Below are 144,179 nucleotides of genomic sequence, written 5' to 3'. Positions count from 1 at the left end.
AGCTGTCACCTCCACACAGGAGGGGCGGACACCGGACCCTGACTCCCCACATGCTCTGGATACTGGCGGTGGTCTTCCCGGACCTGGATAGGTAGCTGAAGGCCACACAGGAGCAGGAAGGGGGTAAGTCCATGCCTGATCTGTGTACTATGTCTGACATGCAAATAGCAGTCTTTTGTCTGGGTCACACTTCCACATTACGTAGGTCTTGTAGTCCCCAAATCAGGTCCCTCATCTGTATGATGCACCCTCCTCAGCTGTTCCACAGGTGTGGCCCCTACAGTCTTTGGATTGTGTCACTAGGGCACTGTGTCCCTGCAGTGAGCTATGTATCAGGTACCAGTCAGCATCAGTTCCCGTGACTCTGGTGTGTGTGTCATGGGTGGGTCAATTGTTTACACAATGCCTGAGATCTGACATGGGAACTGTGTGTGCCCTTGAGATGTGTACCAATTGCTGGTCTGACTCGCAACATGTTTCTGGGGTATTCAATACAAAACCATGCAGCAGGGAACTCCAATTTTTGGGCATCAGGAGTAGGTATGGCAAGTATGCCACAATTGCTTAGCCACCTGACTACTGTCCGGGGCAAAACACTGTTTCACTTAGTCCTGCCCCCTCAAGGTCATTCAGAAACACTCTGTAATCCCACTCCTGTGTGTGAAATTGCAGGTTGTGCTTCGTGACATGTGCCCTCAGGTGTGTGCCTCTGTGTCATTAGGGTGTGGCTTGTTGCTATGTACAACTGGGGTGTCCATGATTCCGAGGGTCAGCAGGACATCTGCAATGTGACTGTGGGAGACAAGACCTGTGACATATAGGTGTGTGAGCATCTGACAGCGCACAATGGTGTATGCAACTCTGTCCCTCATGCAGCTGGGTTATATGCATGGCAGACTGTGATGTGTTAATGTAAATGGAGTCGTGTTTGCTGAGACTCATATGTCTGATTTTCATGATGTGAGGTCTTCTGGGTCCTGGATATGTTGTTTGCATGGGATGGGCAAGTGCGCCGGTCATCTGCAGAGTCAGATTTGCCCCTGAGCTAGGATTGTGAGTCAGTGCATATTGTTGTTGTCTGGATGCCCTGCCCCTGTGACAGGAGACAGTGTTGACTGACTTACAGGCCATCCCAGTGCCATGGCATTGAACTTGCTATGAGTGAGCCTGCGTTGTGTTCAAGTGTGCACCATGCACCCCATTGTAGCCTTGCCCATCAGGACACGAGTACATCATAGTGTGTGTTGCTGGCATGCATCCCAAGCATGTGAAATGATCTCTACCCATCCCTTCATCCGGACACCTGTGCTGAGTCAGTCGCAAGAGATGTGCTGTGGGTCTAGTGACCTACTCCTACATGTTCACTTGCATGTACAACTAATGTGTGGGTGGTGCATGTTGGCACATTGGGGTATTAGCATCCAACATGCAACAGACATATGTGTGCAAATCAAGGAGGGATATGTGTGCCATGGTTGATGTTGGAAATCAATAAATCATAACATTTGTAAAGCGCACTACCTACCTGCGAGGGTCTCAAGGCGCTGGGGGGGGGGGGGCTGCTACTGGTCGAAGAGTCAGGTCTTGAGGAGACTTCTGAAGGCCAGCAGGTCCAGGGTCTGCCGGATTTCGGTGGGGAGCGTGTTCCAGGTTTTGGCGGCGAGGTAGGAGAAGAATCTGCCGCCGGCGGTGGTTTTCCGGATGCGTGGCACTGAGGCGAGGGCAAGGTTGGCGGAGCGGAGGCTGCGGGCGGGGGTGTAGAAACCGAGTCGGTCGTTGAGGTATGCCGGACCGGCGTTGTGTATGGCCTTGTGTGCGTGGATGAGGAGTTTGAAGGTGATCCTCTTGTCGACGGGGAGCCAGTGTAGGCCTCTTAGGTGGGGTGCCATGTGGCTGCGTCGGTGGACGTCGAGGATCAGTCGTGCTGAGGCGTTCTGGATGCGTTGCAGCAGTCTTAGGGGCTTGGTTGTTGTTCCTGCATAGAGGGCGTTCCCGTAGTCCAGTCTGCTGGTGACGAGGGCCTGGGTGACGGTCTTCCTTGTGTCGGAGGGGATCCATTTGAAGATCCTGCGGAGCATTCGGAGGGTGTTAAAGCAGGACGCGGAGACGGCGTTGACTTGCTAGGTCATGGAGAGGGCGGAGTCGAGGATGATCCCCAGGTTGCACGCGTGGGCGGTGGGTTCTGGGGCTGTTCCTAGCAAAGTAGGCCACCAGGAGTCGTCCTAGGCTGATGGGGTGGGGCCGAGGATGAAGACCTCTGTTTTGTCTGAGTTCAGCTTCAGCCTGCTGTCCTTTATCCATTCAGCGACGGCCTTCATGCCTCTGTGGAGGTTGTCTTTGGTGGTGTGGGGGTCTTCGGTGAGGGATATGATCAGCTGGGTGTCGTCGGCGTAGGAGATGATGTTGAGGCTGTGTTGTCGTGCGACGTGGGCGAGTGGAGCCATGTAGATATTGAACAGCGTTGGGCTGAGGGAGGATCCCTGTGGAACGCCGCAGATGATCTCGGTGGTCTTGGAGCGGAAGGGTGGGAGGAGGACGCTCTGGGTTCTGCCGGAGAGGAAGGATGTGGTCCAGGCCAGGGCCTTCTCTTGGATTCCGGCGTCGTGGAGGCGTGCAGTTACGGTGCGGTGGCAGGCCGTGTCGAAGGCTGCTGATAGGTCCAGGAGGATGAGGGCGGCTGTCTCTCCTTTGTCCATGAGGATCCTGATGTCGTCGGCGGCGGCGATGAGGGCGGTCTCAGTGTTGTGGTTGCTGCGGAATCCGGATTGGGATGGGTCCAGGATGTTGTTGTCTTCGAGGTAGCGGGTCAGCTGTCTGTTGACGATTTTTTCCGTGACTTTCGCCGGGAAGGGGAGCAGGGAGATGGGCTGGAAGTTCTTGAGGTCTTTGGGGTCCGCCTTGGGTTTCTTCAGTAGGGCGTTTATCTCAGCGTGCTTCCAGCTCTTCAGGAAGGTTGCTGTCTCGAAGGAGATGTTGATTGTTTTCCGGAGATGGGGTGCAATGGCTGTGCTGGCTTTGTTGAAGACGTGGTGAGGGCATGGGTCGGATGGGGATCCGGAGTGGATGGAGTTCATGGTCTTGATGGTGTCTTCGTCGCTGACGTTGGACCAGGCGGTCAGACGACTGATGCGGGTGGGGGGTCGCAGGGGTGGTGGTCTCGGTGGCGGAGGTGGGGGTGTCGATGTCGAAGCTGTCGGTGATCTTGCGGTAAAAGAAGGTGGCCAGTGAGTCACACAGGTCTTGTGATGGTGGAATGTCGTTGGTGTTGGAGCTGGGGTTGGAGAGTTCTTTCACGATGTTGAAGAGCTCTTTGCTGTTGTGTGCGTTGTTGTCTAGGCAGTCCTTGAAGGCGGTCCTCTTGGCGGTCTTGATGAGTTGGTGGTGTCTGCGGGTGGCGTCCTTGTTGTCGGTGTAGCTGTCTGGTGTTCGGTCGCAGAGCCAGTTCTTCTCCAGCCTTCGACAGGTGTGCTTGGAGGTCCGGAGGTCTTTGTTGAACCATGTGGCTTTCTTGTTTGTGTGATTGGTTGCGGAGGTCTTGAGTGGGGTTAGGATGTTGGCGCAGTTGTTGATCCACTGTTTGAGGTCGATGGCGGCTGTGTCTGGGTCGGTGGGGTCTGCGTGTAGTTCCAGGGTGAGGGCGGAGGTCAGTTGGTCCTTGGTGATCTTGCTCCAGCGGCGGCGTGGCAGCTGTTGGGTGTGGTGGTGTGTGGTGGGTTTCCTGAAGGTGAAGTGGACGCATCTGTGGCCTGTCCAGTGGTGTTCGGTGGTGTGGTTGAAGGAGACGTGGGGACTGGCGGAGAAGACGGGGTCCAGTGTGTGGCCAGCGGCGTGGGTGGGTGTCGTCACGAGCTGTTTGAGTCCGAGGTTTGCGAGGTTGTTGATCAGGGCGGTGGAGTTGGCGTCGTTGTTGTTCTCGAGGTGGAAGTTCAGGTCCCCGAGGAGGATGTAGTCCGTGGAGGCGAGGGCGTGGGTGCTGATGAGGTCGGCGATGGTGTCGCTGAACTGTGGACGGGGTCCGGGTGGTCTGTAAACGAGTGTTCCTCTGAGGGTGGTGTTGGGGTCGGTGTGGATCTGGAAGTGCATGTGCTCGGCGGTGGTGAGGGTGTTGTCGGTGTTGGTCGAGATTTTGATGGAGTCTTTGTGGATGATGGCGATTCCTCCTCCCACTCTGTTGGTGCGGTCTCTGCGGGAGATCTTGTAGCCCTGTGGGATGGCTATGGCGATGTCTGGTGCTGAGGTGGTGTTCAGCCAGGTCTCAGTCAGGAAGGCGACGTCGGGGCGGTGGAGTCTAGGAGGTCCCAGAGTTCGATGGCGTGCTTGCGAGCGGAGCGGGTGTTGAGCAGGATGCATCAGAGGTGGTTGGGTTATTTGGCTGCTGGCTTGGCGGGCCGGATGCTGGTGAAGCTGCAGTTCCAGCAGGTGAAGGGTCCTTGGGCGCGCTTCGGGGTGGCCTGGTAGCAGGAGTGGTCTCGTCCGGGGTTGAGTGCGTGGAGGGTGCTGGGGTCGTAATGCAGTCTGGTGTTGTGGCGACTTCGGGGTTCTGGCGCTGGGCGTGGTCCAGGCGCGGACGCGCACAGACAGGCTTGCCTCTGGCGCGCCAGCGGCGCGGCCGCGCAGCAGCCGCCATTTAAGGCGGGAAGGGAGGGAGGAGCAGCTGGGAGGCGGGAGCGGGGCGGCTAGGGGGTGGGCCGCAGGGGAGCAGCGGCGGGGATACAGAAGAAAAAGGGGGGGAATGGGCAACGGAGAGACAGAAAACGCGCAAATTACAGAAACGAAGTAAATACAGAAGCGGGGCACAATATAAACGAAGTAGAATATCGTACAGTACAGCAAGCAAGAAGAGGAGCACAATATCAGCAAATACCAGGGCACAGCAGACAGCAGGACCGAACTCGCGGTCAAGGGGGCAGCGGCAGCACAAGAAACACTGGCGCACTGGTGGAGCTGTGCGGCAGTGGGGGAGCGACCTGGCCTGCAAGCAGGGTCAGGGGTCACTCCAGCTGCCGCGCAGCGGCCGCCATTTAAGGCGGGAAGGGAGGGAGGAGCAGCTGGGAGGCGAGAGCGGGGCGGCTAGGAGGCGGGCCCGCAGGGGAGTAGCGGCGGGGATACAGAAGGAAAAGGGGGGGGAACGGGCAACAGAGGAGAGACAGAAAACGCGCAAAGTACAGAGACGGAGTAAATACAGAAGCGGGGCACAATATAAATGAAGTAGAACACAGTACAGTACAGCAAGCAAGAAGAAGAGCACAATATCAGCAAATACCGGGGCACAGCAGACAACAGGACCGAACTCGCGGTCAAGGGGGCAGCGGCAGCACAAGAGACACTGGCGCACTGGTGGAGCTGTGCGGCAGTGGGGGAGCGACCTGGTCTTATTCTAAACAGTGTTGGCACTTTGAGCTGTGTTCAGCTGATGATGCCAGGGCTTGCCCTGTGATGTGATGTACTCACTGTGGTGTGTGCAGTCGGTGCAGGTGACTGATGTTGTTCTGTTACTTCTTATTCCTATCCAGATACATCCACGGCCACAGGAGGGGACAGCTCCACAGAACAGGAGGAGCCACAGAGCCTTACAGGGACAGAAGGAGAGGAGTCAGGTGGACCCAGTGGCACGGAGGGCGATTTCAGCCACACAGAGGAGTCGTCAGCACCATCCCCCCCAGCTGAAGGCCACAGCAGCTCTGAGGATGACTCCCCTGTGGAGGCGGGTGTCAGCAGCCACCAACCCCAGCTAGTGAGGCAGTCTCCGCCACCACCACCGCCACCGCCACCGCCACCACCACCACCCCCCTCCCATCGGCTCCCATCCCAGAGGTCCCTGTGGGCTCCCGTGTTTGTGAGCATGTCTCCTTTGTGCCAGGCACCGCACCCCCTGCCCCTGTGTCCCCTGCTGCCCTGAGTGAGGAGTCTGTGGACTTAATTAGACAGATGCATGTGGGGCAGACATCCATGCTGAAGGTCCTCCATGCACACACAGGTCTGTTGACACAACTGGTGTCATTCATGGAGGGCATTTCCTCTGGCATGTCTGCCCTACAGAGGACCAACCAGTCCGTGGCCTCCTCCCTGACGGCAGCAGTGTCCCTCCTCCAACAGTCCCACACCCCTCCTACCCCTGCAGCACCCACAATTCCTAGCACACTACCTGTTCAAAACCCCGAAACCCCCAAACCAAGGTCTAGACGTGCACACAAGCAAGCGCAGGGGACTGATTCCACACTCACAGGGGCTGGTTTGCTGACACACACACAGTCATCCACAACCACTCCACAGTCCTCCGAGACCTCTCCCTCCCAGCCCCCTTCCCTTGCCTCACCTGCAACCCCATCCCCCCAGAAGCTCTTCCTCTGTGACCTTAACCTCTTCCCCACCGACCCAGCAGATCCTGATTACCCTCTTCCCCACCGACCCAGCAGATCCTGATTACAAGGGGAAGAGGAAGTCCCCACACACAGAAGGGAGTGCCCCTCACACCCGGACACCCTCCCCCAGGTGCACTCAGACCGAGACGCCCACCCGCAAGTCCCCCCGGCGCAAGAAGAGCAAGACCCCCCCCCCCCTGCCAGCACGCAGCTCCAAGGCAAAGTCTCTGTCCTCAATCCCCCAGGCTACCACTCCAGAGGTTCCCACGCCACTGCCTGCCCCGGGTTCCCCCACACACAGATACACCATCCCCAAAATGCTAAGGCCATCCCCCCTAGCACTTGCTCCTCCACACCTGGTCAGACAGTTGCTGCCACTGATGTGGGGACCGTGTCACCACCCCCTGCCCTGCAGACCTCACCTGTCCCCCATTGCGCTCCCATGGATGTAGGCACTGCTTTGGAGTCCACGCCCACCCCGTCTGACTTGGGCACTGCAGTGGTGAGCCAATCCCCTCCATCTGACCTGCCCACTGGAGTTGTGCCGGCACCCACCCCATCTGACTTGTGCCACACAGTTGTGACAGCACCCACCACTTCAGTCATCTCCACTGCAGTTGCAAGTGTCTTACCTGCATCCCCCACCTCTTCACTGCCTCCTTCTGCTGCACCCTGATCCTGTCCCTGCGGTGCCTGGCCTGCCCCCATGTATGCCCCTCCGAGGGGATGACACCGGTCCGTAGCAGTGCAGGCAAGCAAGGTGTGACAGTTGTCACTCTAGTTCACTCCTTGGCAATTTGACATGGACTGGCCATTGGCCTTTTGGTTGCACAGACGTTTCAAATTTCATATACTGAATTTGTGACTCTAGTTCACTCCTTGCCCTTTGGACATGGACTGGCCATTGGCCTTTTGGTTACACAGACGTTTCGAATTTCATATACTGAATTTGTGACTCTAGTTCACTCCTTGCCCTTTGGACATGGACTGGCCATTGGCCTTTTGTTGGAACAGATGTTTCACTTTTCATATGCTGAATAAAGCTTTTTACTTTGTCCCTGTGAACTTGATTTAGCTGTACATCATGTTGAGGTTGTTTTAGATGCCCTTGCACCTGTAATGCTTGGTTTACAATGTTGCATACTGATGTGTTGATGTGAGGTACTCCCTGTGGTCCATGAGATATGTATCCTATTCTGGTGGGTATCCATGTCATCCTTTGCAGCTACCTGGGAGTGTCAGGATCAACCATTTGTGTACATCTCTCTGTGAGCATTTAATTGCCACGGTCACATCTGTGGCTTGCAAGTTAGTGTGTTGTCTAGTGACATGGCCTGGGCCCATGGTGTGTATTGTATGTGCATGTGTGTGTGTCCACATCCCTGTTCATACACAGTGTTCCCTTGATATGTTCCGGTTGTTGATGCTTGCTGAGTGGTACTGGGTTAATCCCACTACTTTTCCAATGGGCTACCAGATGTGTGGGTGCAAGACTCACTCCTGTTAATTGGTGTAACATCATTGTGATTTGTCAGTTCTGTGTGTTGATTATGTTGTCAGACACAGATGGGACACAGTGAGGGTTCCTCAAGGCACTTTTTTGTTCGCAATATCATGTAGTTGTCCCTAGGTGGTAGTTTTCAGTGATTGAGACGTGTATGTGTGTGCGACTGCTCCCACTTGTCGGGTTCACGGCAGCGATGCTGGCAGGTGTCAGCATGGGTGCCTTGTGTTCCTCCTTGACATCTGCATAGTCCTGGGACAGTGGCAGGGATTATGAAGGTCACATGAGCTTTGAGGTCATGGCCATGTACCGCATACTGTGCAGTGTGTCTGTCATTCCCCAGGGTTGTAAACAGTCCTTGTGTGATGTGTGTGTGCACCTTAGTTCCTGCCAACATGCCTGTGTTTGTCATGTGGGCATGTGCAATGTCACCTGTCCACGTGGGCTTCACAGATACACATTGTTGCAGTTCAGGTGTGTGGTGTTGATGGTGGACTGATGTGAATGTTTGCATGGATGGTCCCTTAGCTCCCGTTTGTCCATGGATGAGGGGCCATGCTGAGTGATTTGTGTTTGTGTATGTGTGATGTACGTTTGTGGCACAGGACACATGTCTGGGTTTCCGAGTTTGTACGACATCTGCCTTTGTCATCACAGTGGAGGTGTCATGCATGCTTGTGTCACACCAATGTCTTGTCCCTGGGGATTGTGCTGTTGTGTGGCAGTCTCTTGCTGTGTTAGTTGGTGTTCATTCCAGCTAGTGTCACATGTGTCTGTTGTGCTCCCTCTCATCTCCCAATGCCTGATTGCCCACTGAGGGTGTCCCAATGATGGTTTACTTTTGTATGGCACTGTGTCCACATCTGTGTCACTGTGTGTTGTGTAGTTGCCTGTGGATACTGTGACACACACACACATGTTGTGTCCGATGTGCAGTGTGAGTTTGCCTGTTTGTGTTTGTGCTTCTGCACCAGTGCATTGGTATTGCTGTTGTGGGCCTTTGTCTGGATGCTGTTTGTGATTTTGCATGCTGTCCCTGTGTGTCATTTCACATCATTGTGCACATTCATCCTGGTTGTTGGGTGCCATTGCTGGCATGGAATGTGAGTTAGTGAGCTGACACCTACAGTCTACACATGTTGTTTTGGTTGGTGTCTATTTTCGAGATGTGTGCATGCTTGGTGATGGTCACTTCTGCTATTGTGTCATTGTACTCTGTGTGCATTGTCAGCCCCCATGTGTGGTGCTTGTCTGTACATGGCGGAGAGTGTTATGTTTTCACAGCACTGTTTGCCTCAACACATCTGTGTGTATGGGACACAACCACTATTTTCCCCCAGAAGTGTGTGATGTGTTGGGAGCAGGGATCATACATGCTGTTAGTTATTTGCAGCTTTGACCATTATGACACTTACCTTTTGGTCACTGTGTTGAGGGGGGTTTGGTCCCCATCACCACAATGCGCCACATCTGCTGCATTTTGTGAGCACCCACTTGACTTCTGTTCTACACAGTGAGGGGGTGTTCTTTTTACATTGCCACAGTGCTATGGTGATGCTTGCCTTGTGTATGTCACACTCATGTGTTGGTGACACATGTGCTGTTACTTACATTGTATGCGCGTAGCCATATTCACTGTTGTGGGCATTTGTCACAGACTACACACTGTTGTCATGATGTCGTGGGGGATGTATTTTGCGGACATACCTGATTGCGTATGCTGGATGTGTTGTGCATCACCCATCCTATGGCTGGGGGGGGCAGGGGTGATGGGCAACAGGTCCCCTGTGAGTGGGGGTGGCAGGGGTGATGGGAAACATAAGCCCTGTGAGTGGGGGTGGCAGGGGTGATGGGCAATAGGTCCACTGTGAGTGGGGGTGGCAGGGGTGATGGGCAACAGGTCCCCTGTGAGTGGGGGTGGCAGGGGTGATGGGCAACATGTCCCCTATGAGTGGGGGTGGCAGGGGTGATGGGCAACATAAGCCCTGTGAGTGGGGGTGGTAGGGGTGATGGGCAACAGGTCCCCTATGAGTGGGGGTGGCAGGGGTGATGGGCAACATAAGCCCTGTGAGTGGGGGTGGCAGGGGTGATGGGCAACAGGTCCCCTGTGAGTGGGGGTGGCAGGGGTGATGAGCAACAGGTCCCCTATGAGTGGGGGTGACAGGGGTGATGGGCAACATAAGCCCTGTGAGTGGGGGTGGCAGGGGTGATGGGCAACAGGTCCCCTGTGAGTGGGGGTGGCAGGGGTGATGGGCAACATAAGCCCTGTGAGTGGGGGTGGCAGGGGTGATGGGCAATAGGTCCACTGTGAGTGGGGGTGGCAGGGGTGATGGGCAACAGGTCCCCTGTGAGTGGGGGTGGCAGGGGTGATGGGCAACAGGTCCCCTATGAGTGGGGGTGGCAGGGGTGATGGGCAACATAAGCCCTGTGAGTGGGGGTGGTAGGGGTGATGGGCAACAGGTCCCCTATGAGTGGGGGTGGCAGGGGTGATGGGCAACATAAGCCCTGTGAGTGGGGGTGGCAGCGGTGATGGGCAACAGGTCCCCTGTGAGTGGGGGTGGCAGGGGTGATGGGCAACAGGCCCCCTATGGGTGGGGGTGTTAGTGGTGCTGGCCATGCAACCCGTATGGTGGGCTGTTGTTAGTGGCCAGGATATGTATCCCCTGTGTGTGTGTGCCATTTTGCGGGTATGTGTCGTTTGTTTATGTGGTAGGTGTCTGACTTACCGTCTGCGCCGTCGGGCCCTGATCCGGTCATAGATGTAGAGTACTGGTATGACCTGCGCGATGGGATTCATGATGTGTTTGCGTCGTACACGCTGCTTGTTGCTCTGTCTCGTAGCCGTGTATTGAGTTGTGGCGCGAATCGTAGCTGATATGCTTGTTTTCAGGATGCTGTGACGTCCCGTGCGTGACGACCCGTCCGGCGCGTAGGAAGTGCGCATCGTACTTGTCATGCCGGAAACTGCTATGGATACTGCTTCTGGGCGACACTGTTTCTCTTTGGGAGTTATGGCTTGGACGGAGAATGGGTCTTGATTCACAGCCTACATGTCGTCGTGTTTTTGGCAGTTATGCGCATCGTACTTCCTATACAGGACGGACCGGCTCCGGGTACGTGTCGGTCGCAGGGTAAGGCTACGGACAGCTGTCCGACCGGCCATCGGAATCGGCCCCTTAGTGTTAAGTATTAAATTGTGTTTAAAGTTTGTATAATAAAGTTTTATTTTAATATTGTTTTAGGAGCGGGATGTTGGGTTTATAGGGGATAAGGGTGGGGAGTGTTTTAAAAAACATATAAAATGTATACATTTTTAAAATTTAATTATGAAATTAATGTATTAAATTTCGAATTTCAAATTAAATTTTATGTGCGGGATGTTGGGTTTATAAGGGATAAGGGTGGAGAGTGTTTTTAAAAAGTTAATTAAATGTATAAATTTTTTAAATTGTATTATGAAGATGTTTTATTAAATTTCGAATTAAAAATAAAATTGAGGGATGTTGGGTTAATAGGGGATTAGGGTGGGGAGTGTTTTTTATAATTTCAATTAAGGGGCCGATTCCGATGTCGGACGGACTCCGGTCCGTCCAACATCGGTCAGGAGCCGTAACCGACCTGCTGTCGTCGGTTACGGCCCTGCAAGTACGATGCAACCGAACAGGGTTCGGTCACACTCTTATACTTCACAATGCAAGCATGCATTCCGAGCGGAAAACATGCTTGCATTGTGAAAAGCGGGGGTGCAGTTCATTCCTGCACCCTGTGGCCGGTACCCTAAGGTGCCTGCCACCGGGTGCAGGGATCCACAGAGGGGCACCATAGGGGCCCCCAGGCGGCCATTCAGCAGCCTCACACCCATGGGGGCCCTACTGGGGTCCCCGAAGACAGTTTCCGACTGCGTTTTCGTGCCAAAAGGCAGTGAAAAACTGCCATCATACTCCCACGGTCGTAAAGAGGTGGCCGGGGGAGTACTGAGGGATTTCTGGACAGCGGACGGGCTCTCCGAGCCTGTCGTCAGCCATCCAGAAATCCCAGTCGGATTCCTTTCCGACCGAGCCCATCGGAATGGCTCGGTCGGAAAGCAATCCGGCCAACACGTTCAGAGTCGGTTGGAAGGGCTCCGACCATCATTCGGTGCCCTTCCGGCCGAAATCGGCCCCTAACTGTATAACAATTTTTTTAATTTAATGATGAAAAAAATTTGACATTTCGAATTTATAATTACATTTTAGGAGTGGGATGTTGTGTTAATAGGGGATTAGGGTGGGGGGTGTTGTAAAAAGTTTAAATTAGTTTAAAAAAAAGAAATTCCAGTATGAAATTAATTATTAAAAATTCAAATTTCTAATTTAATTTTATGATTGGGAATTTGAGCTTATAGGGGATAAGGGTGTGGAGTGTATTTAAAAATATTTATATATTTTCTTTAAAGTAGACAAATTGTTAAGAATACATTTAATTTTGACATTCATTCAAATGTGTAATTAATTAGGTTTAGTATCCAGCACATACCCAATTAAATTTAGACTGGAGTGGGAATAGTAAATTAATTAGGCTCAGTGTCCAGCACCTACGCCAATTTAATTTAGATTTTTGTGGGAATAGTAAATTAATTAGGCTCAGTGTCCAGCACCTACCCCAATTTAATTTAGGCTTGAGTTGGAATAGTACATTAATTTAAGTCAGTGTCCAGCACCTACCCCAATTTAATTTAGACTTGAGTTGGAATAGTAAATTAATTAGGCTCATTGTCCAGCACCTACCCCAATTTAATTTAGATTGGAGTGGGAATAGTAAATTAATTTAAGTCAGTGTCCAGCACCTATCCCAATTTTATTTAGACTGGAGTGGGAATAGTAAATTAATTAGGCTTAGTGTCCAGCACCTACCCCAATTTAATTTAGATTGGAGTGGGAATAGTAAATTAATTTAAGTCCGTGTCCAGCACCTACTCCAATTTAATTTATATTGGAGTTGGAATAGTAAAGTAATTTAAGTCAGTGTCCAGCACCTACCCCAATTTAATTTAGACTGGAGTGGGAATAGTAAATTAGGGGCCGATTGCGATGGTGGGCGGATCGCCCCCGCCGGCCCGGCAGGGGCGATCCGCCCGCCATCCTGACTGCAAAGACCCCACGCCATAATATGAATGGAGGGGGGTCCGCGGCAGACAGAAAGACCGCCTGCCGCTTTTCCGCTGGTCGACTCATCGACCGGCGGAAAACAGGTTTAATATGGTGGCGGTGTCTGGAAGACACCAACATCCATATTACGATGCAGGCTGTGATCAGCCTTTCCATGGCTGCATTGCCGCCATGGAAAGGCTGGCGGTTCCTGCTGTTGGGGGTCCGTTGCGGGCCCCCAGGGTGTTGGGGGGTAGGGGGTGCACATGGGGGGTACCTATGGTACCCCCCTGCATTTGCATGTACAATGTGGCAGGCACCGAGCAGTGCCTGTCACATTGTGCATGTAAAAGCACAACATGTATTTTTTACATTGCGGTGGGTGCTGCTTGCAGCACCGCCCGCCGCAATATAAAAAATATACAGGATGCGCTCATGCGCTCGCCACACTGGCGGGCGCACCATAATTCGTATGGTGGGACCGCCGCAACTATGGCGGGCGGTCCCTTTTGCAGCTGCGATGGCGGCCGGACTTTGTCCGCCCGCCATCGTAATTTGCACCATAATTAGGCTCAGTGTCCAGCACCTACCCCAAGTGGGAATAGTAAATTAATTTAAGTCAGTGCCCAGCACCTACCCCAATTTCATTTAGACTGGAGTCAGAATAGTAACTTAATTAAAGTCAGTGTTCAGCATCTATTATAATTAAATATAGAATTTAAATAAAAAATTGTAGTTTATGTTGAGTTGAGTGGTAAGTACAATTTAGATGATTAATTTTTAAATATAGTGTAATATGTTTATGGTAAATATATGTGGAATATAATTTTAAATATGTGCTAAAATATATTTATATATATTTTATTAAATTTAAATTGTGTGTATATATATATATATATATATATATATATATATATATTATTTATATGAAAAACAATTTTTTTTTTGATAAACAAGTTTTATTAGGTTTTGTAAAAACACAGTAAGAAACATTGATCCTGACAAACCACCACTGCATAAGCGCACAGAGTGAGACCATTCTCCACCCGTCCCCACCCTACGCCCCCCCGCCCCCACCCCCCAACACACCCAATCAGAATACATTGCCCAACCATTTCCCCCATACTCTACGATATTTCTTGGGGCAGCCCCTCGCCTGGTAGAGAGTCCGTTCCTGGGCCGCGCACCAGTCTACACCAGCACTCCATTTGGCCAAGGTAGGCGGTTGTGAGTGCTTCCATGCCGCTGCAATATCCCGTTTGGCCACCATGAACGCAGTCATAAGGAACAGCTTCTCTGCGTGGGTACCCTGTAGACCATCAGTGATGCCCAGCAGGGCGTGTCTAGGATTGTGTGGCACTTCCCAGCCCAGCACCTCAGTGAGATCAGTCTCTATGCCCCTCCAGTAATCCCCAAGATCCGGACAGGACCACACCATATGAATGAAGTCGGCCGGGTCAAAACCACAGCGGGGGCAAGAGGCGTCAGCTGAGAGGCCCGCACGGCGTAGACGCGCCGGTGTAAGGTATGCCGTGTGCAGATAATATATTTGAATCAGCCGTAGCTTGGCTGAGGCCGTCACCAGCCGGGGGGCCATAAGGGCGTTCCGCCAGTCCACCTCGTCCAGGGGTCCGTCCCACCCCTCCCATCTGCCCCTCAAGCCGTCCTGGACCGCGGGGGTGTTGTTAATAAGAGAACGGTGTATACGGGAAATACCCCCCCTCCCTAGGTTACCCAGTAGGACCTGAGCTTCCGGGGGACTATGGTCCGGCAACCAGAGGAGTGTAGGTGCGTATGGCGTGGCGCAGCTGGAGGTACTTGTAAAATTGTGATGAGTGTAGGGAGAAGCGCGCCTGCAGCTCCGCGTAGGAGCACATGCGCCCCCCCCCGCCAGACGTCCCCCATCAGGGAGATGCCGAGCAGGTCCCATGATCGAAAACCCTCCAGGGCAGCAACGTCCTGCAACCACGTCCCGTGCCAAAGGGGAGTGGCGCAAGTCAGCCGCCCGGTCCACCGGGTGTGACGGAGCGCCGCTCGCCAGGCCAAAAAGATCGCTCTAGTGATGCCGGGGCAGGAAGCGGGAATGGGAGCACCATACAGACGATCCAAAATGCAGGGGAAACCCAAGGCAGTTAGTTCCACCCTGTAGGCCGGGTCGGACCATCCCCCTCCGAACCAATCATGAATGACGAGGAGGCGAGTGGCCAAATAGTAGAGGTAGAGATTGGTCATACCGAGCCCTCCATCGAAGGTGGGCAGGCGACACGTAGAGAGGGCCGGCCGCGGTCTCCCACCACCCCAGAGAAATCGAGTCGCCAGCCCGTCCATCTCGCGGAACCAAGGCTGCGGAAAGGACACGGGGGTGTTTTGTAGTACGTAAAGGAACCGGGGGAGGACCATCATTTTGTAGAGTGCCACCCTCCCCAGCGGGTTAAGCGGGAGCGAGTGCCAGCGCGCCAGATCAGCCTTGGCCTTCTTGACCAGGGGGGCCACATTAAGGGCCCAGCTCAGCTCTGGGAGAAGGGAGATCCAAATACCCATTGATTTGAAAGACAGCCGGCGGAGGGGAATCCTATCCTGCCAGTCAAAGCATTCCCGGGAGGGGTGCAGAGGTACTAGGTCCGATTTGTGTGGGTTCAAATAGAGGCCAGACACACGGCCGAAAAGGCCCAAGAGATGGAGCGCACGGGGACCAGATTGTGCCGGGTCGCTAAGGTACAGCAATACGTCGTCTGCATAAAGGGCTAATTTGTCGGGCACAAGGTCCGGCCACTCCCAGCCCCGAAGAAGAGGATCCGCGCGGACCAGGGCGGCAAGGGGTTCCATAGCAAGGGCAAAGAGGAGGGGCGACAGTGGGCACCCCTGCCGTGTCCCCCGGCCGATCCGAAACGGCCGCGACAACGCCCCATTAACTAGCACTCTAGCACGAGGGCGTGCGTAAAGGACCCGCACCATTCCGACAAACTTGGGGCCGAACCCCATCTGAGCCAGGACTTCGAATAGATAGGGCCACCCAACCGAATCAAAAGCCTTCTCGAAGTCGGCGAGTAGGAGCGTGAGATATGGGGATATGCGGTGGCGGTGAGCCAGAGCCACATGAAGGCGGCGCAGGCAGTGGCGAGTACCCCGATCCGGCATGAAGCCACATTGGTCTGGATGGACCAGGTGTGACAAGAAGGGCCGAAGCCTCTGTGCCAGGACCGCCGCGTAGATTTTGATATCCGTATTAATGAGGGAAATCGGCCGGTAGGCCGACCTATCACAAGAGGGTGGAGTGGACTTGGGCAAAACCACAATCGTGGCCATGTCGGCCTCTGGGCGAAAGGAGCCGCGTTTAACCGCCTCGGCATACAGGGCGCTCAACCGAGGTGTCAGAAGGTCCTTGTAGGCGGCATAAAATTCCTGAGGGAATCCATCCGGTCCCGGGGTCTTTCCCGCGGATGTGCGCCCTATCGCCTCCCCAATCTCCTCTAGAGAGATGGGTACCTCCAGACTCTCCCAGTCACTGGACCGAAGACAAGGAAGCTTTAAATTATGAGCTGCAAGTAGCGAGACTAGGGACAATTCCGGCGCCCGGGCGTGGTACAACTGTGCATAATATTGAGCAAAGGCGTTTGCCATGGCCACGGAGGAGGACTGAAGCTGGCCCTCCGAATCGGTGACCGCCGGGATAATGCACGACGCCACCGAGTATGTAACCAGCCGGTGTAACAGAGCACCATTCTTATCACCCCACCCATAGACCCGTGCCACTGAGGACTGCCAGAGGAGTTTAGCCGCGTCTAGCGACCGCTGGCGAATCTCCTCCCGCAAAAGCCGCAGCTGTCTATCTACAGCCGGATCTCTGTCCGCGGGTAGCGATTGCTCCAGACGCAACGCCCGGGCCTCGCAGGCAGTGAGTTGCTGGAGCTGCGTCTGACGGTGGCGCACCACCAGCGCCTTGGCGGCCCCCCTGACGGTGGCCTTACCCGCCTCCCAGAGGGTCCCCGCCGATGAGACTGACCCGTCGTTGTCGCCAAAGTACTGCGCCAATGCGGATCCCACCCCCCTGCAGAGCTTCTGATCCCGGAGAAACCAGGCGTTGAAGCGCCACATCTGACGGGCAGGTGAGTGATCGGATATCCCTCTAGGAAGGATTTGGACGTCTTGGATGCCCGCACATTCGGTGGAAGGGACAAAGATAGCGTAGATCCGCGCGTGAGTGTGGTGGGCGGCTGAGGTGTGGGTGTATTGCCGTGTGTGCGGGTGCCAGATACGCCAAGCGTCGCATAAGCCCTGAGCTTCTGCCCACCCCACCAGCTGCTTAGCCCGCGCAGCGCGGGGCGTCGATACCAGACCAGAGGAGTCCAGTGGCGGGGCGGAGACAGCGTTAAAATCCCCACCCACAACAACTGCACCCGGTGGGAGATCAGCCAACATAGATGCGGCCTGGGATAGTGCCCGGGACAACTCGATGGGCGGCGCGTAGAGTGACAGGAAGTTGAGCGGCCGACCCTCCAGCGTACCGCTGATAGCGATCCCCATCCGCTGGGGGTCTCGGATCACCCGGGAAAAGACAAAGGGGACGGAGCGGCGCAGCAGGATGGCGACTCCCCGAGATCCGCGAGAGTATCCCGAGTGCCACACCCGGTCGTACCCGTACCTGGCCAAGAAGGGACACCTCTCACCCAGCAGGTGGGTCTCCTGGAGAAGGAGGACATCGACCTCGGCGCGCTGGGCATACTTAAGGACTGCCGTGCGTTTGAGTCTGTCCAATAATCCATTCACATTCCATGACAGAATGCGCACACGGGCCTTGGAGGTGAGATCACCCATGGGAATGGTAAGAGCAGAGCACGTTAATGATGGGATGGCCGTGAGAGGCCAGGACCATGGGTCCCACACCGGGGAGGAGCATTGGACCGCGCATGAGGGCGAGCGGCAGTGGGGCCCGCGCGGTTGGGTGTGTGGAGAGGCACGGCGATGCACTGAGTGCGGTGTAGTAAAAAACGTTCAAAGAAAAACAAATCCAACCCAAACAAAACATTCCCCCAGAAAGAAACAACCAACAGGCCCCCAACCCCAGGCCCCCACCCCCCACCCTACACTTCGAAAACAGAAGCATCTGTCGCCCGAACAAACCCAACAGGTCGAAGACCCCAAGCTTAGATGCTCGGGTATACAGAGCGTAGTGGACCCCTCCGGAGGTACGGATTTCAGTGATACGTCCTAGGTAGTGGCGAGAAAGCGTAAGAGTGCAGTCACCTTCTCCCCGCCCTCGAACAGGGCCGTCTCCCCCCCGTGGATACCCAGGGCAGACCACACATCACAGGGCAGGACTACGGGAGAGGTCAGACAAATCCGACTTTACGGTGAGAGGGACAGGGGATCCCCCCGGCCTGGGTGACAAGCAACGCCGGGGTCCCCCTGCCACCTGAGACGATGCGCCGGAGGAGGCCGACGAGTCCCTCACAGGTCTCTCAGAAGCGTTGGCAGACCGGGTCCGGATCGTCGCCACTCCTCGGCGCAGCCGGGACTGCGTGCGTTTCCTGCACCGTGGTCGTCGGGTTACAGGTGCTTCTCGGCCCCGGGACCCCGCAGTGGATGACACCCCCGCGGGTGGGCGCAGAGGCCGCTCCTCAGTGAGCCAAGTCCAGGCCGCCCGAGGGGTATCAAAGAACAGTGTCTTGTCCTGGAAGACAACGCGAAGGCGGGCCGGGAACTGGAGCTGGTACTGAAGACCCAGGGAGCGCAGCTTTTGCTTCACATCCGTGTAGGAGCGGCGCTGCTCCTGGACCTCCCGGGTGTAGTCCGGAAAAACCATAATGGTGTGGTTGTTGAAAGTCAAAGGCCCACACACTCGTGCCTCCCGCAGGATAGCGTCTCTATCCCTAAAGTTGAGGATCCGTAGGATAAACGGGCGAGGGGGAGCCCCCACGGGGGGTCTGGCCGCCAGTGACCGGTGCGCCCTCTCCACCACGAACCAAGTCGACAGCCCAGTCTCCGGCATCCAGGACTTGAACCACTGTTCAAGGAAATCATCGGCACGGCCAGACTCCACTCCCTCCGGAAAACCCACCAGGCGAAGGTTGTTGCGACGGGTGCGGTTTTCGGCATCCTCTGCCCGCCTGTGCAGTTCCTTGGAGTGGGTTGTGAGCTCCCGGACCTGATCCTGCAGCAAGTGAATGTCGTCGTCCGCCGTAGAGATCCGGGATTCCGCCTCCGTAATGCGGGCTGTGGCGTTGCGGAGATCCTGCCGTAAAAGCGCGACATCAACCTTCACCTCCCCAACCATCCCCTCCAGGGAGGTGCGGGAGGCATCAATGGCCTGGAGGATGACAGCCAGGTCTTTTTGGGGGCCGGGGCCCCCCCCCCGCCCGGAGGGTCCGAGCTGGCGAATTGGTCGATCCGCGTCTGATGAGACGTGCCCGGCAACTTGGGGCCCCTCTCCTTGCCCATGGCGGACCGATGGAGCCCAGGCAGGCGGCCTGAAAAACAATTTTTAAGTACATTTAAAGTGATAGCAATGGAAAGGTAGTTAAAAAATTAGAGACTTTTTATTTAACAAATTTTATTATATAAAACAGAGGTGATAAGTAAATTCAAAATAATATTTTTTATTAAACAGTAGAAATATAATCACAAAATATAAGTATTGTCAGGAGAATGTATTTATTACATAGATTTTTTTTATCAGTATGTATATTGAAACAAGTATATTATTGGGAAAAAAATTAATATAATGAACAAAATATTATTTTACAATTGTATATATTTTGTGCATATAGCATGATGCATTTTTATTTTTTTTAATTGACATTTTGTAAATTGGTAAATATTTTTTAATAATTAAACACATTGGTGCCGATTACGATCCTGTAAAAACCGGGTACGAACCGTCGGACGGAGCATATTCTCCGTCCGACGCGTACCCGGTCTTAAAAATATACAAACATGGAATTACGATTCGCACGGAAACACCATTTCCGTACGAATCGTACAAAACCCCGACCGCCGAAAATAAACATACAAATGTGATCCGGGAAAGCGCCGACGTGACGTCGGGACGCACGCAGCCTGCCATTCACGAACCAGGAATCACGATTCGCACCGACGTCATCCCGCACGGTGAATATTTTCCGGCAGCCAAAAACTGCCGGGAAATCAGGACGACGCGAACAAGGAGTACCTGCACGCGACGGACAGACATGGACCCGAACCTACGTGTCATCCCGGCCCTCATAGCAGTCGACCTCCTCCACAGGTTACGACGCAGACGCCGCAGAAGGTCAGAACAACAAAGGGAGGGGGGAAAGGGGGGGGGGCAGGACCAGGGGCAGGCCACAAAACCCCCACCAAAGTCACACAGCACACATGCCCTGGACATACCTGACCCTCAGGCCCTGGTCACTACGAGGGGGTGGGGGCGTGTCCAGCTAAGCCAGCGACCGCCACAACGGAAGTTCTTGACGACGCAAACCGACAACACAACAATACACGTACGTCCTGTACCCACGCCTTAAGAGCGTGGGTACGAGTCGTACCACGCCCACACCTACGTCATCCCAACAATGGCGGGACGGCTGTACCCACGTGGCAAAGGCCTGGGTACGGCCCGCACAAGCATCACATAGCGTGGGGACGCATATGTACGGACCGTACCCCCACCCCCGTATGCATGGAGTGTACCCCCAACCGCAACAGTGTAAGTACGACCCGTACCCCCACCTCAACAGTGTATGTACGACCCGTACCCTCACCCGCGGACGTATGGAGCGTCCTCCCCCACCCCAACAGTGTAAGTACGACCCGTACCCTCACCCGTGGACGTATGGAGCGTACCCCCACCCCAACAGTGTAAGTACGACCCGTACCCTCACCCGCGGACGTATGGAGCATACCCCCACCCCAACAGTGTATGTACGGACCATACACTCACCCGCGTACGTATGGAGCATACCCCCACCCCAACAGTGTATGTACGGACTGTACCCCCACCCCAACCGTGTATGTACGGCCCGTACCCACACCCGCGTATGTATGGTGCGTACCCCCACCCCAACAGTGTATGTACGGACCGTACCCTCACCCGCGTACGTATGGAGCATACCCCCACCCCAACAGTGTAAGTATGACCCCTGCCCTCACCCGCGAACGTATGGAGCGTACCCCCACCCCAACAGTGTAAGTACGACCCGTACCCTCACCTGCGTACGTATGGAGCGTACCCCCACCCTAACAGTGTAAGTACGACCCGTACCCTCACCCGCGGACGTATGGAGCGTACCCCCACCCCAACAGTGTAAGTACGACCCGTACCCTCACCTGCGTACGTATGGAGCGTACCCCCACCCCAACAGTGTAAGTACGACCCGTACCCTCACCCGCGGACGTATGGAGCGTACCTCCACCCCAACAGTGTAAGTATGACCCGTACACTCACCCGCGGATGTATGGAGCGTACCCCCACCCCAACAGTGTAAGTACGACCCGTACCCTCACCTGCGTACGTATGGAGCGTACCCCCACCCCAACAGTGTATGTACGGACCCTACCCCCACCTCGTATGCATGGAGCAAACCCACACCCGTGTATGTTCTAAGAGTACATATCCTGAAATAGGAGGGGTGGGTGCAGAGTCCTCCCAGCAGTGCCCAGAGACAGGAGGGGTGTGTGCCTATCACTACCAGCAGTGCCCAGACACAGGAGGGGTGTGTGCCTATCACTCCCAGCAGTGCCCAGAGACAGGAGGGGTGTGTGCCTATCACTCCCAGCAGTGCCCAGAGACAGGAGGGGTGGGTGCAGAGTCCTCCTAGCAGTGCCCAGACACAGGAAGGGTGGGTGCAGAGGCCCCCAGCAGTGCCCATGGAAAAAAAAGGGTGGAGTACCCACAGATCCAATTGCCACAATTGTCAGTCAGGTGCACAAAGACCCTGCAGTACATGTAACACATGTGTGCGAGGCTGGGAGTACACACATGCATACAGCCTAATAGGGAACATGTCCACATGAAGTCATGTCAACAGACTACATACACAAGTACAGTGATCACCAAGGATGCCACGAATGATGCAGGTGGAGACATCGCTCTGCATGCATGGCCAAAGTTGAAGGGGTCCGTCACACACCCAGCTAATGTAGACACAGCTCAGCGCTAAATATTGGGAACACCCTGCAGGAAAGATGTCAGGGTACACAGAGGAAGGAACACACCTTGGGACAATTTCACCATGCAGTAACTGCTGACATGAACAGAGAAACCTAGCTAACACCTTGTGATGGCACACAGATACCAGGGTACCCTCTATGACCAGCACACTACTACATTTCCCACACACCCAACACATGATCACCACCCAAAATCATGTAGCAGCCAAACCAACAGCAATACCACAAAAGCAGTAGTGTTCTAAGGAAAAAAAAAGGCTTTATTCAGCATTTCCAAATAAAGTGTGTGTGGATAAAGTTCAATATTTACAAAGCCCATAGGGCAGTCCATGAGTCACAGCTGGATGGGGGACACAGTGGGACGCGTGTCCCCTAGCTTGCCTGCACAGTCAGACCCCTTCGTCTTCCACAGCGGGGAGGGCATCATGTGGGGGGGAAGGACCAGGCACCGCAGGGACATGAGGGCGAAGGGTAGGCGTCGTGGGTGCAGGGATGGAGGACTCCACCACAGGGGGTGGGGCAGGGCCAAAGGCGGAGGGCAGGATGGCGCTGCACACCTTAGCAAGGTCCTCCAGAGACTCCCCTGCACCCGAAGGAACCACAGGCCCCAAGGAGGGGGGGGGGTCGGAGGGATGGGTCGCAGCGCCACTGGGGGAGGGTGTGGACAGGGGGGGGACTCAACCACCCACCCTGACCGGGGACTCCCTTGACCGCTTGCGGGGTGGTGTCACAGTGGGGCTCAGGGACAGAGCGGCCATGAAGGAGTCCTTGCCGGATATGTGGCCAGGAGAGCTGAGGGGAGGGGATTTGGAGGGAGTGGATTTGGTGGAATGCGGACTCCCACTCTGGCTGCGTGACTTACGTTTGCCCCCCGACCCAGTGGGTGTGCCTACTTCACCCTGTGTGTGCGTGCCAGGAGGTGTGCGTATGACCTTCCCTGCTGGTGTGGTGCCTGTGTCTGTTGTGGTGGGTGCATGCTGACGTCTGGGTGTACGTGGGACAGGCATGGGAGTGGGGAGTGTGGATGGGGCAGGGGTAGGGGGTGGGACGTAGCGCTGCAGGAGACCCACTGCTGCAGTCAGTGTCGAGTCAATGGACCTCAGCAAGTTGCGTTGGTCAGCCTGCGATGAAAAAATGCCCTTCAAGTATGCCTCCATGTTGTTCAGCACTTGGCTGTGGCCATGGAGGACATTAAGCATCGCAGCCTGACCAACCTGCAACTGCCACTGGATGTCCACAGACTCGGCATTGGCGGCAGCAGTGGAGACAGGGGCAGGGGGTGCGGTGCCTGGCAGGAAGGAGACCTGTGGTGACCGGGCACGCTGGGAAGGGACACGAGCAAGTGGGAGGCGGCTGATGGCAATGGAGGGGGCGGGGTGAGATGTTGTGCCGCTGTCGGCTGCTGGTGCAGCCTCCGCCCACTCGGAGAGATCATCCTCGGACCAGTCAGCTTCATATTCTGTCGTGCCAGTGGACAGGTCCTCGGCCTCACTCTCCTCCGCCTCAGTTCCACTCAATGTGCCAGCCACGATGTCAACGCTGGCACTGGTGCTCGGTCCCTCCGCTCCGTCTGTGCTCATGTCTCCCTCCGTGTCCCCCGACGATGCTGTGGGCAAGGTGAAGAGACAGCAATTAATCACACACCTGTATACATATGTCACATGAGTCCAATCTACATAGGTTACAGTGCATAGCCTGAAAAGAAAGATCAGTAACATCTACAAAACAAGGTACAGATGTAGGGCATGCAACACACAGTTGGTTGACCCACCATGCCACTGAAAATCCATGGAGAGCATGACACAATAGCAAATGACATGAAATGGAGTTTGACATAGGAGCCAGGCCCTTGGGACAATCCAGCACTGCATCTGCACCACACAGCGTTGCCGAAAATAGGGATGAGCAGGGACCATATCCATGAACTTGAGGCACATGCTGCATAGGTAATACTGAAAACATGCCCAACATGACTGGCTCATTGCACCTTGAGTGTATGTCCAGACAAACATCACACACTGGCCAGACCTAGCAAGGAGAATTCTGGTTTTGACATGTAGGCTTGGCCCGCACCAACCACCCCCTACATGAGACAATTTGTTGAGACACAGGTGGCACTTACATCTCTTAGTCTGGGTGAAATACACAGGGGCTGCATAAATGCAAGATTGGACGCCAAATACCCAAGGTGCGCCTGTCCAAATAATCATGTACAAATGGCCATCATCAGATGATTGTAACAAGACACACAGGCACTGGCCACCGTGAGTACGAACAAGGAAAATCAGGTCAGGCTGTACAGTGGACACTTGTACTACATTTTACGTCAATATACATGGTGCCAGGGGACAATAGCACAGAGCACAACCTATGCTGTAGACACTGAGAGTGTCCACGTTTTGTGATGACACACATGACACCTATGAAAATATGGCCCAGGGGACAGTAGTGGCCACACAACTCCATGGTCCTGAATGGGAATGACTGCAACACACGCCACCATCCCTGCACTATGCGTATCGCACACTCATGCACATCATGTCACAGGCCACAACATAGGACATGCTTGCTTTAAGGCATTACACTTCAGAGACATACTCCTATGTCTGGACTCAGCATCAGTGCCAATTGACATGGACCCCACAAGTACTGAACTGGACAGGGCACAGGCAAGGTCCCAAAACCTGTTAGACACCACCCCCACACATGATGCTACAGGCATAGTTCACGTGGAGAAAGCGCCAGCCTACATTACCTTGTGAAGGAGTGACTACACACAGACCAGGGAACACATTGCAAGGAGGGGAAGGGAGGCAGGAGAGCACCGCTATACTGTGGGTAACAGGATCTGCACAGCACCTTTAAACCCTGGCAGTGTATCCATGCAACTGTGCACTTACAAATGCTGGTGACACACAACAAACACACATGTACCTACCCCCTTCCTGCTGCTGCTTCTCCTGTAAGCGCCTCTCCAAGTCTGGAAATACCACCGCCAGCACACGCTTGTGGATGTGGGTCAGACGGCGGCACCCGCGGTTCTTATGGGACTCAGGTGAGTCCCCCAGCAGGACCTGTGCGATCCTCCGCGTCCAGCACCGGATATCCTGCCAGCGTTTCCTCACCTGGGCCAGGCGCCGCTTGCGACCATCCGCACTCCTCACGGCACTGACGGCGGTCATCCATATCTGCTTCTTGGCAGAGGCGCCTACCTGTGAGGATGAACAAGTGACACTACATCAATACACCAGGCACATGTCACAGAGAGACATATTAGAACAAATTTGCTGTTTACAACAAGGCATAGTATGCATCCAACGCATTGCACCTTTGTCATAGGGACAGGATCCTCTGGGGAAGGGCAAAAGCAGTACGTGCCATTGAAAGTACACAGGTGGAATGAGGGCAACGACACAATCAATGATCCAGGCTCACACTGTGCATCACAAGCTACACCAGGATAATGTGCAGCACCTCTAAGCAGTCACATGCCACAGGCCACTGACGCTACCGCAGCAGAGTACACAGACACACACAGGCACAGGACATTCACCTGCCATTGCCAAATGCAGCGACAAACCTCACTCTGCACATGTGCCACTAGACGGGGGGCTCACAGGTGTGGGGCTGGCCCTGCGCATATGACACACAGCACTGCTCCCTGCTCACATCACATGGGCAGGGTAAATCCATCCCTCATGCCGCCCGGGTGCCACACTCCACATATGCACCCACCCACATGACAGGGGACTTACACACACGCCGATGTCCAGGCTACGAACACATCATGTGGACACTCTCAGCACAGGTACACAGAACTAACACACGTCTGTGGGTACAGTCACCTGTCACACTGGGCTGACCACATAATCACATGAGGACTGTAGAGGCCACATTCCCAGGAGGACAAGACAGGCAGAATGTGGCATGCACCATGCAGTGATTGTCACAGTAAACACAATGCAAGTGAGGACGGCAGACATGCACCACAGCATGCACTGGCTGGGAGACATCAGGCATTCCCCCCCCCTGGGACCCCCCCTACAGTACATAGCATGTGTGCCACACCTGGACACAATGCCAGAAGTCACAGTCACAAACAAGGGACACAGTCTGTGCTAGTAGACTCTGCACTCACCTGATACCCTGGTCGCCCATACAGCAGGGGGTACTGTGGGAGGATCACAATCAGCAAAGCCAGGTTCTCCTCCAGGGTGAAAGGCTGTGACCTCTCCACAGACCTTGACATGGTTCCAGGGAATCAGTAGCAGCAGCTGGGTCGTCGAATACAAAGATGTGCAGGCAAGTGCTCCCTCATGGGACCTGGCTGCCTTATATCTGCCTTGCTGGCCTGTTTCATGCACAGGAGTACAGAGTGATTGGTCACTCACATTTGCATCCTATGTTTCCTCCCATCCCTTCAAACCTAGCACAGTCAGTGGGTTCTCATTGTGTTTTTTTCTTGAGCATGATATCAACTCCAGAACCACATTGCAACAAAGTAGATTCATTCAAACTGACTACTGCTGTGCACCTGCTTAAAAAAATTCAAACTTTAAACTTGGTCTCCATGACAACCAGCATGCATGTAGGCCTTTCTACTTGTCCCTCATGTGTCCCCTATGTAATTTGGAGTTTCACACACATGTACGGTGCGTCCCGGGGCCCTAGGGCACCACAAATGCATAGCAACGGCCCGTACAGGCGTGTGTACGGTACGTATCACTATGGGTGTGCTTGCGTATGCGTACCCATAGTGAAAGTGAGCGTACGCATGCGTGTATGGTCCGTATCACTATGGGTACACATACGCGAGAACACCCATAGTGATAGTGAGCGTACAGGCGTGTGTACGGTCCGTACCACTATGAGTACGCATACGCGAGAACACCCATAGTGAAAGTGAGCGTACGCACGCGTGTACGGTCCGTATCACTATGGGTGTTCTCGCGTATGCGTACTCATAGTGGTACAGACCGTACACACGCCTGTACGGTCCGTATCACTATGGGTGTTCTCGCGTATGCGTACTCATAGTGGTACGGACCGTACACACGCCTGTACACTCACTATCACTATGGGTGTTCTCGTGTGTGCGTACTCATAGTGGTACGGACCGTACACACGCCTGTACGCTCACTATCACTATGGGTGTTCTCGCGTATGCGTACTCATAGTGGTACGGACCGTACACACGCCTGTACGCTCACTATCACTATGGGTGTTCTCGCGTATGCGTACTCATAGTGGTACGGACCGTACACACGCCTGTACGCTCACTATCACTATGGGTGTTCTCGCGTATGCGTACTCATAGTGGTACGGACCGTACTCGCGTGCGTACGCTCACTTTCACTATGGGTACACATACGGCAGCACTCCCATAGTGATAGGGAACATACACAGGCCCTCTGAGCAAAAGTACGGTGCCTTTCACACATCACAGTGGTGACAGGCAGCACACCGGAAGGAATAGGGCTGACATACTTGTCCATGGATGGACATCAAGGCATTGTCTGGGCAGTACTACATGTGTGGGGCACAGGTGTGAAAGGCTGTGATGTGGCACATTACTCCTGAGTCGAGAAGGCACCAGATGTATGATGAGATGTGTACACATGTTATGTGTGACGGTGCAATGTGTGCCAGGCATGCCCTTAACTCCTTTGACATGTGTGCATGTCGTACTGCACACTTGGAATGAGCGTCACTGGCATGGCACGGACACCAACACACGGAAGTGTCCCCAGAGGCCCGCTACAGGGGTTACCACACCACACATGTCACTACCCACGGTGCACGATGTGACTATGACATGTATGTGTGGGGGTTCCCATTAGCTTGATGTTGGAGCTCCCTCAAAAGCATCAGCTGTTGCAGCAACCAACATGTGTCTGTGTGTAGATGGACATGGCACACTGTTCCGCACACCAGGCCACATGTGGTATCGGCTGTGAGGTGCATATGTATGCATGGGACACGGAGTAGCGTAACAAGGACATGTCTGCATCCTCTCTATGAATGTGTGGTGAGTCATTACATGTACACCTTCATGGCAAGGTGTGTGGGCTATCCTAGTGTAATGTCATGTGACCTGTGGCTCTAGTGTTCCGCTACCAGTCTCTGCAATCGACATCCTACTTCTGCTGAAGTGCGGATGTATGTCACTCCTGTGTTGCGTCTGGCTGTTCACTTACACTGGGACACAGCTAATCCCATGCCATGGCATGTGGAGGTTCACAATCTCCGTGTGTAGCTGGGTCTTGGTAGGAGTGTCATCTGGCAGCCATACGTGTCCAGGGCATGTGGCACATACCTGACTCCGTATGTCGCATATGTGTATTGACAGATTAACATGTGCTCAGCACCAAAAAATTGTTGTTGTAGTGCACTCACTCTTCCTTGTCACTTCCAAATTACTGCAGGGCGCCGCCTCTTCCCCGACCAATTCCGGACTTGGCTGACATGCGGGAGAATGACTGTATCCGGTGCTACCGCTTACCCCAACCGTTGATTGTGGAGTTGACGGCGAGGCTGGCATCACACCTGCAACCACTGCACAGGTATCCTACGGCACTGACACCCAAGCTGAAGGTAATGGCAGCCCTACATTTTCTTGCCACGGGTACCTTTCAAAATACCATAGCTCATGTTGGTGGCATGTCCCAGAGCATGTTCTGCCGTGTGCTGCATGATTTCTTAGAGGCCATGTTGCTTCACCTGGATGAGTTCATCCATTTCCCAACCCCTAAAATGTTGACTGGTGTCAAGCGTGGATTATATGCCCTGGGAGGGATGCCCCATGTCATTGGGTCCATAGATGGGACACATGTGGCTTTGGTACCACCACAGGCACAGGAGGTAGCGTACAGGAATCGCAAGCACTACCACTCCATCAATGCCCTTGTGGTGTGTCTGTCCAACATGGTGATTTCACATGTCTGTGCTCGTTTTCCAGGATCAGCACACGATGCCTACATCATGAGGCGTAGCAGGGTGCCTGAAATGATGACGCAGCTGCGCAACGAACGAGCATGTGTTGTTGGTGGGTACACTCTGTCTGTCCTATATTTTGCGTAGACTTCCAGCACGACCGCTTCTCCTGTCCTACTTATGTCCATGTGCTTTCCATGTAGGGGACGCTGGCTATCCCAACATGCCATGGCTGATCACACCTCTCCGCAACCCCATCACGCTGGCCCAGCTCCGCTACAACACCGCCCATGGCTGGACGAGGCGAGTGATAGAGAGGACATTTGGCCTCCTGAAGAGCCGATTCAGATGCCTCCACAAGACCGGCGGCGCCCTCCCATATGCCCCGGCGAAGGTCTGCAAAATCTACATGGTCTGCTGCATGCTGCACAACATGGCAGTTGAGAAAGCTGTGCCACTCATCCTGGATCAAGATGATCAGGACCATCCACCCGTGGAGGACCAAGGTCTTGGCAATGGGGCTAGTGATGTGGAGGATGTGGTTCCGCAAGAGGACATCCGGACTCGGCTCATACGCGACTTCTTTGCTTAGTGGTGAGTACCAGTGTCTGTGTGTGCACGCATTGGTCCCCGTGTGGCATGTGTTGCAATGTGTGTGTCCATCTGCATGTATGGCACGTGAGTCAGAGGTGTGTGTGGATGTGTCACTGGAGTGATGGTGCCATTGATGAGTGTATTTCTCCAGTCATAATTGTGACCTAGCATGTTGTCATCCTTGCATGTGTCGAGTACATGCACATGCAAGTGGCTGTGCTTTTTGTGGCTGACTTCTTGTGTGTCTCTCATCCCCAGGTACTTGCGCATGCCGTCTGCTGGTTGCATTGTTGTGGCACTGCTGTTTCTCATGGACACGTCATCGTGTGCTGACTCAGCGTTACACGCACGGACACGTTTGGAAGTCTCCTTAGGGTAAGGGATGCATCAGGGGTGTATTGGGTGTGGCAGTTGTTTAGGATGTATGCACACTGCCCCTGTCGATGTTTGGTTCCTCTGCAGACATTTCGCATCACCATGGGACACATGACATGCAGCTGTGTACACCTGAATAGATGGTCAGACTTGTTGACAGTCATCAGTGATGGGATTGTGGAGTGTGATGATGGCATCAATGTGTGTTACACTGCCCTCGGACACATACGGTTTGCATTGGCTTGACATGGTGTGGGACTTCCACATCAGCGGATCAATGGTGTATGGCAATCTCTCCGTGAGCAGCAGGGGGTGATTATCTGTTAGCCGACACTTGTGTGCCAGTTCCATGGCTATCACGCATTTGTGGTGCAGAAGGGGGGTTCCAGTGTTGGACCCACATGTTACTCCACATGACCCGTTCATGTGTACTCCGAGTTGCCTCTGCAATCCCGAATACATGACTAATAAAGGTGTCCCTATGCCTCCAAGGTGCCTCTTCTCAGTCAATGCTGGTGTGTTGCCACGGTGCATCCGGCATGTCTGGCATGGTTTTCCGTGATAGTGGCTATGTGTCTATGTGTCGAGTAGCAAGATGCAAGCTGTTTGTGTGGGATTAGACTGTGTATTGTGCATGATGTCCATGACTGTGTGGGTATTGTGACATGTGCCATCCCCATGCATCCAACTTTGGCCAGGCCACCATTCACTGCATCCACCTGACTCAAGCTTGCAGGACATGGTTCTGCCACCTGTCCACACATACCTGGGTGCCCCACCGGACACTCCACATGATCCCTGACCACTGCGGATGGCTGTCGCTGTACTCAAAATGTCTGTCGGAGCGGTTGTGCGGCCACCCCCTCAGCTGGTTGGGCCCATCACGGGTGTGTATGGTGCTCCATGTCTGTCTTGCCTAATACAATGTGACCCATGTGTGTCCTGTGCCAGACTCAGGCCCCAGGGTGTGGATGGTTGAAATCAAATGAGAACTCAGGCATGGTTAGACTTTACAAGACACATGTAAGGTAATAATGCAAAATGTAGGCATCTTCTCTTTATGTTGTAACTTTTTATTTTGGTTGGGGTAGGGGGGGGGTATGACATGAGGGGCTTTCCGGGTGTGTGGAATCCAAAGTTCACTAGGGGAGTTGGTGTCCTTGCCATTTGAAATCCTCAGAGTCCATGCCACAGTCTTTGTCAACATTGGTCAGACAGTGACCAGCAAGTCCATGTGGCAGAGAATGTCTTTTGCTGCTGTGCTGCTGTTGCTCCAGTGGGCCAGGTGCCAGGCCAGGTGTCCTGGGAGATGGTGCTGTTGCGCCGACCCTCACGGTCTTTTCCGTGGACGACCCGCCCTCCTGCGGGGACCCTCAGAAGCAGGCCGTGACGATGTTTGGGATGCTCCGTCGGATGTCTCCCTCCTCCTCCTCCTCCTGATCCCTCCCTGTGGGTGGTGATGTTCTACGCCTGATGGCACAGGGAGGGTTGCCCATGTTGTCGGCTATCCGACGGAGTGTACTGTGAATTCCCGTGAACACCGTCACGAGCTCAGCCTGTCTGTCCTCCATCCGCCGTTGGTGTCGCAGTAGACAGGCATGTTGCTCCGCATGTTGCTGGGCCTGCTGGGTCTTGATCTCCTCGAGGGTCCCCTTCATCTCGTTGAGGGTGGCCACAACCTGGCCCATGCCCGTGGTGTCCTGCCGGTATGTGTCCAGGATGTTTCGGACATGGGAATATACCGGTTCCCCAGCCAACAGGTCAGGCTCGCGCCTCCGCCGTCCTCCACTCCCACCACCCCTGCCCACTTGCACCTGGCCTGCCCTTGTGGGCACATCGGGTCTCCGGGACCCCTGAGGGGTGGCATTGGCGTTGTCGCCTGCCTCCTCCTGGGTGCCCGGTACACAGTGTCCCTCCTGGCCAGCCTGGCTGCATTGTGGTGGTGAGGCAGGGATCCTGGGTGTCTCCTGGGATGTGGCAGGAGTGGGGGTGGTGGTTGGCCCAGTTGTACCTGACGCAGGTGCTGCAGGTGGTCGGGGTCGTCCACAGAGTGGTGAGAGTCGTCGCTGCCGGTGGGATCGGCATCCCGCAGAGCCGGGTCCTGTGAGTCTTCCCCCCCAGTGTTGGGGGGTGATCCACGACGTTGACCTGTGTGTGAGAGAGACAATGTTAATGTTGTTCCATGCAACATCCATGTTTCATTGGTTTCTAAGTTGGCACAGTTCCTCTGGGAATTTGGATATGTCCTGCATTCCACTCACAGTGCACTTGTGCATGGGTATGTCCCTTGGCCACAGCTTTTGCAACTTTACCTATGTGTGGCACAGTCTTACTTGCTGCGTCAATTGTGACTGCAGTCAGCAGTGGAGTGGGCAGGTGTGGCGAGCCATGCATTGGCGCCTTCCATGTTGCACTGTACGTGGGCACATGGAGTGGTTCCACACACTTAGATAATGCAGGTAGCTGTCGTTGTGCTTGTGCACAGGTTGTGACATGGCCCTGTGTTTTGCCATGGAGAAGAGGGGGGTTCTGGCACTGGCCACCCTTGTCTACATGCACGCAGTCCACCTGCTGACGAGCAGACATTCCCACACCCCACTAGGCTGATTTGCTCTCCCTGTGTGTCCCTTTCTCGCTCCCTCTCTGTCCCCCTCTCCCTCCCTCTGTGTGTCAGCCTCCTCCCTCTGTCCGTCTCCCTGTGTCTCCCTCCCTCTCTGTCCCCCTCTCCCTCCCTCTGTGTGTCACCCTCTGTCACCTCAGCCCAGCTTCCTGGGCACACCCTGTTAGCAGATCTTTGAATGGCCCTTGGATTGTTGATGTGAGTTTTTTTCTGATCTCCAGGCACCCATTGGGTGTAGTGTGTGTGTCTGCACTGCTGCTGTGGTGGTGTGTGCTGCCACTCTTTCACAGTGTTGGCTGTTCATTAGCTGCTGTCATGTGCAAGAACGTGCCGTCACCCCCATGTGTTCATGCAAGGCGTCCGCCATTTGCTGGCTAGTCTTTCCTGTGTGGGGACACACTGTTTGTCTGGCTGTGACCTAGGCCATATGGGCAGGGGGCATTGTTGTCTGCTTCTGAGTTGCACTATGTGATTTTTGGGGCCCACACTCCCGCCATCCGGCTTACCGTGTCTTGTGTTGGTGTTTTCTGTGGCCTGTGACTTGGCATTGTCCAGCTGGGTGCATGGGGCATGGTGGCGCTAGTGGCATGTGCGTGTTCATGGAGTGTGGTTGAGTCATGCGATAGCTTGGGGTGGTTGTGTGACTGATTGTGAGTTTGGTTGTGGATGATGTTCCCTCCATGTGAGGTGAGGGGAGTTGTTTGTGTACTCACCCGGGTCTCGGAGTCCTTCTAATCCGTCCACTGCCACCACCGGCAGTATGGCCATCACCCTCTCCTCCCAGGGATGGTATTGTACGGGTCTGCGGGGCGGCCCTCCTCCTGTGATGTTGGCCTGGTTGTGGTCGTCAGTCATTTTGGCTCGGACCCTCCTCCGCAGATCGTACCACCTGGCTTGGCATTCATGCCTGGTCCTTCTGGTGTCCGCAACAGCATTCACAGCATCGACGATCGTCTGCCACATGGCTGTTTTTTCGGAAATGCTGGTCTGTCTGACCAATGTTCCAAAGAGGTGTGGCTCGACTCTGAGGATTTCATCGACAAGGACCTCCAACTCTCGGCTAGTGAACTTTGGATTCTTGTTAGTGGTGATGGGTGTGGGTGTGGATGGTGGGGGGTGTGTGTGTGGATGGTTGTGGGGGTGTGGTTGTGCAGGTGTGTGTGTGAATGTGATGAGGGGGTGTTTGTGAAGGTGTGTGTGTGAAGGTGTGCAAGTGTAAGGTGTAGTAAAGGTTCAAGTATGGTGCTGTAGGTTGTCTGTGGGGTCTGGCAGCAGTGAGTCTGTTGCTAAGGCTCATGGTTTGTGTGTGTGGGCCCTTTTTATTGGTCCATTGGTGGGTGTGGCTGTGTTTGAAGTTTGGGTGGGTGTGTTATAAGGAGTGGTTGTGTTTTGGGCCTCTGTTTGGGATTTTGGCAGTTGCAGGTCAGTGAATGTGTTGTTTTTGTGCTTGTTGGACATGTTTTGTGGCTTTGTGCCATTCGAATGGTGTATTCTTGTGTTGTTTTGCTTTGTCCTGGTTGTGTACGTGCGTTTTTAGCGTGTGTACGGTGTGTACTTCGGGAATTTTGTTGTATAGTGCTGTCCTTGTGTCTGGCTTGGTACGACTCGTACATGCGCGATGTTGTGTGAAGGTGCTGGTGTTGGGGTGGGGGTACGCTCCATGCATACGCGGGTGGGGGTACGCGTCGTACATCCATGGTTGGGGTGGGGGTATGGGTCGTACATACACTGTTGGGGTGGGGGTACGCTCCATACGTACGCGGGTGAGGGTACGGGTCGTACATCCACGGTTGGGGTGGGGGTACGGTCCGTACATACACTGTTGGGGTGGGGGTACGCTCCATACGTACGCGGGTGAGGGTACGGGTCGTACTTACACTGTTGGGGTGGGGGGTACACTCCATACGTACGCGGGTGAGGGTACGGGTCGTACTTACACTGTTGGGGTGAGGGGTACGCTCCATACATACGCGGGTGAGGGTACGGGTCGTACTTGTACTGTTGGGGTGGGGGTACGCTCCATACGTACGCGGGTGAGGGTACGGTCCGTACATACACGGTTGGGGTGGGGGTACGCTCCATGCATACGTGGGTACGGGTCGTACATACACTGTTGGTGTTGGGGGTACGCTCCATACGTACGCGGGTGAGGGTAGGGGTCGTACTTACACTGTTGGGGTTGGGGGTACGCTCCATACGTACGCGGGTGAGGGTACGGGTCGTACATACACGGTTGGGGTGGGGGTACGGTCCATACATACACTGTTGGGGTGGGGGTACGCTCCATACGTACGCGGGTGAGGGTACGGGTCGTACTTACACTGTTGGGGTGGGGGGTACGCTCCATATGTACGCGGGTGAGGGTACGAGTCGTACATACACGGTTGGGGTGGGGGTACGGTCCATACATACACTGTTGGGGTGGGGGTACGCTCCATACGTACGCGGGTGAGGGTACGGGTCGTACTTACACTGTTGGGGTGGGGGGTACGCTCCATATGTACGCGGATGAGGGTACGGGTCGTACATACACGGTTGGGGTGGGGGGTACGCTCCATATGTACGCGGGTGAGGGTACGGTCCGTACATACACGGTTGGGGTGGGGGTACGCTCCATGCATACGTGGGTGAGGGTACGGGTCGTACATACACGGTTGGGGTGGGGGTACGGGTCGTACATACACGGTTGGGGTGGGGGTACGCTCCATACATTCACAGGTGGGGGTACGTCTCGTACATACACGGGTGTACATACACGGCTGGGGATTCGACTCATACATAGGAGGGCTGGGGGGTTTTGGGCGCGTATGCGGGCACATGTCTCCATGGTTGCTATGGGAGTTCGGTGCGGACGGTGTTTTTTCCATCCGGTTGTAACATCGGACGCACGGGATGGATCGTGATTCCGCGGTTGGACTTCACTTTTCACATTTGTACGGTAAATCGTCCGGGGACGTGTCGGACACATTTTCCGACCCGAGGACGTGTGGGGAATAATTCCCAATGCGATTCGTATGGACTTTTTACCATGCGATTCGTGATTGGCAGTTTGTACGGCACTTGTACGATTCGTACGGTAAAAAGACCGGATACGAGTCGTACGTGGAAGTTTTTTTACCGGATCGTGATCGGCACCATTGTTTCTAAATTTTAATGTTGTTACAAATGTTAACCAAAATTGGTAGGTATTTATTGACATAATATACTGTAAACATTTTACAATAAAGTTCATCAAACAATTACATAGTTCAAAAATATTATACTAAGTAAATGTATTTATATTATTAATATTAATAATAAAATATTAATATTAATTATTACACATTTGTTTATTTTATTTACGTTTTACACAATTTTTTAAACAATAAAAAATATTAATAGAATGATTTAGTAATTGTTTTTTAACATGTATATCTTTTTATAATTATAATATCAAATATTGTCATAATATTTATTATTATAATTTTACAATAGATACAAAACATAATACTTTTTTAAATATAAGGTATATTTTTGAATATTTTATTATAATGCTATCGTAATTTTCAAATGATTATTTAATATTAAATAAATTGTTTAGTCCTTTATTTAACATTTTTATAGTTGACATCTTTATTTGGGCCATTTAGCAACCGCTCATTGTCTTTTTGGGTTATTTGGGAAGAAAGAAGCTCGCGGTTGGGAGCAGTTTTGCATCTGAGAAGATAAGAGCAATTTGTTTTTATGTTTAACTATTTTAAGTGTGTTTTGAAAGTAGTAGTGTTGTTATTAGGGTGTGTGGAGTTATGTTTTGGAAGTTATGGGGGTCCATTAGGATGTAGGGCGGTGGGACCACCACCGCCGCACTGGCGGTGCGTAAAAATGCTTTTTTCCGCCCACTAGCAGCGGACATCACGGCCGCCATATCAGTATGGTCAAACATAGGCCAATTCCCGACCGCCGCGGTGCGATGCGCACCGCCATCAAAGTGCGCCCGCCACTGCGGCAGTGGGAGCCAATGGAGACCCTCCGCCGTGCAGAATGACATCCGCCCGCTCCACAAATTAGGATGACTCAAGCAAGCAAATGCACCGCAGCGGAGACACTGCCCAACCAGAGATGGCGGAAACTCGACAGCGGAGCGTGAAACCAGAGTCCCGGTCCACACCACCCGGACACGAGCGCAATGGACCGAGCTCTTCACATCTTCCCAGTGCTGTACCTGCTACATCACCAGGAACTCATGGACCGCCACGGACGACGCCGCAGGTACACAATAACACAACACATGACCCACGGCCTGACACAGGGCCCAAATCCACATAGGGGGATAGGGACACATCCACAAGGGCACCCACACCTCACCCACCTGTCACAAATGCACCCCGCTGCATCCTGAACACACAGCTACCACCACCATGCAGCAATGTCCCGGTCACGTCACCGCAGCGGCGAACACAAGCAAATACATGCGCAATGCAGAAGGCAGGGCCAGTGCCAGGCATGGGCAGGGCACAAGGACCACAGGGCCACACCCACACACTAGTACACCTCATGAAGGCACATGCCATGTGCCCCCCGTGCACCCCATGCACAACAAGCCAGGGCAATACATACCCTGCACCACACAACAAACAATCATGGAGACACAATGCAGGAGTGGCTGCACAGGAACACACAATACACAGCACAGTAGCACAGGGCTAGGGAAACACACACTACAACACACTCGGGGAAAACGCAATGAGGACAAGCAACAAATGAACACACACAAGGAACCAACATCCAAATGGACACACAGCCTGCACAGTCACATATGCATATCACAGACTGACACACACACACATACACACCCCACATGCCAACAGCAATGGAGTACAACAAATAGGGAAACCAAAGTGGGCTGCACACAAATGGAAGGCCATGGAGACACACAACAAGCATGTGTACATCACATCAACACAAGGAACAGAGCACAACACCCTCACACCATCAATGCACACATGGCTGGCACAGTCAGTGAAATCAAACCACAGACAGCTCAGTGCAACCACACAGGGAGGCAGCAAGGCAAACCATGTATAGGCACAAGGATGAAAGGAAGGCCCTGAAGTCAAACTGGGAACAGCCACACATACATACAACTACTTCACAGGAGTGCAGAAGCAGCACTACACACAGGGACCATCTACACACCTCAGAACTGACAAACACCAGTAAGAATCTACACACATACCCACCTCACACCAGCAGCACACAACACCAGTGCCAAACACACTGAAGGCTGGCAATACTTGACAGGCAATACACACACAAACAACCACACACCCTGGGCTCAGTCACCACCATCACACACACACACACAGGGATGCCACCACAAATGTGGAAACAAATACACCAGACAAACACATAACCCAACTGAAACACACACAGAGCCACAACAACAACAGACATGCCCTGTGCAGATAAACTGGGGAAAGGCAATGGGAGCACAGGCACAACAGGAGGGCACAATCTCATCACTCGGGAACAATGCACAGATAACATTCCACAACACACACAAGAAGTGCACCACCACAGAACAACACAGCCACAGCAAACAAACAGATGCACAGGCAGAACAATCACATAGCAAACATAGCACGACATCAGGGGATACACAACAGGAAATCACAAGGCAACATACACACAGCACAGCAAGCATAACAAGCTATGTGTGCACACCAAGCATACCAGACACACACACAGACATCAGTGACAGAACAGCAACCCGCACAACACCATACAGCACAGCATAAAGACAACAGCAAACCCAGGAAGTGAAGCAATTACACAAACAACACACTTACATCCAACACAACACCCAATAGATGCACAAGTCTGGGACACAAAGGTGGAAACAACTAAACCACAGGACTGGAAAGCGCACACAGTTGAACTGTATAGCAGCAACCATGACTGACAAACAGCACCAGAACATCACACATGACCCATTGGGGAAATGCACTGAGTGACACACTGACCCTGGACAAAGAACTGCACCACAAAGCACATTGGCATAAATGAAGTCATGGGGAGGCACACACACACATACAAACCAAGGGGACAGTTCACACCAAAGTGAAGTGTACTGCATGTCAGTAGGGTACATGGCAGGAGTGTACCATACACAAAGAGAGGGAGTGTAGACCCACAATGGGTAGGCAGCTGAAGCACAGATAGGGGATGGCATGACAACACACACAACATGCCACACTGGAGGCAAGAAGGCACCATGGGAGAGCAAGGCATGAGAAAACACAACCACAATGGCAGTGTGGAGCAGCAGGTCTGCACAGCCACCAGACATAGGGATGTGCAACAAAACACAACACTGAATTGCCAGTAACACCCTCTGCATACTCACAAGTGACAAAAACAACAAGTAGGAGTCAGACAGAACTGCAAGGACACACCAACACACTGCATAGTGCACAACATACAACTCACACATGGGCATACAACCACATCCACAGGGATGAACAATCAAAACAACAGGCACACAACTCCTGGGTGACGTGTGTAGGTGACATTGCAGAGGCATGCACACCAACACTCCCCACAAACTCACCCCCTTCACACTGCACACTACCTGGCCATCCAAGAGCACACAGGGAAAGCAAGCCATGGGACTAGGGTGACTGGCCATCACAACATGAACATACACCACTGGGCACACATATAGGAAGAACACACACATGATGACCCTGGACAGCCTGCCTGCAATACTGTGTGCAGAAACCCATCCTGTACTGGCAGTGCCCCCCAACCTGACATGTGTACAATAGAGCCAACATGAACTATTCAAGTAAATGACTACTGCTAAACATTCAAAATTGACACCATTGCCAAAAGTATCTGGGCCAAGAAGAACTGAAGACCCTGTCACCCCTGGAAAAAACAGAGAGCAAATGAGCCCAAACATTGACTATGTTGAAGTGCCACACAGACCATGTGGCACAGTAAACCATTTACACACAGCAAAATAACTTTATTCAGTAAGGACACTGACAAAATAGACAACTGGAGCAACTGTTTTTATTCACAAATTGCACAGATAGGTACCATGAGAAGAGAAGAGTAAGGCACAAAATGTAGCGCATGTCCATGAGAAGCTGCACAGGCAAGGGCAAAATAACAGTGAACAACAAGGCCAGTGACCAGGGCAGAGTGCAGAGTATGTCCATGAGAAGCTGCACAGGCAAGGGCAAAACAGCAAGGCCAGTGGCCGGGGCAGAGTGCAGAGTATGTTCATGAGAAGCTGCACAGGCATGGGCAAAATAGCAGTGAACAACAAGGCCAGTGGGCAGGGCAGAGTGCAGAGCATGTCCATGAGAAGCTGCACAGGCAAGGGCAAAACAGCAGTGAACAACAAGGCCAGTGGCCAGGGCAGAGTGCAGAGTATGTAGTGGGCAGGGCAGAGTGCAGAGCATGTCCATGAGAAGCTGCACAGGCAAGGGCAAAACAGCAGTGAACAACAAGGCCAGTGGCCAGTGCAGAGTATGTCCATGAGAAGCTGCACAGGGAATGTGTGCGACTGTACCTTTCCATGGCCAGCAACACAGTCAGGGGGCAACAATGTGCAGTACAGGCCCTCCTGTGTGAGACACAGGTGTGTGAGGGTGACTACCACTCAGACTTGGCTGTCAGGCAGACTTGGAGCTGGCTGTGCCTCGGGGACTGTCGGGGCACTTAAAGGGGGAGAGAGCGGAACAGCTGAGGTAGAGCCATCAGTGTCTTGGCAGGCTGGAGGGCTGCTTGGACCAGGTGGTGTAGTGGCACGTGGAGATGGAGTCATGCAGGCGGGAGTCACGGTGTGGCTGGGAGATTGTGGAGAGGTGCCCTTCCACTTCTTGGGTATCCTAAATGGCTTGCCTGACTTGGGATCAATGGGAATTGGTGTGGGCACAACAGGCACACACACCACCACTGCTGCAGCAGGTGCAGGCGCTGGCAGCCCCTCTGGTGATGTGCTGGACCCAGCTGAACGCTTTGCCTTGCTTCGCCTCTGCCCCCCCTTCCCCTGTTTACTAGGTGTCACCGCTACAGTCCCCTCCGGCCCCTGCTTCACTGGGCTTGGAATGGGAGTCGAGGTGGTTGGTGATACTGCCTTTGAGCCCTTCCCAGGTGTACCCTTGGCATGCACCACCTCCTTGGTGGGCACAGACACTGTATGATTATCTTTGTGCGATGCCTTAGGGGCAGGAGAGTCCTTGGATGGGGATGCCACTGAGACATGTGTGCCTGAGGTCTGCTGCTTTGCTAATTGTTCCCTGGTGTTGCCTGATGGGCTTTTCTCCCTGCGCTCTGGGGTGCCTTTGGTCTTCTGTGGGGATGGTGTCTGCGCACGGGACCGCTTGGGTTGTTGCTGTTGTGTGCTCTATGTGCTGTATCGTGACTTTGATGTATGTGGACCGTGGTCACTATCGTCAGATGTGGCCACTGCCTGGGTGGTGGACAAAGGGACTGGAGCTGGACTGTGAGAATGTGCCTGTTGCAGGGCAGACATCACTGTTGATGACAAAGCCTGGACTGTCCAGTGCAGCCCACCCACGTCAGAATGTATGCCCTCCATGAAAGCAACCACCTGAGCCAATTTCTTGTCGTGGTCAATGAAGGCATTTAGGAAAGCTGTCTGGCCTACACACATCTCGCGCAAAAGGTCCACAGACTCAGCACTGATGGAAGCAGGGGGGACAGGGGCAGCAGTGCCAGGGGTGAAGGACACTCTTCCCCTCTTACTGAGGTGGACATGGGCAGCAGTAGAGGAAGTGGCTGGGAGGGTGGGCAATGGCCACTGTGTGGTGGAAGTCGATGCAGAGTCCCCGTTCCCTATGCCCTCCAACATGGATGCATCCCCGCTGGCATCGGATGATATGGTGCTTTGCGTCTCAGGCTGGGACTCCTCCAGCAGACTCCTGTCCCCCTCTGATGCGCTGGTGACATCTGTCAATGGCCTCCTGTGGTGCTAGTTTCACCCCCACTGGTGTCCGTCTCCTGTCCCTCCGTAACCACAGGTGATGCTGCATGGGAGAGAGAGATGTAGGGTCAGGTCAGTGGCAAAAACAGAACACACACATGCAGGCAATGCATGACACAAGTTGAGCAAATCTACATGTTGCACACCACCCTGTGCAATCACATCATGCCAACTCACTACATAGACTCAAGCAGTGCATGGCAACTGGAAACTCGGGCATGAGTGAGCCATGTGATGACCACACACCCTGCTTGTGGCTCTGTTCAAACAGACACACAACTAGTTCTAAGCACACCTAGGGACATGATGGGGGCACACAACTTGTTGCCAATGACAGAACTGGATGTAACAGGAGGGGACAACACAGACCCAGACTACAACATGACAGTGCACAATGGACATTAGCCCATGCCACCCACCATGTCGTACCTTGGGGACAATAGAATGCTGCACATTGCTGTAAGATATCTAGCCATCCCCAATATGTGTGCATGCAATGGATGCATTGATGTACGCACAGTCAGATTGGGCACACTGCTGTTCCCTCCCATGGGATTCCCAAGACTACACCAATGCAGAAGAAACCTGAATAGCACAACTCAGAATGTAATGTGAAGGCACAGCTTCCAAATCAACTTTGTAAGTACAGGTAGGGCAAATGCATGCCACAGGCACCCAGGCCAGCAGCCACTTACATGCCACAGCATCACACTACCAACATCACAGAGGCCAGCGCTGGCACAGGCTGTGTACACATGCAGCCACTCCCATCCAAAGTCAGACTCCCCAAATGCTCACCCCTGGCTTGCTGCTGATGCTCCTTCAAACGTGCATCCAGCTCAGGCTGTGTCACCGCCAAGATGCGCCCCATTAGTGGTGTCATGCTGCGCCGTTCCAGACGCCCAGTGCGAGGAAGCAACCCCAGGGTCATCTCCGCCACATTCTTTGCCAGCCGGCTGATGTCGTCCCATCTCTTGTGGCAGTGGGTGCACCGTCGGTTTGAGACCCCCAGGGCTCGCACCTTCGCTGCAATGGCCCTCCACACGGCCTTATGCTGGTGTACCTTGAGCTGCAGGCATGGGAGACAAGAGTGAGGAATGATCAGGGACACAGTGCCATGTACCGACATCTATCAGTATAGCAGCAAGATACAACACAATCACATATCCAACAATAGGTTTATCAGACTATAGTACAGCCCACATGGGATCCCTGCATGGGGAACGCTGATGTTAAAGCATGCAGGTGTGAGGGGTAACACAGTCCCTGCACATCTCACACACATGCAGGATCCCAGCACTGAAACCTGCCTGCCCACATCTCCAGTCAATTGTTGGGTTGAGCAACACATATATCACATATCAACCTGTGTTTGGGGGGGTGACCCACTGTGTCCAAGACTGCACAGCCCTCAATGTCCCTGCCCTGTGAATAGATAACTGTGTCATGGATATCACATTGAGGGACCTGATCTCACAAATACAAAATGCACTTCACAAGGGCGGTTGTGTGCAATCTACAGTGCTGAGATGGCCCACAGCTGGAGTGCAATGTGAAAAGACTGATATCATACTCTGTAAGTGAAGTGATGTCTCCTTGTCTTCGTAGACGGGGACTGTGCTGTCCAGCTGGGCTCACACTGAGATGGACTACAGGGGCACACACAGCCATCCAGCCAAGCAATCACTGTCCTGACTACAGCATGAACAACCTTCTGTGTCACTGTATGGCTGACAACACAACACAGGTCACTCATACTTACATGTGCAGGGAGGGAAAGCTGTGGCATTGGGTACACACAACCTCCCAATGGAGACAGCACGTCAGGCAGTGCATTACACTACCCCACACTCCCAGGCACATGCATCAGTCCACTACATGTGTGGCCCCCCTTCTCTACCACAACACTGGTTAAGACTCACCACGACATTTGGGGCACCATATAGCCTTGGGTACTGTGTGAGCACCTCGTCCACCAGGACCTCCAGCTCCTCGCTTGTGAAGGGACTAGCACGCATCTTCTCTGTCCTTGCCATCACTGTGGACGTGAGACAACAGCAGGGGATTTTGGTGGCGAGGGTCCCCAGGCAGCAGTCCCTGGAGGCAGCAGCAGGTGAGGGGTGTCAGGCAGCAGTCCCTGGAGGCAGCAGCAGGTGAGGGGTATCAGGCAGCAGTCCCTGGAGGCAGCAGCAAGTGAGGGGTCTCAGCCAGCAGGCTCTGTGAGCAGTGGCAATGTGAGGCTCACTCCCACATATATAGCCCCCTGGGGTCGTTTCAAAGGTGCCAAGCTGCAGCAATTGGTGGTCCATGTCTGCCTCTTTCAAATGCATCCAATGACCGCCTCCGCGGTGGAGGAGCACGCCTACAGCGACCTTCAAAATTGCATCATGCCACCGCTATCAAGCTTCCCATTGGCTCTAGGGCGAGCTCCATGGGGCCCGGGGTGCGCTACTGTCGTACTTTGAAGTTTGGGACCGCGTAGGAGGCAGGGCCCTACCCCTGTCTATCCCGGTATTAGCGAACCGCGAATGGTCAATGCGGTATGTACAAGTGCTTTGTATAACGTTCTAGCTATGAAAGCACTGTGTATACGATATTATACATCACTACGTGGGTTCCATCTTAGAGCGGTGGCCATCTTATGGTTGCCCTCACATAGGCTACATATTACGAGCAAATGCGGGCCTTTAGAGCACATGTGCCTTCCTTTGACTTCTCTGTGACCTGGGCAGCTTGGCTCCGCTGCCCCAGGTCAGTCCGGTTTCACGAGCTCCCCGTCCTGCGCTCCACCTGTGATTAGCATCAGGGCTTGACATACCATAAAGCCTTTTCATCCCACACGAGCCTCCAGCTAATCTTTCACACCGGACTGTTCCTGTTTTATGGCTTGTTTTCCAAACAGGAGATGCTCGTGTTTATTGGGGCCTGTTGATATCTGATGTGGGATCTGAGACTTGCAGGGTAAATAATTGTGGGCTGGCTTAACTGGAATGTGGGATGGTCATCATGACTCTGCCTTTTCGTTTGTAATGTATACATTTATATGGCCATATCGTAAACCAAGGAATGTGTGCCTGAAGCATGATATTTTGTATTTAAGGAGAAGCCCGTTTCTGTAAGTTTAAGCAGTCTCCTGAGAACATACACGCTGTTGTACTTCTAGGATACCTGTAATTGGTCTGCAGCCAATAAACTGATCTTTGACTTCACCCAGAAGACTCTGTGTTTCTGTAGGTCTGAAACAGGAAGAACCCGAAGTCATAGGGTGTGTTCCCCTGCACCGCTGGGCTTAAAATTCCCAGTACTTCAGTTGGCGCCCAACTCGGGACGATTTCAGCGGTACTGGTCCAAGCCAGAGGTTCGTGAGGAGCTTTGTGTGGAAATTCTGGAGGAAGGCCGCCACTTCATCGACCCCTGCATGTCGACGTGGTCCGAAAGTCTTTTCTGCGAGGTTCTCCGCGTCCCGACGGCTACGAAGGACAGCTGCCCCGATTAATCGCCCTGTTTTGGACCCTTGCCGATTTTTGGTAGAGCGAAACAATCGAGAGAGTCTTCTGGTGACGCCATTGATCATCGATATTCAGTTAAGTATAAGTGGAGCGTCTCCCAGTTTGTTTGGTATCCTTTGGGATTTTTGGTATCCTTCGAGATTATTTTGATTTGGAGTTTGCAAACGCCAAAACCAGAGGACTCGTGTATTCACGAGACTATCGTAATCGATAATCCTTTGAAGTTTGGAACTAGACTAGTGAGCGAAGATGCCTGGTGCTAGTGTATTTGGAAGATTGTTTTGTTTGGGTTGTGGAAGGGATTTCCAGTTAGAGGATTCATGTCCGGTTCCTCCAATTGGAATTCCAACTTATGAGCTTTATGTAAAACATGGCGTGGGCCCCATTGCATATAATGAAGTATGGATCCGATACACCAGAAAGGACGGTGTTTTAAAATGGCCCCAAAATGGTACTTTCGATACAGATATCTTAGATAATTTGGAAGTGAAATTGTTTAAAAAGAAAGCCCTGCCGGCGATGTTTGATTCTTTCCGCCTATGGCGAAAGGAAGCCAAACAGAAGGAAATTAAGCTAGCGAAAAGGAATAAGAGAGAAAGAGGTATGTCAGTGATGCAAGCAGCTGTGCAATTTAAAGATAATGAGGAGGAACAAATGAATGAGCAATTGCACAGACAGCGCAAACTAGGGATCGATAAATGTTACCCTGTTTTGTCACCCCTTGTGCTAGATGAGACGAAAGAGAAAGATTCCCTAATGTCCCATTTGCTAAGTTCGCCACCCCCGTATGCGGAGAATGCCACAGCACCTCCACAGCTTGTAAATGTGCAGCCTCCAGTAAATATGCCGCAAGCCTTCCCGCAGCCGCCAGCTCCTCTTCAGCTGGCTCCTATCCCTGCAGTGCAGCCCTCTCAAGGGCCGCCAGTTTTGTTACCTGTTACCCCCGCGCTTCCTGCGACTTTGCCTAGCACATCAGCTGCCTCCCCTGGCGCTCCTTCTTGCACTACCCCGGTACCTGTATCTGACTCCGTTTTTCTTCCCTCTGTCTATCCCCCCGTTTTCGCCTCAACTTCTCCTTCAGCACGACAACGACTAGCTAATGTAGTTACCAGTTTAATGTCGCCTCTCTTCGGATCATCTAGTGCGACTCCTGGTTTACAGCGTAAGCAATTGCGCAGTCAGCTGCCTGGTTCTGACGAGAAAGAGGTGTTAGATCATCTGGTGCGTAGGTGGATTGGTTTCCCTTTACTCTATAACGTGGAATCAGTTGTTAACGTTTTTCACCAATGGGATGCCCCAAAACAGAGGTATGTCTTTGACAAAATGTGTGAATTCCTCTGTGAGGAATTGGAGGATAATGGTTCAAACCCAAACCCACAGGAATTGTGTTGAGTGCGATTTGATTTTGAAACAGGTATAATTGTGGGTCTCAATGTAGATAAAGCAGTTGCAACTTTACTGTCCTTCAGAAATGGCGATTGTCAACAATCATTGTTCGAACAGGAACTCCCTGTGGGGAAAAAGGTAAAAGCGCGCCAATATCCGATGCGTGAGGTTCCTCCAGTGTGGAGACCTGCTGATCTAAATGCTAATCCAGCTGTCCCAGCTCATTTTCAGCGTGTTTGGGTACATGTTCCATGGAAGCGTTCTGAGGTGTTAGCACTTAAGCAGACATTGCCTGACCCCCGTAAAAACCCTACAGGATATTATAAGGAGTTATCACAAACTGCAGAATCATGTGTAATGAATCTGGCTGACATAGATATGCTGTTTGGGAATGTGGTTCCACAGCCTTTATGGGGATCCATTCGTAATGTAGATCACGCTGCAGAATTGGGTAACACATGGGCTAATATCATTGCTGCAGACGCTGGCCAAGTTGGTGGTGCGAAACCTGACCCTTTAGTAGCAGACCTCCCTGGTCGAATTATTACCTACATGAAGACCATAATGCCCGCGATGCGCGTAAATTGGGATAAACTATCCGCATGCAAGCAGAAGAAAGATGAGACAGTGTCCGATTTCTTTACCAGGTTTGAAGAAACGTTTATCCACTACAGTGGTCAAGACATGAGCACTGAAGGTGGCCAACAGTTATTTGTTGATAAATTTGTACAGAATCTACTTCCCGAGTTGTGTAAGAAATTAAAAGACTCAGAAAGTTCCTGGGCTGTTTCCTCTTCAGCGCAAATACTGGCTACTGCACAGTATTATGAGAATAGAGACAAAGATGAGAAGGATAGAACGGATACGAAAACGAAAGAATTGAAAACAAAGGTCCTTTTACAGCAGGCTTATCCGCCACGTGGAGGACAGAATAATTATAGGCAAACCCAAGGTATCTATCAGCAACCCCAACAGTTTCAGAATAATCAGCAAATGAATGGGTATTATCAACCACGAATCCCTGTAGGTCCCAACCAATGTTCATATTGCAAAGAGGAAGGGCATTTTAAATATAGTTGCCCTAAATTAATGCAGCGTAACAGTAATGCGTATGGCGCAAGAGGTAGAGGTGGTCAGCAAGCTCCTAGAGGCAGAGGGCGTGGAAATGTTCCCCAGAACGCGCGTCCTCTTCCGCCTCAAAATACCATAAATAGCTTTGATCAGCAAGCCAACGCGACTGGTAATACAGCTCAGTACTACAATAATGATTATTATGCAGAAGATGACAATGTAGAAGATAATGATTACTAGGACAGCCGTAGACAGAGAGAGGGAGTTGTTTCAGTGCCAGTGGATCAGAGCGGACCCTATGTTAAAGTAACTACAGCAAATGTAACGGAGCCCTTTCTGCTGGATACTGGTGCTGCAAAGAGTTCAATAATGCATTCAAAACTCCCTGGCGCGCCTTTGTCTGGCGAAATGAATGTTTCAGTAGGTTTTTTTGGCGCCCCAGTTAGGAACCCGATTTCTAGTCCTATGTCACTTTCTGTTGGACCTTGTGAGCTAAAAGCACCCCTCATCCTACCGACAGGTTGTGGTGAAAATTTGCTAGGATTAGATTTGCTAAAAAGATTGCATGCAACGCTATATTGTTCTCCCTCAGGAGTACAACTTACATTAGGCAAGAAAGTGATTTCCCCAATGTATTTGTCTAAAAATGCAATGCCACCTGAATTGTCATCCCTTCCGGATGTCCTTTGGGCTACTGGTCCCAATGATGTGGGTCTCCTGGAAATACCGCCATACGTGGTCACTTTAAAAGCCAATGTCAGATTGCCACGTATTCCCCAGTACAAGATCTCCAATGAGGGTCAGAAAGCGTTGTTAGCAATTGTCAGCGATTTGATTAAAAAGGGTGTAATTGAAGAGACAAGAGGCAACGTTTGCAATAGTCCTGTTTTACCTGTCTTAAAACGAACGGACCCTTCACAGCCACCTGTTTACAGATTTGTGATTGATCTTAGAGAGGTTAATAAGATTGTTGTGCCACAGTTTCCAGTTGTCCCTGATATAACTGCCTTGTTAACTATGATTCCAGCCTCCGCTGCATGGTTCTCAGTGATCGATCTAAAGAATGCTATCTTTAGCATCCCAATTGCAGAGGAGAGCAGAGACATTTTTGGCTTTAGTTTAGGAGGTCGAAGCTTTCGCTTTAAACGCGCTCCCCAGGGCTACTGTGAAAGTCCATCAATATACAGTCAGGCTTTGAAAGCGCAACTTGATGTACTTGTTTTACCTAGTGGCGCTATCCTTATTCAGTACGTTGACGATTTACAAATCGCTGCGGATACTGAAAAGATTTCCAAGAAAGCTACACTGTCATTGTTGCGTCATTTGTCTGCCTTTCATCACAAAGTGTCTCTCTCAAAGCTGCAATATTGTCGACAAGAAGTGACCTACTTAGGTCATCTCTTATCGAAGGAGGGAAGGAAACTGACCCCAGAAAGAATTCAAGCCATTGCACAGTTGAGTGTGCCTAGAACACAGAGAGAAGTGCGTGCTTTCTTGGGCATTACTTCATACTGTAGGCACTGGATACCAAATTTTTCCTTGTTGGCAAAACCTTTGTTAGCATTAACATGCAAAGACACACCGAATCCTATTCCATGGTCTGAAGAGTGTCAGAAAAGTTTTTGGGAATTGCGTAATGCATTATGTTCAGCTCCTGTGTTGGGTACCCCTGACTACAGCAAGCCTTTTACATTGTATGTTCATGAAAAAGATGGTTGCGCATTATCAGTGTTAACCCAGCCTTTTGGCGATAGACCGCGTCCATGCGCATATTTTTCGTCAACCTTGGACCCGGTAGCGAGGGCATTGCCAAGTTGTCTGAGAGCTACAGCCGCCGCAGCTATGTCTATTCGACAGTCTGCTGGCCTAGTAATGGATAATACATTGATTGTTATGGTTCCACATGCTGTGGACACATTGTTAAACAGGACCAAGACACAACACTTAACTAGTGCGCGACTATCCGGATATGAGTTAACACTGTTAGCAAATCATATACACATAAAGAGATGCAACACGTTGAATCCAGCTACACTATTACCAATTCCAGCAGACCTAGATGAGATTGAGCAACATGATTGTTTGTTCAGAACAGAAGAAGAGACGAAAGGGAGAGTAGATCTCAAAGATACTCCCCTGACTGAGTGTGATGGTACTTTATGGGTGGATGGTTCGTGTTTCAAGCTTCCAAATGGTGATACGACTGCTGCATATGCTATCACGACTTTGCACACGATTGTTGAAACTGCACGTGTGCCACAAAATTCGGCTCAAGCAGCAGAATTGATTGCCCTTACAAGAGCATGCGTGTTGTCTGAAGGAATGAAAGTGAACATATATACGGATAGCCAGTACGCCTTTGGCGTGGCTCATAGTTTTGGGCGATTGTGGAAAGAACGTGGGTTCCTGACTTCGCATGGAGCTAAGATTCAGAATGGCAAGTTGGTGAATGATCTCCTTGAGTCGCTGACCTTACCGTTACAAGTTGCGATTATGAAATGCAGTGCGCACAAGAAAATAATTGATGATGTTGGTCGTGGTAATGCGTTTGCTGATGAAACCGCGAAAGAAACAGCAAAAGATGTGAAGACTCGAATGTATGTTGCAGGCCCTGCAAGATGGGTTGGTGATGTTGGAATGTGTGAAAACACAATAGAGAGTGTGAAGTCCCTTCAAGCTGAAGCCACAGAGAAAGAGTTGAGCAAGTGGAGAGAAAGTACGGGTAAGTTGGATGAGAATGGTTGTTGGATTGATTTGTCAGAACATAGGCGATGGTTGTTACCTGATGCGTATGTGCTGCCAGTGGTTACTATGGCACATGGAATGGCACATATCAGTATGAAAGGAATCTGTAAGTTGTTGGCTCCAGTATGGCAGAATGCTGGAATTCCTAAGTGTGCAGAGAATGTGGTCAAGAATTGTATGGTATGCTTGAAGTACAACCCTGGTAGGGGAACCCCAACTCCAGCTGGTCATTTTGCGCCTCCATCATATCCATTTGAAGTTTTGCAGCTAGATTTTATCCACATGGAAAGGTGCAACAACTTGAAGTATGTATTAGTTGTTGTTTGCGCTGTTTCAAAATGGATAGAAGCCTATCCCCTAAAGGACAACACTGCTCTATCCACAGCCAAAGCCCTTGTGAAGGAATTTTTCCCTAGGTTTGGAATGCCAAGAATGGTGTGGAGTGATAATGGGAGTGAATTTGTGGGCCAAGTGATGAAGAATGTGTGTGAGGGATTAGGGATCAAGCAGAAGTTCCACGCTGCAAATCACCCCCAATCAGCTGGATTAGTAGAGCGCTATAGTGGCGCTCTAAAACTCAAGCTGGCCAAAATCCAGGCGAGCTCCGGTCTCAAATGGCCTGACGCTCTGCCTCTAGCACTCCTGTCCACCAGAATGACCGTACACTCACGAGTGGGACTTAGCCCATACGAGATTATTTTTGGCCGCCCGGCCAATGTATGGGGTGTGCCAAGACCGACAAAATTCAGCGAAATCGAACATCCAGTACTGCTTGATTACTTGTACGAATTGACGGCTAAATTGCGTGTTTTACACCAACAGGTGCATGATACTCTCCCCCAGGCCTCTGAGGCTCCAGGACACCCTATCGACCCTGGCACATGGGTGCTCGTCAAAAATTTCCAGCGCAAAAGCAACGATGAGCCCCGTTGGATTGGCCCTAATCTCGTACTTCTGTCTACAAGATCAGCTGTTCGAGTAAAGGGGAAAAAGAACTGGATCCACGGCACCCACATCAAAAGGATCCCTTTGCCTCTGCTGTATGACCAGTGGGTCCAGGAGGGTATCGCCGATTCTGAAACAGACACTGTACCTTGTTTTGTGCCGTTCAGTGATGCACGCGTAAGAGGCACAGCTTCAGCACAAGAAAGTGACGATATTTTGCAAGAAGCTGTGCCACCGTCAATTCGATTGGACACCACAGAGCCTGAACTCTTGTTTCAAGATCAGACAGTACCTGGCCGTTTTCACTATAACTTAAGACCAAGGCCTATGGACAAATAAATATTCTTTTCCTTACCTTTTTGTTTTTGATATCATAGCTCTCCCATCTGAAGGACTTTCTTGATTTTTGTTTTTCGAACCACCATCCGGGTTCAGCCGCAGGGTCGCGGTGCCAAGACTTTGGGGTACAGGCCAAAGACGTTAGGTCAACGGTTCTGGTTGGTCTAGGGCGTTCCCTGGACTGACAGGCGTACTCCTTAGCAGAAGATACTCACCCGCCGCGAGCGGCACGATTAGAGGATGGAGTTTTTCAAGATGGAGAGACTCGCTGAGGAAATGAACTTTAAAACAAGAATGTGTAAAATAATGAAGAGCAAACGTTTTGTATTTTTATGCCTGTTTGTATTATGTAGTATGGTAGTGTTTACTGTAGGATTTGTATTCTTCTCCTCTCAAGAGCCCATTGCACCCACTGTACAGCCTATACCTCCTCCTACTGTCTCCTCACACTCTTTTCACCCTCTGCCTGAACATGAACAAGCTAGACGGTCAGAGTTTGTAAACAACTCGTTTATTCAGCTCCTGCACCAGCACCAACTAGTCATGCATACAACCAATTGCTGGGTGTGTGGTTTAATGCCACATACCATTAATAAGGGTATTCCCAATCTAGTGCTGCCGTTTAGTTACAATGGATCGTCATGGGCATTCCAGACCATGTTTCTCTTTGCATTAGACGCCTACTCCCCGCGACAACCGCGTTCCATCAGACCTAGCACAAATAATAAAGCTTTAATGAAAGGAGTTGCCGATATGAGCAGAGATATCGATGCATACTCATCTATTCCCAAAGATGAATTGAGAGCTTATGTAGGGTGGAACGCGACGAGGTATAGTATTAGTCTGGGTGAAAGACAGCGAAAATCTCATCCCCAATCTGGGTCGTACCCTACATAGGTCGGTTCTGTTTACAAGGTAATGGTCAGAATCCTAGAGCTCAACTGGGGAGAAGTGACTGTACTGAAACGTACACTTTTCCATCGCAGTTTTCCCCTGCGTTTTTGGCTGCCAAGTGTACATATTTTGTCTGCAATGACCGAGCATATACATGGTTGCCCCCTGATTTCTCGGGCACATGTTATATTGCAAATCTGCTACCGCCGACATTTACTGCTGCCTCCGACTATCACAAGACCAGAGTTGTGAGAGGCGTGATTAGTAAGTAGGATACTGCCGGTCAGGAAGCGGGAGACTTCTTTTTGGGTTTCCTGCCGTTTTGGGGACCTATGGTCAATAGTAGGAACCTGAGACAACTGACTCGTGTGGTTGAATCCACTGTTAATGTTACGGCTGGTGCCCTTGGTAATTTGACAGCTGAGCTCCAAGCGGATCGCCTCATGACTTTGCAGAACCGCATGGTTCTAGACATCATACTTGCAGACCGCGGTGGGGTATGTAAGGTTATCCAATCTAGTTGTTGCATTTTCATACCAGATAACGCTCCAACGGTTTATCAAGCCATCTCCAAACTGCATAAAATATCTGAATCCATACACGTGGATAAGGGAGATTGGTCACTGGTGGGGTGGTTCTGGGAACTGATATCTGCCTGGGGTTGGAAAATTCTGATGGTCATTGGAATGATCTTAGCCATCCTTTTCCTGTTCTGTCTGTGCATACAGTGTGCTCCTGCGATATGTGGCCTCTGTGCTACATTATGTGTAAAGAAACCTGTATCGAGGGACGAGCTAAGTAATAGGATGATGCTACAGCAACATCTCCATGACTTCGTGAATATTGACCTAGACTCGGATTGATGTGAGCATAAGTTATTGCCTATGTAAGGGCAAAAGGAGGGTCTGTCGTACTTTGAAATTTGGGACCGCGTAGGAGGCAGGGCCCTACCCCTGTCTATCCCGGTATTAGCGAACCGCGAATGGTCAATGCGGTATGTACAAGTGCTTTGTATAACGTTCTAGCTATGAAAGCACTGTGTATACGATATTATACATCACTACGTGGGTTCCATCTTAGAGCGGTGGCCATCTTATGGTTGCCCTCACATAGGCTACATATTACGAGCAAATACGGGCCTTTAGAGCACATGTGCCTTCCTTTGACTTCTCTGTGACCTGGGCAGCTTGGCTCCGCTGCCCCAGGTCAGTCCGGTTTCACGAGCTCCCCGTCCTTCGCTCCACCTGTGATTAGCATCAGGGCTTGACACACCATAAAGCCTTTTCATCCCACACGAGCCTCCAGCTAATCTCTTTCACACCTGACTGTTCCTGTTTTATGGCTTGTTTTCCAAACAGGAGATGCTCGTGTTTATTGAGGCCTGTTGATATCTGATGTGGTATCTGAGACTTGCTGGGTAAATAATTGTGGGCTGACTTAACTGGAATGTGGGATGGTCATCATGACTCTGCCTTTTCGTTTGTAATGTATACATTTATATGGCCATATCGTAAACCAAGGAATGTGTGCCTGAAGCATAATATTATTTAAGGAGAAGCCCGTTTCTGTAAGTTTAAGCAGTCTCCTGAGAACATACACGCTGTTGTACTTCTAGGATACCTGTAATTGGTCTGCAGACAATAAACTGATCTTTGACTTCACCCAGAAGACTCTGTGTTTCTGTAGGTCTGAAACAGGAAGAACCCGAAGTCATAGGGTGTGTTCCCCTGCACCGCTGGGCTTAAAATTCCCAGTACTTCACTACCGTGGTTTTAGTGGCGGAGCATGCCAACCGCCATTTCCACATGTCTCCATGCCTATGACTACTGCACTGGTGTGAATGGGGGTGCTGGTGACACACCGCCGGTGCCAGGCAGTAGCTACCGCGATATGGGTGCCATGCGTTGACACGAGGAACTGCCATTCTGGCGGCGGAGCATGCCAACTGCCATTTCCACATGTCTCCATGCCTATGACTACTGCATTGGTGTGAATGGGGGTGCTGGTGACACACCGCCGGTGCCAGGCGGTAGCTACCGTGATATGGGTGCCATGCAATGGCAATGGCCATCTGTCACACATCAACAGTGCATAGTCCAACATGTTCAATGGCACATCATTGTGCACATGATGCCAATGTTCAATTTGCTCCACTTATGGCTACACATGCCATGTTTGTGTGTGTAACGTACATTTGTCTGTACCCACTCACATGCCACTTGAGGATTTGATGTTGGTGTAGGCAGGACAGTGTAGTCCTGGACTGTACAATGTGTACACATGTCAATGTGTTGAGGTCCAGTGACAATCACAGCAATGCTCGTTTCGATGAATGTTGATCTAATTAGCATTGCCTCTCATGTCTGCTCATGAACACATTCATCATTCCAGCGCAGACTGTGGTCATTGTGTGGTGGATGTGTGCCAGGTTGGAATGACGCATCAAGGTGTGACCGGTACAGCAGCTAGGTAGGAGACAGTAGTTTTGATTAGTTACACATATGCTGGATGCTAGACCATAGTACAGGTTCACTCCCCCGGTGTTACAGGGAGAAGTTTGAACACATCGTCCCTTAGATGAGTCCTTTGCATTGGGAGTGTTTCCCGTACCCCAGCATTCCGTTTATTTCCCAGTTCTTCCACATCCCACACGTCATGGCACCCTACACCCGCCCGACCACATGCCCCAGAGGCTGGGATCACTGGTCCATACTTAGGCGGCAGCGCAGGGAACCCCTAGGTCCCCACACAACGACCACTCGAACCAGCAGCTCCCTCGGCCCACACCCCCGAAGCACTACCCATGGCACAGAGGACGAGTGTAACAGACGTTAACATACTCACGCTAAATGCCCGCGGCCTTCACACCCCCCGCAAGCGATATGCGATCAACGCTTATGCGAAGCGCCAAGCAGCATCCATACTCCTATTGCAAGAAACACATTTTTGTGCAGCGGAAGTAAGCAGGGTACAGGCGAAATGGCGAGGCCTTGTTTGCGCTACAACATACTCATCATTCGCCCGCGGCGCGCTGATCTGGGTTCGACCGGGTACCCCATTCCGGGAGCTCCAACGGGTGGTAGACGGGGAGGGTCGGTTCGTCCTGTTGGAGGGACTACTCGACGGACAGGCCGTCCTATTTACGCTCCGAATGTCGACCAGGATAAATTTTGGGGTAGACTTACGAAAACCCTAGCCCAATTCACACACGTGCCCTGGATTCTTGGGGGAGATTACAATTGCATCCTGGATCCCGAATTAGATCGCTCCTGCCTCCCTCTACCACGCTCCCCTGCATACAGACAAATAGATAGATTTAAGGCATGGGTAGCGCACTGGTCACTCACAGACGCGTGGCGATTACAGTACCCTCATACACGCATGTACTCCTTCTACTCTGCTCCTCACAATCTCCGAGTCCGGCTGGACCGGTTCTTATGCACGGCAGCGGTGCTCCCTCAGATCCGTCACACGGATTACCTGGGTAGAGTCTTATCCGACCACGATGCGCATGTGCTAAGTCTTCAATGGAGACCTCCACACCCCCCGTCCCCACATGGCGCCTCCCACGCGATTGTCTGGCGGATCCGGTCTTCGCCCACGAACAAGAGGGTAGCATCCGAGAATATTTCGCCCGAAACGCGGGGTCGGCATCCTCCACCCTGATCGAATGGGACATCTTTAAGGTGGTAGCCAGGGGAGATTGCATTCAACAGCGCGCCGGGGTGAAACGTACCCTGGAACAGGCCCTCGAGAAAGCTGAGAAACTGCTTGCTAACGCCACAAAACTCACCGACCAATCGGCGGCAGCGGCAACGCAGCTGGCCCATGCTAAATCGGAGTATCAGGGAGCATGTACAGATATGCGGCGATACAACTTTCGGACATATGCGACTCGGATGCACAAAGACCATGACAAGACGGGCTCGTTGCTAGCGTGGCTAGCAAAACAAGACGCGGAGGTACGACCCATCACGTCCATACGAACGCAACGCGGCGTTCTGGTACACTCCCAGGACGAGATTCTGCAAGAATTCCGTCAATATTACTCGGAAGTCTATGGCCGCCCTAGAGCATGGAGTCAGGGGGCGATCGACCGCTTCCTTGACTCTCTCCCTCTCCCGCGGATCTCTACTGCAGAGAAAGCGGACCTGGACACAGCCATCCATACCTCGGAGATCACACATGCCATACGTACATTGGCCCGAAACAAAGCCCCGGGCCTAGACGGGTTCCCGCTAGAATACTATGTCACCTTCGCTTCCCTGCTGACCCCTCGTCTATCGACGGTACTGGACACGGCACTACGTGCAGGCGAATTACCCAGATCCATGAGAGAATCGTTAATTGTCACTTTTCCAAAGCCCAACCGTGACCCATAACGCTCCTTTCAGCCGACTGCAAAATTCTAGGGAAAATATTGGCAGAAAGATACTCCCGGGTGGTGTGTCCACTAGTACATGCTGACCAATGCGGATTCGTACCGGGCAGGAATACCTCCCAGAACATACAACGCCTGTTCCATATCCAGGACCAGATTGGTGACCGCTTCCCCAGAGCGGCGTGCCTGATCTTGGACCTCGAGAAAGCCTTCGACACACTGACGTGGCAATACCTGTTCTCGGTTCTCCTGCGTGCTGGGCTCGGCCCCAAGCTTGTAGCCTACACCCGCTTCCTGTACACCAAACTCACTTCCCGAATCCGCATTGGCCGTCGTATCTCTTCGGCATTCGCAATACACAGGGGTACCAGACAAGGCTGCCCCCTCTCACCCCTGTTATTCGCGCTGGCTGTGGAACCCCTGGCTATCCGTCTCCGGAGGGAGGGTCGGGACTGGGGCATACCACTCGCGGACACCACGCACTGTGTCTCACTGTATGCCGACGATCTCCTCCTGTATATACGGGACGTCACCGCGGACCTAACCTCCCTCGGGCTCACCTTGACCGAGTTTGCAGAAGTTTCCGGCTTGAAGGTGAACTGGGAGAAATCTGTGGTGTACCCCCTACACCCCGACTCTCCCCCTCGGGAGGTGTGGATCGGGGATCAGAGACTAAATTGGATGGTGGAGGCCCCTCGTTATCTAGGGATTCGCCTCTATCATTCACCCTCTGACCTTTTCGAGGGTAACCATCGTAGGGCCCTCGCCTCTATCCGCTCCACCGTCGGGTTTTGGCGGCAACTCCCGCTGGCCCCGATTGGCCGCGTGGCCCTAGCTAAAATGGTACTAGTCCCGCGTCTCCTCTATTATTTTACTAATGTTCCTGTGATGCCTCCTCGATCCTTCTTTAAAGAGCTGGACACCCTACTTGGGTCCTTAATATGGGGCAAGGGACGACACAGAATTGCGCTGGCAAAACTGAAATTGCCCACGACACAAGGAGGTCTTGGAGCCCCCTCGTTCGAAGCCTATTTCCTAGCGGCGCAGCTTCAATGGCTCTCCTATTGGACAGCCGACAGGCACACGTCCGAAACATACACGACCGCGGGTCGGATAACGACACCGGAACTATGTCGTTTGCTTGTGCCGGGATCCCGCCCGACGGGGACTTACCCCCTCCAAGTGGAGGTGGCCCGGGGATGCATCCGGCGCATCCACCGACTCGCACCTGACAGGCCTTCGTATTCACCGTTGCTTCCTCTGGTGGGCTGGCCTAAAGACACCCAGTTCTTCACCCCTGCCATGCTCCGAGAGTGGACATCTAGGGAGGTCACCGAGGCAGAAATGCTTTTTGCGGAGGGACATCTCCGACCATTCCATCAACTCATTGACGAATATGATATCCCCCCGGGACAATTTTTGCGGCACCGCCAGCTCCTTAGCCATTTTCGACCATACTGTGATCTCACGTTAGGAGAGCCCCCCACGCATCCGGTCCTTCACATGATACTGCGAATGGGACGGGGTCGTCATCTCACGACCTGGCTATACAAATCCATCCGGGAGTTGACACCCTCATCATTGACGCCCCTACGGGCCCTATGGGAGGAAGAGGTGGGGCGGGCGTTTCACGATAATGAGTGGGACAGGGCATTCGAATTCCCCAAAAAAGTGTCTCGGAATGCCCGCTTCAAAAATATACAATATTATATTCTTCATAGGGCCTACTTGACCCCAACGCGCCTCCAGCGTTTTTACCCCGACACAATATTCCTCTGCCCCCGCTGCCAGGCGCCAGACGCCGATTTCCTCCATATGTTTTGGTCGTGCCCGGGGATCAGGGCATACTGGTCGACTATCCACGAGACCCTTCGGGACCTTACGGGAATGCCCCACCTAGATACCTGGGAGTACTGCGCACTGGGAATAATGGGCCGGAAGAAGCGGCATAAAGTGCCCATACGATTCGTCTCATTAGCACACCTCCTGGCTAATCGATGCATAGCTATGCATTGGCGTTCCTCTGCGGGTCCCCCGTTGGCGGCATGGAGGGGAGCGGTGCTCAAATGGTCTACGGCTGAGGAGGATACCCTGCGGGAGGAGGAGGCGAAGGGTACACGCAAAACCCCGATATCCCTGGAGTGGGCGCTGTTGATGCATCAGTTTAAACAAACCCAACCCCTAGCTGATCAGGACGCGGCCGCGACCTCCTCTACTGCCACGCGGCTATGCGCGACACATACCCACTCGGCGGACGCCCCCCCCAACACTTTACACTCACCCCGGAGTGACTAGGTTCCTATCCCCGCTGCCCCGAGGCCTGCGCCTATGCCATGGGTCCGCCTGCTTCGTCGCGCTGCGGCCAGGAGTTTCCAATGCGATGCCTCACCGGTTACCTTACGGACCACATGTGCTGTAGTCTAGTTGACCCTTCTCTAATAGTCCATGACTGCCCCTAGTTCCCTCCCCCCCCCCCTCCCTGGTTTGGTCTGTTATACGGCAAACACCTGTCGCATTGCATATAACTGCAGCAAAGATGTTTATAAATGTCAAGATTGATTTCATCGGACTGAAAACATGTGCTTAATGATACTGCGATCCAATACTGATATGTAACAACAGTACTAACAAATGCCAATAAAAACAAGTTTCAAATGCTGGATGCTAGACTCCCAGGCGTGCACATGTGTACTGTGGCCATATCCCTATGTGCATTCACATAGCCAAAGGTGGTGTTTGAGGCACTTGTCCTGTGTAAGTTGACACTTATGCCCTTTGTGTAGCTGAAGGTGTCCCTTCATGTAAGCTGGTCTGTTAGTCACTCTAGATGTCAGTCATTGTTGTCATTGTGTCATCCAGAACGTGATATGCTGTGCACATCTCTTGGTGTATTGTATTGACATGTGTCCACTATCAACTCCAATAGGAGGAGGCCAAGTTTGATTTGGCACTTGACGGTGCTGGAGGACATGGAGGATGTTGCGATCATACGCACATGCCGCCTGGACAGAGCCACCCTGAAGACCCTTTGTGATCTGTTGGAGCCCCACCTGCAGCCACGCAGGACATATCCAACAGCTTTCACCCCTACTTATAAGGTGATGGCAGCCCTGCATTTTTTTGCCACAGGATCGTTCCAGGAGACTGTGGCCAATGCTGGTGGGATGTCACAACTAATGTTCAGCATGGTGCTGCGTGATGTACTGTCCGCCATGATGCTATACAAGGACAGATACATCCATTTCCCCAGGGGTGCTGAATTACCAGCTGTGAAGGGAGACTTCTATCCCCTTGGACACATCCCCAATGTTGTTGGGTGCATTGATTGCACCCATGTCGCTCTTGTGCCACCACAGGCAAGTGAGTACTTTTACCGCAATCGCAAGCATTACCACTCCATCAATGGGCAGGTGGTGTGCCTGGCAGATATGACCATCTCGCAGGTGTGCGCCGAATTCCCAGGCTCGGCCCACGACTCCTACATCCTGAGGAACAGCATAGTGCCCCAGCTGATGGCTAATCTTCTTCCAGAGCGTGCATGGATTGTGGGTGAGTATGCCTAGTCGTATGGCGTGCTGTGTGTGTGACCTGCTCCCCTGAGACTCTGCAACATTGCAATGTCTATTTGTGTTTGTCATACATAGGTGACTGCATATCCCAACTGTCCCTGGTTGCCGAGCCCACTGCGGAATCCCAGGTCCCCGGCTGAAGGCCGCTACAATGAGGCCCATGGGAGGACACGTCGTGTGGTGGAGCGCACTTTTGGCCTACTCAAGTCACGTTTCCGGTGCCTGGACAAGACTGGAGGTGCACTGGCATACTCGCCCAGGAAGGTGTGTCAGATTGTTGTTGCATGCTCCACAACCTAGCCATTCGCAGGGAGATTCCCCTGCTCCTGGATGATGGTGAGGACCCAAGGCCCCAGCCTGCAAACCAAGCCGTGTCCAGTGATGAGGACAGTGGAGAGAGAGGAAGGTGTTGACCTGCGTGAACACCCGCTACTTGACTTGACGGTGGGTGGCTGTAGGAGAGTGGAATCTGACTAATGGTTGCCCCCAACTTTTTGCCTGGTATTTGAGTGGATCTTGACTAGTCTGGCTGGGATCCTGCTATCCAGGACCCCAGCCTATCTGCTTTCTCCCTAAAACTGATGTAAAGTACTCTAGGTACAAACCTAATTGGATGCTGGGCATGCCCTACCAGTCCCTTGTAGATGGTACCCTAGGTACCCAGGGCATGGGTCCCCCAGTAGGCCTACCAGGGCTGCAGCACTTATTGTGCCACCCTGGGACAGCCACACAAACTGACACCACCAGACCACTACTGTAGTCTGGGTAAGGTGGTGCTAGCACCCCTTACAGGGATATAGGTACCCTATATCCCACACCCTTACAACACATATACTCTCATAGGTCACCCCTATGGCAGGCCCTGGTAATCCTACAGGGCTGGGTGCTGAGGTATGTGTGAGGGGGGACCCCTACGTGAGTAGGACCTCTCTGCAACCTTCGTAAAATCGTTACTGGGTTGGTTGTAGTGTAGCCATACCATATACTCTTAACCGCATTATAAGTTATCGCGTCATCGCTGTAACTTGGGAATGGCTACACAGAACCATATCGTGTTTGGTGTCAAACATGAAGGAATCATACCCCCAGTCCAGCCATGGGCATGAGGGTACGATTCCCCCTTGCTAGGAGGGTGATATGGGAAAAGCGGTAGAAATTAGACACCAATTTAAAAGTGCACATGTACCACAAAATGGCTACTGTCCGCCACCTACACGACTCTGGCTGGCTGTTGCTGGGGAAAACCCCAGCCTCGCCATCTGGACAATAGGGCTCCTGTCGCAGGGAGGTGCCAGCACCTCCCCAGACAGGATATGTGGATTGGAACAGGGTGGGTGCACCAAATGTCCATTCAGAGTTGCACGTAGGCAGCTGCAGAGCCCCAATTCTGCATACACCGCCTGGAACCGGTTCAGGGGCATCCTGCCCCTCGCCCAGGCGGGAAACACACAAAGGGGAGTGGGTGTAGCCACCCTTTCCCGCCTCTACTCTGATTGGTAGGCTCTATTTGGGACCATCCCCTAATCTTGGGGATATATGTGAATAACCTGGCCCCAGAGCCTCAGATTCGTCCAGAAGTTTACAGAACTGACCTTCGACGAGCTGCTGCCCAGCTGACTTAAGAAATCTCCCTTGGGATAAAGGAGTAATCCCCCTGCTTGGCAGGCACCTAAAATACTGCAAGATACCCGGTTGGAACTTCGCTGCTCTCACGAACTTCGACGCCTTCCATCAACCTTGAGGTGAGTCTCCAGTGCATCCCAGAGTCCTGTGAGCGTGCCCAGCAAGTCTGAGCACCGTGGACCACGTGGGTGTCGAGATCCCTGCATACCCCGAGACCCCGGCCACCTTTTGCATAGCACACGACCCCGACCAGTGGGGAAGTTGTGCTTTGGCCCATTTCTGAGCCAACCTTCAAGCAGTATCCGTGCCAAAGCTCAGCTCCCTAGTGCGCTCCGGTGGCCAGTGGGAGCCCTTTTACGCACTCCATTTTGCTGCCTTCCGCGGTCCCTTGTCTCTCGACTTGTGGGCCCTGACGGAGGACAATCTACGTTTCCAAGAGTTCCCCTGGTTGCCCCAGGCCTGCTCTACGCTCCATGCAAAGGAGAGCACCCTCAGACCTCGTGGGTCTGCACCAGCAGATGCTTTGTACATCTTGCGTGGGTTGCGGTTGCCAATGCTTAGTGGATCCAATCGGGACACTAACACCGCAGCGACCCTCATCTGACGTGGGACAGTCGCCCTCCAGAAGCTGGCCTTCCTTGACGCCTCCCGGAGCCCGTGACTGCAGAGCCCAGCTGTACCTTTCTCACCTGAAGCACCCGACATCCACGAGCTCCTTCCTGTGAGCTCCCTGGTCACTGTGCCGTGACCCAGACTCTGTCCCCTCTGCTTTCAGGTCCTTCTCTACATTTCCTACATCTTTAATCTTCACGACTTCAGCGACGCTTTCAGCTAGCAGCAGTTTGGACTACTTTTCCATTGAAAATCAGCCCGCGACCCAACACCAGAATCGACCTATGCACCCGGCTTCCCTGGGGCAGGTAACAGTGGTACTTCGGTACTTCCGTGGTGGTGGGCTCTCCAAAGCCTTAAGTCTCAAGTCTTAACTTTGTACTACTGCTAGAAGTGTCCTTTAACTTTAAATATTCAACCGCGACATTCTCCATAGGCTAACATTGAGATCCTGAGAGCAGCTTCTCGCACTGCACACGCCTCCCGTGGGTCCCCTTCCTCATAACTGTGGGTGGATTCTGAAGGGGCAAGCGATCCTGAATGCCCTAGGCATTGCCTGTAGAATTGTCGTGGTTCTTATACCACTATTTTAGTATATGGTTTGGTCCCCCCCTGGGGCCCATTGATTTCTGTGATATTTATTGTGTTTATAAATGCTTGTTTGAAGTGTAACTTTGCCACTAGTCACATAAAGTGTCTGTGGGATTCTACTTAGAATAAATACATATATTTTATATATATACCTGTGTGGGCTACTCTTTCATTTGGTCATTCAAGAGGTTATTATGGTAAAACAATAAGCTTAACACTCCTTCAAGACTTAGCCTGAAGGCTGCTCTCCACAGCTACCACTAGGATAGCTTTCTTTAAAGGTTGTCTTAAACCTATCATCAATAAGAGTCGAATTGGACTGGTGCAAGGTGCCCCTATAACTAGGAACAGCATATGCCAGGCCAACTTCTCACAGTGGCAATATGCAACATACCCATTGTCTGATGAGATTGCTGTTGTCGTAAAGGGGCATGTGAGAATTGTAGCATCAGCCAGTTGTAGACTCAGTGGTGGTTGGAAATGTTTCTAGGACATGTCATTTGGGAACATCAAAGGGACGTGTATGTTGACACTTGGGGGCCATTGTGACATGTGCATGTTGGGTTATCCTGGTGTTGGGGCTTGTGTGATATCTGTGGTGCCACACCCAGACCAGTGACAGTTGTTCTGTTGTGTTTCCCTAAGGTGCCTTCGACTTCTCCTTGCCTACATACAGCCCATGGTCCTGGTAAATAGTGATTATGTTGAAGACTGTACACCCTGCAATAAAGACGGAGCAGACACAACAACATGTGTGTGAGGATATTTTATTTACTATGGTAACATGCAAGGGGGTGTACATTTCCATGGGGGGGGGGCTAGTGAGTTGACAGTTGTGGTAGATGAGATGGTCGAGTAGTCACGACATTGCTGTGGTGACCCAGTCCAACAGGCAGATGCCATTCACAAGGCAGTGTGGGGTAGGACAGTCCAAAGAGTCAATGCAGTGGTGGAGAGGGTTGCCATCATGGCTGGCTCCGTGACTTGCGTCTGGCAGGTGCTTTGCCTCCAGATACTCCCAGGGTCTTCTTGGGACGGCCCCTTTGTTGTTTGGCAGTGGGGGGCCCTGCTGCAGGGCCAGTAGGGTCTGTGGACTCACCCCTCTTTGTGGGCGCAGGGGAGGATGGTGAACTGTCATTGTGCAGCCCACCAGAGGGAGGCGGAGGTGTTGTCTGGGGCGCATGCCTGTCCCTCAGTACCGCCACTTGCTGGCCCAAGAGGTCCATGATTTGTCCCATGCGTCTGTCGATGGACCTCATCAGCAGGATGAGCTCGTGCAACAGATCGTCTGACCGGCCCGTTCGTCCCTCGGCCTGTTCGTATGCACCCAGGACTCTGGTGATGTGTTCCAGGGATTGGGTCCCAGCCTCCTGGTGTCCCTGGGTGACCCTGCCCCTCCCACCTGCCCTGCTGCCACGGACCTTTTGCCTCCCCACTGTGGGCACCCTCATCCTCTCCCTGCCCTCCTCCATGGGTGGTGTGTGCGGGGCATCCTCTGGCACAGGGAGGGTGTTGCCGGCAGCACTGGTGGTGGTGGTGGCAGTGGCCGCACAGGCCGTGACAGCAGGTGTCTGCTGTGGAGTTGTTGTTGCCGCAGATGTGGTGGGGGGACGCTGGGGTCCTGGGACCTGTTGCTCCCTGGCACACCAGATGGGCCGGCCTCAAGCTCATCGTCCACAGAATCCTTCGAGTCAACATGCGAGAGTCCTTGTACCAGGGGTGGAGACTGGCTCTGCAGGTTGCTGGTGTTGTCCTCTGCAGTGAGTTCTTGGTCACCTGTGGGTCAGATGGGAAACGGTCATTGCAGTGCACCCGGCAAGCTTTGGGTTAGCTGTGTGTCATTCACATTTTGTACACTGCACAATTGACATATCATCACATTGTTGACTGTGTGCAGTACTGTGCTCCCTGACATGATACAGTGGTACAAGCATTATGTTATATCCTGAGTATTACATTTAATTATAATCAGCCTACGTCTTCCTAGCTGCTCAGCCAGAGTGAGAGATGGTAACGGAATGTTGGTGTGACTGTGATGAATGGAATGCCTGGGTGCCTGTGTGGATGAGTGGTGACAGTTGGAGATGGGCTGAGCAGCTAGGCAGGCTGCTCCTGGTGGGGCTGGTGTAGGAGCTGGTACATGGCTGAATTAAGACTGATACTGTTTGGAACTGGAACCAATAAAGAAGACTTAGAAACTTACAACATGGCTACCAGTGTCTTCATGTACAGAGCACAACATAATTTTGGCGACGAGCGGACCTGGACCCAAGCGTACTTAAGGATTGTACAGAAACCCAGAGACTACAAAGAAACCATTGTAACCAGCGCAACTACAAAAGGAAAAAAAGAAAGAAAAATACATGAAGCAGAATGGAGTAAAAGGCAAGCCAGCCCCACCAGTGTCCTGTCATCGGACGGCCCCAACCCGTGTCCTGCCTGATCTTGCTCCATGAACTTGACCACAGGTGTGGTCTGTATGTTAGGGTATGAATTGACTGTCTTTCACCCTACCACTTCCTTTTGAATCTGCCTTATGGATGTATCCACTGCGCAAAGGAATTGTGGCTGTTCAAGCTGTGAGTTGTGGTCCAACTCAGTGAAGTAAATTCACAGGTGCTTCACAAGAGCGGTGTGGTTCTGCTAAGATTGGTACTTTTATGCCAAATTGAAAGTGCAAGTACGGTCATTGTACAATGTGGATATTGTCCCTGGAAGTTATTTTACAAAGCAACACACACATCTGCTTATGCTTTCTTCTAAACCAGGGGTACTCATAGTACGGCCCGCGGGCCGCCAGCGGCCCGGCAAGCCTTCCTTGGCGGCCCGCAGGGGCTCTCAGTTGTGCATACTTAATTCAGAGAGGTAATCTAATTGATTTCCGAGGCCCGCGTTTCAAGAGACTGCGCGAGCGCAGACGTTCAAGCGGTGGCGCTAATAGAATTATGTGACTGGGAGGGAAAGTGCGAGCACTTTGGAGCAGCTGTCGAAAATCACATGGTGCTTCGAGTTACCACCCGGGATAGCCTTCCTTCGTGCCATGAGGCCTCCTCGAAGGCAAGCAATCTTGCCTCTTGGCTGACCGTGGCATGCACGGAAACCCCTCGAAGCTGTCAGAAATGGACTCGCCCAAAGGCCTCTTCGCAATAAACCACCTTCCCTAAATGTATTCAGGGCATATCTACTATCGGTGTGCTGCCACTTGTTTTTTGTGGCATCAAAAGCAAAACGCGTGCAGATTCCATCAAAAATCTACCCCAGTTTATTTATTTGCCCCTTAAAAATACACAGTGCAAATTTTGCAGATAAACCCTGATAAATTCACTAAGCAGGTTTTCTATAATTCTCCCAGGACTTGATGATCATCATTGACTCGACCTGACGGTATTAAAGTGCTTTACATGAGCACCAGCTGCATTACAGATTAACACTTGCATTTTGTTAGGCACGGGGAGGTTAGGTGATTTGCCCAGAATCACAGGATGCCGAGCGCTCCCTGCCGTGTAAGATTACAGTTTCACGACGTTTTTCACCCAGCATACAGTTAATATCAAATTCTTATGACATTAAACACTGTACTTTTGTTGTATTCAGGCGCGCAACACCCATTGGACTCAAAGGGCTTCAGCCCCCCCCTCGTGTGTGGCAGCCCGGGATGAGACAGCTTCCCGGGCCACACACAGCCGCCCCCGAGCACTTCACAGGTCTTTAAAAGACCATTTGCATGTTAATGAGGCCTTGCTGCTGTTTCACCCCTTCTAAGAGCCCCTGCAGCTCCACTCTGCCTATTTCTTAAAGATTCAGCCCCCCCGAAATTTTTTCTTAGCCCCCCCCCCCCGAAATTTGGCTCTAGTTGCGCCTCTGGTTGTATTTATTGAAAAACAGCTTTTTTCAAATGTACCAACCAAATGTACGCCCCCTTCGGTTTAACAGGTTCTCACTGTGAGGAACATATTAAGTCAACGGCGTGTTAATATGTGGAAAATATACATGAGATTTTTAATTGGTGGAACAACTTTTCGTTTTCGCTTCGCGTTTGCGTGCTTTTGATGTCCCAGACTGCTCACACCAGCAGAGGAGACTTCTGCAAACACACTTACCACATGAAAGGGTGTTTGGTGCAGTCACACTGCCCAGTGCCAGGGGGGGCAGGGCCGCTAGAAGCACCTTTTGTTTCCCTGGTAATCAGATTGTCAGTCTGTTGTTGTGACAACTGCTTTACATTCTCGGCTCTAATCTTTGCTGAGTGACTCAGACAGGGGGCAGGTGATGTCTCAATGACCAAAACTACTGACTGCAGGGCAATGTCAGCATGGCTGGGGAAAGTCAGTAGGATTTCTTATAGCGTTTCCTGTCCCACTTCTGCACAGATAGGGACAGATAGAGGCAGGGTCAGATAGAGGCAGGGTCAGATAGAGGCAGGGACAGATAGAGGCAGGGACAGATAGAGGCAGGGACAGACAGAGGCAGGGACAGACAGATAGAGACAGAGACAGATGGAGACAGAGACAGACAGAGGCAGGGACAGACGGACAGAGGCAGGGACAGACAGAGTGAGTCAGGGACAGACAGACAGAGGCAGGGACAGACAGACAGAGGCAGGAACAGACAGACAGAGGCAGGGACAGACAGACAGAGGCAGGGACAGACAGGCAGGGGGGGAGAGAGAGAGAGAACGAGAGAGAGAGAGAACGAGAGAGAGAGAACGAGAGAGAGAGAGAGCGAGAGAGAGATGTGCATGCCGGGTCTGGTGGCTCAGTGGACGAAAGGCATCCGCTGCAGGGGCCTGTGTTCAAGCTCAGTTTTTTTTCTCTAGCCCCGCCCCCTCCCCCACTGGCCCCGCCCCCTCCCCCACTGACCCCCGCCCCCACCGGTGCGGCCCTCGGCCACAAACCACACTCTAAATTTGGCCCCCGAGAGAAAGTTTGTGAGTACCCCTGTTCTAAACAATCTTCACGATCTGGAGTCAAGTGCACACGGAATGGATGACTGGAAGCTTGCTAAGTCTAGTCCTTTGTCTCATGATGTGCACTTCTAAGCACATTTTAACAAAGTGGTTTTGATTTGATTCTCTACATTTCCACAAATTGGATTGGAGTTTGCAACATACTTTGATCGTGGACAGCGTGGGACATGGCTCACATTTTGTTCTTGTCTACTGAGTTTCTGAAGATAATCCGCAGAAGGTAATGGATATAAAGGGAACGTCACATCTGACTTTTTTCGGGAAACATTGGAAATGCGACGTTTGTCTGTGAAGCGAGTCATGCGTGTAATGGGGACTTGTGGCAACACGTTGTCGGTGAGCTTTTATCGCCGGCGGCAGTAGGCACCAGAAGGGGGCAGAAGGGGGGCTTCTGTTAAGCGCTCTGTGAAAGTTTGGTGAGTTTATTTTCTTTATCTTACTAACATCAACAATCTGCCCTCAACTTTTGCTTAAAACAACCGTTTTCTTTAATTTCAAATTTCAAATATGCGCGTGCCACTCACTTTACACTTGGAGTTGCGCGTGTTCCCTCTTCGAACTTCTGTGAGGTGGATTCCAGTGCTGAGCTCTGTCGTTAGACGCTTTGGGAGTTTAGCATGTCTTGAGCCACCCGGCGCACGTAATAAAACGTGCCATCTGTGTTTGGAGACGTTCTACTGTGTTTGCCTTTGTCATTGCCATACATGCTATGTGCTGCCAACCACGTTGTTGTTATTTCATCTTCAAATAAAGTTTTAGCATAACGACATGATCTCTGGGGACAACGCGAGATATACTTGATGTATGCATCGATGTCTGAAGGAGGAGTGTCGGTCTAGTGTCGATTTTGCAAGGAGGTCTGACAGTCTCACGGAACTTTGTCTTTGCCGGTAAGCTTCCAAAGCAGGAGACACATTTCAGTGGCATATAACTTTGACGGAGTGGAAACGTGATATTATGAGGAGCCCAGCAGCTATTGTGTTACACTGGCCGGTTTGACAAGGGTTTGATGATGTGTTGTGCATCTTTAATATTAGTGCGGTCAGTCTTAGTTTATGAGAGTCAAAATAGCATATGTGGAAATCTCATAGCTGTGGAATGAGAACATTATTAATGTGTGTCTTGATTAGTACTCGGGTGAGAGGTCGCTCACCGGCGTAGGGCACAGTCTTTTGGTTTTCTACAGTGTTCAATTTATGTCGTGATGCCACAGTTTTATGCTGTTATTTGTTGGGACGTCCTAGTCTCCTAGTGGGTGGTCATCACAGTTTATCCCTTAGGTGTAGAGTGAGGTTGGGTTTTAGTCCCAGTTAGTGACCCCTACATGGGGGTAGGTATATGGATTATCTCCCTTATTCCCGATTTATGTACAAGGGTACATAGTGTTTGTATGTCACCGCTTTTGTCTTACATGATTGTTGTTCTGGTCTTGGTGGGTGGTTTCCCGCCTCTATGTATTGTGGTGACATTACAATTGCGGTTTTGTGTTGTGTTCAATGTGTGTAAGTCGCTTTGTGCTGCACGTGTTCGTCTGTGTAAGACGTCCTGCGCTTCAGATGTTGTATGTGTGTAAGTCATCCTGCGCTTCACGTGTTGTCCTGTGTAAGTCGCCCTGCGCGTCAGATGTTGTATGTGTGTAAGTCGTCTTGCGCCTCACATTTGGTCCTGTGTAAGTCGCCCTGCGCTTCAGATGTTGTGTGTAAGTCGCCTTGTGCATCACGTGTTGTCCTGTGTAAGTCGCCCCGCGCTTCAGTTGTGGTCATGTGTAAGTCGCCCTGCGCCTCACTGTGTGTACCCTCTATGTGGTCCATATTGTGGTACACGTGTATTTGTAGTGTCGGTTCACCCTTGTAGTCTATTTCTGGCCTCAGGTGTTTTTGTCGTGGGGTGTGTTCACCTTTCACTACATGGTTTTCAAATGTTCAGAGGGAAGGATGGGGTTACTGGTTACTGTTAGTATGTAATTTTAGTTGTTTTACAATTTATACTCCTTCCCAAAGGCACGCAGTGTTAGTCTGTTTCTCTGCGATGCAGTGTTAGTCTGTTTCTCTGCGTTAACTTGGTTTGTGATTTAATAACTATTTGAATTAATAATCTTCTTGAGGGAGGATGGGGAATTTTGATGCATGTTTTTATATATGTTGTATTTTGCCCATCTTTTCTTTATTTGCATTGTTCTCTCTTTTGTGATGTTTTATTTTTAGTTGCATCCTTGAGTTATGAACATCACTGCTTATCTTGTGTGTAGTTATCTGCTTCAGTATTGTAATCTTTGTTTTCATTTTAAAAGGAAAGGGATAATGTTATATCCTGAGTATTACATTTAATTGTAATCAGCCTAGGTCTTCCTAGCTGCTCAGCCAGAGTGAGAGATGGTAACGGAATGTTGGTGTGACTGTGATGAATGGAATGCCTGGGTGCCTGTGTGGATGAGTGGTGACAGTTGGAGATGGACTGAGAAGCTAGGCAGGCTGCTCCTGGTGGGGCTGGTGTAGGAGCTGGTACATGGCTGAACTAAGACTGATACTGTTTGGAACTGGAACCAATAAAGAAGACTTAGAAACTTACGACATGGCTACCAGTGTCTTCATGTACAGAGCACAACACATTACTTGTCCATGGTGCGAGGTGTCAGGGCATACCATGCGAACCGTGTCCAATTGAGGTTTACTGGGACTTGTTGTTATCTAGGGCCTGGCACAACATGTGTTCAATTGTGGACTGATGGTTTAGTTGTCTGACCTAGCAGATCTTACATCTGGCCATGGACTGGCCATTGTCATCTCATGCATCCCTTTGTCCTGTCATGTGCATATCTTGATTTGTGCCACCACACATGCTTTCATATTTTGATAATGGTCCTTGTTGCACTTGCCCCATGGTGATGCACATGTAACTAGTTGCTGTGCATGAATGTGCCCAGGCTTTCTTCTACTTGTGCATTGGTGTGTCACACTTTGGTGGTTGTGACAGTTTCCTTGGCTTACCTGTGTGCACACTGTGCTTGGCAATAGGGTAGGTATGACTCTTTGTGCAATGTGAGGGCTGGTGTTGTCATATGGCACCATTTAATTTTGGAAAAATGGGTGGGTGCACGTACTGGCCACCTACCTGTAAGTTTGTTTGGTGTACTGCAATGGCTTCCAACTGCTCCTGGGTGGGGTGGTGGGGGGCTCCATCCTGCTAGGTTGTGGGAAAGGGGGCATGGAGGGAGTAGTGGTGCAGGCCCCCCACCCCCAGACACCTTCATTGTGAAGATGGCTACTTACCTGTAAGTTTGTTTGTTGTACTGCAATGGCTTCCAACTGCTCCTGGCTGGGGTGGGGGAGGGATCCATCCTGCTCAGGTGTGGGACAGGGGGCATGGTGGGAGTAGTAGTGCAGCCCTCCCTGCCACAAACACCCTCATTGTGAAGATGGCTACCTACCTGTAAGTTTGTTTGGTGTAATGCAATGGCTTCCAACTGCTCCTGGGTGGGGTGGGGGAGGGATCCATCCTGCTGAGGTGTGGGACACAGGGAATGTTGGGAGTAGTAGTGCAGCATGTTGGATCTGTGAGGCATGTTTTAGTGAGTGTGTGGTGCAGATGGATGGTGTGTGTCCTAGGTGGTGTAGCTTTGTAGTTGTGCAAGGCAGTACATAGCAGAGTGGCGGTAGTCATTTGTTTGTACTTTCAAGCCTCCACTCCCCCGGCTACTCCTGTGAGACTCTCTGGATGCAGTATGGCAAGCCCCTTCTCCTCCCATTGTGTGAATGTTTTTTGTGAAATGGGAGGGCCACCGCCAGTCCTCTGAGCCGGCTCACGGTTCTTGCTCCTCCTCTCATTGACCACCCTCTTTAGGTCATGGCACCGCTTCATGATCTCCTTTTTTGATCTTGGGGTGGTCCCTACTGTATTGACCCTTTGGACTATCCTAGCCCACTATTGTGTACTTGTGGCTAATGGTGTCTGTTGGACCAGGGTACCAAAAATGTGTGGTTCCACTCTGACTATCTCATCTACCATGACCTTCAACTCACTCTCAGTGAATTTAGGCATTTTCTGAGTGGCCATGGTGTGTGCTGTGCAAAGTGATTGTGGGTGCAGGGGTGTGAGTGGTGGTTGTGCTGTGTATGGTGTGTGTTGTGCAGGAGGGTTAGTTGTGCTGGTTTGGAGGTGGTGGTGGTGCTGTGTGTGGTGTGGCTGGTAATGGTGTGTCCTTTGCCTCTCCTGTCAGCTTGGGTATGTGTCCCTTCTCTCCTGGAGTTTTGCAAGGGATTGTGGTCAGTGAAGGGGCTGGCTTTATACACAGCTATGTGGGTGTGTCCAATTGGGGTGTTGCTGACAGGTGTGTAGTCCTGGGATTTGTATTTTTCGTTTTGCCATGTGGTTGTGTCATTGGGGTGTGTTTTGTGTATTTGGGAGGCATGTCTAGTTTTCTGTGTGCACTTTTTGGCCTTCTTGTGGGGTTTTGGCTTCGTCCGCCATATTTTTAACTGTTCGTCCGCAGCGGTGGCTGTGCTTCAGCTCTTCCACTGGCTCTCCCATTCATCCCATTGTGCGACAGCGGTGGTCGGAGACTGCGGTACGTACCGCGGGACCGTCGGGGATATACTAATTTCCGGGCGGTGTCTCCGCTATACTTGCGGCGGGTTGTTGTTTTTCTGCCGCGAATCCGACCGCCGCGGACGGATTTTACCCATCTCCGCCCGCTACGGGCAGTTATTCTGGGCCTCGTACCGCCGCGGTCGGATTTTTTGGGCGGTTAATGCTAATTTGGCCGCCGGTTTTCCCACGGGGCCGGCGGGCGGGGTGTTTTTCCGCCCTACATCCTAATGGACCTCATGGTGTTTGTAGCTATTTATTTCGGTATTAATTGTTAACGTTGTGTTAACAATTTCCGGCCTAGTTAGAATATTTGTATTTGTGTTTACTTACTTTAATATTGTGTTAATGATGTATGTAATGGTGTTTTAAAGTGTATTTGTACATTTGTGTGGGTGCGAATGTTTGTTTTTCTATTTTAAGTTTTTTGACGAAGCATTTTGGCATCACGGAGCCTTGCGTTTTTATTATTAAAGGTAGTGTGTATTAGTTATATCAACTAATATTTATTTTACACTTCCTTTATTATTCGGGTTTCCTGGAGCGGTTTTTATCATTTTTTCGACTTTTTCTGTTTTTTTATGGTTATTGGATTGTCGATTTTTACCTGGAGGTTCGTGTTTTTGGCACAGTTGTATTTTTGCATTTTGTTGGGGTCTATTTTTAAACATTATGGATTTAGAACTGCCAGGATTATTTTGGATGATATGGAATTTCGTATTATAGCAGTGGAAAAGGTAAGTGGTTTTAAATATATTTTATTGTAGGAGGGAAATTATGTTATTTTTAATACTGTAGTTGTGTTTGTGTAATTATTTTGTCTATATATATATATATATATATATATATATATATATATATATATATTTATAAAATAAAAAATAAATTAGACAAAATAATTATTTCCTTTATTTAAAAAAAATGCACTGTTTTTATTCTAATTGTTTGTTGTAATTGGTTAGTTAAAATAGTTTCATGCTTTAGACTAGAGTTTTTGCTATCATTTTTAAGTACTCTAGGCCTCTTGTTGAAGGATAAAGTTGTACTTGTTGTTGAAGATACTGATACATTTGAGCAGTTTGTCTAGATAGCTTTGGTTTTAAGTGAATGACAGATTGTTCCATTCTTAATTCTTGGAAGCTTTGTTCTTTTTGTATGGTAAGTAAGAGTTTATGTAGGGTAGGAGTGCTTCGTCCTGTAGAAGATAGGAAGGCATTATGCCAACCTTCAACTGCGTTTTGTTTTGGCTTCTTGGTTAAGTGTAGTTACGTACATATTCCACCAAGGCATTTGGAATTTAGGTTGACGTCTATGGCCTGATCTGTGTAATCTCCCCACCCAGGTATCCTCAAAATAATCTAGAAGGGGAGCTACTTTTTGTTCATTTTGGTGGTAAAATGGATTTTCTAGTAAAATGTTATAGTGCTCAGCCACATCTGTGACTGGCACATAGGCCAGGGCTATTAGGTGTTTACTTTGGTATGCAAAGGTAATATTTGTTGCATATTCCACACTAAGGGGTCGATTCCTATGTCGCTAAAAATGCCTTCCCAATGCTATCCGTAGGCTTACCTTCCGACCGACTCTTATCCGGAGGTTTTTTCTACGAACCAGCAAGTACGATGCGTATAACAGGCACATATCCGACCGAATCATCCGCTCCGATTCGTGCACTATGTTAGTAGCGAACAGTCTTAGGAAACACAGTAATCAAGTCGTATGGAGGCATTGCACAAGCAGTTTACAGACACGCAAGTACAATCGGAATCGCCCCCCAAGTGTAGATTTCTGTAAATGTCTCCATAAACATTGGTTGAAGTGGAAGTAACATCCTTGTATAGATGTGTGGGGGTATAATTTGAGGATAGAGTTTATCATGACTTGTTCAAAGTATCACTATTCTTTGAGGGAAGAAGTCATTTGTTTATTGTTTTATTTTAGCTAACATTTCAGTATATCTTGTAGTCTGTTTGTGTGGTAACAAAGCATATATAATGGAATGCAATTGTTATGTTGTTGCCCATGAATACTGTACAGTTGATAGAATGGTTTAGGGCATATGCTAAAGGTGCCATCCATCATCCATGTTTGGCTTTGTTGAAGTTTATTTATATTGTTTGCTGTAGAAAACATAATAATCCTTTTATCTTTATTTTGGTTATCAAAGAAGATGAAAGGTTCATCATTATGTGTTATACTACGTTCTGGGGGAATTATAACATCCTGAAAAGTTTTAGGTGTAAGTATTGCTGGTCTTGCAGATTTTTTTGTTCTAGCTATTGTTCTTTTAATAGAAACTATTGTTTGTAATTGACCTCTTGCTTTTCAGAGATATTTGGCGGATGGTTATGCTCACTTGTATGTAATACACTGGTTTCCCTGGTGGTAGCACGCCCATAACATTTGTTTGAGTAATATTTTGAACATTTCCAGTTCACTTTAAGGCCTGTTTGCTTCTCTTGGGTGTAGACATACCCCATATAACACAATAAAAATGTCCCTTTCTGAGAGGTTATAAATTTGGCATCTTCAGTCATTGTGAGGTGGCAAAATCTATTTAAAAAAAAGTACATAAAAGTATATGTAAAAGAATATTATACATTTTGTATGAATAACAAATGCAGTTTTATTATATTCTTACCAACTGTTATTTAGTTGAAGTTGAATGGAGATGTTTTCTTGTTCAATGAATGCTGTTCTTTTTTAAAAGTGCTCTGTGAAAAGAAAGTAAATCATATTTTATTATATGTTTATAATTTATATGCGGTGGTGTTGATTTTTAGGACACAGTATAGTTTTATTAATGTTTTAGTTTCATTTTATAAATGTTTTTAAAAAAAGTTAAAAGTCTAAATGGAGTTGTTATGACGGTTAGGGCATTTTAGGTGTTCAGTTCTCTTTTAGTGAGATTAAACAAATTATTTTTGAAGTATACTTACTTTTTTAGTTAGCCGTTTATGCAAGTTGAAAATTTTGTTCACATTTTTGGAGTTACATCTGTTGTGGAAATATAAAGAGATAAAATATATGTTAGTATTTTTAGTTAGTAATTGAAATCTGGGTTACATTTTAACTTAACAGTTTATTTAGAAATGCTAATTTACTTACTTTTTCTTATTTGTAGTAGGCTTTATTTTAGAGGAGTCCTTGAGAGTGTTGACAATCCGTCAGAGTTTCTCCTTGCTGAATTTTTTTTGTTGAAGGTGTACAAGAATTCAGTTTTGTTGTTTATATAGTGTGTATTTAATTGGTTGTTGAAAATCATTGGTCTATTTCGTTTTTCTGTGTTTCTATTGGTTCATTTGAATTTTTTTTGGTTTGGTAATTGTTTTAGTTGTATGGAAAATGCAAATAGAGAGAATGTTTTTTTATTAGGTGAGGAAGAAGATGTTGAATTGATTATTTACATGAAATGTATAATATGTTTAAAATCTTGAATATGTTGCTAATATTGTTTGTAAATATTCTTATTTGTGTAGTTATGTTATTATTAATTTGTTGTATTTATTTTGATAGCTATGTTTTTATATAACTTATGTGATAATGTGTATTTATGTTATTTATTATATTTATAGTGTTGAAAGTAGTAGTTTTAATGTATATTAGAGTTGTCGATATTTTATTTATAACGATAATATTTATCTCTATATTTTGGTTTTTGATAGTTTGGACATGTTCTATATTTATTTATTAACCGTCGATATTTAGTATTATGATATTTATGAGTGCAATTTTTGTGTTGTCTATATATTTGCATTACGATAATGTAGTATCTATTACTGTATTTTTATAAATAAGTATACAACATCGATATTTTAGATATCGATATATATGCGTCGACATATTTGTACATTGATTTATTGAATTTCGATATTATGTCAGTGATTCCTTCAAACACCTCGGCGTACTTTGCAAAACATTCAAGAGGATACCACTGAAAAAAATCACCCGTGCACTCATCACAAGCAGAATGGACTACACCAACACTCTCTAAGCAGGTAATAAAGAGAAAACTCCTCCACAAACTCCAAACTGTCTAAAACGCCACAGCTAGACTCATCCTCGACATTTCACGACATAACCACATTACACAACACCTCCACGACATCCACTGGCTCCCCATAGAAAGAAGAATAACCTTCAAGGTGATCACACATGCCTACAAAGCCCTCCGTGACAACGGACCACAATAGCTGAATGACCAAACCTCCATCAACCCCTCCCAAAACAACATACGCTCAACTGACCTCGAAGTAGCCACCGTCCCTCGTTTCTACAGAACAGGAGCAAGGGGAAAATCCTTCTCCTACCTCGCAGACAAGAATTGAAATGAACTCCAACTCCACCAAAGCAAAATACTACACCAGTTCAAAAAGGGCCTCAAGACCTTGCACTTCAAATAATCACAAAGGAGCTGCTCACAGCTGCTCACCCCCCTCCCACCCTAAAACACCCTCAGCCCAAAAGCAGAGAGTGTGATCTTATGCACACAGCATGTTTTGTGCCTTTGGTATATTTAGTGAACACAAAGGTGCCGATTACGATCCGGTAAAAATTTTCCCCGTACGACTCGTATCCGGTCTTTTTACCGTACGAATCGTACAAGTGCCGTACAAACTGCCAATTACGATTCGCATGGGAAAAAGACCATACGAATCGCATTGGGAATTATTCCCCACACGTCCTCAGGTCGGAAAATGTGTCCGACACGTCCTCGGACGAATCACCGTACAAATGTGAAAAGTGAAGTCCGACCGCGGAATCACGATCCATCCCGTGCGTCCGATGTTACAACCGTATGGAAAAAACACCGTCCGCACCGAACTCCCATAGCAACCATGGAGACATGTGCCCGCATACGCGCCCAACACTCCCCCCAGCCCCCGTACGTCCGAGTCCTACCCCCGTGTATGTACACCCCCACCCGTGTATGTACACCCGTGTACGTGTCGTACCCCCGTGTACGTTTGTGTCGTACCCCCCCCCGTATTTACACCCGTGTACGTTCGTGTCGTACCCCCGGGTATGTACAGCCGTGTATGTGTCGTACCCCCGTGTATGTACACCCCCACCCGTGCATGTACACCCGTGTACGTGTCGTACCCCCCTGTGTATGTACACCCGTGTACGTGTCGTACCCCCCGTGTATGTACTCCCGTGTACGTGTCGTACCCCCCCCTGTATGTACACCCGTGTACGTGTCGTACCCCCCGTATGTACACCCGTGTACATGTCATACCCCCCCTGTATGTACACCCGTGTACGTGTCCTACCCCCCGTGTATGTACACCCGTGTACGTGTCCTACCCCCCGTGTATGTACACCCGTGTACGTGTCCTACCCCCCCTGTATGTACACCCGTGTACGTGACATACCCCCCGTGTACGTTCGTGTCGTACCCCCGGTATTTACACCCATGTACGTTCGTGTCGTACCTCCCCGGGTATGTACACCCGTGTACGTGTCCTACCCCCGTGTATGTACACCCGTGTACGTGTCGTACCCCCCGTATGTACACCCGTGTACGTTTCGTACCCCCGTGTACGTTCGTGTCGTACCCCCCTGTATGTACTCCCGTGTACGTTCGTGTCGTACCCCCCCGTGTATGTACACCCGTGTACGTGTCGTACCCCCCCTGTATGTACACCCGTGTACGTTTCGTACCCCCCGTGTACGTTCGTGTCGTACCCCCCTGTATGTACACCCGTGTACGTTCGTGTCGTATCCCCCCCGTGTATGTACACCCGTGTACGTGTCGTACCCCCCCTGTATGTACACCAGTGTACGTTTCGTACCCCCGTGTACGTTCGTGTCGTACCCCCCTGTATGTACACCCGTGTACGTGTTGTACCCCCCCTGTATGTACACCCGTGTACGTGTCGTACCCCCGTGTATGTACACCCGTTTACGTTAGTCGTACCCCCCTGTATGTACACCCGTGTACGTGTCGTACCCCCGTGTATGTACACCCGTGTACATTCGTGTCGTACCCCCCCCGTGTATGTACACCCGTGTACGTGTCGTACCCCCCCTGTATGTACACCCGTGTACGTTTCGTACCCCCCGTGTACGTTCGTGTCGTACCCCCCTGTATGTACACCCGTGTACGTGTCGTACCCCCCCTGTATGTACACCCGTGTACGTGTCGTACCCCCGTGTATGTACACCCGTTTACGTTAGTCGTACCCCCCCTGTATGTACACCCGTGTACGTGTCGTACCCCCGTGTATGTACACCCGTGTACGTTAAAGTCGTACCCCAACCCGCGTATGCATGGAGCCTACCCCCACCCCAACATTCTAAGTACGGAGCGCACCCCAGGCCCCAACATCACCACCTTCACACAACATCGCGCATGTACGAGTCGTACCAAGCCACACACAAGGACAGCACTGTACAACAAAATGGCCCATGTACACACCGTACACACGCAAAAAACGCACGTACACAACCAGGACAAACCAAAACGACACAAGAATACACCATTCGAATGGCACAAAGCCACAAAACATGTCCAACAACCACTAAAACAACACATTCACTGACCTGCAACTGCCAAAAACAAAAACAGAGGCCCAAAACACAACCACTCCTTATAACACACCCACCCAAAGTTCAAACACAGCCACACCCACCAATGGACCAATAAAAAGGGCCCACACACACAAACCATGAGCCTTTGCAACAGACTCACTGCTGCCAGACCCCACAGACAACCTACAGCACCATACTAGAAGCTTTACCACACCTTACACTTGCACACCTTCACACACACACCTTCACAAACACCCCCTCATTACATTCACACACACACCTGCACAACCACACCCACACACCCACAACCATCCACACCCCCCCCACCATCCACACCCACACCCCTCACCATGCCCACTAACAAGAATCCAAAGTTCACTAGCCGAGAGTTGGAGGTCCTTGTCGATGAAATCCTCAGAGTTGAGCCACACCTCTTTGGAACATTGGTCAGACAGACCAGCACTTCAGCAAAAACAGCCATGTGGCAGACCATCGTCGATGCTGTGAATGCTGTTGCGGACACCAGAAGGAACAAGCAGGAATGCCAAGCCAGGTGGTACGATCTGCGGAGGAGGGTCCGAGCCAAGATGACCGATGAACACAACCAGGCCAACGTCACTGGAGGAGGGCCGGCCCGCAGACCCGTACACTACCATCCCTGGGAGGAGAGGGTGATGGCCATACTGCCGGTGGTGGCAGTGGACGGAGTAGATGGACTCCAAGAGCCGGGTGAGTACTCAAACAACTCACCTCACATGGGGGGAACGTCATCCACAACCAAACTCACAAACGGGCACGCAACCACCCCAAGCTATCGCATGACTCCACCACACTCCATGAACACGCACATGCCACTGGCGCCACCATGCCCCATGCACCCAGCTGGACAATGTCAAGTCACAGGCCACAGAAGACACCAACACATGACACGGTAAGCCGGATGGCGGGAGGGTGGGCCCAAAAAATCACATAGTGCAACTCAGAAGCAGACAACAATGCCCCCTGCCCATATGGCCTAGGTCACAGCCAGACAAACAGTGTGTCCCAACACAGGAATGACTTGCCAGCAAATGGCGGACGCCTTGCATCAACACATGGGGGTGACGGCACGTTCTTGCACATGACAGCAGCCAATGAACAGCCAACACTGTGAAAGAGTTGCAGCACACACCACCACAGCAACAGTGCAGACACACACACTACACCCAATGGGTGCCTGGAGATCAGAAACAAACTCACATCAACAATCCAAGGGCCATTCAAAGATCTGCTAACAGTGTGTGCACAGTAAGCTGGGCTGAGGTGACAGAGGGTGACACACAGCGGGAGGGAGAGGGGGACAGAGAGGGAGGGAGACACAGGGAGACGGACAGAGGGAGGAGACTGACACACAGAGGGAGGGAGAGGGGGACAGAGAGGGAGGGAGACACAGGGAGATGGACAGAGGGAGGAGGCTGACACACAGAGGGAGGGAGAGGGGGACAGAGAGGGAGGGAGACACAGGGAGACGGACAGAGGGAGGAGGCTGACACACAGAGGGAGGGAGAGGGGGACAGAGAGGGAGGGGGACAGAGGGAGGAGGCTGACACACAGAGGGAGGGAGAGGGGGACAGAGAGGGAGGGACACACAGGGAGAGCAAATCAGCCTTGTGGTGTGTGGGAATGTCTGCTCGTCAGCAGGTGGACTGCGTGCATGTAGACAAGGGTGGCCAGTGCCAGCACCCCCCTCTCCTCCATGGCAAAACACAGGGCCATGTCACAACCTGTGCACGAGCACAACGACAGCTACCTGCATCATATAAGTGTGTGGAACAACTTCATGTGCCCACGTACAGTGCTACAAGGAAGGCGCCAATGCACGGCTCGCCACACCTGCCCACTCCACTGCTGACTGCAGTCACACTTGACGCAGCAAGTAAGCCTGTGCCACACATAGGTAAAGTCGCCAAAGCTGTGCCCAAGGGACATACCCATGCACAAGTGCACTGTGAGTGGAATGCAAGACATAACCAAATTCCCAGAGGAAATGTTCCAACTTTGAAACAAATGAAACATGGATGTTGCATGGTAAAAAAATTAACATTGTCTCTCTCACACACAGGTCAACGTTGTGGATCACCCCCCAACACTGGGGGGGAAGACTCACAGGACCCGGCTCGGCGGGATGAAGGAGCCACCGGCAGCGACGACTCACCACTCTGTGGACGAACCCGACCCCGACCAACCTGGCCCCTCTGGTGTCCAACAACCTGCAGCACCTGCGTCAGGTACAACCGGGCCAACCACCACCCCCACTCCTGCCACATCCCAGGAGACACCCAGGATCCCTGCCCCACTACCACAAAGCAGCCAGGCTGGCCAGGAGGGACACGGTGTCCCGGGCACCCAGGAGGAGGCAGGGGACAACGCCAATGCCACCCCTCAGGGGTCCCAGAGACCCGATGTGCCCACAAGGGCATGCCAGGTGCAAGTGGGCAGGGGTGGTGGGAGTGGAGGACGGCGGAGGCGCGAGCCTGACCAGTTGGCTGGGGAACTGGTATATTCCCATGTCCGAAACATCCTGGACACATACCGGCAGGACACCACGGGCATGGCCCAGGTTGTGTCCATCCTCGAGGAGATCAAGACCCAGCAGGCCCAGCAACATGCGGAGCAACATGCCTGTCTACAGCAACACCAACGGCAGATGGAGGACAGACAGGCTGAGCTCGTGACGGTGTTCACGGGAATTCACAGTACACTCCGTCGGATGGCCGACAACATGGGCAACCCTCCCTGTGCCATCAGGCGTAGAACATCACCACCCACAGGGAGGGATCAGGAGGAGGAGGAGGAAACATCCGATGGAGCATCCCAAACATCGTCACGGCCTGCTTCTGAGGGTCCCCGCAGGAGGGCGGGTCGTCCACGTAAAAGACCGTGAGGGTCGGCGCTACAGCACCATCTCCCAGGACACTTGGCCTGGCACCTGGCCCACTGGACCAACAGCAGTACAGCATCAAAAGACATTCTCTGCCACATGGCCTTGCTGGTCACTGTCTGACCAATGTTGACAAAGACTGTGGCATGGACTCTGAGGATTTCAAATGGCACGGACACCAACTTCCCTAGTGAACTTTGGATTCCACACACCCGGAATGCCCCTCATGTCAAACCACCCCCCCCCACCCCCCACACTAAAATAAAAAGTCACACCATGAAGAGAAGATGCCTACTGGTTGCATTATTACCTTACATGTGTCTTGTAAAGTCTAACCATGCCTGAGTTCTCATTTGACTTCAACCATCCACACCCTGGGGCCTGAGTCTGGCACAGGACACACGGGTCACAGTGTATTAGGCAAGACAGACATGGAGCACCATACACACCCGTGATGGGCCCAACCAGCTGAGGGGGTGGCCGCACAACCGTGCCGACAGACTATTGAGTACAGCGACAGCCATGCGCAGAGGTCAGGGATCATGTGGAGTGTCCGGGGGGGGCACCCAGGTATGTGTGGACAGGTGGCAGAACCATGTCCTGCAAGCTTGAGTCAGGGAGATGCAGAGAATAGTGGCCTGGCCAACGTTGGATGCATGGGGATGGCACATGTCACAATACCCACACAGTCATGGACATCATGCACAATACACAGTCTAATCACACACAAACAGCTTGCATCTTGCTACTCTACACATAGACACATAGCCACTATCACGGTAAACCATGCCAGACATGCTGGATGCCCCATGGCAACACACCAGCATTGACTGAGAAGAGGCACCTTGGAGGCATAGGGACACCTTTATTAGTCATGTATTCGGGATTGCAGAGGCAACTCGGAGTACACATGAACAGGTCATGTGGAGTAACATGTGGGTCCAACACTGGCACCCCCCTTCTGCACCACAAATGCGTGATATCCATGGAACTGGCACACAAGTGTCGGCTAACAGCTAAACACCCCCTGCTGCTCACGGAGAGCCTGCCATACACCATAGAACCGCTGATGTGGAAGTCCCACACCATGTCAAGCCAATGCAAACCGTATGTGTCCGAGGGCAGTGTAACACACATTGATGCCATCATCACATTCCACAATCCCATCACTGATGACTGTCAACAAGTCTGACCATCTATTCAGGTGTACCCAGCTGCATGTAATGTGTACCATGGTGATGCGACATGTCTGCAGAGGAACCAAACCACGACAGGGGCAGTGTGCATACATCGTGAACAACTGCCACACCCAATACACCCCTGATGCATCCCTTACCCTAAGGAGACTTCCAAACTTGTCCGTGCGTGTAACGCTGAGTCAGCACACGATGACGTGTCCATGAGGAATAGCAGTGCCACAACAATGCAAGCAGCAGACGGCATGCGCAAGTACCTGGGGAAGAGAGACACACAAGAAGTCAGCCACAAAAAGCACAGCCACTTGCATGTGCATGTACTCGACACATGTATGGATGACAACGTGCCAGGTCACAATTATGACTGGGGAAATACACTCATCACTGGCACCATCACTCCAGTGACACATCCACACACACCTCTGACTCACGTGCCATACATGCAGATGGACACACACATCGCAACACATGCCACACGGGGACCAATGCGTGCACACTCAGACACTGGTACTCACCACTAAGCAAAGAAGTCGCGTATGAGCCGAGTCTGGATGTCCTCTTGCGGCTCCACATCCTCCTCATCACTAGCCCCATTGCCAAGCCCTTCGTCCTCCACGGGTGGATGGTCCTGATCATCTTGATCCAGGATGAGTGGCACAGCTTTCTCAACTGCCATGTTGTGCAGCATGCAGCAGAGCATGAAGATTTTGCAGACCTTCGCCGGGGCATATGGGAGGGCGCCGCCGGTCTTGTGGAGGCATCGGAATCGGCTCTTCAGGAGGCCAAATGTCCTCTCTATCACTCGCCTTGTCCGGCCATGGGCGGTGTTGTAGCGGAGCTGGGCTGGCGTGATGGGGTTGCGGAGAGGTGTGATCAGCCATGGCATGTTTGGATAGCCAGCGTCCCCTACATGGAAAGCACATGGACATAAGTAGGACAGGAGAAGCGGTCGTGCTGGAAGTCTACGCAAAATACAGGACAGACAGAGTGTACCCACCAACAACACATGCTCGTTCGTTGCGCAGCTGCGTCATCATTTCAGGCACCCTGCTACGCCTCATGATGTAGGCATCGTGTGCTGATCCTGGAAAACGAGCACAGACATGTGAAATCACCATGTTGGATAGACACACCACAAGGGCATTGATGGAGTGGTAGTACTTGCGATTCCTGTACGCTACCTCCTGTGCCTGTGGTGGTACCAAAGCCACATGTGTCCCATCTATGGACCCAATGACATGGGGCATCCCTCCCAGGGCATAGAATCCACGCTTGACCCCAGTCAACAGTTCAGGAGTTGGGAAATGGATGAACTCATCCAGGTGAAGCAACATGGCCTCTAAGAAATCATGCAGCACACGGCAGAACATGCTCTGGGACATGCCACCAACATGAGCTATGGTATTTTGAAAGGTACCCGTGGCAAGAAAATGTAGGGCTGCCATTACCTTCAGCTTGGGTGTCAGTGCCGTAGGATACCTGTGCAGCGGTTGCAGGTGTGGTGCCAGTCTCGTCGTCAACTCCAGAATCAACCGTTGGGGGAAGCGGTAGCACCGGATACAGTCATTCTCCCGCATGGCAGCCAAGTCCAGAATTGGTCGGGGAAGAGGCGGCGCTCTGCAGTAATTTGGAAGTGACAAGGAAGAGTGAGTGCACCACAACAAAAATTTATTTGTACTGAGCACATGTTAATCTGTCAATACACATATGCTACATACGGAGTCAGGTATGTGCCACATGCCCTGGATACGTATGGCTGCCAGGTGACACTCCTACCAAGACCCAGCTACACACGGAGATTGTGAACCTCCACATGCCATGGCATGGGATTAGCTGTGTCCCAGTGTAAGTGAACAGCCAGACGCAACACAGGAGTGACATACATCCACACATCAGCAGAAGTAGGATGTCGATTGCAAAGACTGTTAGCGGAACACTAGAGCCACAGGTCACATGACATTACACTAGGACAGCCCACACACCTTGCCATTAAGGTGTACATGTGATGACTCACCACACATTCATAGAGAGGATGCAGACATGTCCTTATTACGCTACTCCATGTCCCATGCATACATACGCACCTCACATCCGATACCACATGTGGCATAGTGTGCGGAACAGTGTGCCATGTCAATCTACACACAGACACATGTTGGTTGCTGCAACAGCTGCTGCTTTTGAGGGAGCTCCAACATCAAGCTAATGGGAATCCCCCACACATACATGACAGAGTCACATCGTGCACCATGGGTAGTGACATGTCAGGTGTGGTAACCCCTGTACCGGGCCTCAGGGGACACTTGCGTGTGTTGTTGTCCGTGCCATGCCAGTGACGCTCATCCCAAGTGTGCAGTACGACATGCACACATGTCAAAGGAGTCAAGGGCATGCCTGGCACACATTGCACCGTCACACATTGCATGTGTACACATCTCATCATACATCTGGTGCCTTCTCGACTCAGGAGTAATGTGCCACATCACAGCCTTTCACACCTGTGCCCCACACATGTAGTACTGCCCAGACAATGCCTTGATGTCCATCCATGGACAAGTATGTCAGCCCTATTCCTTCCTGTGTGCTGCCTGTCACCACTGTGATGTGTGAAAACCACCGTACTTTCGCAAAGAGGGCCTGTGCACGTTCCCGTATCACTATGGGAGTGCTGCCGTATGTGTACCCATAGTGATGGTGAGGGTACAGGCGTGTGTACGCTCCGTACCACCATGAGTACGCATATGCGAGCACACCCATAGTGGTACGGACCGTACACACGCCTGTACGCTCACTATCACTATGGGTACGCATACGCGAGCACACCCATAGTGGTATGGACCGTACACGCGTGCGTACGTTCACTATCACTATGGGTGTTCTCGCGTATGCGTACTCATGGTGGTACGGACCGCAGACACGCCTGTACGCTCACTATCACTATGGGTACGCATACGCGAGCACACCCATAGTGATAGTGAACGTACAGGGGTGTGTACGGTCCGTACCACCATGAGTACGCATACGCGAGAACACCGATAGTGATAGTGAACGTACAGGCGTGTGTACGGTCCGTACCACCATGAGTACACATACGCGAGAACACCCATAGTGGTACGGAGCGTACACACGCCTGTACGGGCCGTTGATATGCATTTGGGGTGCCCTAGGGCCCCGGAACGCACCGTACCTGTGTGTGAAGCTCCATATTACATAGGGGACACATGAGGGACAAGTATAAAGGCCTACATGCATGCTGGTTGTCATGGAGACCAAGTTTAAAGTTAGAATTTGTTCTGGAAGGTGCACAGCAGAAGTCAGTTGGAATAAATCTACTTTGTTGCAATGTGTTTGTGGGGTTGACCTCATGCTGAAGAAAAAAACACAATAAGAACCCACTGACTGTGCTAGGTTTGAAGGGATTGGAGGAAACATAGGATGCAAATGTGAGTGACCAATCACTCTGTACTCCTGTGCATGAAACAGGCCAGCAAGGCAGATATAAGGCAGCCAGGTCCCATGAGGGAGCACTTGCCTGCACATCTTTGTATTCCACGACCCAGCTGCTGCTACTGATTCCCTGGAACCATGTCAAGGTCTGTGGAGAGGTCACAGCCCTTCACCCTGGAGGAGAACCTGGCTTTGCTGGATGTGATCCTCCCACAGTACCCCATGCTGTATGGGCGACCAGGGTATCAGGTGAGTGCAGAGTCCACCAGCACAGACTGTCTCTTTTATGTGAGTGTGACTTCTGGCATTGTGTCCAGGTGTGGCACACATGCTATGTACTGTAGGGGGGGTCCCGGGGGGGGAATGCCTGATGTCTCCCAGCCAGTGCATGCTGTGGTGCATGTCTGCCGTCCTCACTTGCATTGTGTTTACTGTGACAATCACTGCATGGTGCATGCCACATTCTGCCTGTCTTGTCCTCCTGGGAATGTAGCCTCTACAGTCCTCATGTGATTCTGTGCTCACACCAGTGTGACAGGTGACTGTACCCACAGATGTGTGTTAGTTCTGTGTACCTGTGCTGAGAGTGTCCACATGATGTGTTCGCACCCTGGACATCGGTGTGTGTGTAAGTCCCCTGTCATGTGGGTGGGTGCATATGTGGAGTGTAGCACCCCAGCTGCATGAGGGATGGATATACCCTGGCCATGTGATGTGAGCAGGGAGCAGTGCTGTGTGTCTGACATGCAGAGCCAGCCCCACACCTGTGGGCCCCCCCCAGTCCAGTGGCACATGTGCAGAGTGAGGTATGTCGCTGCATTTGGCAATGGCAGATGAATGTCCTGTGCCTGTGTGTGTCTGTGTACTCTGCTGCGGTTGCGTCAGTGGCCTGTGGCATGTGACTGCTTAGAGGTGCTGCACATTATCCTGGTGTAGCTTGTGATGCCCAGTGTGAGCCTGGATCATTGATTGTGTAGTTGCCCTCATTCCACCTGTGTCCTTTCAATGGCACGTACTGCTTTTGCCCTTCCCCAGAGGATCATGTCCCTATGACAAAGGTGCAATGCGTTGGATGCATACTATGCCTTGTTGTAAACAGCAAATGTGTTCTAATATGTGTCCCTGTGACATGTGCCAGGTGTATTGATGTAGTGTCACTTGTTCATCCTCACAGGTAGGCGCCTCTGCCAAGGAGCAGATATGGCTGACCGCCGTCAGCGCCGTGAGGAGTGCGGATGGTCGGAAGCGGCGCCTGTCCCAGGTGAGGAAACGCTGGCAGGATATCCGGTGCTGGACGTGGAGGATCGCACGGGTCCTGCTGGGGTACTCACCTGAGAGCCATAAGAACCGCGGGCGCCGCCGACTGACCCACATCCACAAGCGTGTGCTGCCGGTGGTATTTCCAGACTTGGAGAGGCGCTTACAGGAGAAGCAGCAGCAGGAAGGGGGTAGGTACATGTGTGCTTGTTGTGTTTCACCAGCATTTGTAAGTGCACAGTTGCATGGATACACTGCCAGGGTTTAAAGGTGCTGTGCAGATCCAGTTACCCACAGTATAGCTGTGCTCTCCTGCCTCCCTTCCCCTCCTTGCAATGTGTTCCCTGGTCTGTGTGTAGTCACTCCTTCACAAGGTAATGTAGGCTGGCGCTTTCTCCACGTGAACTATGCCTGTAGCATCATGTGTGGGGGTGGTGTGTAACAGGTTTGGGGACCTTGCCTGTGCCCTGTCCAGTTCAGTACATGTGGGTTCCATGTCAGTTGGCACTGATGCAGAGTCCAGACATGGGAGTTAGTCTCATAAGTGTCATGCCTTACAGCGCGCATGTCCTATGTTGTGGCCTGTGACATGATGTGCATGAGTGTGCGATACGTACAGTGCAGGGATGGTGGCGTGTGTTGCAGTCATTCCCATTCAGGACCATGGAGTTGTGTTGCCACTACTGTCCCCTGGGGCATATATTCATAGGTGTCATGTGTGTCATCACAAAACGTGGACACTCTGTGTCTACAGCATAGGTTGTGCTCTGTGCCATTGTCCCCTGGCACCATGTACATTGACGTGAAATGTAGTACAAGTGTCCACTGTACAGCCTGACCTGATTTTCCTTGTTCATAGTCACAGTGGACAGTGCCTGTGTGTCTTGTTACAATCATCTGATGGCCATTTGTACATGATTATTTGGACAGGCGCACCTCGGGTATTTGGCGTCCAATCTTGCATGTATGCATCCCCTGTGTATTTCACCCAGACTAAGAGCTGTAAGTGCCACCTGTGTCTCAACAAATTGTCTCATGTAGGGGTGGTTGGTGCGGGCCAAGCCTACATGTCAAAACCAGAATTCTCCTTGCTAGGTCTGGCCAGTGTGTGATGTTTGTCTGGACATACACTCAAGGTGCAGTGAGCCAGTCATGTTGGGCATATTTTCAGTATTACCTATGCAGCATGTGCCTCAAGCTCATGGATTTGGTCCCTCCTCATCCCTATTGTCGGCAACGCTGTGTGGTGCAGATGCAGTGCTGGATTGTCCCCAGGGCATGGCTCCTATGTCCAACTCCATTTCATGTAATTTGCTATTGTGTCATGCTCTCCATGGATGTTCTGTGGCATGGTGGGTCAACCAACTGTGTGTTGCATGCCCTACATCTGTACCTTGTTTTGTAGATGTTACTTAACTTTTTTTGCAGGCTATGCACTGTAACCTATGTAGATTGGACTCATGTGACATATGTATACAGGTGTGTGATTAATTGCTGTCTCTTCACCTTGCCCACAGCATCGTCGGGGGACACGGAGGGAGACATGAGCACAGACGGAGCGGAGGGACCGAGCACCAGTGCCAGCGTTGACATCGTGGCTGGCACATTGAGTGGTACAGAGGCGGAGGAGAGTGAGGCCGAGGACCTGTCCACTGGCACCACCGAATATGAAGCCGACGGGTCCGAGGATGATCTCTCCGAGTGAGCGGAGGCTGCACCAGCAGCTGACAGCGGAACAACATCGCACCCCGCCCCCTCCATTGCCATCAGCTGCCTCCCACTTGCTCGTGTCCCTTCCCAACGTCCACGGTCACCACATGTCTCCTTCCTGCCAGGCACCGCACCCCCTGCCCCTGTCTCCACTGCTGCCGCCAATGCCGAGTCTGTGGACATCCAGCGGCAGTTGCAGGTTGGTCAGGATGCGATCCTTAATGTCCTCCATGGCCACAGCCAAGTGCTGCACAACATGGAGGCATACTCGGAGGGCATTTTTTCATCGCAGGCTGACCAACGCCAGTTGCTGAGGTCCATAGACTCGACACGGACTGCAGCAGTGGGTCTCCTGCAGCGCTACGTCCCACCCCCTACCCCTGCCCCATCCACACTTCCCACTCCCATGCCTGTCCCACGTACACCCAGACGTCAGCATGCACCCACCACAACAGACACAGGCACCACACCAGCAGGGAAGGTCATACGCACACCTCCTGGCACGCACACACAGGGTGAGGTAGGCACACCCACTGGGTCGGGGGGCAAACGTAAGACACGCAGCCAGAGTGGGAGTCCGCATTCCACCCAATCCACTCCCTCCAAATCCCCTCCCCTCAGCTCTCCTGGCCACATATCCGGCAAGGACTCCTTCATGGCCGCTCTGTCCCTGAGCCCCACTGTGACACCACCCCGCAAGCGGTCAAGGGAGTCCCCGGTCAGGGTGGTTGAGTCCCCCCCCCCCCCTGTCCACACCCTCCCCCAGTGGCGCTGCGACCCATCCCTCCGCCCCCCCCCTCCTTTGGGCCTGTGGTTCCTTCGGGTGCAGGGGAGACGCTGGAGGACCTTGCAAAGGTGTGCAGCGAGATCCTGGCCTCCGCCTTTGGCCCTGCCCCACCCCCTGTGGTGGAGTCCTCCATCCCTGCACCCACGATGCCTACCCTTCGCCCTCCTGTCCCTGCGGTGCCTGGTACTTCCCCCCCCCCCCCCCCCCAACATGATGCCCTCCCCGCTGTGGAAGACGAAGGAGTCTGACTGTGCAGGCAAGCTAGGGGACACGCGTCCCACTGTGTCCCCCGTCCAGCTGTGACTCATGGACTGCCCTATGGGCTTTGTAAATAATTGAACTTTCGGTCGCATGTGTACAAAAAATATATCTAAAAGGGAGAGGATAAGGGAAGGACATCAGCCAGTGTCCTACTCCACACTAGACAAAACATAAACCAAGACAAAGACCACAATTTCCATAAGGAATATAGCATTATAGGAAAACCCCCTCTATCGAGGCATTATACTCCCTATATATGGAGAGTAACAATAAAGTAGAAGACAAAGTGAAAAAGTCAGATTAGAGCCTTTCTTGCTAGACCAATACCTGATAAAAAGCGATATTCTCAAAGGGCATAAACCACTCTGAATATCGGTTAACAGACCTATTACAAACATTAAAATATTACCTTTAGGCACTTTCTCAATCCCAATCAAAATATCAGTTGAAGGGGGAGGTTAACGTATCTAAAAATAAATAACCAAACACATAGGTCAAACAACTGCTAAAAACACTGTCTAATCTGTGTAAAGCAGAGATTCATTGAGACGAGTATATCTAAGTGTTGTATCTCAATTCCTCAGGTGCATCTTCTCCTTAGCTGCTCAGCCAAGTTAAATGTGATGTCTGCGTGGAATGTTGGAATGCTTGATGACAGAGAGACTGGAATGTTGGTGTGCCTGCTTGTGTGGTGAGACTGGCAGTTGGAGAGAGTGGGCTGAGCGGCAGAGATGCTGTTCCTGGTGGGTCCTGTAATATACTTCTACTAAACCAACCAATAAACCTTCTACTTCTGTTATACTTACTGGCTACCTCTGATCATCATTGGATCCAACCTATTTACATTACAACACTAAGACATGTGTCTCACTGATACGAAGCATCGACTAATTGGCTCCATTAAACAGTGATAACAAATTATACGAGATATAATGTAGCACGCCATAACTAATTAAAAGTTAAGTCCAATAAATGGCAACAAACAGACACAAAGTGGGCCAAAAGGTTCTACCGGTTCCCACTAAATCAATGCAATACTCTAGTGTACATTAACACCAGCTAGCAAAAGATTTCGAGTTACTCACCTAAAATCGAAAGAAACGGGAGAGTGCTCCGATCGCCACCAGTATTACGTATAAGTGTCAACCCGGGCGCCACCTAACATTTCATTTTATCCGTGTGCACGCCAATCGAAATGCGGGCGGTTCTGTCTAGTGATTAGAGGAAGGACCAGTCATTTTCGCGTCTGCACTGGCCGCAATCTTGGAGGATGCAAAAGTCCCACATTAAGTTACAACTAATATATGTCAAAACTCGTGGAAACACTTAAGAGTATCGGTACCATGGGTGAAGTACAGTCCTTAATGATTACAAACTAATACCGAATCAAGTAACAATCAAGTTACTTTTTTATTTTTAAAAAAAAGCATATTCTTGCCATTCCATAAAACGTGATTCCGTCATATCCTCAAAAGAGAGAGCTATACTGGTCGCCATCTTGTAACATATAAATACCGGGGTATAGTGGTTTAATCTGGGGACAGATATATATTCAAGTCCACTTTAGACGAAGACATGTACCCAGGAACCACACAGGTTGGTATTTATATGTTACAAGATGGCGACCAGTATAGCTCTCTCTTTTGAGGATATGACGGAATCACGTTTTATGGAATGGCAAGAATATGCTTTTTTTAAAAATAAAAAAGTAACTTGATTGTTACTTGATTCGGTATTAGTTTGTAATCATTAAGGACTGTACTTCACCCATGGTACCGATACTCTTAAGTGTTTCCACGAGTTTTGACATATATTAGTTGTAACTTAATGTGGGACTTTTGCATCCTCCAAGATGACTGGTCCTTCCTCTAATCACTAGACAGAACCGCCCGCATTTCGATTGGCGTGCACACGGATAAAATGAAATGTTAGGTGGCGCCCGGGTTGACACTTATACGTAATGCTGGTGGCGATCGGAGCACTCTCCCGTTTCTTTCGATTTTAGGTGAGTAACTCGAAATCTTTTGCTAGCTGGTGTTAATGTACACTAGAGTATTGCATTGATTTAGTGGGAACCGGTAGAACCTTTTGGCCCACTTTGTGTCTGTTTGTTGCCATTTATTGGACTTAACTTTTAATTAGTTATGGCGTGCTACATTATATCTCGTATAATTTGTTATCACTGTTTAATGGAGCCAATTAGTCGATGCTTCGTATCAGTGAGACACATGTCTTAGATATACTCGTCTCAATGAATCTCTGCTTTACACAGATTAGACAGTGTTTTTAGCAGTTGTTTGACCAATGTGTTTGGTTATTTATTTTTAGATACGTTAACCTCCCCCTTCAACTGATATTTTGATTGGGATTGAGAAAGTGCCTAAAGGTAATATTTTAATGTTTGTAATATGTCTGTTAACCGATATTCAGATTGGTTTATGCCCTTTGAGAATATCGCTTTTTATCAGGTATTGGTCTAGCAAGAAAGGCTCTAATCTGACTTTTTCACTTTGTCTTCTACTTTATTGTTACTCTCCATATATAGGGAGTATAATGCCTCGATAGAGGGGGTTTTCCTATAATGCTATATTCCTTATGGAAATTGTGGTCTTTGTCTTGGTTTATGTTTTGTCTAGTGTGGAGTAGGACACTGGCTGATGTCCTTCCCTTATCCTCTCCCTTTTAGATATATTTTTTGTACACATGCGACCAAAAGTGTATGGACCCACATTATATATAAATATATTGTAGATGTGGCGGATCAAGAAACATATACTGTGTATGTGACTTACTTTTATGGTGAGTAACGTTTAGAGATTTCTCTAGGGATGTAACTGGATATCTTATGTTGTATACTTTGTATGACATGTCAGAAATAGTTGGGCCTCCTTTATTATTTCACATTGTTGGGAACCAAATAGAGGTGCAGTTTGGAGTCGCTTTCCTTTTCTTACGAGGTGATCCTCTGCTGTGAGCATCTTTTCTTGGTTACGGGTGTGGCTTAGCACCTTCAGTTTCTGTCTTTTCACTGGGTGAATATCTCTCTGCTTTTCTCAATTCATGGCTTTTTATTTTTTCCATCTGAATTACATCATACTAATGGTCTGTCTCTAATTTTAGTTGATTTTGTGAGAAATGTAACTAGAAGTGGCTAAGATTCTGAATAGAACGATTTCTATTGTTATTGCTGTAGCCCTGAGGAAGTCGCCGGGCAACTTACCCGAGACGAAACACGTGTTGGCTACTGTCCTTATCTTGGTGCTGCTAATGAGAACACAGAAGACTAAAGGAATAAAAGAAGAAGCCTGTTTGTGTGATTCACTGGACTCTGGATTATTCTTGTTACTCTTATTGAGAACTGTTGCTTACTGGCTTAACTGCCTTGTTCTTGCTCGGGAACATCTATTTGGTTTTCAGTGTTTTCTTCTTTTCACCTGTGTGACGGAGGAATATTGGGGCATAGGTGGCTGTCCCTCTTGATGTTTCCTTAGAGCATTTCTCTAATTTAGAATCATACTACTGATAGGATCTTGGAGGTGCGCGAGGGTGTAACCTTGCCATGGTTCAAAGTTATACACTGCTGGGAGGACTCTGCACCCACCCCTCCTGCGTCTGGGCACTGCTGGGAGGACTCTGCACCCACCCCTCCTTTCTCTGGGCACTGCTGGGAGTGATAGGCACACACCCCTCCTGTCTCTGGGCACTGCTGGGAGGACTCTGCACCCACCCCTCCTGTCTCTGGGCACTGCTGGGAGGACTCTGCACACACCCCTCCTATTTAACAATATGTACGCTTAGAACATACACGTGTGTGGGTTCGCTCCATGCATACGGGGTGGGGGTACGGTCCGTACGTACACTATTGGCATGGGGGGTATGCTCCATACGTACGCGGGTGAGGGTACGGGTCGTACTTACACTGTTGGGGTGGGGGGTACGCTCCATGCATACGGGGTGAGGGTACGGGTCGTACTTACACTGTTGGGGTGGGGGTACGCTCCATACGTCCGCGGGTGAGGATACGGGTTGTACTTACACTGTTGGGGTGGGGGTACGCTCCATACGTCCGCGGGTGAGGGTAGGCGTCGTACTTACACTGTTGGGGTGGGGGGTACGCTCCATACGTCCGCGGGTGAGGGTACGGGTCGTACTTACACTGTTGGGGTGGGGGTACGCTCCATACGTCCGCGGGTGAGGGTACGGGTCGTACTTACACTGTTGGGGTGGGGGGTACGCTCCATACGTACGCGGGTGGGGTACGGTTCGTACTTACATTGTTGGGGTGGGGGGTACGCTCCATGCATACGGGGTGGGGGTACGGTCCGTACGTACACTATTGGCATGGGGGGTACGCTCCATACGTCTGCGGGTGAGGGTACGGGTCGTACTTACACTGTTGGGGTGGGGGTACGCTCCATGCATACGGGGGTGGAGGTACGGTCCGTACATATCCGTCCCCACGCTATGTGATGCTTGTGCGGGCCGTACCCAGGCCTTTGCCACGTGGGTACAGCCGTCCCGCCATTGTTGGGGTGACGTAGGTGTGGGCGTGGTACGACTCGTACCCACGCTCTTAAGGCGTGGGTACGGGACGTACCTGTATTGTTGTGTTGCTGGTTCGCGTCGTCAAGCACTTCCGTTGTGGCGGACGCTGGCTTTGCTGGACACGCCCCCACCCCCTCGTAGTGACCAGGGCCTGGGGGTCAGGTATGTCCAGGGCATGTGTGCTGTGTGACTTTGGTGGGGGTTTTGTGGCCTGCCCCTGTCCTGCCCCCCCCTTTCCCCCCTACCTTTGTTGTTCTGACCTTCTGCGGCGTCTGCGTCCGAACCTGTAGAGGAGGTCGACTGCTATGAGGGCCGGGATGACACGTAGGTTCGGGTCCATGTCTGTCCGTCGCGTGCAGGTACTCCTTGTTCGCGTCGTCCTGATTTCCCGGCAGTTTTTGGCAGCCGGAAAATATTCACCGTGCGGGATGACGTTGGTGTGAATCGTAATTCCTGGTTCGTGAATGGCAGGCTGCGTGCGTCCCGACGTCACGTCGGCGCTTTCCCGGTTCGCATTTGTATGTTTATTTTCGTCGGTCGGGGTTTTGTACGAATCGTACGGAAATGGAGTTTCCGTGCGATTCGTAATTCCATGTTTGTAAGTTTTGACAACCGGGTACGCGTCGGACGGAGAATATGCTCCGTCCGACGGTTCATACCCGGTTTTTACCGGATCGTGATCGGCACCAAAGTATTGTGGAGGCAATTATTAGCCTCAAAACAGGTAAACCGAATAGATTTATTAGTCCAAGATTTAACAGCATACCAACAACCAATAGCCTGACAATTGGTAGTGTGCTGTAAACATGAAGAAACTTAGCCTGACACAGCGTGCCAGACCCCTTTACATCTTACTAAGCAGGTACTGTACCAATTAACATAAATTCAAAATTAGGTAGTATGTGTTTGTACTAGATTGCCTGCAGCGAGTACAATAACGATAAGCATTATATCCTAAGCAGACATTGCACATCTGATTATCTACTCTGATGTGTGACCGCTGACTACACTCTGCAAACACTGAATTAGTCTAGGGAACCATGTTCTTTTTCACTACCTTGCTCACGTTAAGCCAGGTCTACAGACATGATTCCGTGATATGTGAGGTAGTGTGGTTGACAGAAAAAAAGATGCAAAACCTAGATTTTTTTAATTTTTGTTATTTCACGTTACGAACTTGACCCGAATCAGGTATCAGAGCGCTTTACATAGCACCAGTTGCGTTACATTAGGACACATTTTATTTTTCGTTAGGCACGGGGAGATTGTGATTTGCCCAGAATCACATGATGTTCAGCGTCATTGCCGAGACTCGAACCCAGTTCCCCAGATTCGAGGTCGACCGCCCTAGCCGTTAGGCCAACTCCTCCCCCCCTTCCCCAGCTGGGTCACTGCAGCAATATTACTGCAGAGTGTGAGCTGTGGGCAAGGGAATTACCCATAATTTCATTTACGGTTAAACAGTAAGAATAAGAAGAAAACAATATTTCCCAGAAAGTGCCTAGGTACCCTTCATAGGCTAGATCGGAGATTCTTCCCCACAGTTCTTTGGTGGTTACTTACTTGTCTCCTGTCAACTTTAACATCATTTATGGTCAACTCATTCATCGCTTCCCAACAGCACTTGACTTAATACTGCAAGTCAACTATATTTAGTTGGCCTAAAACGTACAATTTTAACCTTGACTAGAGCTAAAGTACCATCAAAGTTCCTGTTTATCCTTCATATTCAAGGAACAGAATATGACAGCCTCGAAAAATCATAAAATGTTACCAGACCAGCAGATCTAGTGACCTGAATAAACTACTTGACCTAACTTCAATGTGCTTAACCAATAAACTGGTATCAAATCAGGTGATCCTTTCACAGTCTCCTCTTTCTTAATTATCACATATGAGAGCACTTTCAAATATGTAAGTTCAGCATGTCTGCTGTACAAAAACTCACGTTTGATTTGACTAAACTTTGACTACACATCAGACCCATATACCCTTGGAACTCATGTACACCAGAAATGCACAGAAACACTTACCACAAATCCAGACATTCCCAGGCCAAGATTGCCCAAAATCATGGCCCCCAAAACAGATATGATCCTTCATTTAGAACATTTCCACACATTCTTGGACTCCCACAAGCTCCCAAAGGCATCAGACCCTTAAGCTTAACAACTTGCTTGTCCATGGTAGTCAGTTATAATGGCACAGCCAAAAAGGAGTGAGGCCGAGTTACTCCCAATGCTATGGACTGATGCGGTCTTTTATGGCTGCCATGGAGTCCAATCTTCCCAGAGGAGAAAACAGCCAACAGAGTTAAAAGGCGACCCGGACCTGCGCAGTGGGTTTGTTGGACCTGTCAGCCTTAGGGTGGTCTCCCCCTACATTTTTCCCCTTGTGCCTATCATTTTTACCGTACCTTTTTGTTGGACTTAGGCCTCTGGGCACCTCACCACTGCTAAAGATTGCTGAGGTGCAGGTGCTCTCTCCTAAAACATTGTGACACTGGCACATCTGCCACAAGCCCCTGCTACTGCAGTGAGGCTTACCCCTCCATAGGCTAATATTGAGGAGCCCCCCCTTCTGGGATAATTTCTGACTGGGATCTAATAAGTCTGTCATGTTTGGTCTTGCTAGAATCGGGACGGGGAACCCTTTCCAATGATATATGGGGTTTGGGCACTACTACCCTAGAATTATCCCTTTTAGAAAGTAGATATTTCTTTGCCTACACTTAGTCTAGGCACTGCAGACTCCCCCCTCCCATCTGCATACTGATAGCTTGCCTGGGCTGTGAGGTGGGAGTGGTGATTCACACCTTCTCCCCTTGAAGGGGCTGTGACCGGCTGCCCACTGTAGCCTTAACGGCCCTGCCTTTTGTCACTATGACAGCCAGGTCAGGGAAGGCAGGGAACATCCCAGAACACCCTGGACTCTTCTAGAAACACCTGCCCCCAGACCCTTCCAGAGACTTCTGCCCCCTTCTAGTAACTAGACTGCGGGGTATAAAAGGGAGGGTCCTGACCTCACATTTTTGTTACACTACTGGACCTGGAGGAATCTCTGCTGGAGTGAGGACTGCTGCGCCAAGAGGATTGCCACTTGTGAGGAGGCTGACTGCTCCCAGGAACTGCTGCCCCTACTTGCTGAGCTGCCCTACTGCCTGCTGATCCTGCCCGGCTAGGGGGAACTGGAAATAACACACCAGAGTGTCTCCACAATAGTCTTCAAGGGCTGCCTCTACAACACTAGCGGTGGTACACTATTGATATTTCCCATCCCTGAATTCACCGCCGCCGGCCCGGACTGAGCTCGATGTCTGCACTTTACTGGAGACCGGATTTAAACGCTGACCCCGAGATCACCGCCGCCGGCCTGGGAGCCTCTGGGACACTGCTCGTCACCGCCCGAGTTGAGCAAGGTCATCTTAAGTGCTCCCACAACCACAGCTGCAGGCCGGGCAAAAGCGCACCAGGACCGCTTTAGAAACTTCCCCCGAAATCACTGCCACGGGAGGGAAACCCTGTGCCTGCACCGCCGACGTCAGAAAAGGAACTGCGCTGGGATTGGCTCCAGCGTGGGGTGTTACCTAGCAACCGGGTTTCCCTGGACGCGCCGCTGCTGGAGAAGGAGGCAGCGCACGAAGCCGGGCAGCGCCAGCCAGGGTTGCCAGATTGGGCTATTTCTCGCACAATTGGGCGATATTTTGCCCGATTGTGCGAGAAAAAATCGTGTTGGGCGGGCTCCCGAAATTTGGGCTAGAATCCGCCGAGTGTGCGGCGGATTCAAAGCTTTGTGCGGCGCCGCCCCGCCCACGCTGCAGCCGATGGTTGCCTTCCTCATCACACCCCTTTTTGACCTTTAGGTGTCGGTGCCCTGCGGCCCCTGCCCACAAGTAACACCTGCAGGGCCGTATATCTTTGCAGGCGGGAAGCTGCTTCCAATGAGGGTCCTGCTATACCAGCAGCGACTTCCCGACCTGCCCCCAAGAGTGTGCTGACCTGCCCTGGGGTTCCTGTGACCCAATCGTGGGTCAGATTATTTACTCAGTGGTGCTGTGGTGGGCGCGTCAGGTAGGGTACTGGCCCGCCCCATACCTTTGCCTTTTATCTTTGGGATCCCCCCCCCCACTTCCTCTTTTTCAACTTCGGAGCTGAGCCTGCGACTACGAGGGACTTCGACTTGTAGCAGCCTCAGCCTGCCCTGCAGTCAGCTGCTCCTCCCGGCCCCAGCCCCTCCCGGCCCCAGCCCCTCCTCTCCTGTGAACTCTGCAGATTGCACCGGCGGCCCTCCCCAGCAAGTTTAAAGGTGAGGCAGGTGTGTCATTTTAAATGTATGCGTGCCAGTGGTCGAAGTGGGCGGGATAGGCAGGGCACAGCGTGCCCCTACTTTATTTGTATAGATTCCATACATGTCAACCCTCCCGATTCAGGCGGGAGACTACCGATTTCAAGGCTAGTCTCCCGCCTCGGGCTTGGTATTGTGTAAAGTAAATTCTTCCAGCAATTGTTAGAGTGGCGATGCAGGGGCTCTAGGAGGGGTGAAAAACCAACAAAGCCCCATTACCAAGCAGTTTCAGCCCGGGCTGCGGGGGGGGGGGGGGGAGTGTACGCACTGCCAGCAACCTGCCAGGGTGCACAACCCTTGCATCGCCCTCTCTCTGCCTGCCATTGCGCTCCATGCTTCAGAAAGGTGAGGGAAAAACCGTGCATTTGCGTTTCAAATGTCCGATCCTGCAGCAGCCTCGGAAATGAAAAGCTTCAAAATATGAAATCAATAATGAAATAAAGAAGGAAGACGGAGTGTTCTTAAAGTGGGCAGATTTTTTATTCAAACCACAAAAACATTAGCGTCATTTTACCGAGTTTGCCAGTGAAGCGCTGTTCCCCGCCCCCCCCTGGCGAAGTGCGTCAAACCTGGAGGTATTGCAATGCAAAATGTGTAGGGCGGCTTTGTGTTCACGAATGTGGGGCCATATTAGCAAGTAACGGCGATAACATTATCGCCGTTCCTTGATAATATGCCCCGTGGTATTTGTAAACCATACTGCTTACGTTTTGTGAGCATATAAGCAGGGGACATTGAAATGGGTCCTTTCTGGGCCCTGTAGTTTTCAGGCAAAAATACTCGTTGATTTCTGCATAAATGTAAAAGCGTTAAGTTCACCATGTTGTTCCTGCTTACATTTCACAAGCTTTATTTAAACTTTCATTCCCTACGAGTGTTTGCTTTTTCCAGGATGTTGTTACTATTTCCTTTAGATAACATATTGCTCTTGCCTAGTGTGTAATTTGAATTGAGTCGCATCCAGTTGTTTATAGCAGCTCAAATTTGATTGTAGTTGAGGGCAGTGTGAATTTCTCTCAGTGGGGCAGTATGGCGTTCAGTTCAGTGAGGGAGCGGAAGTAGCACTGGGGGCAGAGCTGCCGAATTTAGAACTAGGGAACCAGGTTCAGCCTTAATTAACAATCCCCCAGACCACTCTCCTGAGGGAGCCCACTCCCATGCTAGACCTTATTGGGCCACGCAAAACCGGAAAAGCCCTGGTGTCTCAGCACCAGCAGGTGGACCCCAGCAGTGGCAAGTGTTGGTTCACCTTGAAGGCTTGGCCACCATAATCCATACTGATGTTCACCTCCAGTCTTGCGGGCAGGCCTACGAAGTAGCAGACCCTAGAGCAACAGTGACTCTGTCACTAAGGTCACAGGACCCCTGTGACCTCAGTGACATAGGGCGCTGCGACCGGTGTGACTGCAACGGGTGCTGACTTTGAGTGGGGGCATTGTAAATTATGGTTTAAAAGCACTTGCTGCTTCCTTCCTGGCCTACAGCAATTTTCGGCAATAATAAAAATGTCATAACCACTCTGGTGAATAAACTTCTTCTTAGAGCGAGATCAGAGTTTTATCTAGTGGAAGTTTTGACTCATGGAAAGACAGCGCAGAGGGTTAATGTGCCTGCTGAAAAGCAAATGTACCATGCCCATCACAGAGTGCACATATTTAAAATAGGTCAGTGGGTTACTGCTTTTGTCAGTAAGATCCTTTTGCTACTTGAAGTTTGTAAGTTAACATCCTAACAAAGAACCGTGAGCTATTAACTTTAATCTTAGAGCTGCATACAAACTGCAATTTATGAACTAGAACTTTATGTTTTTCCCCCCAAGCCTTTGATTATCCTAATGTTGCAAAAAGTGTTCATTTGGATAGAAATCAATAATGATTATTAAAGAGAACCCCCAATCATGGTATTAAGTTGTAAATTTTACGTTTGTGTTTCTCCAGATCAATCACTATTAAACTATACTGCCTACTAATATGACAGAGCGCAGGGCCATTTTTTAAAAAAGTGTTTTTCCCCAAAATGGCAGCATCTCAGTAGCCAAGTGTTCCGCCCAAACTGGATAAGACTGGATAAAATGTAAACAGCTCGCTAAGAGCGTAGCAGTCATGTAAATTCGAAATGAATGTTGTTTTTTGTTCCGGTTAGTATTATTTTTTGTAGTTATTGTTTTAATTTCCCATTGTGTTGCAACTAGCATAAATGGTGAAAGAATCCATCATCGTAATACAATCCTCATATTCACTTATTATCTAAGGTGTATTTCCTTTCTTTCCTCCACTAACAAGGCCTGGCAGATTATATTCTTGGCTTCCTCCAGCAGCCTGTGGCCCTGTAAATTATTATGCAATGCCATTTGTTCTTCCACCTGCCAGCCCCATCCTTCAGGGGAAGATGTGACAGACTCCATAGAAGACCAAATAGTAGCTGTCACTGATGACCACCTCGGTGGTTGCGTGTGTTTTTTTTCTTTTTCTTTTTTTTTTTACCACAAATGGATAAACGGGTACACTTGTAAAGCAGATGGCCTAAGACATTGGTCTGTTTCGGGAAGTGATACTGGTGACATGGATATCTATCATGATAGTTTTTAAAACAGCCCTTGTTTTCTTTCTTCTTACCTGGGGTTCCAGAAGACACGTAAAAAAGTATTCATATGGCCCACTACCTAACAAACTTTTTAATTTTGCTAAATAGCTGTAGAAAAGATTCCTTTGTAGAAGTGCCTCTTGGGACAGGACATTTTATATAAATAGTATGAGTGCGCAGTGCACACGACAAACTGAATCATTAAGAGGTGCTATTATCAAAAAAACAAGGGTAAGCTTTTCATTAACCTAAAGAGTTGATGTGGACCTGCCTGAATGCGGGCTTGCAGATTACACATTATTGTCCACAAGCGCTTAACCTACTGGGTTATCTGTCTCACCTACTGTTCTAGGTGGTGGAACAGCAGAGACGTGGCCTGAGAGTGGACCAGTGGTGCTCAGTGTAATCGACCTGCACTCGGCAGTGCAGTTACCCCAAGAGCAGCACAGCCTTACAGGATAGGAGGGAAGAGCAAAAGTAACATAGCCGGCTCTGAATGTGAATAGAAGGCATGGAGCGAACCAGGAATTTGTTCCTTGAAGCTGTTCAGATTTTCATGAACAGGAAGCAGTCTCCTTCACTGCTAACAAACCTTCCGGAAGCTGAATATGACCCAACGTGTCCTTGACATGAGCACAGTTATCCCAGTGCCACCTTTACATTATTTCACATGGTCCCACCATTGCCTGTAGTCTTCCTCCTGTGTGTGCATCTTGGTGCAACTTAGTTTTTAAAAATTATTATTACTATTTGGTGTTCATTCAAACTGCATGATGAACCATACATTTCTATAGATGACAAGATTGTACCACACCGCGTGGTTCATGCAGTCAGTTACAAAATGCATCCTGTTAAAGGTCATAATATCTGAATTCCCACCGTCCCTAACAGCATAAAAGACAAGAATAATGAAGTGGTTAAATTACTTTATAGTTATGTAATATTTGGCTGGGTAATCAAGCAAAGGGGGACATATGGATTCAGGCTCTATTGATAATAGTGGCTGTTTTTGAAACCCATTCCATGTCTAAAGTATTCCACAGTCTTAAGTACCAATGTCAAGCAAGGGCAGTTTTCCTTATCCAAAGAAGCTGCCAGAGTGTTTACCACCTATGCCAAGCAATTCCACATCAGTGCTCCGCTGGCCTCTGTTTGATGTTTCAACAGAGGGGTCTCTGCCCAAATTAGACGCCTATCTTCCTTGGGAGTGGGTTTCTTAATATTGTTTTCATGGCAGTTGTTGTTTTGTTTTAGAAGGGTTTTATTTGTGGGCAAATGAATTGTGTGCTCATGATTTATATGGCTGTAGATACCAGTTGTCCAGTGCCTTATAATTAGGGCTCCTGGTTTTATGGTATTTATATTTGTGTCATGTCTGTATTTATCCATATGTAAATTTTGCAAATGTTACCTGTATTTATCCATATTTATTTTAGGTTTTGCGAAATTCCGATGAAATGTGTGTATTTCTGCATTTATTTAACCAGTTAATGTGCACTCTTGCCTGAACACCTGACAGGTTTCAATGACGCACATATATATATATATATATATATATATTACCTACTGGCGGTCGCCAGTAGGTAGTTATAGTTAGGACCACGTTTCCATAGGAAATCCGCAACATTCTATTTTGAATAACTTTGGCGGCGGTCGACGAATCCTCGCGAATTTTTCAAAATAGGTGGGGCGCTACGCTCCGCTCCTACCCTGAAAGTCTCGGGGGGATTCGTCAAGCGGGGGCTGAGATAAAAGGGGGGTCCCAAAACGCGTTTTTCCCATGCATTTTTCCATAGGACCTTTAGACAGGGCTACAGCCCGAACGGCTGAACAGAATTACTAGAAATTTGGCAGAGAGGTAGTCCTCAGGTCAAGGAAGTGCCTTTTGTAGGTTTGGTGTAAATCTGTTCAGTAGATTCTGAGAAAATAGCCTTTAAATCAATATATATATCTGAGCCAGCGTACGGTGCGCTTACGGTACGCTTACCGTACGCGTAGGGTGGCGAGCGCGATTATGATTGGCTCTTAGATCTTAGTAAACATTCGAATCGGCCGAAACCAGGAAGCGGCCGCCGCCATTTTCTCTCTCGCACTGAGAGAGATGATTAACAAACAAAGCACAAAAACATTTAAAGGGGCTGTTTTGACAGCTCCCACACACATAGCCATGTAGAGGGAGTCCCCAAAGATCCCCCAAGGCCAAAAACGGAATTTTTATTTTTTGGCTAATTTCGCCGATTACGCTTACCGTACGCGTACGGTAAAAATATATAAAAAAAAAAAATATTATCCACACTAACCCCACCCCGTGTGAAATTGGTGAACGAAGGTCACCAATTATGCATGGCTTATCACATAAGTGAAAAACGAAAATATTAAAAAAAAAAAATATTAAAAAAAAAAATTATCCACACTCTCTCCACCCCGTGTGCAAATGGTGCCCGAAGGGCACCATTTGTGCATGGCTTATAACTATTGCGAAAAATTAAAATATTACCTTTAAAAAGCGAAGTGCATCATATGTCCTCCATGTGCGCACGGTGCGCGAAGCGCATCGTGCGTACATGGCCCATCTAGCGTAACGTGGGCACGCGGTGCGTGTAGCGCACCGCGTGCCCACCGTGCGTGCACGGCACTAACTGCGTAAAGTGGGCGCGCGGTGCGCGAAGCGCACCGTGCGCGCACGGAACGAACTGCGTTAAGTGGGCGCGCACGCCACGAATGGCGTAAAGTAACTTAGCATTTAAAAAAACGTACAAATTCACTGAAAAAACCATAGGTTTCACACACGTTATAGTTAGGAATTAGCATTTAAAAAACCTTGCAAATTCACTGAAAAAACCATAGGTTTGACACATGTTATAGTTAGCGGAAATTTTACTGATAAAAAACCAATGAAATTCCCCCGTTATAGTTAGTGCAGGCAACTATAACTCACGCGACCGCAATCTTCTGCTGATGACATATGTGTCTTTATGAAAAAAAAATATTTGTAATATATGTATAGCTAAAAATGTATGGAAGAAGACATGGGTAAATAAGTGTCTAAATACAGTATTAGCATCAGCAGAGGATTGCGGTCGCGTGAGTTATAGTTGCCTGCACTAACTATAACGGGGGAATTTCATTGGTTTTTTATCAGTAAAATTTCCGCTAACTATAACATGTGTGAAACCTATGGTTTTTTCAGTGAATATATATATATATATATACATATATGTATACACACACTCACACGCAGGTGGCAAATTATGCACGTGCAAGAAAGTATGTACATTTTTGTATCATGATTGTGCAAATCTACTGCTGTTCTCAGGCTCTTTATTAAAATCCCTGTATTTGTTAACTCCCTTGCCTGTCAATCCGCACAGCTATTGGCCTGGCAGTCATGATTGACAGCATTTAGAATCACAAAAGGCTATGGGCTGCTGCTTATCTTGCCAGTGCCTGGCCCAGAAGAACTCTTTGGCACAATTGAACTTTCCACTGTCTGAACAAGGATCTACCATACTGTTGCCTCGCAAAAAACAGGAGATGGCGCTTGTGTGAGTCTGCAGAATGCACTTGCACTTTATCAGGTATCAGCTCATGGGAACATCAAGCAGCAAGCCCTGCACCCCATGCCTCAAACTGCTCTCTTCTGATGAGTACCAAAAAGTACGAAACATACGTAATTTGCGTATGTAAAGAGATGTTCAGCATTGCTTTGGGAGAATTCAACCAAGTGTAAAAAAACATGAAGCATTGGCCTATATTGCCGTTATTCTGGGGGGCCTGACGTGAGTATGCAAGCTGAAGAGCACCTTTCCCAAGAAGAACGTTTCCGCACTTGCAGTCCCCCAAATTGAACCCAGAATATTTTGGGCCGGCTTGCTCCACACCATGCGATATCAAGTGAGTGACAGTTTTCCTGACAGACCAACTTTGATTTCAGTGTACAAAATGTAAGTTATCTGATTAATATGGGAGGTAAACGTATAATCCTTGAAATAGAAGTATATTTGTGAATGTTGTAGGCAGGCTACATGTAAGTTAATGGAGTGGCAAAATTGGGCTACTCTTTGCTACTTTGGGCTACTGTTTCGTTGCTTTTGGGCTTGAAAGTTGTGAAAAAATCTGGCAACCCTGGCGCCAGCAGAAGACCGAGCATCCTGGGATTCCGAGGGGCCTTGCCCCAGCGCCTGCATCAGTCACCTCAGGTAACGTTCTTAGCACATGCTAAGTCACCGCGTCAGGCGGGGTGCGGACTGCGGGCCGGGGGCTGTGTCAGCAGTAAATCGGGAAACCGAGCCGGTATTTCGTCATTTTAATCTCCCCATCGGAATGATCTCCCCCTTGCCTGTGCGCCTGCGTATTTGAACGCGTTTGCTTACTTGAAACAATCAAACTTTCCGCCTGTCTTTCTGAGCTCCCCAGCACAGCCGCCAACTACCGTCATTGGTAACATGTTGACCAAAACGACGGGGGAGAGCATCTAGTTAGAACACCGTCGTTTTAATCTCCCTGTCGGAATGATCTCCCCCTCCGCATCTGCAATAAATCCTAAATCTTCAAATCTATTTCCCTTCCTCTGCGCTACCCTCCCACCCCTCTCGAAACTTTTCCAAGCTGCAGTCACCCCCAGATCAGTAAAACGAATATTAATTTCTTATTTTGCTTTAGTTGCAAGGTGAGTTTTTATTCTTTTATTTGTTTGAATGTTCAAGATGTTAGCCTTTCTGTTGCTTGAAATTCTAGATGATACCTTTCACCGTTAGCGCTTTTTGTCTGATGTTGCCAGAAATGCGAGCCAATACCTTTTTTCTGTTACATAATTTCATGTTTCATTATTATTAGCGCTTTTTGTCTCACCCGATCGGTAAAACGAATATTAATTTCTTATTTTGCTTTAGTTGCAAGGTGAGTTTTTATTCTTTTTTTTGTTTTAATGTTCAAAATGTTAGCCTTTCTGTTGCCTGAATTTCTACATTATACCTTTCACCGTTGGCGCTTTTTGTCTGATGTTGCCTTAAATGTGAGCGAATACCTTTTTTCTGTTCCATAATTTCATGTTTCATTATCAAAGCATACGTAAGTGTTGTGTTTTTATTACGTATTTTTTGTAAATATGAAAGGTTTTAGCTTTTCCTTGCCTGAGCTAATTGGTTATACTTTTTAGGCATGTCGCATTTTAGACAGGTGACTAAGGGGGGCCCCTCTAATTGGACTTTGGCTGCACCATTGACCTTGGGCCGTTGGGCCCCCTTGCGCTACCCCATAACCCCCCCCCCCCTTGCTGCAGAGGACATATGGTGCCCCATACGGTTGGGCAGAGCACAAGTGGAGTGGTGGGCATTGTGCTGACTACCCTGGTGTGCTGGTTGGCGGCCCAGGTCGACGTCCATGCACTCTAGTTTGAGTGGCGCCTGATGCTCTGGAGAGACAGAGGTCTACAGAGCCTGTGACTGCTACTACGAGGCTTGCCCACACCTTACTGGACTGCTGCCTCTGCTGTGTGGACTCTGATTGGGATAGTGCATGAGTGCTGTGTGTGACACCCCCGATGGGTTTCGTGTGGACTGCGCTGCAACAGTGAGGCCTGGGCATTCTTCCTTGTCTGGCCCTTTTGCTGCCCTGTAGTGCTTCACATGTTGGTGCCTACCTTCTACACCACGGTCAAATATCGCTGCTTTAAATGGGCCTGTAGAGTGTGGGCAGAGGGAGGATCCCCCTCACTACCACTGGCACCACGCTGCCTGGAGGACACCCAGGCAGGCTGGTAGACTCTCCCCTGTGAACAGGTTTGAGGAGCTGCTGGGGGCCATTAAGGACTTTAAGCCTACACTGGTACCGAAACTGGGTGCCCCAACGATTAAAATGTGTTTTCTTAGGGCTGACTAGGCAAAGTTGAGAGATGGCATGGAATCTAATGAATCTACGTTGGCTGGTCTGCGTCCTTCAATGATGGACATGCAATCTCAGTTGAAGGCACTCCAGGCGGAGGTGGCTGTGTGCAGCCGGGCGAATAATGTCAAGGGTCGCTGGAGGTGCAATAATATCCGCATAATTGGGCAGGGGGCCCCAACATGGACCTTTTTCTTGAGGACTGGCTGCTTAATACAGTGCTGGATGAACGGAGGTCCACTTTCTTCTCAATGGAGCGTGCACAGAGTCCCCGGTCGGCCGCCTTCCCCCATGGCTTTGCCTCAAACAGTGGTGGTGTGCCTCTTCAATTATCGGTACCACATCCTACAGGTTTAGCACATGAAGGGCCCATTGCAGGTGGGAAGCAGTCCTAGCACCTGATAAGCTGGTTCGGGCCCCTTAGCTACTGATCACTTCTCTACATAGCCCAGGGATTCTCTTAACCTCTCCTAAGCTCCTCTCCACAGTCCTCTAGTCATCCCTGCCGCCAATACAGCTCGGCCCAGACAGGTGTTTCCGACCCGACGACGCAGTGTCTCAAACAGCACCCAACACCAGCCTTCTTCTGTTGCTGCCCAGAGCCCTTCTACCTGAATCTACAGGCCATGAGCACTGGTCCCCTAGCGAGCCCCATCGCACAGGTTTTGTGGAGCGATCTAGTCTCTCGCTCCAACCCTGAACCCAGTTTGTCTTCCAGGGTAACTCGAGATGTGTCTAAGCTTCCCATGATGGGGTGGTTCTGGGCCCAGACTGGAACAGCTTTCTTATGGGTTGTGGCTTTTATCTTGGTGGTTATGATATGCCCCTCTGTATGATTATTTATTGTACAAAGCATACACTCCTGCCCGTAGAAAACGTCTCCGCATCCTGGTGCTCGGGGCCTCTGCTTCTGTTGGTTACATAAATAGTCTGCCTGACTGCATTTTGTGCAACTTCCCTGGTATATCACAGCTAAGGAGCTTTGGCCATTGGTAGAAAATTGCCAACATCTGTAAGCATCATATTTCGTTTCCAGCCACCATTTGGAGGTTTATTCAAGGCGACGAGGTGGACCAAACCAAAGCTGCCACATTTTCTGCACAGTAAGTTAGCGTTGCCCTTTTAACACTTTTTCGGAAGCTTTCTTCAGAACCAAAGTGGACAAAATACACCAAGTTCAGAGCAGTAAATTCTGTACAAGAAGAGAATAGGGCGTAATAGCCAAAGCTGCTTACTTTCTATCTGGGGAACCAGGTTTGAGTCTCAGCGTTGGCTCAAAATCCTGTGATTCTGCTCAAATAACTAATCTCCCGCGGATTAAAAAAAAATGACTCTGGGCCCGCAGTAGGGTTTGAATTTGATCACTAGATTTTGGTCTATTGTACCTTGTGTGTAGAGCAATAATATGTCACGCCGTCTCAATGACTCGCTTCAGCAGGACGCACGGTGGAGGGTATTAAAAAGGAGCCTTTGATATGTTCCTGGTCCACGTGGAGCCACAAGGAAGGTCTACTGAAAGGGCGATATTAAAACTGTTTTGTGTTGGTTACAGATACATATTGTCAAGTGTCTAATTCACAGAGAACATGTAGAGCATTGGCTACATAGCAACATTTTTGGGAAATCCTTGGTTAAGTTCTTTAGAAAACTCTTCCAAGCCACAAAGGTTTACATTTTCTTCACATATTAATATAAAATTGTGACTTTTGTCACATGTGGTGTAACAAAAATTAATTTGTAGAAAAAAGTGCTCTATACATTTTTCATAATGCATAGAAAAACAGTGAAAGATTAGCAAAAACAAAGTCTGCATACATATTCCAGCTTTGATGGGCTTGAATAGAGTGAAAATTATCTTGCAAGTACAGTTTGGGAGATTTTGGATCAGTCTCTTCTCTGCTCACAGTTGGAGGTTGTCCATGTTTCCCCTGGGCAAATGATTCATTTTGGCGGGTGGAGGGAAAGGGGGTCCCTTATCCTTTTGTGGGAAATAGCATATTGTCTTTCCATTGTGTTAATCCTCCCCACATTCAATATGTATCCATAAAAGAAGTTTACAGCATGGTAGCATTCAGCCATAGGCAGGTTGCTATCTCTGAACAAGCAGCATCTTCAGCCTTAGAAGGGAGGGCAAAACAGCATGGACCTGATCTTTAGCCCATCTCTAAAGAGGCTTGCTAATGGGATTAAAGATCAACATTATTTGTGAGACTGTTACATTTTCTCAAAACTAATCACAATCCCAGAATTCGATCTAATCCCAGACTGATAAGTAGCCATATCAATTTAATTTGATTTCTCCTACAAAAAGCTCTAGAATATCAAGAAATTGTAATTAGAAAGGTAACTTGCATAGCTATAGTGAGTAAATGAATCCAATATAGGTTGTAAGTCAATGAACAGACAATTTATATTTGCTCCCTCTGTCTCACAATTAAATACACAAATATTGTAAAACAAAAACAGAAATTTACATTTACAGAACTCCTCAAAAAAATAGTAATTGGATACGAGGGAGAGAGAATTTTAATACAACTTTTACTGTAGATTTATTCATCTCCAAGGTGAATTAATATTTATTATGTGCCATTTTCTGAATTATAAGGGCATTCAAAAAAACAGTTCTTCAGCAGTAGGAAGAGAGAACTCTAACATAGGTTTGGGTTAATATCTATGCAAACAAATGACACATTAAAATTAAACTTGGGTATAATAATAGAAAACAAAAAGGTTAATGGGTGGGGTGCTTTAATTAACATCAGCCAATGTGCTGGGTTGCATTACCGTCCATCTTATTTTGCCTACTGTGAGATTCCTTCAAGCTTTCCTTCCATTACTTAGTTGTTTGTTGTAGAGGATGCCCTTAGTTGGAGGGAGAGCCCTCTGTGCCATAGAACTCAACCTATATCTTGCCGATGATGCCCAAAAAGGCTGAAACTAGTTTGAGGTTCCTTGTGTTACACATTTGGAGAGGACCTGCCTGGTAGTTCGGGCTGGATTCTTACTACTTGAATAGGACCAAGATTGGTTTACATATAGCTGGTCTGTATCTAGAGAAAGATGGTGGCTGAAAAACAACAGGATGAAATGAAATGTGGCCTGAACAATCATCAGTGGCTGAGACCAATTTATTTATTTCACAGCTTTGTTTTATGCTGTAGAAGATGCCATACGTGTGAAGAGGTTTCCGTGTGTACTGTGCCACAGGACTCAAAGTATAACGGATGACGCCATAAGGGGTCAAAACTGGTCTGTAGGGGGGCTTGTGCTCCCTTCTTGCGGAACCAAACCTGGCTGTTCATAATAGATTGTTCCTATTGGAGCAAAACAATTACCAATTTGCGTATGTCTGGCCTCTTGCTAGAGATATGGAGACGGAAAATCATGGCCTGGAATGTAACTTCAATTGATCGCCATTGGCTGAGATATTCCAAGTATTTATTCTATCATCCTGTTTATTGTTTTTCTGTTTTATCACATCAGCAGCAGGAGAGTTTTATGAGTCACAAACTCATCCTAGGTGCGTATGTAGATCCATTTAGACTTGCAATGAGCAAAACAAGTATGAGTATTTGGCATAATCAAATTAGGGATATAAAATGTATTATTAGTATTAATATATTTTTTCTCACTGTCAACCACTCTTGAAAAACTCATGATAAAGCTCTCAGGTCATACTAGATCCAGAGTGGAACGCACATTGGCAGCTGCAAGATTTAAAGAACCTTAAAATGTAATCAAACATAGTGAACTGTGAGGCATGACCTGAGTGGCAAACAAGGTAGACTCACTTCTCTAGAGCTCCCACCTCAAATTCAACACCCCCTAATATCCTGCAACATCCTCACGAGACGCCGAAGTGCCCCCCGCTCTGACTGCTGAGAGGGGAGCAGGCACGAGGGGCAGACGGTGGCGGCATCAGGAGACTGCGGCTCGGGCTTGGAGGGACTACACAACAGCGTTTCAACCCTATTATCAGTTCGAGGGTTTCATCAGGAATGTGATATTTGTTTTTCCCAGACCCAGGAGCTGGTTGAGAAGAATCAGTTTAAACATAAACAGATTTCTCTGAACATTGTTCTTCCATAGAAAACATGAAGAAATCTTTGCTTTCCTACTAACTATGGGTAATCATACCTCCCTTGACAATTCTGTCTACAACTAGTCTGATCACAAGATATGGAATTATAAATATAGTGCCTCCCCCCACCTTTTCAGCCCCCCGTTTCGCAGTCCTGATGGGATGCTCGAACTAATAATGGGATCCAAAAGCCGTCGACATGTGGAAATATGGATTTTTATGATCAGTTATGTCCCCTATCTTGGACCCCAACGGTTTCATGTATAAATCACAAATACATGTATGTTTCCTCCAGTTCCAGTTATGAAGACGCAAACACATGTGCGTCCACCGCCAACATGTCCTCTTTCAGATCCGCCATGAATGGGCCGGATATTCTATTCCTAAGTATGAAAGGCCACCGGCTTTATATGGTTCATTTATCCCATTTCACAGTCCAGGCGAATAGGCCCTGATTCTGCCATTAAGCCTTTTCCTGCCTTCTGCCTCTGAAAGCTCCAGTCTGAGCTCGCATCTGTACCCATGAACTTTGTCCTACTCCCTGTGCGGCTAACGGTGCCTGACTCGATCTGTCTGCTTGCCAAAAACTGTATTTCACCTTCAAGATTATCTGCTCTGCTCCGCTCCTCACCCAATGCATTCCTGTCTAGTAGTTTAAGTAAACATTCTTCCAGCTACCGAGCAAAAGGCCCGGCTTCTCTGTCTTTATGCAAGTAATTCATAGCCCTGTTACCATGGAATATTCCTACCCCCTCGCATCTAGTGTAGACACTTAGACGCTTGTACACGCACTAACAGTCAGTATAGTCAGTATAGAATAAGATTCTATCCTAAGAGACCTCTCTTTTTGGATAACATAGTTCTTTAAACATAGGATGTTAGATATGATTTGGGATTAGGTTGACATAACCCCAGACTTCTGTCTCCACATGTAGAGCTAAATGTCAAGTCCCCTTCACCCCCTAGTTGCACGTCAATCACACGTCATGCTGCTGCGCGCGCATCTCTGCCAAGTATTTCTGCTGACATTGCGAAATTCTTTCATGGAACCACCCTATTGTGACATCATACCTGATGACGTTCTTTAAGTTACGGCCAGTTACACCCATTTTAGTTACACATGTATGTTCTTATCTTTGTTATCAACTGTTACGCCTCCTGCATCTGTTTCACTGTAATGCCTATTGTATAAAAATGATTACTTGTCAATAAAGTTGGTCCTTCACTTCCTGAACCTTCGTGGTGATGGAATATGGAGTCCATCAATTCGAATTGATTTTGGAATAAAGCCCGTTCCGAACCTCTAATATCACGGATTCTGCCTCTTATTTTACTGAGCTATTATTATAGATTTTCCGCATCAAATTAAGTTCCGGTAATTAAATTATTTACCACATATATGGCGCCCGAACAGGGACACTTTCTCATCTCACGCGCCGGAGGTGCGTTGCAGGCCCGGTCTCCTGCCATAGCTGGACGGACAACAACGCGTACCCACAGGATTTCCTGTATCTCCCTCCTGCCGAGCGGGGGTAACTGAGGCTGCGATCAACACCCAGACGAGGCGGTGAGAAGTGCGAAGTATCCCAACCAGAGCCTAGCTGAGAGAGCAAGATCCGAGGTATACAGAGGCCCACCAGTTCCGAGGTTCCGAAGTTTCGAGTCGAGTCCAGTCCGGTCCGAGTCCAGTTCAGTTCAGTTCCGAGGCCTTTCGTTCCGAGCTACCCGGTGTGTACCATTGCCGGGGAGGCGTTCCGACGTGCACATAGTTTGTGCCGGTCAAGACGGGTTTGGGTACACAAATCCGGTCTGCACTGTTTTAGCAGTGTATCTGTACTGTTTAGCAGTATATCAAGTATGTCTAGTATATAATTCAGAATTACCTAGTTAGTGCCGAGTATTATGCTTAGTGACTAGTTCCCTAAATGGCTATCATTGTTGTTCATTAAATGTTAAATGTTAAAATGTTTTAAATACGTTCTGCATATTGTGGTGTGAATGACTGTTCATTATTGTGTTTTGTTGTATTAAACGTGTTCAGAATTAAGTATCAGATCAGTTCTCAATATGCCGCTCTTTTCGAAATTAAGACAGATAAAAACTAGAAAAGGGGTACTCGAAGAAGCTGTTCCCATTCCTCCTAGGGACACTCCAGGGTACTTCATGTATCATAAACATGGCCTAGACGCCATATTATTTCTTGATTTATGGGTAGATTACACCAAGGAATTACCAGAAAGTCAGAGGTGGCCCGCAGCTGGGACCTGGGATGCAGATTGCATCGTGAAAGTAGAGGAAGAATTATGGAAAAAGAAAGCTAGACAGTCACAGAAAGATGCTATTGAATTATGGCGTAAAGAATCATATAGACGTACAGAAAAAGCACTCAGACAGGAGTCCGTACCTGTATGATCTGCTGTCAGTTTAACCCAGGTAAAAGCATTCCCGTAGAACAGGGTGGATTTCAGCCTCCTGAACACCCTTTTGAAGTCCTCCAGATGGATTATATCCAGATGGAACGATGTCGAGGATTCAAATATGTTCTTGTAGTTGTCTGTGCTCTTTCCCGTTGGACAGAGGCATACCCGGTTTCAGATTACACTGCCCCGACTACTGCCAAACAGTTAGTTCGAGAATTCTTCCCACGGTACGGTTTACCACGTGTTGTCTACTCAGATAACGGCCAGCCGTTCTCATCCGAACTAATGAAACACGTTTCACTTTTGTTAGGCTATCAATGGAGATTTCATTGTGTCCGACACCCCGAGGCAGCAGGTCTCGTGGAACGACATAATCAAACTCTGAAAATTAGATTGTCCAAAATATGTAGAGAGAAAGGTGTCGACTGGGTAGTAGCCTTACCAGTTGCACTCTTTTACATGAGAATGGTAGCGCACTCTCGAACAGGGCTATCCCCTTATGAGGTGGTCTTTGGCAGACCACCAAATATGTGGGGGACGCCTATACCACGCAAAATAACTGATGTTGACTGTAATATGCTGACAGATTACCTGGCTTCCTTGATGTCTGCACTACAATCTTGTCGTTCACAGGTAGCTGCAGCCTTTCCCGACAACACCGAGGTGAAACCCCATGACGTAATTCCCGGGGACCTGGTGTTAGTGAGGAACTTTGACCGGAAGTCTCAGCTGGATCCTAGGTGGAAATCACCTCAACTCGTACTGTTAACCACGAGGACAGCCGTGAAGATCGAAGGTCGAAAAGGCTGGATACATTCAAGTCATATCAAGAAATTTCATGGATTACCATCCGATATAGAGACTAAACCCTGTATTTCCTCAAAGACAGACTCAAAGCTCCCCTTGGTTGAGCAAACGAACTCAGAACTATATAGACTAAAATTGAGGTCCAATAAGTCAGACAATTTGATTGTTTAAGTCCTCTCCAAGGTGAATCGGTTGAATTTGTCTCTGACATGTATCCTCTGGACCGGAATAGAGAAAGAAATAATCAAATCCAGTTGAAAAAAACATGCGTACTGTAAATCACTGCGTAGTCATTGCACAGTGACGTTATTAATTCTGTTTTTTTTATGTCTTTTAATAATCGCTGCAAGTATATTATTGCACATATATTATCCTATTTCTAAACATGTTTACAATGTTACTGCTGAACATTCTTTTAGTGAATTTCCCCCGCATGAGTTGTCCTATAGATTTGCGCTGCGCAATAACACTTTTATTAGTATGTTACATCATTCCCATCAGACTAGCAATGCTACAAATTGTTGGACATGTGGCCGACTCCCTCCCTATCAGAACTATAAGGGAATTCTGCCTCTCTTTCCATATCCGTTCACACACAATGGCTCCTGTGGAGCATGGTTTAGTTTAATCAATTCCCTAGATTCGAATTCCGCAGTTTATCAAGACAACTGGGTATGGGGAAACCTGAACTTAGTCTTGCTTAAAGTCTGTTACCCTAACAAGGAGGGACTTCCCAAAAGAACAGGAACTGATCTAGAAAATGAAGTATATGGATTAGGTAATTTCACGCTTAATCTCATGATCCTGAATGTCGAATCCGAAGCTGCACCAATTTTGCCCGCTATGTCAGTATTTCCAGTTAAAGGTGAATTGTGTATAAGAAAGAATGGCTCCATACACATGGGCCATAGTAAATGCATCACTGTAATAGAATTCAGTGATCAAGGCAAATCCACATTTAGAGCTTCTCGCCATTCCTACTTTATATGTGGTCAGACTGCATATACACGTTTGCCTCTAGATTGGGATGGTACCTGTTACATCGGATTCCTTTTGCCACCTGTTTTCCTAGCTCCTCCTGATTATCACAGAAATACTCATTTAGTACACAATAGAGAACGGAGAGATCTCCCAATAGTCGACTACACTGAAACAGCATGGGAAAAATACACAGATTTCAATAAAGGTCTCTTTCCCTATATAGGTACAGTCACTAATAGTAAACTGATACGTAGATTAACCAGAACCCTTGAAGCAGTAGTAAACAAAACTATTTCCGCCTTAGGCAATTTAACAGAAGAGCAGTCTGCTATGCGGATTGTTGTGCTTCAAAATCGTCTTGTCCTTGACGTCATTCTGGCCGATAGGGGCGGAGCTTGTAGGGTCATCGGATCAAGTTGTTGCATTTTCATACCAGAAAATTCGCCATCTGTATATAAAGCCATAACTCGCCTTCATAAGATTGTAAGCCAGATACACCAGAATCCAGGCACCTGGACTTGGTCCGGTTGGTTTTGGAGTGTATTATCTACCTTTGGATGGAGGGTCCTATCCTTCCTAGGTATTGGCTTTCTCATACTATTCAGTTGCTGCTTATGCCTACAATGTGGACCAGCGATTTGTGGTCTGTGTGCCACATCGTGTATTCCACCACCAAGATTTCATTCATCCCGGAAGAAGAAAGAAGAACAAATGATGCTATATGAACAGATCAACGGATTGATGAAGATTGATATCTCTTAAGGGCAAGTAGGGGACAAGGAGGGAATGTGGAAATATGGATTTTTATGATCAGTTATGTCCCCTATCTTGGACCCCAACGGTTTCATGTATAAATCACAAATACATGTATGTTTCCTCCAGTTCCAGTTATGAAGACGCAAACACATGTGCGTCCACCGCCAACATGTCCTCTTTCAGATCCGCCATGAATGGGCCGGATATTCTATTCCTAAGTATGAAAGGCCACCGGCTTTATATGGTTCATTTATCCCATTTCACAGTCCAGGCGAATAGGCCCTGATTCTGCCATTAAGCCTTTTCCTGCCTTCTGCCTCTGAAAGCTCCAGTCTGAGCTCGCATCTGTACCCATGAACTTTGTCCTACTCCCTGTGCGGCTAACGGTGCCTGACTCGATCTGTCTGCTTGCCAAAAACTGTATTTCACCTTCAAGATTATCTGCTCTGCTCCGCTCCTCACCCAATGCATTCCTGTCTAGTAGTTTAAGTAAACATTCTTCCAGCTACCGAGCAAAAGGCCCGGCTTCTCTGTCTTTATGCAAGTAATTCATAGCCCTGTTACCATGGAATATTCCTACCCCCTCGCATCTAGTGTAGACACTTAGACGCTTGTACACGCACTAACAGTCAGTATAGTCAGTATAGAATAAGATTCTATCCTAAGAGACCTCTCTTTTTGGATAACATAGTTCTTTAAACATAGGATGTTAGATATGATTTGGGATTAGGTTGACATAACCCCAGACTTCTGTCTCCACATGTAGAGCTAAATGTCAAGTCCCCTTCACCCCCTAGTTGCACGTCAATCACACGTCATGCTGCTGCGCGCGCATCTCTGCCAAGTATTTCTGCTGACATTGCGAAATTCTTTCATGGAACCACCCTATTGTGACATCATACCTGATGACGTTCTTTAAGTTACGCCCAGTTACACCCATTTTAGTTACGCATGTATGTTCTTATTTTTGTTATCAACTGTTACGCCTCCTGCATCTGTTTCACTGTAATGCCTATTGTATAAAAATGATTACTTGTCAATAAAGTTGGTCCTTCACTTCCTGAACCTTCGTGGTGATGGAATATGGAGTCCATCAATTCGAATTGATTTTGGAATAAAGCCCGTTCCGAACCTCTAATACCACGGATTCTGCCTCTTATTTTACTGAGCTATTATTATAGATTTTCCGCATCAAATTAAGTTCCGGTAATTAAATTATTTACCACAGACACCAAGGGAAGGACAATCTGTAAACGAAGCCCCCTGAGAAATAAGTCTGTGCCACTTTTTCTTTGTCATAAATGAAAATCAGACATCCTTCAAAGATACCGATAACCTTTCTGAATTTTGTGTGTGTATTTATCTCTTCACTGTCACTATTTTGAAACATCGGTTATGGTCACTTCTCCTGGGACTATGGTCACTTCTCCTGGGGCTATCTATCACTTTTTTCAGCAAAAACATTTCTTACAAAAACATTTTGGTGCTGTCTTGTAAATATATGTGATTATTAATGTTTTGTGTAAATAGAAATGAATAAATCAACTCAGTTTGGCTGAACTGAGCACTTGCTAAACAATTGGATCAGCGTACATAATTGCAAGGTTTTTATAACTCTTAAACAGAATAATAACTGTTCCTTACTTTAAAATAGTACATTGTTTCTATAAATGAGTTCCATGTGAATACTTGTTGGAAGCTAATACTCAGTTCACATGGACATATGGTTTTCTCTTGTTATTTGAAAGTACATATGGCATTAAGGCAACATTGCTGCAGTTGGAATCAAAAGTTGATATTGTGACCACGGAGGTCACATGCAGCGTGCAGACATCAAGAAGGTCAATGATTGAACCACACAAGCGGAGAAGACCCTGGACCAACTTAAAGACGAGTCAGCGGAGCCTAAAGCGAAGGTGGCCCAACTGCAAAAAGAAAGTGCAATGATACAGTCGAGGATGGAGGACAGAGAAGGTAAATCCAGATGCAATAACATTCGGATCGTGGGGTTCCCAGAGAGGGCGGAGGGAACAGGGGGTTGAACTGTTTGTGAAGGACTTTACCCTAAAAGTACTACAGTCCAAAAAACTGTCCAATTTCTTCTCAGTGGAGCAAGCACACAGTGCGCCTGTGCCACCGCCAAGACCTGGGGTATCAAGAGGACGATTATTACCTGCATCTTCAACCACAGGGACAGGACACGTAAACAGCAGGACCGAGAGGGAAAATACATGATGTTGTTCCCGGCAGAACTTCAAGTGCTCAGTGCCCCACTATGGTAAAGCCTGAATCTTCAATTCCCCAGAGGAAGCCTGGGATTGGCTGGATAGTTGGAGGCCGGTGGAGAAGCAGCAAGTTAGGGCCCAGGTAAAAAAGACGCTCCACGGGCTAGTGTGACACCTAGCCCCAGTGGTTCCTCTAGAACAGATCCTTCGGGTCGGGGACAGTGGTAGGTTTGCAGTGCTCACTGGCCAAGGAAGAGCCACCTTTCCTGGAATAAAACTCACTTGATGAGAGAACAGATGGCGCTGCAACAGGGCAGAGCTCCCCATCCCTCTTCTCAGAGGGGGACCATTAACAACGCTGGACACAAGGGAGGTAATATCTATAATGTGACACTGCTTCAGGATACTTTCACTGGGTATGAGATGTTGAGCTACAGTTGTTGGGGAAGTTGCTACTTAGGGGACAGTTTCTACTCTTTTGTGGTGCAATCACTGCACTGAGGTCAACAGTTACACTTAACATGTGGGAAAAGTTTCTATTGTTCTTACTGGGGCGACAGGCATCCTGGGAATTGGGAATGACAGGCAGTTTGAAGCTTGTATTGTAGGTGGCGGGGTGGGGTGGGGGAGTTGAGAAGGACTTGTTCATGTTTTTATGATTATGGCACGCTACACCACCACTACCTAGGAACCACCTCAGATACATGATGGGAGCATGGGCCCTGATTATCTATGGTCAAGACGTCCAGTACCAGGCACACATATAGCCCCTTAGATCATCAAGGGGATAAATTAATCTATTAATATTAACGGCCTATGGAGCAAGATCAAGACTGGGATAGTCATGCAATATTTGTGTCGGCTTGCTCCTAACTTTGCACGGATTCAGGAACCCCAATTGAAGGGGACTGAGATAAAATGCTCATCAGACAGGGGTATAAGATGAGTGCACATATGGGATTTACCTCACCCTTCAAGGGTGAGGGAATCCTAGTTAAAAAAAATTCCATGCCTTTCACTGTTCACTGCACCTGGGTGGATGTCCAAGAGAGGTATGTGGCGCAAACCAGTAACTGGAATGGGTGGACTCTCAATTTGTGGTGTATACGTCTCGCCCACGTTGAAGGCCGTGATACTGAAAGACTTGGGAGAAGTACTTCTGCAGATTCCGGATGGAATTCTACTAGGGGGCAACTTAGAGTTAGATTGGGACCTCCCACCGGGTGGGCGGGGCCTCATAGGCCGGATTCCTTAGCCTTCATGGAGGACATGGGGCAGGGTGACATTCGTCGAACTCTCAACCTGGGAATTAAGTGATACACTTACTACTTAGGAGTACATCGCACCTTAACATGCATGAACTACCTCCTGCCCCCACATGCATTACTAGCGCGATTTCACGAGACCAAGATCATGGAATGAGGGATCTCCGAATATACACCTGTATGGGTGGAACTACGGGGTCCAGACACAGGAGTCAGATAGAGATGGAAGCTTGACCTCTGGTATCTCATAAAAGAGAAAATCATGGAAGCTATCAGGGTGGGTACTAAGCTCTACTTCCAAGAAAATGTAGGCACAGTGAAGTTGCCCACCACATTATGGGAGGCAAATAAGCCTGTCATTCGGGGCCAGGCAATGTCGGTAATAGCAGGGAAGAAGCCTAGGAAGTGGGAGTGGGCGCACAGGCTAGAGTAGATACTGGTGATGGAGGCTCAGGTGGACACCCCCCGATGCCGAAACAGCGCAAGAAACGTAGGCTTTAACAGCAGGAATACCAGGACATGGAGTGAAATAAGGCACACAGCATCACCCTCGTCTCCCAACGGAGAATATACGAGGTTGGCGACAAGTCAGGATGCTTGCTTGCCTGGTTGGGAAACAGAGGGACCTAAGTTGGGTACATGAGTTGCGGACGGAGGATGGTGCTATAATTTGAGGCAATGGGGCCATCGCAGAAACCTTTGCTGCTACTACACCTCCCTATATAGTTCACGGATCACTTGGTCCGGGACCGATATAAAGGAATTCCTGGAGGAGATTGCCTTGCTGGGGCTCACAGATGAGGAGAGGAAGGATATGGAGATGGATAATAATGAGGAGGAGATAGGACTGACCCTTAGAGACATACAGACAGGCAAAGCTCAGGGCGAATGTCTTACTAGAAGAACTGTATAGAAGAGTGGGTACCAGCTAGCACGGCACCAATGCAATATGTTCCAGGCAGTGAGACGCGGGGGGAGTCCCTCCAAAAGACCAACGGTTAGCCACTATAGTGGTAATTCACAAAGCGCGTAAGTTGCACTCAGATTGTGCCTCCTACCGACTAATACAGCTCCTGGATGCAGAAGGGGAACACCTGGCAAAACTTCTGGCTACCTGCCTGAGAAGAATTATAGAGAAATTAATCCATCTCGACCAGTCAAGTTTTATGCTGCATCGAGGGACAAGGCTAAATCTCAGACGACTGTATGCATGCATTGAGGGCACTGAGGGAGAGTGGGTCGGAGCCAATGGGTATCCTGTCGCTCGATGCAGCTAAGGCATTAAATAAAATTGAGTGTGAATACCTATGGGCAGTCTGGAGCGGATGGGATTTGGCCCAAACTATATAGGGTGGGTGAAGCTACTCTACACCAAATGGCTACCACAGGTGCGGGTGAAAGGGTGAGATCATGCACCTTCCAGCTATACAGGGGCATCTGGCAAAGCTGCCCATTATCGCCAACGCCCTTTGCCCTGGCGTTGGAGCCACGGGAATGTTGGGTATGCTCCGACCCATTGGTGAGTGGTCTCAGGTGGTGAGGGGACTGGGAAGACAAAATCTATTCAGGACTGGGTTGCATGTCTCTCCCGCTTCTCACGAGGTTGACGGCCTTAATATAATGGAGGGCAACTAAATTCCTGGGATGACATGGTCGGCCCTCTGAAAATGGCTCCTCATTGGAATAGCGACATACTGGTGGATGTAGGGTCCCTTAAAGGCTTTACGGAATGGAACCTGATAAGCATGTCATCGTTGGGAGGTGTATGGAGGGGAGATGACTGCCTGGGAAGTTTTGCAAGCAGAATAGAACAGGGACCCAAGGGAAATCTTTAGATACATCAAACTGGGGCATGCACTGAGGACTCATGTGCATAAGGGACAACTACTTGATGAATACTCCCCACTAGAAGACAGACTGCTGACGGAGCTGCTGCTGGCTAAGGCAGTCTACCTAATCAACAGTAAATAAATACACAATGCCCCTGACCCCCTGCTGCAACTCAAAGAAACATGGGAGGTTGACGTAGGAGAGATAGGCGAAGAAGAATGGGAGGAGGCACTCCAATCACCTAGCGAGGTGGCAGTTAGTCCTCGGTTCTGGCTAATTCAGCTGTGTGCTGCATAAGTCCTACTACATGAGACAGCTCTTACATAAAATGGGTAGGGCAAGTACGAATGAGTGCACCAGGGGCTGTAGAATGCAGGTGGGATCGTACACAAACTCTGGGACTACCCAAGATTGGAGGGCTCCGGTTAGGGGGTGTGGGGAGCTGGGGCCTACATGAGGGGCCTGACCTCACGAACGAGGTCTCTCAAAGAATGATTCTGTTGAATAGCTGGGATGAGGAGCGCTCATGAAAATACATTAAATTACTATCCACCCTAGAATTTTTAGTGGCAAAAAGAAATATTCTTAGTCAATGGGCGCGAATAAACCATTGAGTGTGGAAGAGTGGAGATCGGACATGGACTGCTGCAGGGCCGCAGAAAGCCACGTCTATGAAAGTAGGGGAGGCAAAACATTTGCAGCTGGCGGGAGACTTATCGGGACCTCCTAGATGTCACACCAGGGCAGGTGTAAAGTGATGCTTGTGATAATGACTATGCTTTCACAGTGCTTTGTATTTGGGATGGGTCCTTGGGAGGAGGGACATTCATCTAGTGAATTTCAGAAATGATTGGTAAAGTATCCTATGAGATAAGCAGCAGTGCCACATTGTTTTGTTTGTCTTGAACGGCAAAATAAACATTATTTAAAAAAAAAAAAGAGAACATACTGGGCTGTGAAGTTGATTTGTACATAAACTGGAATCAAGATATACAGGAAATTACTTGGAAAGATGCTAAAACAGAACAAAGATTTGTGAAATGAAATTGTAACAATAATGAAGTCGAATAATATATTCAACCAAGATTTAGCACTGTAGCAAGGATATTCGAGAGCCAGTTACAGATGCAACAATCAAGCCTACCAAGATATTAATAAAAAAATAATTTTTCAATCTGTACCGCCACTTTCCAAACTAGTTAAGAGGTTATTTTTCTATCACTGTTCTGCCATGCAAAGGAACAAGGAACCATCACTTTATCTTTGAAAGAGTATTATAGAGAGACTTTTACTTACAGCTGCATGCTGCATATAAATTGCAAGCTCCATTTAGAAAGCTGAATAGTGAATGAGTCTGAAATGACATAAAATTCATCAGCTCCTCACATAAGTGGGCTTTGCCTACGGGGACGTTTGAGGCTTATCCCCAGTTAAAGCCATATCCAGATTGAATCTACACTCCAAGAAGGAAGATGATCCAAAGGTTTCTAGCGATTACTGTTTCTTGAAATTAGGATTCTCATTTCAAAATATGTCAAGATATAGAAATCGGTACAAGTGTTGTAGAAGAGCCAGGTTTTGCAATTAGAGTGCAGATATCCTTAATTTAGGATGTTATCCTCCACTGCCATCACAGTACCAAATACAACAAGGAGCAACCTGGTAATTTACAATATGAAACAATAATTAAAAAGCGCGTACTCCTGTACTGTTTCTTAGATCTTCTTTTTCTGAATATACAGGGGATACAGAATTCAGGAAGGAATAAACATAGAATTGAAAATGCTTTTGGTTTCTACTGAGTAGTGCCCGACCATCATCACTCATGCATGCTCATACGGTGTGGCTAGCATGCAGGCGGCGGAGATTCTGCCTGCTGATACTCTTTTTCCAGCTCTTGCAAGTCTGCCTACAAGCATTAGGTGAAATGAAATCCAGGAAACAAATCTCTGTCCCCAGGGAGAATGAATTTGCCTTCAACTGACACTGGAGAGCGAGTGACCACAATTTTTCTGCAACAGGCTACATCAGAAAATGTGGCTATCCACTGATGTGATATGGCACTTTTGTGAAATACCTCTGCTTTCACTGATGTGATGGCCTCAGCAGAGTACATTAGCAGAAACACCATGGATGTAGAACACAGCCTGCATACCAATTCGTTTACTTTTAATTGGATGATCATCTAAACATACTCACTCTTGTAAAGAGGTATAAGACTCTTCTGTGTTACCAGTTCCCAGATCTGAGTCACATGACAGGAGCTCTTCGGATTTGTCGGGACTCTTGGAATCACAGTGGATCGAAGGACCATCAGAGCCAAAGCTGGAAGAGAGCTGGGATGACCCATTGGTGTTGAGGCTGAGTGTCGAGGAGCCACATTTACTACTTCGTTCATTGTGACTGTGAAGTAATAACGCTGTGTGATGTATGTCTGCCTCATCTGATCCTGATGGCTGAGACAGTGAGTCTCAAGATTTCTTTCTTAGTGTCTGCGAGTTGGAGGTGATTATAGGCTCCATTTGTAGCTCTTGCGAAGGGCACAAACCAGCCAAAGACAATTGAGTAAGAGTCCACTCATTCAAAACTGCTGATTTATAGGACAGCTCAAACGACAGAGAGGTCAAACCCTGGACATAGCTCAGGATAACTTTAACCTCTTCAGCATCAAGCGACAGGGCTATTGGTTGGTAAAACTCAGCCAGTCTGGACCGCTCACGCAGTAGTAATATCAAGTTACACTCCATCAGGCACTCATTCAGTGCCAGGCGCGGCAACGACCCACATCCGTATTGATTAAGTTCAAATGCTCCAGTTCTGTAATTACATCTCTGTTAGGATAGAGAGAAAAACTGTTTTAGAAGACGGGTATAGAAAACAGTCTTAGTAGGTACAGCACTGCATCACATCTGCAAACAATGAGTACGATGTTGTAGCTCAGCATGGCACTGGCTTCAAACTAGAATAAGGCTTTCAGGGACCACAATACTGAATGCACACCAGGCTAAAAGACTTTATTCTTGAAAGTGCATACACATTTTTATATGTAAAAAACACGGTTTTAATGGAAAAGGACAAAAAATAGTATACACAGTATACACAAATAATCTTGCATTTATTCTTGCATCAATATAGATTGAGAGCAGCAACACTTCCAAATATTCCCACTTTGCTCATAAATATGAGCAATTCCGGGGCACAAAGGGAAGAGTTAACACAAGCGCACACAGGACATCGTAAAGAACGAGTCCTTCCTTCTCTACCCCGATAGAGTCAAAATTGTCTCCACTGAAAGGTATAGACAGTAGTACCTTCTATAACCCATATATGAAGATGAGCGAATGGGCTCAGTGATGAAGCAGGGTGATTAAATTTGGCTACCCTCCATAAGCTACCTCGAAGGTAGCTTACTTTGATTTGGTCCTAGAGAAGGCCCATAGACCCTTGAGGGCTGCCATGGGCCAAAACATGTCGCCTATTAAGACATACAATCAGGCGCAGTGGGACATTGACACTACCACTACAGTGCCACCAATTCACCATTTTAATCTTGCCCCGTCCTTGGCAAATAAAAGATTTAACTGAGGATAGGAGGCAATTTTAACCTCACTCTTCACAACACACCTTCGCACTTACTTTTCACAACTGTCGAAAAACCAGACGGTCTACCTCCAGGTGGAAGAAAGGGAGATCACTTGGAGAACCGAGCACTCAAGTGATAAAAGAGCCAATGATAATACTACTCACTTAACAACAGAGAGGAGAATCCAGATATACCGCACCGTATGCTTAATGTGAATGAAGGTCTTCAACATACAAAAACCTTAGACCCTGGTAAGAACAGGACGTGTGATTCATTCCCCTTTGATTTTTCACTTAAATATTCTACCTCAGGAGCCTGTAAGTAATGCGACAGATGTACACTGTTCCTCCCTTCTTTTCATGACAGAGTGGCATTGTAGTATACCACTTTGTGTAATGCAAATTTACCAGCCATTGCTAGGATTATTAAATTATTAACCTGGATGAGTATCCAAACTGCATTCGCTCAAATGCATTGCAAAAACAGTTCATGCTAGGAGCTTTTCACCCTGTATTCAGTATAGATTGAAGAGATGTGGAAAGGACTGATGTGCAGGGTGAATCTGCTCTTCATGCTACCTATGCACTTGCATATGAATGACAATGTATGTATTAGAAATATTTACTGGTTAACAGATGCACACGAACCAAACAATAGTGGCTCCTACATGACCCTGGCACATGAATTGTTGACCTTCCAAAATGTTCAAATGTTTTCCTTCCACATAACCTAATAGGCCTTTCTTGTGGAACAGGAAAACGTTTAGATTGCAAGAGCTGCTCCCATACTAACAAGGGAAATTCCCTAGTAGTTATTACTGAATCAAAAAAAGCAATTAATGAGCATATGTAAGTTCCAATAGGTCAGAGACTTTTTATTTGTATTCTGTATATTTTCAGCATGAGCTCACAAAAATTGAACTTTCTACCACTGGACACCTATAAGAGATTCTTTATTTGGATATTTCCTGATAAAAGGCCTTGGGTGGAGTCGCTTCCATTAGAAGCTTCCACTGTACTTCTTAGTGTCGCATAAAGTGTAGAGTTACCCGTCAAAGAGCAATCTGGTAGATCAATAAACTATAGAACAAGCAGATGTGGCAGTTGCAATCTGTGTAGAGCATAACACTCTTGACGCTAGTCCTGGGCAGGCCAACTCGTCTAAAATATTTGGGGTGTTAAAGGGATCAACTTTCTGTGGTAAGGGGAGAGCAGGGACATAAATAGGAATGCCCGGTAGCAGTGTATAAGTAAATTGAAGAATAGGTGACTACTGAAAAGCTGTCATTTATGGCATTCACTAACCAATATTTCTTAAGAGTAATGTATTTACTGGTAGCTTTTCTTCAGACCCTTTAGAAACAATAATACGCTCTTGAAATGTGTTGTGCATCAGACCTGAGGAAGCAGCAAGATGATACTTTCAGCACTGTAAACTACATAGATCAACTTATAATATCCTTAATTGTATGGAGGACGGTTATTAAATTTAGAGTTGGCAAGACGCCCCCTCCCCATCTGTTTTGGCCTGCCAAGAAACCGATTCAGTCAGCTCACCAGCCTCATGTTTAAAAAAACAAAAAAATCATAATAAAAATACTGATAGGCATACATTTAAATAGAATTTCAGTCAGCTCTCTCCATCCACTGGTCTGCACAAGTGTCATTCACATTTTGCCTCTACACACCACGAGGCAATGGGTTAGCACAATTTATTCAATGGCTGTCTTTGCCTGTAAATTATGGTATTTTAACTGATCACATGAGCACAGCTGTCTGAGAAGGACTGCACTACAGTACCCGGGCTGGTGCGCATGGGTTCCTGGGGCAACTCCTTTCATTTTTTATATGTTTGTCATTTTTCCATATTGCATACGTTTTCGGAAATAAATTAAGAAAACATGGTAAACATGCAGAGGCCAGACCAGTTGGCTTTGCCAATGCCTGCTAGGTTTGGACATAATGGCTTATAGCGACATTCAATTCAAGTGCATTGTAAGTGTATTAGAGTCAGAGTAAGGCAAACTGCCGATTCAGCCATCAGTAAATGAAAATTAAGTGTGTTGCTATGTGAACAAATGCCTAAGCAGGCACTGGAGAGCGAATATGGATTTGTTTAAAGAGATTTCTATTGCAGGCAAATAGCCCAAGCCAAGCAATCGTAGATCTATTTTCCTTCCCCACCAGACGACCACGCTTCACAGTATCGTCAAACACAGCACTCGCAGCAGTGCCTAGGGATCCTGCACGAAACCAAAATAGCCCTTGGCCATTCTCCCTGACCCACCCGCATCTTTAAGGCCACTGAAGCAGCACACACAGGCAGGCCATAAAAGCAGGACAGCCGCATCCCTGGGCAAAGGCATCAGGGTGCAGCCTCTCTGGGATGCATAAGTCATGCACCCACTGGATTTGTGTGGAATCTGCTGGTGACAAATTCTATTGTCAGTAACGTGGCCCAAGGAATTAATCTGCCCACTGCAGAGACATATATATGCAACGAGTGTGATGAGGAATATTAGAAAATAGTGTCCAATATAGTTTTGAGTTAGTTAGCATAACTAGACTACATTAATAAGAGTTCTTGTCAGCATGCAGAAAAGTACATGTTTAATTGTTGTGCACGACCTAAACGCGCGAATGTTTCTGATTTGTTTTCACAAAATGAATGACATTTAGCTTCAGACCATGGCCTCGGTACTTGTGTGCAAATGTAATATATTTTTGGCTTCTTGGAAAAGGATGTACTTGTACTGCAATATTACAAGGCTATGAGCTAAATCTCCGGCGTTAAGAATGTGTAGTAGCAGCTCCTTGTTCTCTCGTGTTTTTGCATTATCAAAACATACATTTTTTTCTGTGCTTCAAATTATGTGTTTAACATCCAGTTCAATCACTGCAGTACCTCACAAGCCCATGTAACAAGCGGACTAACACCCTTATGCATCAAGCCAAAATCCAGTCGGTAAAATACCGATTCGGTAATAGCTCCCGGTATTGTGTGAAAAATACCCAATCCCAATGCATCAACCCAAAACCCGAGCAAATAACGAATCGCTAAATAAATAACCTCGAACATACCGAATCGCTAATACCCAAAATGCTAATTTACCGAATCGCTAAATACCGAATTCGCAATTACCGAAATCACTATTAGCTCCCGGAAATTGCCAATAGCAAATAACGAATCGCACCCCAATGCAACAAAACTCGCTAATAACGAAAATCCCAAAAATCGCTATTTTGCCAGAGCTAAATAAGGGGAATCAAAACCTGGAGGTAAAGTCACAAAAAAAAAAAATAAATAAATAAAAAAAAAAATCCTACATGTGCAAATGATTGAGGCAATCACTAAACCCTTAAATTTGGCCCAGGAGACCCTGTTGGCTCCCACAAAATGGCTGCCCTCTACGTGCTTGCAAGGAGGATGCGGATCAATGCAGCAGGACAGCGCAGGAGAAGGGTCCAGGAGCGAGTGTTCAGACTGCGCATAACCCTGCTCGGCCAGAATGAGGACGAGGTGTACCAGAAATATCGCCTCAATCGCGCTATGATCATGCGCCTGATTGCAGACCTGGAACCATTACTGCAGCACCAGACCCACCGGACAAATGCAATCCCTGCGCACGTTCAGGTACTATGCAGCCTGCACCTACTGGCCTCAGGGAGTTTCCAGGGGGTAATTGCAGTTGCCGGAGGTGTTTCGCAAAGCGCACTGTCACGCTTCTTCCAAAAATTTCTAGATGCCATGCTGACAATGCTCCACAGACACATCAGCTTCCCCACAACCCCACAGCAGTTGGACCGCACCAAACAGGCATTCTACCAGGTGGCACAATTTCCACATGTGATTGGATGCATCGACTGCACGCATATCCCCATATGCCCTCCGTCAGCAAATGAGTACCTTTTCAGGAACCGCAAGTCATACCACTCGATCAACGTGCAGGTTGTGTGCGATGCCAACAACATCATAACGGACCTAGTGGCACAATTCCCAGGGAGCACACACGACTCATACATCTTCCGCAACAGTGGAATGCACAGGCGACTACTCAATGGCGAATTTGGAGAGGGACTCCTGTTAGGTAAGTAGAACTACGCTTCCCCACACCAACACCACACATGTATGTACATCACCAATGCTAAGTCTATGCTTCTATCTTCTAGGTGACAGTGCTTACGCCCTGCGGGAATACATACTAACCCCATACCTAAATCCAGCAACCCCGCAGGAACATCGCTACAACACTGCACACATCAGCACGAGGAATGTGATAGAGCGGACTTTTGGGATTCTCAAGAGCCGCTTCCGTATCCTCCACAAGACTGGCGGCGCAATGCTATACCAACCAGACACATGCTGTCGAATAATTGCTGTATGTGCAATGCTGCACAACATTGCCACCAGAAGGGGGATACCCATGGAGGTGGACAGGGATGACGACCCCCAGGCTGACCAACCACCCGCCCAACGACGACCGGCACACATCCCAAACACAGCAGAGGGCCATAGGAGGCGGACAGACATAACGCAAAATCATTTTTGACCCTGGGTAAAATGAGACATTACAAGTTGGTGTTGGGTGCAACTGTTTAATGCACAGTAGCACTGAGGATTGTGCAACAGAACTAGCATTGTGAATCATGCTCCGATTGCATAAATGTAAATAAAAGGTTCCTTAAAGTCAGGCCTGTGCAAACAGAATAATTGGATGGCCATGGTTGCTCCACCATGGACCTGCAGCATGTCCAAATTTCTAGTGCCGCTTGCCACGTACACCAAGCCTCCGCTCAGGTGCATCCAAACCCTCACCACGGCCTGTCCCCGTGGAGGCACGCGAACTTCGGCGCCTGGTGCTGGCCTCTGCCAGTGACACGCTGCTGACACTGGAGGCAGCCTCACTGGTGTCATCCCCTCCCAATGCTGCAGCACTGCATGTGCTGCTCTGAAGTTGTTCCACAGCAGTGGTGATGTGTCCCAGTGACTTTGCAACATCACCACAGAAGTGCCCAAGGTCCACCTGCAGGGAGACTGTGCGGCGTGCCAACACAGCGGTGCAGTTGCTGTGCCGTTGTATGGCCTTGGTAGCGGCGGCAGAACGCAACATTAGCTGCCGGTTACTCCTCCTCTGGGACTCATGGCCCTCCCTGATGGCACGGGTGAGCTCACGTACCTCCTCCCTGAGCTGAGCATTGCCATCAGCAACCGCAGTGGTCTGGTCCCTGACCGCCGTGCCCATGTCCCTGACCGCGGAGCCCATGTCGGTGACTGCTGCAGTCATGGCGCGCATCTTCCTCGCTAGGCGCACGATGTTGCAGCTGATGCTAGCCACATGTCTTCCCTGCAGGTTCTGTGTGCGCAGCATCCTCTCCTCAATTGCAGAGGTTGTTGGGACATCCTGGTCAGCTGAGGAGACGGAACTGCGACGGGCCCTGTGACGCCGTGCGTGTCTTGAGCCTCCATGTGGTGCAGCAGGTGGTGTGGATGTGCGCTGCGTGGGTGCCAATTGCGGGGGGGGGGTTGCCATCTCCTGCAAGGGCGCAACTTGGTGCCTGTGCCTCTGCGGTATTGTGGCTGTACTGGCTGCAGGCTGGCTTGCTGGTGCCGTTGCTTGTGGCGCAGGTGGTGGTGCCTTGGCTTGTGGCACTGGTGCTGGTGCCGATGATTGTGGCGCTGGTGGAGGTGGTGCTGGTGGGGTGGCAGGTGTTGGCGGTGCGTGCGCATCCTGCACTGTCTCCTGGTCTGACTCCACGGGTGTCTCAGATATGATCAGCTGGTCGCTGTCGTCCGAGTCCCCAGGTGATGCATCTGTGTGTGAAACAGTGCATGATTAGTGGGATGATTACACCTACATAGTGTTGTACCCATCAATGTCCCTCTGTGGTCCAACAAATGAACAGTCTACAGCCATGTACAAAATATGTGTTGTGTGAGGATTTACGCCTGTACCTGCACTCTGGGCTGACTAGACTACAACTCCCAAGATGCAGTAGTGTCATGTGTGGAACTGTCTGTGCCAGAGCTGCAGACACAGTGAGATTGGGCTGGGGGCATGGGTATGGATTTACGCTATGCTGGGTGTGGCACAGGCATGCATCTTACCTTGGGCACTTGTGGCTGCGCCGGACGTGTCCATCTGGATCACCCCCACGACGGCTTCCCGCTCTATCGTCCCTTCCACAAGGTCCTCCAGGGCTGTGTTGGATGGTGCAGTGCTTGTTCCGCCTCCAGTCCTTCTTGCCTCCCGGAGCCTCTCAGCAATCCTCTCCTTTGCGCGCTTCCGGAGGTCATACCACCGTTTTTTTAGATCGTCGATGCTGCGGCTAGTGACGCCAACCGCATTGACCCTCTCACGGATGCGCTGCCAGATGCGCCGCTTCTCGGTCTCAGGCACCTTGAGGGACAGCTTGCCAAAGAGGCGGTCGTGTTTGCTGGACACTCCCTCGATGAGGTACTCCAGCTCCCTGTCTGAAAACTTCTTCTTGCGCTTGCGTGCAGATTCAGCGCTGGATGGCACTTCCTGCGACATGATGGATGTGTGCTGTGAATGGCAGAATCTGTGTGGCCTCACTCTGCACAGCCTGTCCTTCTTTCCAGCTCCTGTCTGCTCCTCTGTCGAGGCTATGTGGGTGGGGCAGCAGTATTTCCTGGTTGGTGATGTCATCAGCCTGTTCCCGGAGCGACGCGGCAATTTGCGATTTCGCTATTACCGATTCGGTAATTGCTAATTCGGTATTACCGAACTCGCTATTAGCCAAATCGGTATTACCGAACTCGCTATTTGCTAGTGGGGCCGTTTGCGTGCCCCGCTATTAAGGAATCGGTTAATTTAGCGATTTTTAAGGAATCGCTAAATTTAACCGAATCTGTTGATGCATGCCAATTACCGATTCCTTAATGGCGATTCCTTATTTTTCGCTATTAAGGAATCGGTATTAGTTTGGTTGATGCATATGCCCCTAAATGTCTAACCTATCACGGGACAATTTGAACAGTGTGATTTTTGAAGATTGTTTAAAATTTTAAAGTAAAGCTATGCATTTTTTTTTTCATGGTAAAGCCGCTATTTTTCCAGGCACACTTTAATTCAATATGGCTAGTTAACTTAACATCTCTTGACAAACGCAGTCGATTGAGTTCCCTTAAAATAGTGAACGCAGATGGTTTCTGTTTTTTATCCATATTACGGTATTTTGTCATTTGGAAGATCTATCGCGGTTGTCCAGGAAACGTAACTATCATTCAAATTAAAACAACACATGCCGGCGGCTTAGCACTTGAACCTTTGGTTAACAACTCATGCAAATCAGCAATGCTGTTCGGATCTTACAAATTGCATGTTCTTTTTGGTATTGGGCTGTGACTTAGTTTTGGAAGTTTTATCATTTGTGTATGTCATGACATTTTTTATATATTGTAAATTGTAACGATTTTAAGTAATCACATACAATAAACTATGATTGATTGTGTTTAACAACCAATGGAAATAATGTACAACTAATTGCTATTTTGAAATTAATAATAAGATTGGTGCTGTGCATGCAACATTTCAAGTACTGTCTATTCACATAAAATCATGCTATGAATGTGAGTTTTCTTTATGCAGAACATTATAAAAATACGTGCCTGTCAGACTTTACTCTTTCATGCTTAGAGAACGCTAGATGCTATTGGCCTTTTCCATATCACTATTTACTATTGTTAATTTGATTGACTGCCGGATATGCTGAGCTTGTTTAATTTCTTTATCATACATTATTGCATTTACTATGAGTTTGGTTTATTCTAATTCCCTTGACTAACTACTTTTGCTTTCTGTACTATTATTTGAATAAATCTACAAATAGTGAGAACTGGAAATCCCTTGTTGTGCAGGTTCTCTTAATGGACATTAAGTTCAGGATTCTTCCTTTCCTGCCTATCGACCCTCCTTAATTAATTAGGGGTGGGTATAGACAAGGATCAGTGTCGGATCGCTCAGGGTTTCCAAAGCAAGAGCTGCGTTAGGTGCGGTCTAAAGCAAGAGCTGCTTGAGGTGCAGTCTAAAGCAAGAGCTGCTTGAGGTGCGGTCTAAAGCAAGAGCTGCTTGAGGTGCGGTCTAAAGCAAGAGCTGCTTGAGGTGCGGTCTAAAGCAAGAGCTGCTTGAGGTGCGGTCTGAAGCAAGAACTGTGTTAGGTGCAGTCTAAAGCAAGAGCTGTGTTAGGTGCGGTCTAAAGCAAGAGCTGCTTGAGGTGCGGTCTAAAGCAAGAGCTGCTTGAGGTGCGGTCTAAAGCAAGAGCTGCTTGAGGTGCGGTCTAAAGCAAGAGCTGGGTTAGGTGCGGTCTAAAGCAAGAGCTGGGTTAGGTGCAGTCTAAACCAAGAGCTGTGTTAGGTGCAGTCTAAAGCAAGAGCTGTGTTGGGTGCCGGCTAAAGCAAGAGCTGCTTGAGGTGCGGTCTAAAGCAAGAGCTGCTTGAGGTGCGGTCTAAAGCAAGAGCTGCTTGAGGTGCGGTCTAAAGGAAGAGCTGCTTGAGGTGCGGTCTGAAGCAAGAGCTGCGTTGGGTGCGGTCTAAAGCAAGAGCTGCGTTAGGTGTGGTCTAAAGCAAGAGGTGCTTGAGGTGCGGTCTAAAGCAAGAGCTGCTTGAGGTGCGGTCTAAGAGCTGCTTGAGGTGCGGTCTAAAGCAAGAGCTGCTTGAGGTGCGGTCTAAAGCAAGAGCTGCTTGAGGTGCGGTCTAAAGCAAGAGCTGCTTGAGGTGCGGTCTAAAGCAAGAGCTGCGTTAGGTGCAGTCTAAAGCAAGAGCTGCGTTAGGTGCGGTCTAAAGCAAGTGCTGCGTTAGGTGCGGTCTAAAGCAAGAGCTGCGTTGGGTGCGGTCTAAAGCAAGAGCTACGTTGGGTGCAGTCTAAAGCAAGAGCTGCGTTAGGGGCGGTCTAAAGCAAGAGCTGCGTTAGGTGCAGTCTAAAGCAAGAGCTGCATTAGGTGCGGTCTAAAGCAAGAGCTGCTTGAGGTGCGGTCTAAAGCAAGAGCTACCTTAGGTGCAGTCTAAAGGAAGAGCTATGTTAGGTGCAGTCTAAAGGAAGAGCTGCTTGAGGTGCAGTCTAAAGCAAGAGCTGCTTGAGGTGCAGTCTAAAGCAAGAGCTGCTTGAGGTGCAGTCTAAAGCAAGAGCTGCTTGAGGTGCGGTCTAAAGCAAGAGCTGCGTTATGTGCGGTTTAAAGCAAGAGCTGCTTCAGATCGCACCAAATAGTTTTCAATTTGTGAAGCTCAACAAGTCTAATTTCCGCAAAAGAGTTACATTGTTCTTCTTGCTGAGAATTATGTGTACACTGCTGACCACAGGTTTGAATCCTTGCAGGGCCTACTCGCCTACTCCTACATTCACCCTTTTAAAGGCGGAAAATAATTCCTCCTGAGGTAACAGTTCATCATTCTAATTCGTGCCAAATTGGACTATGAGAGCTGCTAGACAATGATCTCTACAGAGAGTGCCTTAACACACGGAGCTATCTTTACAGCTCTCTGCAGAGGGGTGCCTTAACCCATTGAGCTATTTTACCAGCTCCAACACTGAGACAGTACCTATTGTCATTAAAATAGATCAGTATGCTAATGTTTCTACTATTGAAATACTTGGGCAACTTGATAATCTCATGCAGACACCTCCGCTTTACACCCGCTAAAGGTTGATAAAATGAGAACCAATGAATGGGGGATAATGACCGCTGCTGTTTAAAATGCTAAATTTAGTGCAGTAAAACAAATACATCCAACATACAAAAGCTGTCGTCTTCTGAAGACCAACCCTATTCCACTTTTCTACTTGTTTTATACACCACAATATAAGACAACATTCAGAAAGCCAGGTTGTGACCTTTTTATCTGAACACGTTAGCTGCATATTTTAGGGGTGGAGGTGGGGCTTTGTTTTTCTTCTCATGCACATGATGTGGTGAAAGTGCGCCCCATTGTTTTGAAACTTCAACAGACCCATAACGTGGAGACAAAGTCTGAAGGGCACTCGCCGGTGAGTGACGGATTTCAAGAGGGTCCAGAAGACGGGCTGAGGTAGGGTGGAGCGCCCGCTCAGCCTCTTGCCTCGCGCTGCCGCCCCCGCCTTGACATGCTTTGCTTTCAGCCCATGGATGAACACTGTTTCTAATGCACTGCAAAGAGAGTTGGCATCCCCGTCCTCGCTGGTGACCACCGCATCAGAGGTCACATACCGAATCTGCAGGGCCTTCAAGCAGCTCAATAGTTTTTTCTTAATCCACTGCAAGAAAAATTGAGCGTCTTTTTACTTCCAAAATATAAGTATCACCTATGTCAACTGTGCTTCATTTACGACGGGATGCATGTGCAAAGAAATGGGACAGGCCTATTCTTCAAAACCCGCTTTTCAGTGGTAATCGGTTCTTGGGCATTGATGCTCAATTTCTAAAGCACACATCTGTACAGTAGCAGGTACTCCACATACAGACAATTGGTTATCTGCCTTAACACCGCTCTCCACCTTCCAAGCTTAACAAGCATTTACAATGCAATAGGTCTCACATTCACGCGAGTTTGAGCTATTGGCATTGTAAATGACAATGCCTTTTATTTATATTTTGGGTTTTAAAACATAAATAAAAGGCATTGTCATTTACAATAATAGCTTAAACTCTCGCAAATGCGAGACCTATTGCATTGCAGTAAAGGGCCTTCACGACTGCTTGCTAGATTGTAAATATCAGAGGAAGAGACCGGAAGATGTGTAAGTGTTGTACATTACACAGACACAAAGTGTGAAGTGAGAGTTACATATGATCCGAGCTATAAACACTAACAAAGCGCTCCAACACATTTCGCTCTGTGATTACACTGTTGCGGCTCAGGAGGAAGAGCGGGGATGGGAGAGCCCCCGTGATTAGAGTGTGCAGTGTGGCATTGCTATCTTTGGACTAATACAAAACACTCCAGCTGTAGTAGGGCCCTGGCTTCACCTTCTGGCGGACGGTGCTTTATGGCAGGCATGGAGGGAAGGATGGTCTGGGCTGTAGCTCCGGCCTCGTACAGTGCCCCTGCTATTACTAGTGAGTGAGAGGCGCTGGTAATGGCATTCGTGATATTGGTATTGGTGGTGGTATTGTATTGGTGGTAGTGGTATTGGTGGTGGTGGGATTGGGGGTGGTATTGGTGGTGGTGTTATTGGTATTGGTGGTGGTATTGGTATTGGTGGTGGTATGTCAAAGTCAAAGAATTTATATAGCGCACTACATACCCGGAGGGTCTCAAGGCGCTTAGGGAGGGGAGGAGGATTACTTGTCAAATATCCACGTTTTAAGTTGCTTTCTGAATGCTAGGTGGTTCTGGGTAAGGCGAAGGTAAGTGGGGAGTGAGTGCCATGTTTTAGCAGCCAGGTATGAGAAGGATCTGCCTCCCATTGTGGTCTTGTTGATGCGAGGTACAGTGGCGAGGGCTTGGCTGGAAGAACGTAGTTGGCGGGAGGGGGTGTAGAAGGACAGTCGTGAGTTGAGGCATTCTGGTCCGATGTCGTAGAGTGATTTGTGTGCGTGGGTTAGCAGTCGGAAAGTGATCCTCTTATTGACGGGTAGCCAGTGGAGGTCTTTCAGGTGACCAGAGATGTGTTCGTTGCGCGGGATGTCTAATATGATCCTGGCTGAGGCGTTTTGGATTCGTTGGAGTTTCTTCTGGAGTTTAGCGGTAGTACCTGCGTAGAGGGTGTTTCCGTAGTCCAGTCGGCTCGTGACCAGAGCATGGGTGACTGTTTTTCTGGTTTCGGTGGGGATCCAGCGAAATGTTTTTTTGAGCATGCGAAGAATGTTGAAGCAGGATGAGGATACGGCGTTGACTTGTCTGTACATTGAGAGTGAAGAATCCAGGATAACGCCTAGGTTCCGTGCGTGGTCTGTCGGGATGGGTGCTTTTCCAAGAGCTTCCGGCCACCAGGAGTCGTCCCAAGCAGAGGGGGAAGTACCTAAGATGAGGACTTCTGTTTTATCTGAGTTCAGTGTCAGACGGCTGTGTTTCATCCATTCGGCAACTTCTTTCATTCCTTCGTATAGGTTAGTTTTGGCGGTGCTGGGGTCATTGGTGAGAGAAAGGATCAGTTGAGTGTCATCCGCGTAGGAGATGATGTTGAGGTTGTGTTGGCGGGCGATGGTCGCGAGGGGACTCATGTATACGTTGAAGAGGGTGGGACTGAGTGAGGATCCTTGTGGTACGCCACAGATGACTTCAGTGGCCTCGGACTTGAATGGTGGAAGGCGGACTCTCTGGGTTCTACCGGTGAGGAACGAGGTGATCCATTCAAGTGCTTTTCCTTGTATTCCGATATTTCTGAGGCGTTGTAAAAGGGTGCTGTGGCAGACTGTGTCGAAGGCTGCAGAGAGGTCGAGGAGGATGAGGGCGACTGTGTCTCCATTGTCCAGTAGAGTTCGAATGTCGTCTGTTGCTGCGATGAGGGCGGTCTCAGTGCTGTGTTTTGCTCGGAAGCCGGACTGTGAGGAGTCGAGGGATTTGTTGGCTTCGAGAAAAGCGGCGAGCTGGTTGTTGACAGCTTTCTCGATTACTTTGGCCGGGAATGGAAGGAGCGAAATGGGGCGGTAATTTTTGGCTGGCTTCACCTTCTGGCGGACGGTGCTTTATGGCAGGCATGGAGGGAGGGATGGTCTGGGCTGTAGCTCCGGCCTCGTACAGTGCCCCTGCTTTTACTAGTGAGTGAGAGGCGCTGGTAATGGCATTCGTGATATTGGTATTGGTGGTGGTATTGTATTGGTGGTAGTGGTATTGGTGGTGGTGGGATTGGGGGTGGTATTGGTGGTGGTGTTGGTATTGGTGGTGGTATGTGTGGTGGTGGTATGTGTGGTGGTGGTATGTGTGGTGGTGGTAGTATTGATGGTAGTGGTATTGGTGGTGGAGGTGGTATTGTGGTATTGGTTGTGGTATCGGTGGTGGTATTTGTATTGGTGGTGGTGGTATTTATTGGTGGTTGTATTGGATTGGTGGTGGTGGTGGTATTGGTGGTACTGGTGATGGTTTTGGAGGTGGTGATGGTATTGTTGGTGGTGGCATTGGTGGTGGTAGTGGTATTGCCAGTGGTGGTATTGACAGTTGTATTGGTATTGGTGGTGGTATTGCTGGTGGTGGTATTGGTGGTAGGATTGGATTGGAGGTGGTGGTATTGCTGGTGGTGATATTGCTGGTAGTGGTATTGGAGGTGGTGGTATTGCTGGTGGTGGTGGTATTGTTGTGGTATTGGTGGTGGTGTTATTTGTGGTCGTGGTGGTATTGGTATTGGAAGTGGTATTGATGGTGGTATTGGTGGCGGTATTGGTTGTGGTGGTATTGGTGGTGGTGGTATTGGTTGTTTTGGTGGTATTGGTATTTGTGTTGGTATTGGAGGTGGTGGTATTGGTGGTGGTTTTGGAGGTGAGGGTGGTATTGGTGGTAGTTTTGGTGGTATTGGTAGTGGTGGTATTGGTGGTTGTGGTATCGGTAGTAGTGGTGGTGGTATTGGTGAATGTGATATTGGTGGTGGTATTGACGGTGGTATTGGTGGTGTTGGAATGGGTGATGGTAGTATAGGTGGTGATGGTGGTATTGGTTGTGGTCTTGGTGGTGATGATATTGGTGGTGGTATTGGTGGTGGTATAGGTAGTGGTGGTGATATTGGTCGTGGAATGGGTGATGGTGGTGGAATGGGTGATGGTGGTGGAATGGGTGATGGTGGTGGAATGGGTGATTGTAGTATGGGTGGTGATTGTGGTGGTGGTATTGGCGGTGGTGGTATTGGTGGTGGTGGTAGTGTATAGGTGGTGGTATTGGTGGTGGTGGTGTTGTTAATAAAGCAGGCTTTTCAAAACAACCGGTCAGTTGGACTTAGTGGAGTTGACAAATTACACAGCTGTAGTCAGCTTTAGCCCATTAGCACACGAGTATGTGCTACGGGGAATTCACATGACTTAATTCTCTAATCATTTCTAAATCCATTTTACTTGGGGTTTGAAAAAGAGACGAGATAATGTCAGGTTAAAGTGGCTGAAAGTGGGCGCCCGTGTTGCGGGGGCGGCCGTGCTGCTTAAAAAAACAAGCAGTTTCAGCTAAAGCAGCGCATGTCCGGCCTGCAGTAAGAGAAACTCAATAAAGTAAATAGTGCTTACAGACTAACAGGTCTCGTGTAACAGCAGAAGTAAAGGGGCCAGTAGCCATGGGAGGTTACAAATGAAGACAAGGCCGAACCAAGGAGGGACCTACAAGCCTATTAACGAATCCGAAGGCAGCATTTACGAAAGACAATGACAGAAGCCAATGAAAAATATGGGCGGAGACTGGGCTCGGCTTCCCTCCCATACTCTACTACAGCAGTCTAGCAGAGTGAGCAGTGCATGCGCGCTGCCGCTAGACTCGACCTAAAAAGTCCCACGGGAAGGACTGCAAACCAAGCATTTGCAATGCATTAGTTCTTGCATTTGCGAGAGTTTGAGCTATTGGCATTTGAAATGACAATACCTTTTGTGTGTTGGTTTTTAAAATGGATAAATAAAAGGCATGGCAATTACAATAGCATAATTGAATTGCGAATGCTTGTTTGTAAAAGCGCCCCATGCCGCGCTTTCACTTTAATAGCGGCCACACCCCTTTCTTTAGACGCAGCTCATCTAAAGAAAGGTGCGCGGCCGCCATTAAAGTGGAAGCGCAGTATGGGGTGCTTTTATTAAACAAAAAAAAGGTTTAAAAAATGTGTCTGTCAAGTTGGCCCTATTGGTAATAAAAATGTAAAAGCGGGCGCCGTGCTGAAAGCGTAGCAGGTCGCCCGGAGGCAAAACAGGCACCCTTGTAGGAAAGCACTTTGTGCCTGCAATAGGGGAAAAGCATTAAGGAAACTCGTGCTCACACACTGTAAATAAAACAGACCGTGTAACAGAAGTAAAAAGTCCAGTCCTCTTGAGAGTTTACAAATGCAAACAAGGCGGTACTAACGAGAGACTACTACGCCTATTCATGAATCAAAAGCACCCATTTAGAAACGACATTAACAGGAGCCAATTGAAAAGATGGGCAGAAAATGGGTGGAGCTTCATGTCCATACCTGAATACAGCATGCCTCGCAGAGCAGCACATGCGCTGCCCAGGCTCAACCTAAAAATACATCAACCTGACTAGCTACCTCGCCCAGTGCAAACCTCCTCTTCACATACAATTAGACACAGGCGTCCATAAGTTCTGGAGAGATTTTAGCACTCATTCCTCTCTGGGCCGGACTACCATCAAGAAAGGTTGTAAAATTCCAGTAATCCCAGGCCACATACTCCAGGAATGCTGCTGTCCCACTGGCTGCCAATGTTCCGGCATCCAAGACAGGCCATCGGACCTGCCTATATCATGGGAAAATACAGTACAATATTTATCCTAAGGGTAAGGCCTTCATACGGATCTACTGTACACCAGGACTAAGCTCTAGTCAACAGAAGCAGAACCAACGCAACCAGAAGACGACAACTCACTGCCTAGCATCCCCACAATTAGAAATGTACTGCTCTTCTCAACTAATTACATACTCGTTGCCTCTGCCTAGCACATTCTCAACCAGTTACATACCCACTGCTTATTCCTAACACATGCTCAATCAATTACATACTCACTGCCTCGCATCTTTTCAACCAATTACATACTCACTGCCTCTGCCTAACATAAGAGCAATCAATTACTAACTCACTGGCTCAACCTGGCATCTTATCGACCAATTACATTTTCACTGCCTCTGTCTAGCATCTTCTCAACCAGTTACATACTGCCTGTGACTGCCTGGCGTCAGCGCAATCAATGAGATACTTGCTGGCTCTGCCTTGCATCTTCTCAATCAATTACATACTCACTGCAACTGCCTTGCATCTTCCGAGCTTAAAAAAGTCCCATGGGAAGGACTGCAAAACAAGCATTTGCAAGGCATTAGTTCTCGCATTTGCAAGAGTTTGAGCTATTGGCATTATAAATGACAATGCCTTTTATTTATGTGTTGGTTTTTAAAACGGATAAATAAAAGGCATTGCAATTACAATGCCAATAGCATAAACTCTCGCAAATACGAGACCTATTGTATTGCAAATACTTGTTTGTAAAAGCGCTCCATGCCAAGCATTCACTTTAAAAGGCTCCACGCCCCTTTCTTTACACACAGCTCGTCTAAAGAAAGGTGCGCGGCCGCCATTAAAGTGGAAGGGCGGTATGGCGTGTTTTTTTTTTTTTTTTAAAACACATTATTGATTTTACATATCAAAGAGTAAAGCAGGAGACAATATCTGGCAGTTGTACATATCATCGTAGAAAGTCTCGGAAGAAACAGTGCAATTACATATCAAAGTAGTGTCCAAGTACATAACTGATCAGTAATTGACATCCAGCAAGGTAAGATAGCTTTATCTCTACATTTCTTTGCGGTTATCATTCTATAAGGCCCGTACTCTGTTGACCAGTTAGCTTTATATATCCGAACAATGTTGCCATCCCCAGTACCTGTGTCTCTGCTTTTAAAAGTAACTAAACTAAACTAACCTCTGCACCCACCCCCCTCCCCCCTACAGACTCAGCCTGAATCCCATACATCCAGTGGATCCACTCCAACACCACATAATCACGAGGATCTTATGCATTACACTATAACAGTGAATATCTTTGTATAATAAAGACGTACTTCAGCCCATATCGTTCCCATTGGCCCGCCCAAAGAGGTTTGAGGAGGTGTATTCGGGGTCTATCAGTACGTTTGCATATCAACAGCGATAAATTCTTCTATCAACACAGTCCATTCCATTGAGATGGGATTCTTACGCAATCCCCTGTGTTCTTCTCTCTGCAGCTCAGCACCCTCTGCCCTGCCCCATCTAACCATTTTGTTATGCCATTCCTATAACAATGGCGGTTTAGCGGTCTTCCACCTCATAGTAATGTTTCTCTTAGCTAGCAATAGGGCTAGATTAGCGAATTTTTATAAAAGGGTGCCTCTTCTTCCCTCTTGGGCCCAACCCCAGTAGGCAATACTTCAGCAAGTCATTATTCCGCACCGGGGCGATATCCTGTTGTATTTTACATACGGACGCCCAATAGTGCCTTAATCCCGGGCAGCTCCACAGCATATGTATTAGCCCCGCTTCCGATGAGTGACAGCGCGGGCAGCTATCCACTACGTCCGGAAACATGGAACTCAGCCTGTGTGGAGTCAAATAGGCCCTGTGTAGGAGCATGAGATGTATAAATTTAGGGTTCCTAGATATCTTCCTCAGGTACCCCAATATGCGGTATGGCGTGTTTTTACTTTCAAAAAATTGTCTGTCTTGTTGGCCCTATTAATAATAAAAATGGAAAAGCGGGCGACGTACTGAAAGGGTAGCGCGGCGGCCGGAGGCAAAGCAGCCACCCTTGCAGGAAAGCACTTCATGCCTCCAATAGGGGAAAATTATTAAGGGAACTCGTGCTCACTGACCTTGTAACACAAGTAAAACGACCAGTCCTCATGGGAGGTTACAACTGCAGACAAGGCGGTACTAAGGAAGGACTACTAAGCCTATTCATTAATCAAAAGCAACCATTTAGAAACGACAGTAACAGGAGCCAATTGAAAAGATGGGCAGAAAATGGGTGGAGCTTCCAGTCCATCCCTGAATACAGCCTGCCTCGTAGAGCAGCGCATGTGCTGCCCAGGCTCGACCTAAAAATACTTCAACCCTATTCGGCTATCTCGCCCAGTGAAACCCACCTCTTCACAATTCGAGTAGACACAGGCTTCCATAAATTCTGGAGAGACTTTAGCACTCACTCCTCTCTGGGCCGGACTACCATCAAGCTACACACTCAACTTCAGCTTTCCTTACAATGAGAGTTTGGATCTTCGCCCTGTGGTGTATACAGTGACAGA

General features: G+C 49.3%; 2 long non-coding RNA genes across 3 annotated transcripts; one reads left to right on the top strand and one right to left on the bottom strand.

Moving 5' to 3' along the window:
• Window positions 1-39,700: 39,700 nt before the first annotated feature.
• LOC146870515 (uncharacterized) lies at window positions 39,701-92,198 on the bottom strand. The gene is made up of 3 exons (XR_014978299.1): window positions 92,072-92,198; window positions 42,458-42,728; window positions 39,701-41,702 (listed from the first exon to the last, which is right to left on the bottom strand). It is a non-coding gene; the product is annotated as an uncharacterized LOC146870515 (long non-coding RNA).
• Window positions 92,199-92,851: 653 nt separating this feature from the next.
• On the top strand, window positions 92,852-94,888 carry LOC146870514 (uncharacterized). 2 transcript variants are annotated; one of them, XR_014959407.1, is made up of 4 exons: window positions 92,852-92,991; window positions 93,315-93,372; window positions 93,673-93,785; window positions 94,180-94,888. It is a non-coding gene; the product is annotated as an uncharacterized LOC146870514 (long non-coding RNA). The 2 variants fall into 2 exon arrangements; XR_014959406.1 differs by lacking the exon at window positions 93,673-93,785.
• The last annotated feature ends 49,291 nt before the right edge of the window (window positions 94,889-144,179 follow it).

The sequence above is a fragment of the Triturus cristatus genome, chromosome 1_1 (genome assembly GCF_964204655.1).
Source record: "Triturus cristatus chromosome 1_1, aTriCri1.1, whole genome shotgun sequence".
NCBI classification, from domain to species: domain Eukaryota; kingdom Metazoa; phylum Chordata; class Amphibia; order Caudata; family Salamandridae; genus Triturus; species Triturus cristatus.
The sequence above is the reverse complement of the archived record's forward strand: the minus strand, read 5'-3'. Positions and strand labels throughout refer to the sequence as shown.